We start from the raw sequence: 142,224 nt of genomic DNA, 5'->3' as shown, positions 1-142,224 counted from the left end.
TGAAAAGGCAAAAAGATAGGACAGTGAAAGATGAACTCCCCAGGTCGGTAGGTGCCCAACACGCTACTGGAGATCAGTGGAGAAATAACTCCAAAAAGAATGAAGGGATGGAGCCAAAGCAAAAACAACACCCAGTTGTGGATGGGACTGGTGATAGAAGCAAGGTTCGATGCTGTAAAGAGCAATATTGCATAGGAACCTGGAATGTTAGGTCCATGAATCAAGGCAAATTGGAAGTGGTCAAACAGGAGGTGACAAGAGTGAACATCAACATTCTAGGAATCAGCAAACTAAGATGGACTGGAATGGGTGAATTTAACTCAGAGGACCATTATATCTACTACTGTGGGCAGGAATCTCTCAGAAGAAATGGAGTAGCCATCATGGTCAAAAAAAGAGTCCAAAATGCGGTACTTGGATGCAATCTCAAAAACGACAGAATGATCTCTGTTTGTTTCCAAGGCAAACCATTCAATATTACAGTAATCCAAGCCTATGTCCCAACCAGTAATGCTGAAGAAGCTGAAGTTGAATGGTTCTATGAAGACCTACAAGACCTTTTAGAACTAACACCCAAAAAAGATGTCCTTCTCAGTATAGGGGACTGGAATGCAAAAGTAGGAAGTCAAGAAACACCTGGACTAACAGGAAAATTTGGCCTTGGAGTGCAGAATGAAGCAGGGCAAAGGCTAATAGAGTTCTACCAAGAGAACCCACTGGTCATAGCAAACACCCTCTTCCAACAACACAAGAGAATACTCTACAAATGGACATCACCAGATGGTTGACACTGAAATCAGATTGATTATATTCTTTGCAGCCAAAGATGGAGAAGCTGTATACAGTCAGCAAAAACAAGACCAGGAGCTGACTGTGGCTCAGATCAAGAACTCTTTATTGCCAAATTCAGACTGAAATTGAAGAAAGTGGAGAAAACTACTAGAACACTCGGGTCTGAACTAAATCAAATCCCTTATGATTATCCAGTAGAAGTGAGAAATACATTTAAGGGCCTAGATCTGATAGATAGAGTGCCTGATGGACTATGGACAGAGGTTCGTGACATTGTGTAGGAGAAAAGAATCAAGACCATCTCAAAGAAAAAGAAATGTGAAAAAGCAAAAAATGGCTGTCTGAGGAGGCCTTACAAATAGAAGAGAAGTGAAAAGCAAATGAGAAAAGGAAAGATATATCCAACTGAAGGCAGAGTTTCAAAGAATAGCAAGGAGAGATAAGAAAGCCTTCCTCAGTGATCAATGCAAAGAAGTAGAGGAAAATAATAGAATGGGAAAGACTAGAGATCTCTTCAAGAAAATTAGAGATACCACGGGAACATGTCATGCAAAGATGGGCTCAATAAAGGACAGAAATGGCACGGACCTAACAGAAGCAGAAGATATTAAGAAGAGGTGGCAAGAATACACAGAAGAACTGTACAAAAAATATCTGCATGACCAAGATAATCACGATGGTGTGATCACTTACCTAGAGCTAGACATCCTGGAATATGAAATCAAGTGGGCCTTAGAAAGCATCACTACGAACAAAGCTAATGGAGCTGATGGAATTCCAGTTGAGCTATTTCAAATCCTGCATGATGATGCTGTTAAAGTGCTGCACTCGATATGCCAGCAAATTTGGAAAACTCAGCAGTGGCCACAGGACTGGAAAAGGTCAGTTTTCATTCCAATCCCAAAGAAAGGCAATGCCATAGAATGCTCAAACTACCACACAATTGTACTCATCTCACATGCTAGTAAAGTGATGCTTAAAATTCTCCAAGCCAGACTTCAGCAGTACGTGAGCTGTGAACTTCCAGATGTTCAAGCTGGTTTTAGAGAAGGCAGAGGAACCAGAGATCAAACTGCCAACATCCACTGCATCACTGAAAAAGCAAGAGAGTTCCAGAAAGACATCAAGTTCTGCTTGATTGACTATGCCAAAGCCTTTGACTGTGTGGATCACAAGAAACTGTGGAAAATTCTGAAAGATTGGGAGTAACAGAGTGCCTGACCTGCCTCTTGAGAAACCTGTATGCAGGTCAGGAAGCAACAGTGAGAACTGCACATGGAACAACAGACTGGTTTGAAATAGGAAAAGGAGTCCATAAAGGCTGTATATTGTCACCCTGCTTATTTATCTTATATGCAGAGTACATCATGAGAAACACTAGGCAGGAGGAAGCACAATCTGGAATCAAGATTGCTGGGAAAAATATCAAGAACCTCAGATATGCAGAAGACACCACCCTTATGGCAGAAAGGGAAGGAGAACTAAAAAGCCTCTTGAAAGTGAAAAAGGAGAGTGAAAAAGATGGCTTAAAACTCAAAATTCAGAAAACTAAGACCATGGCATTTGGTCCCATCACATCATGGCAAATAGATGGGGAAACAATGGAAACAGTGGCTGACTTTTTTTTTCTGGGCTCCAAAATCACTGCAGATGGTGATTGCAGCCATGAAATTCAAAGATGCTTACTCCTTGGAAGGAAAGTTATGATCAACCGAGACAGCATATTAAAAAGCAGAGACATTACTTTGTCAACAAAGGTCTGTGTAGTCAAGGCTATGGTTTTTCCGGTAGTCATGTATGGATGTAAGAGCTGGACAATAAAGAAAGCTGAGCACCGAAAAATTGATGCTTCTGAACTGTGGTGTTGGAAAAGACTCTTGAGAGTCCCTTGGAGTGCAAGGAGATCCAACCAGTCCATCCTAAAGGAGATCAATCCTGGGTGTTCATTTGAAGGACTGATGTTGAAGCTGAAACTTCAACCCTTTGGCCACCTGATGCAAAGATCTGACTTGTTTGAAAAGACCCTGATACTGGGAAAGATTGAGGGCAGGAGGAGAAGGGGATGACAGAGGATGTGACGGTTGGATGGCATCACCAGTTTGATGGACATGAGTTTGAGCAAGCTCGGGGTGTTGGTGATGGACAGGAAAGCCTGGCATGCTGCAGTCCAAGGGGTCGCAAAGAGTCGGACATGACTGAGAGACTGAACTGAACTGAACTGAACTGAACCCACCAATCACTTCCCATACACCCATCTTCAGATACCATCACATTCAGGGCCAAAGTTGCAACAGACGAATTTTGTGGGGCACATGAAGAGTGAGTCAGCACTCCCCATGCCAGCTAGCACCTGAGTTCTCTCACAGACACTTAACATGGCTACAACTTCATTGTCATTCCAGCCCTGATGTGAGGTGGAGGCTCCACAGGGGCATAGGAGAAACACTTTCCTTCATTATGACAGTAACAGGCCCAAACTCTTGCTTTTCTTGGAGGAGAATTAACGCCTTGAAGTCCTGCTCAGAACAGACCCAGATCCTGAGGGAGACATGGGGCAAGGGCTCAGAACCTGAGGGCATTAAGCTGGAGAATTATGGGCCCAGGACAAGAGGTGCGAACCAGGGCCTAGACACCATCAGGGGAAGGAGAATGTGTGTGTGCTTAGTAGCTCAATCGTGTTCAACTCTTCACGACCCCATGGACTGTGGCCCACCAGGCTCCTCTGTCCAGGGGATTCTCCAGGCACAAATACTGGAGTGGAGTGCCATGCCCTCCTCCAGGGGATCTTCCCAACACAGGGATTGAACCCAGGTCTCCCACATAGAAGGCAGATTCTTTACCGTCTGAGCTACCTGAGAAGCCATACAAGCAACTTAAATGGCAATCAACAAATGAATGGATAAAGAAGATGTGGTGGGGGCTTTCTGGTGGGCCAGTGATAGGAATTCGCCTGAGAAGCCATACAAGCAACTTAAATGGCAATCGACAAATGAATGGATAAAGAAGATGTGGCAGGGGCTTTCTGGTGGGCCAGTGATAGGAATTCGCCTGCCAATGCAGGGGACACAGGTTTGATCCCTGGTCAGGGAAGATCCCACATGCCACAGGACAACTAAACCCATGTGCTTTGGAAGCCCAAGCAAACTAGAACCAGTGCTTTGCAACAAGAGAAGCCATTGCAATGAGAGGCCTATGCAACCAACCCTGCTCTGTCTCCTAAAGTCTGTCCTTGTTGCCCAGTAGGTGCCCTGGATCCTGGGGCTGAGACGCTTTAGCTTTTACTCCCCATTCTCTGACATTTATTCTCCTTCCCCCTTCAAGGAACCTCACACTGGTCAGAATGGCCATATTGAAAAGTCTATGAGTTTGAGTAGGCTCCAGAACTTGGTGATGGACAGGGAAGCCTGGCGTGTTGCAGTCCATGGGGTCACAAAAATTCGGACACGACTGAGCGACTGAACTGAACTGAACAAACAATAAATGCTGGAGAGACTGGGGAGAAAAGGGAACCCTCCCACACTGTTGGTGGGAATGTAAACTGATACACACACTATGGAGAATGGTATGGAGATTCCTTTCAAACCTAAAAACAGAGCTATCATGTGGTGATGATTTAGTTGCTAAGTCGTGTCCGACTTTTTGCCATCCCAGGGACTGTTGCCCACCAGGCTCCTCCATCCATGGAATTCTCCAGGCAAGAATACTGGAGTGGGTTTCCATTTCCTTTTCCAGGGGATCTTCCTGACCCAGGGATTAAACCCAGGTCTCCTGCATTGCAGGCAGGTTCAGAGCTACCATATGATTCAGCAGTCCCACTCCCTGGCATGTATCCAGAGGTGAAAGGTGATGGAGAGAGATAAACTGGGAATTTAGGATTGACATATACACACTATTGTACTTAAAATAGATAACCAACAATGACTTGTGTGGCATAGGGAACTCTGCTCCATATTCTGTAATAGCATAAATGGGAAAAGAATTTGTAAAAAAAAAAAAATAGATACATGTATATGTATAACTGAATCACTTTGCTGTACATCTGAAACTAACACACATTTTTAATCAACTATATACTCCAATGTAAAGTAAAATTTTTAATTAATCGATTAAAAATAATAAATATTGATATTGAGCACCTTTTCACATGCCTATTGGCCATGTGTATGCCTTCTTTGGAGAAATGTCTGTTTAGATCTTCTGCCCATTCTGTGATTGGGTTCCCTGTCTTTATTATTGAGTTGTAAGAGCTTTTCATATATTTAGAAATTAAGCCCTTGTCACTTGCAAGGGTGACATCATTTGCAAATCTTTTCTCCCAGTCTGTAGTTTGCCTTTTTTGTTTTGTGTATGGTTTCCTTTGCTGTGCAAAAGTATGTAAGTTTGATGAGGAGCCATTTCTTTATTGCTTTTCCTCATCTTTTTGTTTTTTGTTTCTACCAGAGTAGAAGCCATCTTGAATTGGCCTTCTTTCAGGAACTTTAATTCCCCTGGATGGTTGCTGGGAGCAAGAGAAAGTTGTTTTGTTTTGTTTTGTTTTTTTTGAAGGACAAATAATACTGGATCATTATAACTTATGTAATTTTCAAAGGTTGTACAATTATACAAAAAAAGGGGGGGAGGGGCAAACAACCTGTAGAATTACACAGAATCCCTCTTCAAAATGCATTGGCATTAAAAAAGACACAGATGTGTATAGCGGACTTTTGGACTCAGAGGGAGAGGGAGAGGGTGGGATGATTTGGGAGAATGGCATTGACACATGTATACTATCATGTAAGAATCGAATCACCAGTCTATGTCCGATGCAGGATACAGCATGCTTGGGGCTGGTGCACGGGGATGACCCAGAGGGATGTTGTGGGGAGGGAGGTGGGAGGGGGGTTCATGTTTGGGATCGCATGTACACCCGTGGTGGATTCATGTCAATGTATAGCAAAACCAATACAGTATTATAAAGTAAAATAAAGTTTAAAAAAAAATGCATTGGCATTGAAATTTTGAAGGAAAAATAAATGGGACCGAAGCTACTTGCAGAGTGATGAACTGGCCTAATTTCAATACTGCTGTGTCTCTGGGACTCAGGAAGCCAGAGGAGAGGGAGAGAGATGAGAGAAGGGCAGGTCAGCAGAATGGTCAGGACACAGAGGACGTTTATCAATTAAGTTTGCCACCTGAACTGGCACCAGAAACAATAACTGGGTTGGCAGAGAAGTTCCTTCAAGTTTTCATAAGATGGTATGGAAAACCTTAAGGAAACTCAGTACAATGAAGAGGTCAATGATCATCCAAGGCAAGCTCAAGATGGGGAAGCAGGAAGCCCTGAGCTCGCCCCTCCATGACCTTCTTGCCAGAAATTCTTCCCTGACGACCTCTGATCAAGTTCTATTAATTAGGGAGACCAAAATGACAAAATGATCTAACTAGGAATATTCTGCCTATCAGACCACGAAACGCTCAAACAAGTGAGACGATGAGGAAGTGGCAACACGCTGGTCGCCAGCTAGCATTCTGGGGAAACTGCCGGTTAATGACTGCAGCGAGGGCTTTGCCTGGGGCGTCTTGGCGGAGTAAGCCGGCGGCCCCAGAAGTGCACTGTCTGCCTCCCCAGAAAGGATCCGCTCCTCTGACCTGGCATGCTCCACTCCTGCAAAATCGAGATCCAGATGGCAAAGGGAGAGATGGGTGGCCCCGAGACCCCTTCTTGGCTTCCTGGACTTGCTTCTCATTGTGTGGTTCAGCGGGACGCCGCGTGGTGAGTTCCTGGAAGAATCTGCACGGAGGGGAGGGGAGCTGGGGTTACGACCTGAGTTACGACCGGAACAGGGGTGGTGGTGTGCGCGGGGAGGGGGGGGGGGGGTTCGCGAAAATTCTTGGGGGTTGCGCCGTCGCCCTCTCCTCTTTCCCTTTCCCTTGTTCCTTTACTCCTCAGTGGCTCCCCCTGGCTACTTGCGGGCTCTCCGGTCCAGAACAGGGGTGCCTTGGTGAAGCAGTAATGCGGGGACTTTGGGAGGTGATTCTAGGAGAAAAGGGGGCCAGAACGCCGCAGGAAATGCTATTGAGGCCCGCCAGGGCTCATCCTGGCCCTGGGAAGTGGGAGTCCTGGGGCCCGCGGAAGGGACTCCAGAGCCTCCCTGTAAACCACAGCCCATGATCTGCCCTTGTTAGCCCTGTTGCAGGCGCTGCTCTTCTGCGCCAGGCTCCAGCAATACTGAACGTTGAACTTTCAGATGTTCAAGCTGGTTTTAGAAAAAGCAGAAGAACCAGAGATCAAATTGCCAACATCCGCTGCATCATCCTAAAAGCAAGAGAGTTTCAGAAAAACATCTGTTTCTGCTTTATTGACTATGCCAAAGCCTTTGACTGTGTGGATCACAAGAAACTGTGGAAAATTCTGAAAGAGATGGGAATAACAGACCACCTGACCTGCCTCTTGAGAAACCTATATGCAGGTCAGGAAGCAACAGTGAGAACTGGACATGGAACAACAGACTGGTTCCAAATAGGAAAAGGAGTCCATCAAGGCTGTATATTGTCACCCTGCTTATTTATCTTATCTGCAGAGTACATCATGAGAAACACTGGGCAGGAAGAAGCACAAGCTAGAATCAAGATTGCTGGGAGAATTATCAATAACCTCAGATATACAGATGATGCCACTCTTATGGCAGAAAGTGAAGAGGAGCTAAAGAGCCTCTTGAAAGTAGAAAAGGAGAGTGAAAATTTGGCCTAAAGCTCAACATTCAGAAAACTAAGATCATGGCATCTGGTCCCATCACATCATGGCAAATAGATGGGGAAACAATGGAAACAGTGGCTGACTTTTTTTTTCTGGGCTCCAAAATCACTGCAGATGGTGATTGCAGCCATGAAATTCAAAGACGATTACTCCTTCGAAGAAAAGTTATGAGTAACTGAGACAGCATATTAAAAAGCAGAGACATTACTTTGTCAGCAAAGGTCTGTCTAGTCAAGGCCTTGGTTTTTCCAGTGGTCATGTATGGATGTGAGAGTTGGACTATAATGAAAGCTGAGGGCCGAAGAACTGATGCCTTTGAACTGTGGTGTTGGAGAAGATTCTTGAGAGTCCCTTGGACTGCAAGCAGATACAGCCAGTCCATCCTAAAGGAGATCAGTCCTGGGTATTCATTTGAAGGAATGATGTTGAAGCTGAAACTCCAATATTTTGGCTACCCGATGTGAAGAGCTGAATCACTTGAGAAGACCCTGACGCTAAGAAAGATTGAAGGCAGGAGGAGAAGGGGACGACAGAGGATAAGATGGTTAGATGGCATCACCGACACAATGGACATGGGTTTGGGTGGACTCCGGGAGTTGGTGATGGACAGGGAGCCCTGGCCTGCTGTGGTTCAAGGGGTCGCAAATATTTGGACACGACTGAGCGACTGAACTGAATTGTTGATCTGCGCACAGAGCTCCTTCTGGTCTCTTCGTAGTATTGATGAGCTGAAGTAGGTCCCTTCCCTACTGCTCTCTGCCCTTGAAGGACCACCAGGTCCCTTCCCTACTGCCTCTGGTCCCTTCTTGCTACTGCTAAAGAGATGTACCTCCCTTCCCTATTGCTCTCTGGTCCCTTCTTACTACTGCTGAAAGGAATTAGGTCTCTTCCCTACTGCTCTGGGCCCTTGAAGGACCAGTGCTCTTTATCAGAGATGAGTTAACACTGGCAGGGTGGCCGGGGTAGGAGCTATTCGTCTTTCAAGGGCTCTGGCTGGGTGGGCGGCAGCAGATGGCCTGGCTTCTCCTGGGCGGTGGAGGCGGGTGCTCACAGCAGGATGGATGTGCAGGGCCGTCTCCCTGGGATGGGGATCTGGCAGGCTGCCACTGGTACAGCTTGGTTTTGCTAGGCTGCCTGTGGCCCGGGCCCCACCCCTGCCCCCGGAACTCCCACGCACTGTATCAGTGTTTGAGCTCGAGCTGTCCTGTCCTGGCAAAGTAGATTCTGAAGTTATGATACTAAATGCAGCTCAACTTGACAGTAACTTCAAAAAGCTTCACAGTCTTAGAGTTGAAATGAAGGAAAAGTTGCCATCCAGAAATTGAGGAAGGAAAACTTCAGCATTGGACAAAACCACCAGCAGAAGAACCCGCTTATGATCCTGTACATGCAGCTCCAGCTGTGTCTACACGTGTGTTTTATATCAGCCTAGGGATTTGCTATCCAGTTATATTTCTTGCAGTACTAGTATTAACTGTTTTGCATCTTTATAGTACGAAAAGGATTGAATTGGAAGATAGCATCAGCACCAGCAGTAGTTCCCAAGGGGTGCCTCAGTCCCAGTCGTTCCCAGATGTCTCAATATGTGAGAGGCAACACACCCAACAATACAACTCCCATCTCCAACCTTGTGGGTAGAGGAGTAGGACTTGAGAAGTGTCACTCTTTTGGAGGCCAGAGCTAAGGTGAATGATATCAAAATATCTTTCCCGAGAGAGGAACTCAAAAGATGTACTCTAAGGAGGTACCTTCTGATATACTTTCCATGGGGTTTATGTAGATGAAAAAGATCCAGATAAAGAGCAACAAGCATTTGTAAAAACCGTTAGAGATCGAGCTTCTGAAGTTCAGGTGACAACGATGCTCCCTGAAAGTTGTGAGCTACGAGATCTTCATCACAGAAATCTTCCTGTTACCCATGTGTGAACAGAAAGGGGAAAGCCCATGGTGGACTGCCTTACATGGACTGGGGGTATCTTAAATTGTTTTTATGACAGTGCAAATATGTAGAGGTCAATAGTCAGCAGGAAACTTCTCAACAAAACCTAGTTCACATGGCTGCTCAGATTGCCTGTGGAATGAGCTACCTGGTCAGAAAGAAGTCATCTACAAAGACCTGGCAGCTAGGAGCTCTATCACTGATGACAACTTCAAGTTAAGAGCAAAGACAATCCCTCTCCAAGTCTTGATCCCCATGGACTCTCACTGTCTGGGGAACAACAAAAACACGGGATCGAGGGATGGGTTTTGAAAGTCTGATCAATAATGAGTTCTCCAGCCTTCCCTGGTGATCCAGTGGCTAAGACTCCACACTCCCAATGCAGGGGTCTGGGTTCGATCCCTGGTGGGGGAACTGGATCCTGCACGCCACAACTAAGCAGTCAGCATGCTGCTACTAAAAGAGCCCACGTGTTTATGACTCTGGCCAAACACCCTAAGTGGACATCTACCCGTTTGATGTGGCTGCATAACTGAAAGAGGGTTACCAACTAGCCCAGACTATCAACTGTCCTGATAAACTATTTATGTGATAGCTTGGGCTGGGCCTTCGATCCAGAGGAGAGGTGGAGTTCCAGCAGCTGGCCCAGTGTCTCACAGAGGTCCATGCCGCCCTGGGAGCCTATGTCTGACTCTTCCCTCACAGTCCCCCAGCATCAGGAGGAAGTTGCCTGTCGAGGCCCACTTGGAACCAGCTAGTCACATACATCACCCAGTACCACAGAAGCAGATTTGTCTTCCAGTACAACATGCCTTAGGAATGCTTTAGCATCTCAACTTTCGAAGACAGACTTACGGATATGGAATACTTTCTCAATATCGCTTTTACTAGGTTTAACTGAAAATGTTTGTGTAAATTTTTTACACATAGTTGCCTTAGAGGTATAGGTACATTCTTACAAAATAGTGTTTTAAATTGTTTGAACACACACATTTGAATTAACAGTCTTACTACCAACTGCTTTTTATTTTCTTAACTTCTACAAGATAATGCACGTGACTCACCTTTAAAGTTTTGCTTTCTTTCTTTCTTTCTTTTGGGAGTGATTTGTCTTCAACATACAGTACTTTTTCTAGGGAAAATAAAAACCGTCCAGCAGTTATGGGCTAATGCCGCCCTCTCCTTTGCTGTAGAGTAGCTACCTTGGTCCAAAGTGCCATAGAGGAATCCACAGGTGTGAGCAGAAGATAATGGCCATATAACAACTCTAGTGTCACATCTAGGCCAGCTGCTGGTGGGTCTTGTTTGTTCCCTGTGGCCCTGCTTATGCCAAAACACATAATCGCCTCTATCCTGTGATGGCTGGTCTAGCTGAACTAATGATTAGGGGTTGATGAGCACACATCACAATGGTCAACTCTGATATTCCATGACCAGAGGCCTCATCTCTGCCAGGCCCCAGGAACATACCAGGAGCCACGTTTAAATGGTGTGACTTTCTCTAGTGCAACACTCGGGGTCTGTGTTGTGAGACTTCAAGTACAAAATGGCACGTAGCACCTTTCTGACCACAGATACCTCTGACATCACCAGTTCTGCTGGGTCATCTGCCCAAGAAGCAGCTCCAGCCATGCTCCTCACTCACCAATTGTGACTGCTTCTGTGCTGGGACAGCAGGTTACAGCAGGGACCTGGGGTCTGTGAAGCCTAAACTATTTCTTCTGTACCATTACAGGAAACCTAAGGCCACAGTGGTATTAAATGGAGATAGGATAGGGACCACAGCCCTGCAGCCCTCGAGAGGCTGTAGACTGGTACTTGTCTCTGTATTTCCTCCAGGATATTGTGTACACGGACTATTGGTGGATGGGGAGGTAGGGTCTGAAGTTTGAATCTGGAATTCACTAATATGGTACCCTTCACCCCACGATAATTTACTAGCTACTCAGGTCTCCATGCCTGTCACAAGTCCAGGGCATGTGGAAAGACCACTGTGTGGTCTGTGGACCCAGTGATAACCACTGTAAACAGAACCTGGGACTGCTGTCCATTGATGGCCTGGTGCTCCGAGCATCGCTTCAACACTTGGGGGACTATGATTATGCTAAGGATCCTGTGCCTGATATTAGAAACACACTAGTGCACTGTGAATGTGAGAGTAGTTTCTGCTTCTGCAGGTTCACTTACCCCAGTAAATAACTCATGTGGCTCTTTGGGAAAGAATGAAAGGGCTTTTGCTCTAGATGTAGTGATGAAAGGGCCCTCCTCTTTAGAACGCGGCTTCTATCTTTGGTGGCTGAATTCTGAGAATTGGCTCAGATCCGGAAAATGGCCCTGGATCAGGTGTTTGGTAGGGATGGCTGCCTTTGGCTTCCTGATCATCCAGCCTTGTGTTCTGTCTCTCTTTATTTCTTTCAGTGGTACAGTTTGTATCTAGGTTCCTGCCCATCTGCTTGCCTTTAGGATCACCCTGTGCTATGAGCCAGCATCATGTTCTCTGCAGTCAGGCCCTGGCTGGCACTGAGACTCCCTAATCACTTTGACCCCTGCACCTACTTTTCTGCTGCCCTAGAGCACCCCCACCTGGAATCTGATTTTTCCACACCTTCCATCCCTGTTCCTGAGAGAAGCCCACGGGAACACCATGTGCTATCACCATCCCTGACCTTCTGCAAAAGTCATCCTTGAGCTATTGGAGATGCTTCTCATCCACGCTTTCCTCTCAGGCTCATGGAGTCCATGAGGCTTTCCCATGGAGCTGGTGGACTGCACTCTTTCCTGCCCTTTCACACCACATCTGCCCTAGCAGATTCACTTATCTAAGCCTTGGATCCCCTCCTCTACCACCTGCCTTGGAAGTTCTATATTTTCTCTTTCATGCCATGTGAGCCAGGCCTTTCTCTAGGTCTCCAAGACCCATCCTAGTGGGAGATGACCATGTCTCCCCGACCTTGCTAAGCCCAATGACCCGTTATTATAAACTCTCCCTTATCTAGGTTTGGGTTCTGAGCTCATCCTCCCCACCCCCAGCCCCAGTGGCTATGATCTGCTTCCTCTCAGCCCCCTCACCCTCTGCATCTCCCACAGGACACTCAGAGAGAAGCTGACAGTCCTCTGGGTTTAGGCCTTTCCTTCTGAGCCAGCCTGGCCCATCCCTGGGAAACGTATGTGTCTGTTGGTGCCACGTGCACAGCTTGTGAACAGAGTGGAAAGCGGGCATATCCAGGGTTGTGGCGTTTCTTGCCTGAGTGAGGCTTCGTCGTCTTCTTCAGTCGTAACTGGTGAGGGGGTGGGGGAGCAGGCGGGGCCGTGCTGCTCAGTCAGCCCAGCCCTGCAGCCCTACTCTGCTCTCACTGAACTGGGGGAGAAGGCCTATGGGTCTTCTTCTCCCAACCTCACCCTCACTGTAGTTTGCCTTCACAGATGCTCACTCTCTCTCCTTTAACTTCACCGTCGATCCTCAGCCCAGACCTGGACAGCCGTGGTGTGAGGTTCTAGGTCAGGTGGATGGAGAGGTTTTTCTCTCCTATGATTGTGGTCATGCTAAGATTATATTCACAAGTCCACTGGGGGAAGAATTGAAACCATAAAGGCCTGGGAAACACAGATCGAAATACTCAGACATCAGGGACCAAGTGCATGACTTTACACTGGAGAAAAACAGAGTCACAGGTACGTTAGAAAGTCCAAGTACAGGAGGAGCAGATTGGGGGCTTGAAAATACAGTTAGATATTGGTCCTTCCCTAGTTGTCCAGTGGAAAGAGCAACTATTGCATGAGAGACCAGGGCCAGATTAGCTAGGCCCAGGTGACATGGACTCAGGGGAGGTGGACCCAGGTGGGGCACAGAATCTGTCAAGCCCAAAGGCTGAGCTCTTTCTTTCCCATGGTGGGGCAGACATTCTCACCCTGCAGGCCTGGATGGCATGTCGCTGTGAGGATGACAGACACATCAGTGGATCCTGGTAGTTTGGCTTGAATGGACTAATGAGCCTCCACTTTGATTCAGAGAATGGACACTGGAGAGTGGATCACCCTGGAGGCAGATGCATGAAAGAGAAGTGGGAGAATGACAGAGCGGTGACCGACTTCCTGAAGAAGGTCTCCATGGAGACTGTCGGGCCTGGCTGCAGGCTTTCATGGTGCGCTGGGAGGAAATGTTGAAGACCACGGGTAAGTGAGAAGGGAGGAGAAAGTGATTGTCCTCTCATGGTGACATGGACCCACTCTTGTGTGTGTGTGTGTGTTTGTGTCTGTCTGTCTGTCTGTTTGAGGAAGGGATCCATCGGAAGTGAGTTGTTCCTGGGAGAGCAATGCCCTAGGGATGCTCTGTCATATCCTTCCTCTTCCACTTCCTGACGTCTTTCCTCACAGCACAGGCCTTTGGATGATTGAACATGGATTTTTGCTGACCCCAAACCTGTAAACATCTTTTTAATTTCATGGATTTCTCACTGTACCCTCTTTCCAGAATCATTTTTCAAATGTCACCAGTCTTTCTTCTGGAAATCTGTCAATACCACCTCTGCTGTCAGCTCCTGAGGACTCCATTTTCATGTCACCATCTCTGATGTCACAGCAGGACTGAGTGGCTGTGTTGGAAACCTTGCTCCCCCATTAGCTGTCAGAGCCCCGTGAGGACTGGGCTCCTCCCTCCCCACCATCTTGCCTGGGGATCTGTCTCAGGGGCCTCCATCTGATGGGTGTAAACTGTCTGCATAGTAGGGGTACCTGAGTCATGGGGATGAGGAGGCATCAGCTTAGTTTGGGGTCTGGACAAGGGCTTCACTCTTACTCTCCTTGCAGCATCACCAACCATGGGCCCCTCTACCATGCAGCCCAAGGCCACAGCCATCAAGTCCAAAGCCTGGATCCTCCCTGCGCTCCGCACCAGTTTCATCATAACTGTCTTCCTGGGCTGAGTCCTTTCCAGGAACAGGTACTGAGGGCAGAATTCAGAGGGAAGGCAGTGGCACAGGGCCTGGCATGAGGACGGGGAAGGTGAATCCCAGCCAAACCCTGCCCCTCACTGAACCTCCTCATCCTGGAAATGAGCGGGGGGATAAGACCCCAGATCACCTGAGAGCAGAACTCGACAAGCTCAGCCCTGAGTTCTGAGAGGTCCCCACTGTCAGGTGACATTGTGAAAAGGGAGGGGCCTTCACTAGGCTAAGGGTCCATTGATGCTTAAGGGTTTAGCCAAGTCCCCTGATTGAGCACAGACTGCTGGCTGGCAGGGCCCAGGGTAGGTAGTGTGAGAACAGCAGGCACTCAGGGCAAGGGCAGGACTCAGGGGGCCTGAGAGCAGCATGGGGGCTCCACATGATGTGTCAGCGGGGAGGGGACCCACCCAGGGCCCAAGATGAGAGGGGCCGGGCTCTCATCCCAGGAGGAAGGGGTGGCAAGGCCTTTGCAGACCCAACTCAAAAGGCCTGTTCTCACAGGAAGTGGCGTGGGTCAAGCAGGTAAGGCAGGAGCCCCACAGGAGAGACTGTGGGAAGGGCTGAGGCCAGGCCTGTGCTCCTGGAGCAGCAGCAGTTGTGGTTCAGCCTGTGGCCTACACACCACCAGCCTCTTGGGGACCCAGAGCCTCCATCACTAAGCAGTCCTGCCTTGAGCAAAGGTGCCTGGGGATGGTGGGCCTGAGCTGGGGTGGAGGCATCCAGCTGGGCAAGACCAGGAAGAGATGGGGGCAGGGACCATGGTCCTGAGAGCTGTGTGCTGCTCAGAGGCTGGAGGGGAGCAAAGGAAGGAGGTTTTCCTGCAGCCCCCCAAGGCTGTCAGGAAGCAAGGCCCCTCCTCTGGGGACCTGCTCCCTGGTCTTTTAGGTCCCTTTGGGGGAGGATCCGGACCTGAGTAAAGGGAGTAGATTATTCCTCACTGGCTCCAGTCCTGAGCCTGAGCAGGGGATGTTAGGGCCTGGGGTGACTCTGTGATGCAGGAAGGAAGAAGGAGGTAACAAGAAGCCTCTGGGCCTGGGGTGGGGGTGGGGGTGGAAGACATAGGAGCCCCTCAGTGAGGGCAGGCCTGGAGGGGCACTGGGGAAGGGCAGGCCCAGGAAAGTGACAAGATTTCCTCAGCCTCCTGGACCAAGGCCTCTTTCTTTTCTGCAGATGATGCTGCTCCCAGGAAGCCCCAAAAGGTGTTCTGTCGGCCTCAAGATTCAATCTTTGCTTGGCCGCCTTTGTTCTCCCTCTGTTCACTTTAGGGCCTAGAGAGCAGACCCAGGAATTGTGGAATTGAGCTGCAGGAGTTGCTTGTATATTTTTGAGATTAATTCTTTGTCAGTTGCTTCGTTTGCTGTTTATTATTTTCTCCCATTCTGAAGGCTGTCTTTTCACCTTGCTTATAGTTTCCTTTGTTGTGCAAAAGCTTTTAATTTTAATTAGGTCCCATTTGTTTATTTTTGCTTTTATTTCCAATATTCTGGGAGGTGGGTCATAGAGGATCCTGCTGTGATTTCTGTCGGAGAGTGTTCTGCCTATATTCTCCTCTAGGAGTTTTATAGTTTCTGGCCTTACGTTTAGATCTTTAATCCATTTTGAGTTTATTTTTGTGTATGATGTTAGAAAGTGTTCTAGTTTCATTTTTTTATAAGTCGTTGACCAGTTTTCCCAGCACTTGTTAAAGAGATTGTCTTTTCTCCATTGTATATTCTTGCCTCCTTTGTCGAAGATAAGGTGTCCATAGGTGTGTGGGTTTATCTCTGGGCTTTCTATTTTGTTCCATTGATCTATATTTCTGTCTTTGTGCCAGTACCATACTTTCTTGATGACTGTGGCTTTGTAGTAGAGCCTGAAGTCAGGCAGGTTGATTCCTCCAGTTCCATTCTTCTTTCTCAAGATTGCTTTGGCTATTCGAGGTTTTTTGTATTTCCATACAAATTGTGAAATTATTTGATCTAGTTCTGTGAAAAATACTGTTGGTAGCTTGATAGGGAGTGCATTGAATCTATAGATTGCTTTGGGTAGTATACTCATTTTCACTATATTGATTCTTCCAATTCATGAACACTGTATATTTCTGCATCTATTTGTGTCTTCTTTGATTTCTTTCACCAGTGTTTTATAGTTTTCTATATATAGGTCTTTTGTTTCTTTATGTAGATATATTCCTAAGTGTTTTATTCGTTTCGTTGCAATGGTGAGTGGAATTGTTTCCTTAATTTCTCTTTCTGTTTTCTCGTTGTTATGTATAGGAATGCAAGGGATTTCTATGTGTTGATTCTAGACCCTGCAACTTTACTATATTCATTAATTAGTACTAGTACTTTTCCGGTGGAGTCTTCAGGGTTTTCTATGTAGAGGATTATGTCATCTGCAAACAGTGAGAGTTTTACTTCTTCTTTTCCAATTTGGATTCCTTTTATTTCTTTTTCTGCTCTGATTGCTGTGGCCAAAACTTCCAAAACTAAGTTGAATAGTAGTGGTGAGAGTGGGCACCCTTGTCTGGTTCCTGACTTTGGGGAAAATGTTTTCAATTTTTCACTATTGAGGAGAGTGTTTGCTGTGGGTTTGTCATATATAGCTTTTATTATGTTGAGGTATGGTGCTTCTATTCCTGCTTTCTGGAGGGTTTTTATCATAAATGGATGTTAAATTTTGTCAAAGGCTTTCTCTGCATCTACTGAGATAATCATATGGTTTTTATTTTTCAATTTGTGAATGTGGTGTATTACACTGATTGGTTTGTGGATATTGAAGAATCCTTGCATCCCTGGGATAAAGCCCACTTGGTCATGATGTATGATTTTTTAATATGTTGTTGGATTCTGTTTGCTAGAATTTTTTAAGGATTTTTGCATCTATGTTCATCACTGATATTGGCCTGTAGATTTCTTTTTTTGTGGCAGCTTTGTCAGGTTTGGGTATTAGGGTGATGGTGGCCTCATAGAATGAGTTTACCTTCCTCTGCAATTTTCTGGAACAGTTTGAGTACGATAGGTGTTAGCTCTTCTCTAAATTTTTGCTAGAATTCAGCTGTGAAGCCATCTGGTCCTGGGCTTTTGTTTGCTAGAAGATTTCTGATTACAGTTTCAATTTCCGTGCTTGTGATGGGTCTGTTAAGATTTTCCATTCCTTCCTGGTTCAGTTTTGGAAAGTTGTACTTTTCTAAGAATTTGTCCATTTCTTCCAAGTTGTCCATTTTATTGGCATATAGTTGCTGATAGTAGTCTCTTAAGATTTTGTATTTCTGTGTTGTCTGTTGTGATCGCTCCATTTTTATTTCTAATTTTGTTGATTTGATTTTTCTCCCTTTGTTTCTTGATGAGTCTGGTTAATGGTTTGTCAATTTTATTTAACATCTCAAAGAACCAGCTTTTGGCTTTGTTGATTTTTGCTATGGTTTCTTTTGTTTCTTTTGCATTTATTTCTACCCTAATCTTTAAGATTTCTTTCCTTCTACTAACCCTGGGGTTCTTCATTTCTTCCTTTTCTAGTTGCTTTAGGTGTAGAGTTCAGTTATTTATTTGACTTTTTTCTCGTTTCTTGAGGTAAGCCTGTATTGCTATGAACCTTCCCCTTAGCACTGCTTTTACAGTGTCCCACAGATATGGGTTGTTCTGTTTTCATTTTCATTCGTTTCTATGTATATTTTTATTTCTTTTTTGATTTCTTCTGTGATTTGTTGGTTATTCAGCAGCGTGTTGTTCAGCCTTCATTTGTTGGAATTTTTAAGTTTTTCTCCTGTTCAGTTCAGTTCAGTCACTCAGTCGTGTTCAGTTCTTTGCGACCCCATGAATTACAGCATGCCAGGCCTCCCTGTCCATCACCAACTCCCGGAGTTCACTTAGACTCACGTCCATCGAGTCAGTGATGCCATCCAGCCATCTCATCCTCTGTCGTCCCCTTCTCCTCCTGCCCCCAGTCCCTCCCAGCATCAGAGTCTTTTCCAATGAATCAAATCTTCGCATGAGGTGGCCAAAGTACTGGAGTTTCAGCTTTAGCATCATTCCCTCCAAAGAAATCCCAGGGCTGATCTCCTTCAGAATGGACTGGTTGGATCTCCTTGCAATCCAAGAGACTCCCAAGAGTCTTCTCCAACATCACAGTGCAAAAGCATCAATTCTTTGCTGCTCAGCTTTCTTCACAGTCCAACTCTCACATCCATACATGACCACTAGAAAAACCATAGCCTTGACTAGATGGACCTTTGTTGGCAAAGTAATGTCTCTGCTCTTCAATATGCTATCTAGGTTGGTCATAACTTTTCTTCCAAGGAGTAAGCATCTTTTGATTTCATGGCTGCAATCACCACCTGCAGTGATTTTGGAGCCCAGAAAAATAAAGTCTGACACTGTTTCCACTGTTTCCCCATCTATTTCCCATGAAGTATTGAGACCAGATGCCATGATCTTCGTTTTCTGAATGTTGAACTTTAAGCCAACTTTTTCACTCTCCTCTTTCACTTTCATCAAGAGGCTTTTTAGTTCCTCTTCACTTTCTGCCATAAGGGTGGTGTCATCTGCATATCTGTGGTTATTGATATTTCTCCCGGCAATCTTGATTCCAGCTTGTGTTTCTTCCAGCCCAGCGTTTCTCATGATGTACTCTGCATAGAAGTTAAATAAGCAGGGTGACAATATACAGCCTTGACGGACTCCTTTTCCCATTTGGAACCAGTCTGTTGTTCCATGTCCAGTTCTAACTCTTGCTTCCTGACGGGTATACAGGTTTCTCAAGAGGCAGGTCAGGTGGTCTGGTATTCCCATCTCTTTCAGAATTTTCCACAGTTTCTTGTGATCCACACAGTCAAAGGCTTTGGCATAGTCAATAAAGCAGAAATAGATGTTTTTCTGGCACTCTCTGCTTTTTGGATGATCCAGCAGATGTTGACAATTTGATCTCTGGTTCCTCTGCCTTTTCTAAAACCAGCTTGAACATCTGGAAGTTCATGGTTCACGTCTTGCTGAAGCCTGGCTTGGAGAATTTTGAGCATTACTTTTCTCCTATAATTGACATCTAATCTTACTCCATTGTGGTCAGCAAAGATGCTTGGAATGATTTCAATTTATTTGAATTGACCAAGGCTAGATTTATGGCCCAGAATGTGATCTATCCTGGAGAAGGTTCCATGTGCACTTGAGAAAAAGGTGAAATTCATTGTTTTGGGGTGAAATGTCCTACAGATATCAATTAGGTCTAACTGGTTTACTGTATCATTTAAAGTTTGTGTTTCCTTGTTAATTTTCTGTTTAATTAATCTATCCATTGGTGTGAGTTGGGTATCAAAGTCTCCCACTGTTATTGTGTTATTATTAATTTCCCCTCTCATACTTGTTTGTATTTGTCTTACATATTGCATGGTCCTCATTGGAAAAGACTCTGATGCTGGGAGGGATTGGGGGCAGGAGGAGAAGGGGACGACAGAGGATGTGATGGCTGGATGGCATCACTGACTCGATGGGTGTGAGTCTGAGTGAACCCCGGAAGTTAGTGATGGACAGGGATGCCTGGCATGCTGCGATTCACGGGGTCGCAAAGAGTTGGACACGACGAGTGACTGAACTGAACTGAACTGATGTTGGTTGCATATATATTTATAATTGTTGTGTCTTCTTCTTGGATTGATCTTTTGATCATTATGTAGTGTCCTTTGTCTCTTTTCACAGCCTTTGTTTTAAAGTCTATTTTATCTGATATGAGTATTGCTCCTCCTGCTTTCTTTTGGGTGCTATTTGCAGGGAATATCTTTTTCCAGCCCTTCACTTTTAGTCGTATGTGTCCCTTGTTTTGAGGTGGGTTTCTTGTAGACAACATATATAGGTGTCTTGTTTTTGTATCCATTTAACCAGTCTTTGTCTTTTGGTTGGGGCATTCAACCCATTTACATTTAAGGTAATTATTGATAAGTATGATCCCGTTGCCATTTACTTTAGTGTTTTGGCTTCAAGTTTATACACCCTTTCTGTGTTTCCTGTCTAGAGAAGATCCTTTAGCGTTTGTTGGAGAGCTGGTTTGGTGGTGCTGAATTCTCTCAGCTTTTGCTTGTTGGGTACAGTAATTTGGGCTGTAGGTTATTTCCTTTCATCACTTTAAGTATATCTTGCCATTCCCTTCTGGCCTGAAGAGTTTCTGTTGAAAGATCAGCTGTCCTTATGGAAATCCCCTTGTGTGTTATTTGTTGTTTTTCCCTTGCTGCTTTTACTATTTGTTTTTTGTGGTTGATCTTTGTTAATTCAATTAATATGTGTCTTGGGGTGTTTTGCCTTGGGTTTATCCTGTTTGGGACTCTGGGTTTCTTGCACTTGGGTGACTATTTCCTTCCCCATTTTAAGGAAGTTTTCAACTATTATCTCCTCAAGTATTTTCTCATGCCTTTTTTTTTTTTTTTTTTTTGTCTTCTTCTTCTGGGACTCCTATGATTCGAATGTTGGGGCGTTTAACATTGTCCCAGAGGTCTTTGAGGTTGTCCTCTTTTCTTTTAATTCTTTTTTCTTTTTTCCTCTCTGTTTCATTTATTTCTACCATTCTATCTTCTACCTCACTAATCCTATCTTCTGCCTCCATTATTCTACTGTTGGTTCCCTCCAGAGTGTTTTTGAGCTGATTTATTGCATTATTCATTATATATTGACTCTTTTTTATTACTTTAGGTCCTTGTTAAACATTTCTTGCATCTTCTCAATCCTTGTCTCCAGGCTATTTATCTGTAACTCCATTTTGTTTTCGAGATTTTGGATCATTTTCACTGCCATTATTCGAAATTCTTTATCAAGTATATTCCCTATCTCTTCCTCTTTTGTTTGGTTTGGTGGGCATTTATCTTGTTCCTTTACCTGCTGGGTATTTCTCTGCCTTTTCATCTTGTTTATATTGCTGTGTTTGGGGTGGCCTTTCCATATTCCAGCAGTTTGTGGTTCCTCTTTCTTGTGGACGTTTCTCGCTGTGGGTGGGGTTGGACATGTGGCTTGTCAAGGTTTCCTGGTTAGGGAAGCTTGTGTTGGTGTTCTGGTGGGTGGAGCTGGATTTCTTCTCTCTGGAGTGCACTGAAGTGTCCAATAATGATTTTTGAGATGTCAGTGGGTTTGGTGTGACTTTGGGCAGCCTGTATATTGAAGCTCAGGGCTATGTTCCTGTGTTGCTGGAGAATTTGCGTGGTATGTCTTTCTCTGGAACTTGTTGGCCTTTGAGTGGTGCTTGGTTTCAGTGTAGGTATGGAGGTGTTTGATGAGCTCCTATTGATTAATGTTCCCTGGAGTCAGGAGTTCTCTGGTGTTCTCAGGATTTGGACTTAAGCCTCCTGCCTCTGGTTTCCAGTCATATTCTTACAGTAGCCTCAAGACTTCTCCATCTATACAGCACTGATGATAAAACATCTAGGTTGATGGTGAAAAGTTTCCCACAGTGAGGGACACCTGGAGAGGTACAGAGTTACATGGAGAAGAGAAGAGAAGAGGGAGGAGGGAGACAGAGGTGACCAGGAGGAGAAGAGGGGGAATCAAAAGGGGAGAGAGCAAGCTAGCCAGTAATCACTTCCCTATGTGCTCTCCACAGTCTGGATCCCTCAGAGATGTTCACGGAGTTACACTGAGAAGAGAAGAGGGAGGAAGGAGACAGAGGTGGCCAGGAGGATGAAAGAGGGAATCAAAAGGAGAGAGACAGATCCAGCTAGCAATCAGTTCCCTAAGTGTTCTCCACAGCCCAGAACACACAAAGAGATTCACAGGGTTGGATAGAGAAGAGAAGGGGGAGGGAAGAGATACAGGCGACCTGGTGGAGAAAAAGGAGAAACCAAAGGAGGGAGAGCAATCCAGCCAGTAACCTCGCTCCCAAATAAAAATGGGTACTGAATATTGGGTTCTTAAAGGTACAAAATTGATAACAAATACCAAAAGTAAAGATTAAAAATCTAAAGTAGAGGTTAGATTCTCAAAAATACAATATTAAAGAAAAGAACAAAGTCACAAAATTATAAAATATATATATATGAAGTTTGCTTTAAAAATAGGGTCTTTTTTTCTTTGCAAAGTAATAGTAGGTTATAAAAATGAAAATTAAAGGAGTAATAGAGTCAGACACGACTGAGCAACTTCCCTTTCACTTTTTGCTTTCATGCATTGGAGAAGGAAATGGCATCCCACTCCAGTGTTCTTGCCTGAAGAATCCCAGGGACAGGGGAGCATGGTGGGCTGCTATCTAGGGGTCACACAGAGTCGGACACGACTGAAGTGACTTAGCAGCAGCAGCAACAGAGGAATTAAAAAATTTTTAATTTAAAAATTGATAATAGTAAAAATATATTTAGGACTTTCTCTGGTGTTGTTGTGGACAGTGTGGGGTCAGTTCATTTTCAGATAGTTCTTTGATCCAGCTTACACTTCTCACGATCTATAGGCCCATTCCTATGTAGTTGGTACTAACTGCAGGATTTTAATCTACTACAACTGTCACTTCCAATGCAGTTCCCTCTGTTTATTTTAGCTTCTGTTTGCTGGCCTCTCAGTTCAATTCAGTTCAGTTCAGTTGCTCAGTCGTGTCTGACTCTTTGCGACCCCATGAATCGCAGCACTCCAGGCCTCCCTGTCCATCACCAACTCCCGGAGTTCACTCAGACTCGCGTCCATTGAGTCAGTGATGCCATCCAGCCATCTCATCCTTGGTCATTCCCTTCTCCTGCCCCCAATCCCTCCCAGCATCAAAGTTTTTTCCAGTGAGTAAACTCTTCACATGAGGTGGCCAAAGTACTGGAGCTTCAGCTTTAACATCAGTCCTTCCAAAGAAATCCCAGGGCTGATCTCCTTCAGAATGGACTGGTTGGATCTCCTTGCAGTCCGAGGGACTCTCAGGAGTCTTCTCCAACACCACAGTTCAAAAGCATCAATTCTTCAGCACTCAGCCTTCTTCACAGTCCAACTCTTACATCCATACATGACTGCTGGAAAAACCATAGCCTTGACTAGACGGACCATAGTTGGCAAAGTAATGTCTCTGCTTTTGAATATGCTATCTAGGTTGGTCATAACTTTTCTTCCAAGGAGTAAGCGTCTTTGAATTTCATGGGTGCAATCACCATCTGCAGTGATTTTGGAGCCCAGAAAAATAAAGTCTGACACTGTTTCCACTGTTTCCCCATCTATTTCCCATGAAGTGATGGGACCAGATGCCATGATCTTCATTTTCTGAATGTTGAGCTTTAAGCCAACTTTTTCACTCTCCTCTTTCACTTTCGTCAAGAGGCTTTTTAGTTCCTCTTCACTTTCTGCCATAAGGGTGGTGTCATCTGCATATCTGAGGTGATTGATATTTCTCCCGGCAAGCTTGTGTTTCTCCCAGTCCAGTGTTTCTCATGATGTACTCTGCATGGCCTCTACAGTGTCTAATTTCCATCCTGACACAAGGGGGCAGTGGTGGTCACTTTTTTTTAGGCTCACTTGTTCAGTCGTGCTATGGGCAGGGAGGAACATGGCAAACAAATACCACTGGCATCTATGGGGAGTGCTCCCAGTGTCTCGGCCACACTGGGTTTGCCCTCCGCTCATGGCATATGAGCTTTCCCAGTCTACACTGCTCAGGCTCTAGGTTGCTGTGCCAGGAACTGTCTGAGGCCAGTCCTGGGTTGAGTGCACTTCCCAGGTCAAAGCTGCTCAGGTTCAGGTTCTCAGGTACTCCACAAATGTGCAGACTTGATTGGGCCTGCATGTTGGGCCCTTCCCCGGTCTGAGCAGCTCAAGTGACCAGGTGCTTGGCAGGCTGCTACTTATCACCTCCCCCGGCCCAGCCACTCGGTTTTCTGGGTGTACAACAGGCGCGCCTTCTCAGGTGTGCCTGTGTCTCCTCTGGGGAGCTGATCTCTGGCTGCGACCCTCCCGGCAGACGTCGACTGTCCGGAATCCCAAGGAGTCATGGTTAGCAACGAAGCCTGCTTGCAGTTTGGTAGATGATGCCTCTTTGGGGCTGTGATTGCCCTCTTCCGGCTCTGGCTGCCCTCGCCTGCCTGTCTCCAGCGGGGTATGGGCCGGTCCACAGCCAGCTAGCTCTGCTCAGTCCTTTGTTCTGTGAGCAGGCCTGGTAGTGTTTTAGGTTAGGGCTTTTCGCGGGATAGCTATCCCACAGTCTGGTTTGCTACCTCAAGTTAGTTCCCTCAGATTGCCCTCAGGGCATTCAGGCCTGGTCCTTACTCTAAGCAATGCAGCCCGCGTCTCCCTGCCCAGCCCCTGCTTGCCAGTGGTGGATACAAGCGACTGCGCTGCTTCTCCGATGGGAGTTGCCTTAGGCATGTAATATGTGGCTTTTAATTATTTATTTATTTTCCCCCCTGGTTATGTTGCCCACTGAGGTTCCAAGGCTCACCACAGATTCGCCGGTGAGAGTGTTTCCTGGTGTTTGGAAACGTCTCTCTTTTTTAAGACTCCCTTCCCGGGATGGATCTCCATCCATCCCTCTTTTGTCTCTCTCTTTATCTTTTATAGTTTTTCCCCTACCTCCTTTCGAAGACAATGGGCTGCCTTTCTGTGTGCCTGATGTCCTCTCCCAGCGTTTAGAAGTTGTTTTGTGGAATTTGCTCAGCGTTCAAATGTTCTTTTGATGAATTTGTGGGGAAGAAAGTGGTCTCCCCATCCTATTCCTCCACCATCTTAGAGAATATCTCCGTTTAGGATTTTAAATTGCTCAGCTGGAATTCCATCACCTCCACTAGCTATGTTCTTAGTCATTCTTCCTAAGGCCCACTTGACTTCATACTCCAAGATACCTGGCTCTTACTGAGTGACCACACCATCATGGTTATCCAGGTCATTAAGACCTTTTTTTACATTTCTTCTGTCTGTTTTTGTCACCCCTTTTTCATCTCATCTGCTTCTGTTAGGTTCTTTTGATTTGTCCTTTATTGTGCCCGTCTTTGCATGAAATGTTCCCTTGGTATCTCAAATTTCCTTGAACAGATCTCTAGGCTTTCCCTTTCTATTGTTTCCCTCTATTTGCACTGATCATCTAGGAAGCCTTTCTTACCTCTCCTTGCTACTCTCAGGAATTCTGCATTCAGACGAATAGATCTTTCCTTCTCTCCTTTGCCTTTCACGTCTCTTCTTTTCTCAGCTATTTGTAAGGCCTCCTCAGAAATCATTTTGCCTTCTTACATTTCTTTTTCTTGGGGATGGTTTTGGTCAGCACCTGCTGTAAAATGTCATGAACTTCTGTGCATAGTTCTTCAGGAACTCTGTGTACCACATATAATCCCTTAAATCTATTTGTCACTTCCACTGCATAATATAAGGGAGTTGATTTAGGTCATAGCTGAATGGCCTAGTGGTTTTTCCTACTTTCTTCAATTTAAGTGTAAGTTTTGCAATTAGGACCTCATGATCTAAGCCACAGTCAGCTCCCGGTCTTGCCTTTGCTGACTATATAGAGGTTCTTCACCTTTGGCTACAAGGAATATAATCTGTCTGATTTCAGTATTGACCATCTGGTAATGTCCATGTGTAGAGTCTTCTTTTGCTTGGTTGGAAGAGTGTTTTTGCTATGACTACTGTGTACTCTTGACAAAACTCAAAATAGCCTTTTCCTGCCTTCATTTTGTACTCCAAGGCCAAACTTGCCTGTTACTCCAGGAATCTCTTGACTTCCTACTTTTTCATTCCAATCCCCTATAATGAAAAGGACATCTTTTTTGGTGTTAGTTCTAGAAGGTCGTGTATGTCTTCACAGAAGCATAAAACTATGAAAAGATTGAACATATCTCGAATAATCTACCTGACAAAAAAATTGCTGGGATATCCTCATATATTCATATAACTGACAGCCTTTAAAATAAATCTGGATCAAGTGGTACAGGAAATGCAATAACAGGAGTTCTCATACATTGTTTGTAGGAGTAAAACTGAATCCTGTCTTGAGATGTATATTTCACTGTATCTCAACAGTAGATCGTTTGTCCATCTTACTACACAACCAACCCAATGTTAGTTCCAGATGGAAAATGTAGACCAAAAGCCGTGTAGATACAGCAAAATCTCAGAGATAGTCCAGGCTGCTTTCAAGACCAGGGCAGTAAGTTGAATATCATAATAAAGTGAATCACACAAATTTTTCATTTCCCACTTTGTATATAGTTAACTGACACTGTCCAACATCTGTTAAGTGTGCAATAGCTTTACAACTAAATAAGTAATATACAGAATTTCATTAACAACACTTTGTTTCTAAAATAAAGTAGTTTGAGCATCATCTCTGTCTTCACAAGTCAAAATCTTTTTGCTGGTGGAGGGTCTTGTCTCAGTGTCTATGTCTGCTGACTGATCAGGACGGTGGCTACTGAAGGTTGGGGTGGGTAGGGCAATATCTGAAGAGAAGACAACAATGAAGTTTGCCACATCCTTTGACTCTTCCTTCCACAGATTTCTCTGGAGCATGCAGTGCCCTTTAACAGTGTTTTTACCCACAGTAGAAGTTCTTTGAAAATTGAAGTTCATTCTCTGCAGTCTGCCGCTGCTTATTTCAACTAAGTTTATGTTATATTCTAAATCCTTTGTTGTCATTTCCGTAAACTTCATAGCTTCTTCACCAAGAGCAGTTTCTGTCTCAAGAAACCACTGTCTTTACTCATGCATAAGAATGAACTCTCATTCATTTCAGCTTTATGATGCAGGTGCAGCAATTCAGCCACATCTTCAGGCTCCACTTCTAACTGTAGCTTCCTTGTTATTTGCACTACATCTGCACTTAGTTTCTCCAGTGAATTGTTGAACCCCTCAAAGTCATCTGTGAAGGGAGAAATCGACTTCTCCCATACTCACATTAATGTTGATATTTCAACCTATTCCTATGATTCACATTGTCAGCGGAATCTATAATCATGAATCCACTGTAACGGGACTTCCCTGGTGGCCCAGTGGTGAAGAATCTGCCTTCCAATGCAAGGAATAATAGCTTGATACCTGTTCAGAGACCTAAGATCCCACATGTCACCGAACAACTAAGCCCATGTGTTGCAACTGCTGCACCCAGGCAACACCACTAGAGAGTCTGTGTGCTGAGATGAAGGATCCTGCATGACCCAACAAAGTCCTTGCATGCCTCAATTAAGACCAATGCAACCAAAAATATAAATTAGCAAATGTTTTTTTAAAAGACTATATCATTTTTTTTAATGAATTCAGAGCAGAAATTTTTCAGTTGACTTTGCCCAGATCCAACAGAGGAATCTACGCAGCTATAGCCTATAATGTGCTTCCTAAATATAATGAGTTGAACATCATAATTACTCCATGAGCCATGTGCTTTGGAATGGATGTTGTGTTGGCAGCCATGAAAATAACATGAATCTCATTGTACTTCTCCATCACATTCTTGGATGCTTTGTCAATCAGCAGTAATATTTTGAAAGCAATCTTTCTTTCTGAGCATTGGTCTCAACATTGGACTTAAAACACTTGGTGCCAATGTAAACATACCTGTAAACAGGTATGCTGTCATCCAGGCTTCATTGTTTCATCCAAGGACAACAGGCAGAACAGATTCAGCCTAATTCTAAAGGGCTTTAGAATTTTCCAAGTTGTAATAGACCATTGACTTCCAGTAATCTGCTGCATTAGTCCTTATCAAGAGAATCAGCCCGTTCTTGGAATCTTTGAAGCCAGGCATTGACTACTCCTCTCCAGGTATCAAAGTGCTGGCGGGCATCTTCTTCCAATAGATGGATATTTTGTCTACACTGGAAATCTCTGATTCAGTGGAGCCACCTTCATAGATTATCTTGGCTAAATCTTTTGGAAAACTTGCAGCAGCTTCTACATCAGGTCTAGTTACTACACTCTGCACTGTATGTTATGGAGATGGCTTCTTCATTTAAACTTCATGAACCACTCCTGCTATCTTCAAATTTTTCTTCTGCAACTTTTTCACCTCTCTCAGCCTTCATAGAAATGAAGAATTAGGGCTGTGATCTCGATTAGGCTTTGGCTTCAGAAAATGTTGTGCTTGGTTGGACCTTCTATCCAAACCCATAAACCTTTCTTCATATCAGCAATAAGGATGTTGTGCATTCTCAGAAAGAGACTTACTTAGAGAACAAACTTCTAGTTGCTGGAGGTGGGATGGGGGAAAGGGATCGTTAGGGAGTATGGAAAGGTCATGTACACCCTGCTCTGTTTAAAATGGATATCCATCAAGGACTTAAGCATGGCACATGGTGTGTCATGTATATACTGTGTATACTCCTTCTGTGTGTGTCCAACTCTTTCTGTACTCATGGACTGTAGCCTGCCAGCTCCTCTGTCCATGGAATTTTCCAACAAAGAATACTGGAGTGGGTTGCTCTTTCCTTCTCCAGGGGATTTTCCCAGCCCAAGGAACAAACCCACAACTCTGCTCAATGTTATGTGACTTCCCTGTCAGGATGGGAGTGTAGGGAGAATGCATATATATATGTATACGGATGAGTCCTTTAGCTGTTCACCTGAAACGATCCCAACACTGTTTGTAAATCAGCTATACCCAATACAAAATAAAAAGGCTTAAAAAAATAGATTGTTTTTTAGTTGGAGTAGTTGAAGCAAATTCTGGAAAAAAGATACAAAGTGATGCAAAACCCAACTGCCACTTTTGAAGAGCCCAGAGCAAAAGCAGAATGCCTCACATGCCCCCGGTACACAACAACACTTAAGGGTTCAGCCAGTCACCTAGCCACCCCTCTGACTGACCCCTGGACACACTCCCTCCCCTCACCCCATAGAAGGAACCAGCTCGCTCCACCACCTCGAGGAGTGGGCACCCAAGGAAACTGTCATTTGTTCTCACTCCCCTCTGCTGCAGTAGTGGCCCCAATAAAGCCTTACCTCAATTTCTTTTCATTAAGAAATTTGATTTATTTCTATTGTCTGGCCTCTGATTGATTTCTACTGATCAAGGAGGCCAAGAGCCTGGTGTGTATCAATTTGGGGACAAGAGACACATGGGGGCTGGGAGGAGGACAGGACTCAGGCTTGGGTGGGGCACCAATTTAGTGGGTTCAGGTGATCAATGTGTCAGGGGAAAACTCTCATGCATAGATCTGGGGGAGAGGACCCTGGGTTTAATCTCTGGCAAGAGGCAACACGGGGACCACATAGCCCCAGTGGAGGAGGCTGGTGAAGAGGCAAGTGATTAGGAGAGCAGTGTAAGAAACACCACGGGAAGAAGGAACCACCCCTATGGACCATTGAACAGGGCCTTTTATTGGGCGGTCGCTCTCGGGCAGAACTCCCGGGGGCGGGTAAGCAGGGGAGCGAGGGGGGTCTGCGAAGCAAAGGGAGTCAGCGGGGTAAAGGGAGTCTATGGAGTCTGTGAGGTGTGAGGGGTGGCGAAGGGGTTTTATAGCCCGGGCCGGGGCTCCCATATAAGGAAGAAAACGCGGGCTCAGCGGTGATTGGTGTTCAAGGGCTCTGTGTCGGTTCCTGATTGGACGCCAAGGGCTTCGTGTCAGCTCCTGATTGGTTGGCTTGGTTGCCAGCCCGTCTCCGGGGTGTGTCTGCAGCGCCCTCTGCCGGGGCATGTCCCGACATGCCTCAGCACGCCTGACCTTTCCCTGACCTTTCGTCCTGACCTCACCCTGACCTTTCATCCCGGCCTTTTTGATATAGGACAAGGGGCGCCGACTCTCTCTGGCTACTTCCTGCTGAACGGGGGCGACGAGGGGTAGGGTACGGCCGGGATGGGGTAGGGTACGGTCGGGATGACAGGGGGCGTCTGCCGTTAATCTTGCCACGGAGTACTTGTTGGAAGCCCTTGGTACTGTTGTCGCATCACCATCAGCTGGACCGTGTTGAGCCGTTGTTTGATGAAGGCCCGAAAGTCAGGAGCAGTAGGAGAATGATGATCGGTCCCACTAGGGAAGATAGCAAAGTTGTCAGCCAAGGGGAGCTCTGGAAGCTCTGGAACCAGGATTCGAACCAGCCCTGCTGGGCCTCTCTCTCTCTCGCCTTTTGCCTTCCTTCCTGGCAGTTTCTGCCTTCATCTCTCTCTCTTTTCCTTCGATTCTGTCTCTCTTTTCTGCTTCTCTGCCTGGCTTTCTCCTTTCTCTTCTGTCACACTCTCTAATTCCTTTCTGTCTCTCTTTCCTCTCACTCTTTCAGTTTCAGTCTTTCTCTTCCTTCCTTTTCTCACTCTCTCCGCCACTCTATCTCTCTTTCCTACTTTCTTTTGCCTTCTCTCCTTTTTGCTCTTCAACTCTTCTCTTTCCTTTCTCTGACTTTCTTTTGCTTTCTCTGACTTTCTCCTCTTTCCTTCTCTGGTTCCATTTCCCTTGGTTCTTTCCTTCCCTCGTCTTCCTTCCTTTTTCTGCGTCTCCTCCTCTCTGTCCTATTCCTTCTGTCCTCTCCCTCTGGTGCTCTCCCTAAGGTGTTCCTCCCTCTCCTCTTAATAAAAGATTTGGACGGTGGTTTCTCAGTCACTCAGGAATCGGCGACAGAGGGGTTCGGGTAATGGTCAGTTTGGTCGGCCCCGTGAGGGTGGAGCGGTAGGAGTGATCAGGAGGAGGGGTCGGGGCCAGGGCCACCCCTGTCTCTGGGAGACCCGGGGGAGCTCGTTTGAGGCAGGTCAGGTGGTACCAGGGCTCGTGTTCCAGGAGTTTGGCTGCTGTAGGAGTGGTGAGGATTACAGTATGGGGTCCTGTCCAGCGAGGCTGTAGTGGGCGGGGACTCAGGGTTTTCAGCAGTACCTGATCTCCTGGTGCTAGAGGCCGGGTGGGCCCTGCGTCGTCTGTCGGTTGTGGCAGGACCCGATCTGCGTGTTCCCTCAGCAAGGATCGTAGGAGGGAGAAGAGGGGGAGGTATCCCGCGAGTGGGGGAGCCTCTCCCTCGGGGAGGTGAGTCAGGAGATAGGGCCTGCCGTAGAGCAGTTCAAAAGGGGTCAAACCTGTTTTGGAGTGTGGTGTGGTGCGAATGTGAGTGAGCGCCAGAGGAAGGAGGTCGACCCAAGATAGCCACAGTTCTGAGGCTAGCTTGGTCAGATGCGTCTTGATGATGCCGTTCACCCGCTCTACCTTGCCTGACGATTGGGGCCGATAGGGGATGTGAAGATGCCAGCCCATACCTAGGGCCGCAGCTACCTGCTGAGAGATCTGCGAGATGAATGCCGGCCCATTGTCAGACTGGAGAGTTTGGCAACCCAAACCTGGGAATGAGATCGGCTGTCAAGACCTCCACCACTGCCGCTGCCGTCTCCCAGGCTGTGGGGAAGGCCTCGACCCATCCTGAAAAGGTGTCCACCAAGACCAGCAGATAGCGGTAGGCTCGATGTCTGGGCATGTGGGTGAAGTCTATCTGCCAATCCTGTCCGGGCATATGTCCCCTCAACTGGTGAGTCTCCTGTGGGGGTCGGAGCCCTCCTTGAGGAGAGGTGGAAGCGCATGTTAGGCAGGATCGGTGGACAGAATATATGGTCTGTCTGAGATGTGGGGGAGAAAAGACAGGGCTGAGAAAGGAAAAGAGAGCTCTTGGTCCGATGTGGAGGGTATTGTGAATTTGGGATATTATGGTCTTAGCCTGGCACTCAGGAAGCACCGGTTTATTATGGAGCAGTATCCATCCCGACGGGTGCCTCTGAGCCCCTTCTTGTGTCAGCAAGGCTCTGGCTTCCTTGCTCGAATAATCTGGGTGGAGGGTGGATCTCAAAGTCAGCAAGGGCTGGGGGGCTTGTTGTAAGGTAATTTGTCGAGCCACTTGATCTGCCATGTTGTTACCCAGAGCGACAATGTCATGAGTATTTTGGTGTCCCTTGCAATGTATGATAGCGACCTCTTCGGGCAGGGATAAGGCATCCAACAGTCGAGTAATGTGGGGGGCATTACAGATGGGGGATCCTTTAGTGGTCAGGAAGCCCCGTTCTTTCCAGATTGCCACGTGAGAATGGGCAATCAAGAAGGCATATTTGGAGTCTGTGTAAATATTGGCCATTTTTCCTTCTGCTAGGTGTAAGGCTCTAGTCAGGGCTGTTAGTTCAGCCTTCTGAGAAGTCGTCCCGGGTGGCAAGGGCTGAGCCTCCAGGACTTCCCGGGTGGTTACCACAGCATAGGCCGCCCTTCGGTTTCCATTGGGGTCTCGCTTTGAGCTCCCATCGACGAACAAAGTTAGCTCTGGATTTGGTAGAGGTTTGGAGAACAGGTTGTGGGGTGGTTGCATAAGGGACTCAAGGACCTCCGAGCATGAGTGGGTTGGGGGTTCTGAGGAGAGAGGGAGTGAGGGTAGCGAGGAAAGCGGGTTTAATTGTGGGGAGCGGCCCACAGAAACCTGAGGATTGTCCAGAAATACCAGGTGAAATTGTTGGACCCTGGACTCGCTGAGTTCAGAAAGAAATCTAGAGGCTAAAAGGTCACCGAGACGGTGAGGGGAGAAGATGGTCAGGGGTTGGTCATGAATCAGCTTTTTTGCATCGGCGTACAACGTTGTCGCTGCTGCTAGTGCCCGCAGGCAGGGGAACCATCCCCTGGCTGTGGAGTCAAGTTGTTTGGATATGTAAGCAATAGGCAGCAATTCGGGGCCAATCGGTTGCACCAAGGCTCCAAAGGCTATCCCTCCCTTTTCATCAGAGTATAGATGGTGTGGATAGTTGGGATTTGGGAGAAAGAGAGGGGGTGCAGCCAATAGAGTTGAGCGTAAAGCGTGGAAGGCCCGAATCACTTCGGTGGGGGAAGACAGCGGCCCTGTGGGAGTCTCTTTAGCTGCCGCGTATCGAGGTTTGGCCAGGGTAGCATAATTTGGGACCCAGTGTCGGAAGAATCCTGTCAGTCCTAAGAAGGACAATATCTGGTTTCCGTCAGCCAGAGGGCAAATGGACCGGAGGAGGCTACACCGGTCAGCTGTCAGGGCTTTAGTGGTCGGAGTGATTTGGAGACCCAGGTAGACGACAGAAGTCTGAGTCAGTTGGGCTTTGGATTGTGAGGCTCTGTAACCCTGGGAACCAAGGAAATTGAGGAGGGTTGCAGTATGTTGTCGGGAGGTCTCTTCTGAGGGGCTGCAACGGAGCAAGTCGTCTACGTACTGGAGGAGGGTGCTAGGGCAGAGCGAGCACCTAGCCAGGTCCCAGGATGGAGCTTGCCCGAAGTAGTGGGGACTGTCTCTGAACCCCTGAGGGAGTACGGTCCATGTGAGTTGTGTGGTCAGCTGGGTGTCGGGGGTCAGTCCAGGTGAACGCAAAGAGAAATTGGCAGTCGGGGTGGAGTGGGATGGTAAAAAAGGCGTCCTTGAGGTCAATAATGGTGAAATGAGAAGTCTGAGGAGGTATGGAAGAAAGGAGGGTGTAGGGGTTAGGGACAAGTGGATGGGCAGGGATAACCGCCGCGTTGATCAGGCGGAGATCCTGCACTAGCCGGTAGTCTCCTGAAGCCTTCCGAACAGGGAGGATAGGCGTGTTACAGGGGGAGGTCGTGGGGATCAGGAGACCCTGTCCCATGAGACGGTCGATGATGGGCTTTAGCTCCCTGAGGTTGCGAGTAGACAAAGGAAACTGGGACCGGGCTGGGAAACAGGTGGGGTCCCTTAGCCAGATGAGGACTGGAGGATGGTGTCGAGCCACCACGGGGACTCGGATGTCCCAGACCTCAGGATTAACAGAAGGGGTTGGAGGGTCAACCAGTAGCATTAGGAAGGCCCCTGACGTGGGAGCCGACCCTGGAGCTAGCTGAAGAGTGGCCTTCAGCTTAGCAAGTATATCTCTTCCCAAGAGAGGAGTAGGGCAGGAGGGGATGACCAGAAAGGAGTGGGTAAATAGACAGGAATCTAACTGACAGGATAGCGGTTGGGTTTGGAGCGGACACGAGGGTTGGCCGTCAATGCCCATAACCGAAACCTGGGAAGGACGTAAAGAGCCTCCGAAAGAGGGAAGGACTGAATAGGTAGCCCCCGTATCAACCAAAAAATTGATAGACTTACCCACTACCTGGAGCGTTACCCTGGGCTCGGCTTGGGTTATTGGGGTCCCTGAGTCTGGTCGGCATCAGTCACCGTCGAAGTTCAGCAGCTCCAAAGCTGGAGGAGGGCAGGAGGTCTCCCTGGGGCGCTCTGGTCCCTGGCCCCTAGAGGTCGAGGCCCGAAAGGCCTGGGGACAGTCACCAGCCCAGCGTCCTCATCGTTTGCACAACGGGCACGGCTTGGAAGGAGGTCACGGATTGGGGCACATCCTGGCCCAGTGCCCTTCTTGGCCGCACTTGAAGCAGGCCCCCAGAGGGAGGTTTTGGGGCCCTGAGCCCACCGCCGGCCGCAGGGCCGCTACCAAGGCCTGGGTTTGCTGGTTTAGGAGGCTTGCCTGAAATTCGGCCTTTTGCTTGAGCCTTGCCTTTCGGCTGGCCTCGGCAGTTTCCTTGCGGGCATGGTAGACCTGAAAAGCCATTTTTACCAGGTCTCGGATAGGGGTCTGAGGGCCGTCCTCAGCCTTGGCCAACTTTTTCTGGATATCGGGGGCAGACTGGGAGAAAAAACGATTGGCCAAGGTGGCCGCCCCGATGGGGGACTCAGGTGACAGCCTGGTGTATTGGACGAGGCCCTCGGTCAGCCGATTAAGGAACATGGCTGGGTTTTGGTCGGGCCCCTGGCTCACCTCATCTAGTTTGAGGAGGTTTACAACCTTATGAGAGGACGTTTCCATCCCGTCGAGGATACACTCAACCATATAGCGTACTCGAAGCTGGCCACCACCCCTCTCCTGGTAGTTCCAATCAGGGTCAGTGTCAGGAACCGCCTGAGCCCCTGGGGGGCGCTCGGGGGAGGGGTTGGCACAGTGCCGCTGGTCGGCCTGAGCCTTGGCTGCCGTCCAGATGGCCTGCCTCTCCTCGGGGGTGGTGGTAGACCCCAGGATGACATATATGTCCTGCCATGTCAAGGCATAGGAGCGGGTCAGACCAGTAAACTGCTTCATGTACTGAGTGGGGTTGGAGGAGAAGGAACCCAGTTTGGCCTCAATCTGTGCTAAGTCTTGGAGAGAGAAGGGGACATGGACTTGGGCTAGACCCTCAGCTCCGGCTACTTGTCGGAGAGGGAATAGCAGGGCTGGGGGAGGGGGAAGGGAGGCTCCCGGAGGGTTGCTGTGGGAGCGAGTGTGGGAGCTAACGGGGGAAGGGGAGGGAGTGATGGGGGGAAGAGGAGGATACAAGATAGGGTTAAGGGCCGGAGGATCCGGGACCGGTGGTGGAGTCTCGGGGGCGGGAGCGGAGGTAGGAGAGTCCGGAGTGGAAGGGGTAAGGGCCGTGGGAGACGTATAGGGAGGAGGGGCCACCAGATCTTCCGGGGGAACAGAGAAAGCAGAGGACTCAGAGACGGGAGGAGCTGGTTTGGCCCAGGAGGGTGGAATAGGGGGAGCCATGGTAAGCAGGATTTGGCGGGGAGTGCACGTGGTGCACAGGGTGGGGCGAGAGCGCAACGCCCAAAAGGCCTGAACATGGGGGCCTCAGACCATTTTCCCGTTCTCTGGCAGTAGTTATCTAAATCACGGAGGACGTCAAAGTCAAATGTCCCTGTGGCTGGCCATTGTGAGCCATTATCTAGGGGATACTGAGGCCAGGCTTGTGAACACAGAAAAGTGAGCTGCTTGGAGCAGATATATCCCTTTAGTTTTAGGGTCCGCAGGTTAGCCAGCAGGCACTCTAAGGGGGTGGAATATTGGGGATCGGGTTTGGAGGCCGTCGATCCCATGGCGATCACCAAACGGAGACTAACCCTCGCTGCCCGAATGTCTTCGGGTGCCAAGGGAAGCCGGGGGTCTGCACAGCCGTTCAGAACGTCTTCCTCCCGTACTGGGGGACCGAGGAAGGCCGAAGCCGGAGGATCCGCACAGCCGTTCGGGACGTCTCCCTCCCGAGCTGGGGACCGAGGAAGGCCGAAGCTGGAGGTCTACACAGCCGTTTGGGACGTCTCCCTCACGAGCTGGTAACCGGGAGGACCCAGTAAGTGGCCACTGGTTACCGGGTCCTAGGAAGTGGTCGCCAGGGAGGGCGGGCTCCAAAGCCGAAGGGACTTACCCCGTATCCTGCCGTCCGGGGGGTTGGTCAGCCGCCTGGGTCCAGGGGGCTACCGCGGCAGTGGAGCTCGAGGGGGCCTCTACGGCAAGTGCTGGAAGCCCTCACCTCGAGCCCCACGTTGGGCGCCAGATGTAAGAAACCCCGAGGGAAGAAGGAACCACCCCTATGGACCATTGAACAGGGCCTTTTATTGGGCGGTCGCTCTCGGGCAGAACTCCCGGGGGCGGGTAAGCAAGGGAGCGAGGGGGGGTCTGCGAAGCAAAGGGAGTCAGCGGGGTAAAGGGAGTCTGTGGAGTCTGTGAGGTGTGAGGGGTGGCAAGGGGTTTTATAGCCCGGGCAGGGGCTCCCATATAATGAAGAAAACGCAGGCTCAGCAGTGATTGGTGTTCAAGGGCTCCGTGTCGGTTCCTGATTGGACGGCGAGGGCTTCGTGTCAGCTCCTGATTGGTTGGCTTGGTTGCCAGCCCGTCTCCGGGGTGTGTCTGCAGCGCCCTCTGCCGGGGCATGTCCCGACATGCCTCAGCACGCCTGACCTTTCCCTGACCTTTCGTCCTGACCTCGCCCTGACTTTTCATCCTGGCCTTGCCCTGACCTTTCAAGCAGGAGAAAGATGAAAGGACAGCGTTAGAGCCCTGGTCAGGACAGCCACATAGGAGAAGATGGGCCACTCTGGACAGGCCACCCCCAGACACAGAGTAGCCCCAGATAGGAGTGAAATCAAACGGGAGGTGATTTTAACGAGTGTCAACAATGACCATCCTTCCAAGAACATGAAACTCCACCTGATTGCTCTTGCTACTTCCTTAATATTCTGCTTGCATCCATTTCCATATCTACAAATAGGGAAGCCAGCCTCACTCAGTGAGAAGACATGAAATGGAGCACTGCCCATGCTGAAGTGTCAGCAGGACCTTCCAAAGTCAGGGCTCAGTCACCCCTGAAGCTAGCAAAAGCCGAGAGCCCCGTGATAACAGAAAGATGGATCCTTCTGTCACAGACGTTGACCTCTCAATGTCATTGATAGATCACTATGTCATAGATAGACCACTTCCCAAGAATTAGGAGGTCTTGTCAGTCCCAGAGAGTGATGGATCATCTCACTCTTCATCAGCGGATAGCCCTGAGATGTGAAAGTGAGATATTCAGTGCTGGCTGGATGCTGCATACAGGTAAATTATGAGGGGGAATAAAATGGATCACACAGGCTATCAGTGTACAACGAGCAGCCTGAAGAGACCGCCAGGCGGCACCCGGTGGCAGTTCTGGATCCAGGTCTCCACCGGGAACCTGCAAATTCAGGTTCTGGCCTCAGTCCTCAAACTCTTTCTAATGAGCAGGTACTTTGGCCCACAAAAGACCTAGGACTACTCTGGGGCAGAAACTTCTAGAAAACATATTGCTGATGACACTGCAGTTAAGGGCTGTCTGCAGGCCCTTTCCACAGATCCGCAGAATTCTTCGGTGGGGGGTAGTTGAGGGGTGGTGGTGGATGGCCTGGAAATCCGGAGTCTTTAAAAAAAAAAGCAGGGCCTCGCTCCTGCCTTAGTCGATAAAGCCTCTGCCTGCAACGTAGGAGATTCGGCTTCGATCCCAGGGTCAGGAAGATCCCAAGGAGGAGGGCACGGCAACCCACTGAAGTACTCTTGCTGGGAGAATCCCCCATGGTCAGAGGAGCCCGGCGGGCTACAGTCCTCGGCGTCGCAAGAGTCGGACACGACTGAGCAAGTTAACCACCACCGCAGGAAGACTGCAGGCGGGAATGGGGAGGAAGGTTGAGGGGCGAGAAGGACTCGGAGGAGAAAAGAAACAGGGAGGGAAGGGAGGAGAAAGGAGTCAGTCAGGAGGGGGCGGCTGCGGGGAGCCACGCGAGGCTTCGGACGCCGGGGAAGGAGGCGCCTGGCTCCCCTGGACCGTCCGGGCGTCACCTGAGGAGGGCAGGGAGGTGACAGGGCGGGGCAGTGACACGGTGGGGAAGTGGCGGGAGTGGACGGGAGGGCGGGGCGGAGAGTGGAAGGGCGGGGCGGGCTCTCATATAAATAGCTCTGGTCACCGCGCGAAGTGGAAGATCTCCTGCAGAAGGAAATGGCAACCCACTCCAGTACTCTTGCCTGGAGAATCCCACGGACGGAGCAGCCTGGTAGTCTACAGTCCATGGGGTCGCCAAGAGTCGGACACGACTGATCGATTTCACTTTCACTTTACTTTACTTTCAGATCAAAGCACTTTCCACGTGGTGATGGGCTGGACCACTGACTCCGAAGCGCCTCTTAGTTTGGCTGCCCTGCTTCTCCTCGTGGCTTTCCGGTTCTGCCCGGCGCGAGGCGGTGAGTTCATGGATTAACCTGCGGGGAGCGGACACGGGGCCTTAAGACCCCGAGAGGGATGAGGGTGTCCGCCAGGGTTCGGGGAACGTCGAGCCAGGACTGCCTCCTTGCTTTTAGACCTCCGCGCGCTCCTTTCCCGCTGGGCTCCTGCTCCCCGCCCCCACTCCCCAGCTTGTTGCCTTCCCTCGTCCCCCGCCCCGGCCCCCCTCCCCGCCCTGGCATGTAAAAGACACGATCTGGGTGAATCACAGCATAGAGGGAGGGGAAGCTGGGAGAAATCGGAGCCCGGGCAACAGCAAGAAATACTGCTCCAATCCGCGGGCCGCCTCTCGGGAATTTGGAGCCACTGGAGCTAGTGCAGGACAGGTGGAGGCCGCTCCTGAGGGACCGAACCCACGGGTTCAGGGGAAGGCTGGGTGGAGTCTGACCAGTTGCCTTGGGCGGGCCGGGGCGGCAGGGGGCAGGGGGAGATGGGCAATGGTCTAGGTGGAGTCCACCACTTGGGCAGGGTTTGGGGGGGAGTGTGCAGGAGGTGGGGGCAGGGAGATTGCTGGAGTCTACCTAAGAAGGCTCCTTAGAGTCCTGCTTGGTTACAACACTATTTTTTCCATATCCCTTCCCATCCCAAGAAGCTCAGGGCCTCCAACAACTTCCCATTGTGAAGGGATCCTAAACCTGCCCTCTGTCAACTGGCACCCTATCCTCTTGCCTGAGAATTCACGCCAGCAGAAGCCTCCCAGCCTGGACCCCGGGACATAAAGCAGGAGAGATGGGAGAAGAGTTTCCCAAAGTGTGTGACACAGGGCATGAGGGTGAGGACGGGCACCCCCACTTCTACCCTTCGGTCCCACACTCATATTCCCTGAGACTATGAAGACAGTGGCCTATAATAGCTATTATTTAAGACAGGAGTTGGAGAACCTTTTCTTTAAAAGACAGAGAGTAACACTGTTGGTCTCGACAGGCCATTTGGGGTCTGAGTGCATTCTACATCTCCACGTTTGTGCTACAAGAGCAGGCAAAGACGACCTGAAAAAAAAAAAAAGAACAATGTGACTGCCCTGTAATAGTAATAGTAATAGTAACAGATGACTCATCCCTTAGGGCCTAGTGCAAGGATGCTTAGCTGCCTGTTTCTGAACCAAAAACTTGCTCTGTCCTGCCTTGTATGTTCTGGGTGGTGTGAATGTGAAAGGAGTGTGGGTCCAGCAGATATGGGCTAATGTCCTCTGAGCCCGTCTGCTCTAGAGTGGTTACCATGGTCCATGGAGATATAGGGGACACTGCATGAAGGCTCTGGCATGAGCAGAGAATAGTGTGTGCATGCTAAGTCACTCCAGTCATGTCCAACTCTTTATGACTATAGCCCACGAGGGTCCTCTGTCCAAGAGATTCTCCAGGCAAGAACACTGGAGTGGGTTGCCATGCTCTCCTCCACGGGATCTTCTCACTTAGGGACAGATCCCACATCTACTCCAGCTCTGACATTGCAAGTGGATTCCTTACTGCTGAGCCACGGGGGCAGGCCCCGGAGAATAGTGCTCCTACAACAATTCTGATGTCAGGCCTAGGCCACCTGCTGCTCTCTTATTTGTTGCCTCTGGCCCTTCTTATGCCAAACCACAATATCACTTTAATCCTATGGTGGCTGGTCTATCTGAACTAATGATTAGGGGTTGGTGAGCCCAGATCATGATAGACAACGTTGACATTTCATGACCAGAGGCCTCACCTCCACCAGCCCCCAGGACCATACCAGGAGCCACATTTAAATGATGTAGTATTCCCCACTGCAAATCTTATGGCCTTGCTTCAGGACATAAAGGATCTGTGTTGTGAACCTCCAAGTAAAATATCATAGACGGCACACAGCATCTTTCTGACCACAGACAGATACCTCTGACGTCACAGATTCTGCTGAGTCATCTGCCCAAAGAGCAGGTCATCAGTCACCACTCATCTGTGACTGCTTTTGTGCTAGGACAGCAGTTGTAACAGAAAACCATGGTCTGCAAAGCCTGAAATATGTCATATGTACAATTATAGAAATCTATAGGCCACACTGGGAATTAAATGGAGATAGGATAAGGATGACAGTCCTGCAGTCCTGGAGGACTGAAGGTTGTTACTCTGTCATTTTCTCTAGGATATGATATTCTTTACATGTACTATTGGGGGATGAAGGTCCGTGTCAGAAGTGTGAACTTGGAAATCGCTTCTATGGTAGCCCTCACCGCCTGGTTATTTACTAACTGTGAAGATTTTTCATTCATATTGCAAATGCAATGGATGTGAAATGAGCACTATGAGGACCAGTGAATGGGTGACACTCCTGTGGGCAGGATGTGGGACAGATGTGTATTCCTTACACAGATCTCAGGCACCACAGTAATAACAGGTGGGCCATGACAATGTTTCAGACTGCTGGACATGATGACAGTCCCACTCTAGGTCCTTATGAATGTGGGGGTGGCTTCTCTGCCAAGTGTACACTTACCCCAGTCAATGACCGTGTGGCTTCCAAGGCCAGAAGGACTTCTGCACTTGCTGTGGTGATAAGAGGGCCCTCCTTGCTGATGCCTGGCATCTCTGTCTCTAGGAATGGATTCTGAATATAAGACCTGACTCAGTGCTGGATGCTGCACAAAGGACCTGGGCATTTTGTTGGGATGTCTGCACTCAGCTTCCTGAACATCCAGCCTTGTGTTTGTCTGTTTTTTTAAATAATTTTTCCTTTCAATCATGTAGTTTTTAGCAGGGCTCACTGCTCTTCTGTTTGCCTCTAGGATCGCCCTGTGCTATGAGCCAGCGTGGTACTCTCTGCAGTGAGGCCTGGCTACAGTGGGGCTCTCTGGTCCCCTTGGCCGCTGCATCTGCTTTGTTTCTGACATAGGGCACTCCCCCTGGCATCAGCTCTTTCCCCTTCTCCATCCTCACTCCTGCTGCAAATGCACAGGAACACCAGTCCCACCACCGTCCCTGACCCTCGGCAAAAGTCACCCTGGAGCTGTTGGCGATGCTTCTCATCCGTTCGTTCCTCTCGGGCTCCATAGAACCTGGGGGACTGCACACTTTCCTGCCCTTTCATACCGTGTCCACCCTGGCACATTCACTTCTCTGAGCCTTTGATCCCCTCCTCTTCCACCTGCCTCGGAAGTTCTGGATTTTCTCTTTCATTCCTTGTGGGCCAGGCCTTCTCCAGGATCCCAAGACCCATCAAAGTGGTAGATCAGCAGCATCTCCCTGGCCTTGCTCAATCCTGTGACCCCAATTGTGAATTCTCCTTTCTGCAGCTTTGGGTTCTGTGTGGGCCTTATGAGCAGAGTAGAGATAATGTTATGTGGTTCCTCCACTTGCTCAGCCTGTAGGTGGTGTTGGGGGACAGGGGGGCCTTCCTGCTCTGCCAACCCAGCCCTGCAGCTTTCCTCTGCTCTCACATAAGTGGGGGGAGAAGGTAATGGGTCTTCTTCTCCAAAACCTGCCCTCACCTGCGTTTTCCTTCACAGACGCTCACTCCCTTTGCTACAACTTCAGCATCGATCTTCACCCCAGTCCTGGAGAGCCGTGGGGTGTGGCTCAAGGCCAGGTAGATGGGAATGTTTTTCTCTCCTATGACTGTGGTGTCGCCATAATCTAATCCACAAGTCCACTGGGAGAGGAGGTGAAAACTATGAACACTTGGGAAACACAGAGAGAAACACTGAGAGACATCGGGGACTTCCTCAAGGGGCAATTGCCTGATGTTATACTGGAGAAACACATGGCCAGAGGTGAGTTCAGTTCAGTTCAGTTCAGTCGCTCAGTCGTGTCCCACTCTTTGAGACCCCATGAACTGCAGCACGCCAGGCTTCCCTGTCCATCACAAACTCCCAAAGCTTGCTCAAACTCATGTCTATTGAGTCGGTGAAGCCATCCAACCAACTCATCCTCTGTTATCCCCTTCTCTTTCTGCCTTCAGTCTTTCCAGGATCAGAGTCTTTTCCAGTGGGTCGGTACTTTGCATCAAATGCCCAAAGTATTGGAGCTTCAGCTTTAGCATCAGCCTAATGAATGTTCAGGACTGATTTCCTTTAGGATTGACTGTTTGACTAAACTCTGGGAGATGGTGAAATACAGGGAAGCCTAGTATCCTGCATTCTGTGAGGTTGCAGGAGTCAGACATGACTGAACAGCAACATGAAAGGGATAGAAGACAGCCATTACCTGCAGGGTCATCAACAATATGTTCTCTAGTTGTTTCTGTTCCAGGGGAGCCCAAGACATTTTGCGGACCAATGTAATTGCTCTTTAGAAAAAGTTTGAGGACTCAGCTTGGAATGTCTATTTCCAAGTTTGGCAGGGAGACTGGGATCCAGAGCTGTCACCTGGAGACGTCTTAAGTCTCCAAATGACACTCGTAACTACTATGAAAGACTTTTCTTCCCTTGGTGTTCGTTTCATTCGTTTTCTTTTGTACAACCTCCAACCAGCATTTTACTATCTCAGAATTCTCATCTCTGGGCTATCTGGTGATGAAGAGTGAAACCATCTATCACCTGTTGAGACTGACAAGGCCTTCTAATTCTTGGTAAATGGGTCCTTGTCTTTGGTCATTATTTCCATCCAGAGATTGTGAATGACCTAGAGAGGTCAAAGCCTGTGACAGAGGGCTCCATCTCTCTGTTATCACGGGGTTCCTGGCCTTTGCTGACTTCAGGGGTGACTGAGCTAGGAGTGTGCTGAGGCCTCAGCACAGGCAGTGCCATTTCGTGTCTTCTCATTCAGTGAGGCTGGGTTTCCTATTGACATCTGTGGAAGCTACGCATGCAGAAGTTTAAGAAAGAAACACAAAGCGATTGGATAATTTCATCATGACCACTGTTTTTGGAAGTATGTTCTATTGCTGACACCCATTAAAAATCACCTCCTGGTTGATTCCACTCCCATCTGGGGTCTGCACTGTGTCCAGGTGCCAGGAACATGCATGGGTAGGGGTGGCCAGGGCTGTCCAGGTGTCCAGAGAGGCCCATCTTCCCCACCTGGCTGTCCTGACTAGGGCTATAATGCTGTCCTTCCATCTTTCTCCTGCTCTCCCAGTCACTTACCTCTTCACCAGCCTCCTCCACTGAGGTTACCAGGTCCCCCGTGTTGCCTCTTCCCAGGGATTAAACCCACACCTCTGTCCCCCAGGTCTGTGCATGAGAACCCTTCCCTGACACACAGATCACCTGCTTAGGCTTAGGACTGAAGCCAGTAAGGAATCAATCTGCTCCCTTTACTCCTGTCCTGATCCTCCCTCAGGGGCAGGTCCGGGGAGGAGGGGCCTTACTTCCTGACAGCCTTGGGGGGCTACAGGGAAACCTCCTTCCTTCCCTTCCTCCCAGCCTCAGAGCCAGCAGCACACACAGCTCTCAGGACCAGGGTCCCTGCCCCCCATCTCTTCCTGGTCCCCCCAGCTGGGCACCTCCACCCCAGCTCAGGCCCACCCATCCCCAGGCACCTCTGCTCAAGGCAGGGCCACTCAGTGATGGGGCTCTGGGTTCCCAGGAGGCTGATGACGTGCAGGCCACAGGCTGAGTCAGAATTGCTGCTGCTCCAGGAGCACAGGCCTGGCCTCAGCCCTTTCCCCAGTCTCTGCTGTGGGGCTCCTGCCTTGCCTGCTTGACCCAGGCCACTTCCTGTGAGGACGGGCCTTTGGAATTGGGTCTGCAGTTCTTGCTCTCAGGTGATATGGGGTCTTATTCACCTGCTCATTTCCAGGATGAGGAGGTTCAGTGGGGGGCAGAGGTTGGCTGGGATTCACCTTCCCTGATCTCATACCAGGCCCTGTGCCCCTGCCTTCCCTCTGAATTCTGCCCTCAGTACCTGCTCCTGGAAAGGACTCAGCCCAGGAAGACAGTTATGATGAAACTGCTGAGGACCACAGGGAGGATCCAGGTGATGTGCTTGATGGCTGTGGCCATGGAGTTGACTGTGAGGGGAGCTTCAGTTGGTGATGCTGTAAGGAAAGTGAGAGTAAAGCCTTTGTTCCGATCCCTAAACTAAGCAGATGCCTTCTCAGCCCCCCGGACCCAGGTACCCTACTATGACGTCATTAGTGCATAATTTCTTTACAATGCTGTGTTGGTTTCTGTTGTAGGACAATGCAAATCAGCCATAATTAGATACATATATCCCCTCCATCCTGAACCTTTCCCGCTCCCATCCCACCCCTCTAGGTCATCACATAGCACCAGCCTGGGCTCCCTGTGTTATATAGCATCTACCCACTGGTTAGCTATTTTCCGCATCATAGTACGTATATATGTCACTGCTACCGTCTCAACTCGTCCTACCCTGTCCTTCCCCTGCTATGTTCACAAGTCTGTCTTGTGTCATGCAGTCATTTGAACCAACCATATGGCAGCCCCTGTGACAGGTCCTGAGGTGAGACGGAGGAAGGGGGGAGCCCCATCTCCACAGAGCTCAGACAGTGAATGGGCGAGCAAGGGTCCCCACACAGCCCCTCAGGCCTGCGTGACATCAGATGAGGTGACGAGAGGATGGGAACAGATTAAGTCCTCTCAGGAGCTGATGTTTGAGGTGGCATCGACAGATTTCCAGAACTAGAATAGCTGATATTTTTTAAAAGGTTGTAGAGAGGGGGTCAGTAAGAAGGAAATCTCTAGAATCGGAGTGGTGCCCTCATGTTAGGGGTCAGCAAGAATCCATGTACAATGGTTCAAAGGCCTGTGCTATGAGGGAGAGATGTCAGGAGGTGGAAGAGGAAAGAGGATCACAGAGCATCCCTAGGGCCATTGTTCTCCCAGGAACTACTCACCTTGAATAGGTCACTTTTACACACACACACACACACACACACACACACACACACACACAGGGGTGGGTCCATGTCACCCTGAGTGGACTACTGCTTCTTTCTTCTAGTCTCACTTACCCATGGTTGTTGACATTTCCTCCCAATGCACCAAGAAATGCCGAAGCTAGGCCCAACAGTCTCCCATGGAGACCTTCTTGAAGAAGTTGCTCACAGCTCTGTCCTTCTCCCACTTCTCTCTCATCCGTCTCCCTCCATAATGAACCACAGTCCAGTGTCCATTCTCCAAATCAAAGAGGAGGCACATTTGTCCACTGACGCCGAACTGCCAGGATCCACTGATGTGTCCATCGTCTTCACACTGACACGTCATCCTGCCCTGCAAGGTGAGAGGGTCTGCCCCCCACTGTGGCAAAGAGCTCAGCCTCTGGGCTTGACAGATTCTTTGCCCCACCTGGGTCCACCTCCCCTGAGCCCAGCTAATCTGGCCCTGTTCTCTCCTCCAAGGCCCGCTCCTTCCACTGGACTACTAGGGAAGGACCAATATCCTCCATTTTATTTTTTACCCAGAAACAATGAATGAGTTTAAGCCCCCAGCCTGCTCCTTCTGCACTTGGACTTTCTAACTCACCTGTGACCGTGTGATTCTCTGACGTAACATCAGGCAGTTGCTCCCTGAGCAAGTCCCCGACGTCTCTGAGTGTTTCAGTCTGTGTTTCCCAGGCCTTTGTCGTTTTCACCTCCTCCCCCAATGGACTTGTGAATTGGATCTTAGCATGACCACAGTCACAGGAGAGAAAAACATTTCCATCCACCTGGCCTTGAACCACACACCATGGTTGTCCAGGTCTGGGCTGAGAATCAATGGTAAAGTTATAGCAAAGAGAGTGAGCATCTGTGAAGGCAAAAGACAGGTGAGGGCAGGGTTGGCAGAAAAAGACCCATAGGCCTCCTCCCCTCAGTTGTGTGAGAGCAGAGTAAAGGTGCAGGGCTGGCCTGGCAGAGCAAGCATGGTCCCTCCTGCTCCATCCCCAGCACTCCGTAGAGCCAGTGCCCCTCCCTTCTTTGTGGAGAAGGAGAAGTCACCTGCTGGGCAGAAATTGCACATCGTGGATATCTCCCCTTGCCCACCAGGTCCGTACCCAGGACTGGCCAACACACAGCCTTTCTGGATATATGCCAGACGGCTCTGCAGGAAAAGCCTAGATAGAAGAGGACTTTCAGAATCGAACCCAGTGTGCTGCCAGAGATGGACAGCATGTGGGGGCTGCTTCTGAGGAGCATTTCATTTCTAGAACGGAGCCCTGCCGGGAGCCGGCTTGGGGAATCCTGCCCGTGGCAAAGGTCATGAGGTTAAGGGGCCCGACAGGCAAAGGCGAATCGGGCCTTAAGGGAGCCTCCCTGGATCTGCTTGTGCATCTGCCCCCAAAACCAGAGTTTGCCTGCCTTGCTGCCTTATGCCTTTCACCTATACTTCTGACATTATGGGGGGCTAACCCCCACCACCTCTCTCTGTAAAGGAGTTAACTTAGGACTCCAGTTTAAATCTCCTGGGCATGACAAGGGTGTTTCCATCCAAAAACTCCTCTGATGGCTCTCTAGCCTGCCTGACAGGATTATCCGGCCACATCTGATTGTTTACAGCCTCCCAACCGTGAGAGAAATGAGACGCTTTAAACTTTCCAAAAACAGATTCTTTTGAGAAGTTAGAAAATTATTAGAATTAGCGAGTTAGTTAGAAATTATGTTGGTGAGGGGTTTCATTGCTGAGTTAATGATTGCTGCCAGGCCTCCATATCCTTAGGCACCTGGGAGTATGTTAATCAATGTAATTGGAATGTAGAAAAAGAAATATAGTAGTGTTGATGTTAGCAATACTAGACTTTTTGAGTTAATGAATTTTCTCTTTTGTTATAGATCACTCTACTCCTCTTTCTTTGTTGTAAATCACTGTGTCCTTGCTATGTAAAAATGCAACTTTATCACTATCTTAAGACTAAATAAATCTTAAGGGGAAACAAGTTTTCTGATCAATTAACCTTTATCAATAGAAAGAAAAGTGGGGCCATAAAATGTTAATCGGTCTCCAGACCAGAAGATATTGTAAAACAAATGTAAGACCCTTGTAAGAACAAAGATATGCTGAGAGCACATTTATCTCTATGTACAACTGAAAGTATAAAAAGTGGACCTGGAAAATAAAGAAAATGGACCAGTTTCTGGAAAGACTGGTTTCCCCTGCATGGTCTTTTTCTCCATTTCTGGCTGAATTCCCATCTGGAGCGCACAGGCTCACCGAATCTACTTTTTTGCCCTGGCTTCTAATACCCACGCCAGAGGGAGCCCAACGCGGGGCACCTTCTGCTATTCAAGTGGGCACCAGTGGCCTACGTAGACGGTGCAAACTCCTTGTCTCAGAGTTTTATTGGTTTTCCGCATAAACCAAGTTATTCAGCCTCTTTTCTCCACTAATTTTCCTACTACACTATTCTTTCCTAATCTCTCTTTTCTAATTAAATAGTCCTTTCCTAGACGCCGACTCTGTCCCCGCTTCGAATTCCCTGGATCCACTGGGGCTGGACCCTGGGAGAGCCCCTTTTCAGAATGCACCCCCAGAGAAGGAAGCCACATTCCAGTGAGGAGTGCCCTATGATCACCACAGTAAGTGCAGAAGTCCTTTCCTTCTTTCCCAGTGAGCCGCATGACCATGGGCTCAGGTAAGTGAACCTGAAGAAACAAACGACTTCCACATTCATGTTGGACCTGGCATGTTACTAGCATTATGCACAGGGACTGCAGTATCGTCATGGCCTCCCTGTTTCTGAAGTGGGGCTCAGGGCTCCAGGCAGTCAGTGGACAGCTGTGCCAGGTCCTGTTAACAGTGGTTATCCCTGGGTCCACAGATCCACACCACGCTCATTTCACATCGCCTGGATTTCTGACATGAATGGACAATCTTTGTAGTTAGTAAAATACCATTGGGTAAGGGCTACCATAGTAGTGATTTCCACATTCATACTTCTGACCTGACTGTCTATCTCACAATAGTATCCGTTCAGTTCAGTTCAGTCACTCAGTCATGTCTGACTCTTTGCGACCCCATGGTCCGCAGCACACCAAGCCTCCTTGTCTATCACCAATTCCTGGAGTTTACACAAACTCATCTTCATTGAGTCGGTGATGCCATCCAACCATCTCATCCTCTGTCGCCCCCTTCTCCTCCTGCCCTCAACCTTTCCCAGCATCAGGGTCTTCTCAAATGAGTTAGTTCTTCCCATCAGGTGGCCCCTTGCCAATATCTCCAAGCTAACCCAGTCCCAAAGCAACAGAAACCACTGTTTACTGTTATTCAAGCCATTTAGCTTGCAGTGTAATTTGTTATGTAACAATATATAACTATTATAATTTCTCAACAAGACCTGGAACTGGGTCTCTTCTCCAGATCGAAGGCCCAGCACAAGCCATCACAGCAAATGGTTCATCAGGACAGCTGATGGGCTGGGCTATTTGGTAACCCCTTTCAGGTACCTGCCCGTCTCAAATAGGTAGATGTTTATGTAGAGCGTTTGGCACAAAGTCATGATCACGTCGGATCTCTTAGTTGCAGGATGCTGCCTTCTTAGTTGTGCATGCAGGATTTGGTTCCCCAACCAGGGATTGAACCTGGGCCCCTGCATTGAGAGTGCTGGACTCTTGGCTACTGGATCACCAGGGAAGTCCAGAGAACTCATTTTTAACTAGACTTTCAGGGGCCATCCATTGATCCATTGTTTTCATTGTTCCCCAGACAGTGAGATCCCATGGGGAACAAGACTCTGGAGAGGGGTTGTCTGTACTCTTAACTCAAAGTTGTCATCAATGACACAGCTCCTAGCAGCCTGGTATTTGTGGATGACTTCCCTTCTGACCAGGTAGCTAATCCCACAGGCAATGTCAACAGACCTGTGGACCAGGTCTTGTTAAGAAATTCCCTGTGGCCTCTACTAACTTGTGCTGCCTGTGGATTACTGGCCTCTACTAACTTGTGCTGCCATAAAAACAATTTAAGATTCTCCCAATTCATGTAAGGCAATCCACCATGGGTTTTTCTCCTTCTATACACACATGGGTAACAGGGAGATTTCTGTGATGAAGCCTTCATAGCTTACAACTTTCAGTGAGCATCACTGCCACCTGAATTTCAGAAGCTTGATTTTTTTTTTTTAACACAGAACAAGAAATTTTTATTATCTTGAATGCTGGTGCATAACCAAAACCAATCTTAATTAGAGGAGGAGACAGAGGGAAACTTCAAATACTGAGGTGGATTTCTGGGAAGATTTAAAACTTTTAAGGGTTGTTCATAATGTCTTTTTTTAGATGTAAGGCTTTCCTTTTACTGGACAGTTTTCACTTAACATTTCTTACATTATGAAGTTCAACAGTCTTTTGCCTGTAACGTTAAATAAAAAAAGAGAGCAAGAGAAACAGAAAATTCTCTAGTATATACTGATGTTTGAAAGAGTTTGTATTCTTTGTACCTTCATGTACATTTTACAGTCTAAATTTGAAACTTTATTAAGGATGTCTTAACTTTTGCCTTTTAAAAATGTTCAAGGCAACTAATTTTGTTGAATTAAAGATTACAGTAGCTTTAAAAATGATCAAGATAAACGTACAAACAAAATCTCTGTTGTTCTTGGAAACACGTTTTAAGATAAAGCACACATGACACATACCTCTTTGGGGACTAGATTATCCTTTGAGATCCTGAGGAATACTGGGTGGAAGATTTATTTTACAGCAAAATTTAGCCTTTGATAACCACAGCCTGGATAGATCACAAAGTTGAATCTTTAAAGTTTTCTCAATATGCTTTCAGTCTGAATAACTCAAAGACATCTTATGTCCTAAGCTGGATAAATCAGTCATTTTTTTCTCATATAATTATCATCAGTGGGCTCTTGACTGGCAGTCTATCTTGGTCGTAACTTATTCTTGCAAAGCCATTCCTTACAGTGAAACATGAAAGATTATCTTCCCCAATAGGGGAAATTAACCTGAATAAACAACAAAGTCAAAGCCAAAAGTGTCTCTGGACATTCTTGAAAACAGATTTCAATAGTCCTAAGATACTATATTAGGTGAAGTTGCTCAGTTGTGTCCAACTCTTTGCAACCCCGTGGACTGTAACCTACCAGGCTCCTCCATCCATGGGATTCTCCAGGCAAGAATACTGGAGTGGGTTGCCATTTCCTTCTCCAGAGGATCTTCCCGACCCAGGGATCGAACCCAGGTCTCCCGCATTGGAGGCAGACGCTTTAACCTCTGAGCCACCAGGGAAGCCCAAGCTTTAACAATTTTCCTCTTTTTTTCATAACTGTGCAGTCACTACCTTTTTCTACTCTGCCTTTTTTTTTTTTTTTTTTTTTGAAGTTGGCAGGGGGTGGGAGGTGGGGTGGGAGGGAAGATCAAGCTTTTCATTGGCACAGAACTATTTGGAATGAACCCCAAAGACAGTGGAATGCTGGGTCTCTCCTCAAGCAGCTTCCTCCTCTTTTAACAGCATTTAACTACTCTCTATCGATGACCTCATCACAGCCGAGTTCTTCAGTCAGACGACTGACAACCATAAGTGAAAACTCTCTGATAAAAGCCAACTGATCAAACAGGGTCTTCTCAGAATGCATCTGAAACCCGCCATCCAGAGCTGCTTCTCTGGCTCTGGAGGTTCTCAGAAACATCTTGGTGGCTTCTTCAAGGACCACTGATACTCTGTAGCCCTCACTGCTGAGCGGCTCCTCTTCCGGAGAGTCATAGTCGTCCTCCCAGTCATCGAATTCCTCGCCTTCGCCTTCGCTCTCGAATTCAGGGCCCGTGATCTGGCCTGGCTGCTCCCCAGGGCTGGGGCCCCTCTGGGGCCATTGGCTGGGCTGCCTCCTCTTCCATGGGGCCTTCCTCCTCCAGCTGTGGCTGGGCACTGGCCGCACGGGAAGGGTTCTGGGATAGCTCCGGGTTCCCGCCGCCTACCTTGATATGCAGAAGGTCACTCTCACCAGGCCTCACATTCATCTACAGGTCATTGCTCTCTTCATAGTGCTCCGACAGCTTGTTCATTTCAGACATAGTGTAAGCAGCTCAAACTCCCTGCAAGTTGTTCGTTTTCCTCCCAGAAGCTTGCTCTTTAACTGTTTCTCTTTATTTGGATATTTTGCATCTACTAAAACCCCATGAAAAATACACCTCAAAGTACTTCTTTTAGAGTTATCCTCTCCCTGGATACGTGAAACGTGAACTTCCAGATGTTCAAGCTGGTTTTAGAAAAGGCAGAGGAGCCAGAGATCCAATTGCCAACACCTGCTGGATCATCAAAAAAGCAAGAGAGTTCCAGAAAAACATCTATTTCTGCTTTATTGACTATGCCAAAGCCTTTGGCTGTGTGGATCACAAGAAACTGTGGAAAATTCTGAAAGAGATGGGAATACCAGACCACCTGACCTGCCTCTTGAGAAACCAAATTCAGGTCATGAAGCAACAGTTAGCACTGGACATGAAACAACAATCTGGTTCCAAATAGGAAAAGGAGTCCATTGAGGCTGTATATTGTCACCCTGCCTATTTAACTTCTCTGCAGAGTACATCATGAGAAACGCTGGGCTGGAAGAAGCATAAGCGAGAATCAAGATTGCTGGGAGAAATATCAATAACCTCAGATATGCAGATGATACCACCCTTATGGCAGAAAGTGAAGAAGAACTAAAGAGCCTCTTGATGAAAGTGAAAGAGGAGAGTGAAAAAGTTGGCTTAAAGCTCAACAATCAGAGAACTAAGATCATGGCATCTGGTCCCATCACTTCATGGCAAATAGATGGAGAAACACTGGAAACAGTCGCTGACTTTATTTCTTTGGGCTCCAAAATCACTGCAGATGGTGACTGCAGCCATGAAATTAAAAGACGCCTACTCCTTGGAAGGAAAGTTATGACCAACCTAGACAGCATATTAAAAAGCAGAGACATTACTTTGCCAACAAAGATCCATCTAGTCAAGGCTATGGTTTTTCCAGTGGTCATGTATGGATGTGAGAGCTGGACTATAAAGAAAGCTGAGTGGCAAAGAATTGATGCTTTTGAACTGTGGTGTTGGAGAAGACTCTTGAGAGTCCCTTGGACTGCAAGGAGATCCAACCAGTCCATCCTGAAGGAGACCAGTCCTGGGTGTTCATTGGAAGGACTGATGTTGAAGCTGAAACTCCAATCCTTTGGCCATCTGATGCAAAGAGCTGGCTCATTTGAAAAGACCCTGATGCAGGGAAAGAATGAAGGGGGGAGGAGAAGGGGACGACAGAGGATGAAATGGCTGGATGGCATCACGGACTCGATGGACATGAGTTTGGGTGCACTCCGGGAGCTGGTGATGGACGGGGAGGCCTGGCGTGGTGCAGTGCATGGCCTCTTCCTGGATATAGAGGCTCAGACCCTCCAGTCTTATACCATGGCCATTGGGCAATTCCAACAGGATACACACTTAGGGGTGTGAACCAGGACCCAAAAGATTCTAAGGAGTCACTGATATCTGCTCCAGGGACTCAAGTCCTAATTAAAGTCTGGAAAGATGGGTCCCCAAAGGCTCAACTCCAGCCCACATGGAAGGGCCCCTACCCTATAATACTTTCTACCCCCACAGCAGTCAAGGTACCAGGACATGATTCCTGGGTTCACTACTCACAAGTCAAGCTGTGGATGAAAACAGAAGACACTCAACACACCTGTGAGCCCCTGGGAAGATCTCAGACACCATTCAGGACTACAGAGGAGTGCCATTCTAATGAGCACCCCCAAAATCTGGTTTCTGGGGATAAGATTTCTCAGCTCAGCTCTAAAGAGCCAACATATCTTGGCAGGGGTTATACTCCAAAACAGACAGGAGATAGGTCTTCTAATCCCTGAACAGGGAGGGACTTGAGCCATCCTGGCGATGGAATTTGGAATTGGCTAACGCCCCTACTAGTCCTTGTTATGCCATATTGATGCTGCTTATGATTGTTCCATGTATTATCAATTGTCTAACCTGTGTTGTCTCTGCCACCAGGTCAACAAGCTACAACATGCAGTGCCAGTTCAACAAAGATATATAAAACTACAGCCGACCATGAAAAATCTCACTCACCCTTACATGGACACCACAATAAGGACTCTGAGGCCTGAGACTAACAAGAGGGGGACGCCCAATACCCCTCGCCGTCCCAGTTCAGCAGGAAGTAGCCAGAAAGACCTTGACACCCCTATTCCCAAAGAATTGGGCCTCCCATCTCTTGAGGGAGGAGTGTTAGGTAGTTAGAATAGGAAACAGGAGTCCAAAATGGCGGTGGCTAAAAGACAAGGAAGGGAAAAGCCCGTGAAAAGAGAACAAAGGAAGGTCCGAGGACCAGAGTGAGGACCTCAGGCAGAACAGCACTCCTGGCTAGCCCAATTTACATAGGGCAGGCCTGGGGCGGGGGGGGGGAGGGGGGACATATAAAAAGAGGAGCCAAAGGGCCGGGGTGCTCTCTCTTCCCCACACGTGTGTGCTCATTCCCTCTCTCTCTCTTCTCTTTGCTTCTTTGGGTCAGCATGCCCTCACGCCTCCAGGATGTATTTTCCTGCTATTTTTTAAATATAATGGAGCTGTAACACTGATCTAATAGCTATAACACAGTCTGTTTGAACCTGAGAGCTATAACACAGTCTGTCCGAGAGCTATGACAAGCTGAGGGCTCTAACGTCCATCGCTTCAAATTTTTGTTGGGAGGAGACAGAACTGAGAATACACTCGCCTGTCAGGAGGAAAGGACTCACAGGCATCCCTTCCCAATCCCTGTGACAGCAAGTGCGTCCCTCTGTAGGGCTGAGCTTGGCAGAGCAAGGACTGTCCCTACCCAGCCCTGTCATCACCAGTCAAAACGGTGTCCTTTGCTGGCTTGAAGAGGGAGAGGAAGATGCAGGGAGATGGAAAGCATGTGGAGGCCACTCCTGAGGAAGCGGGATCACAGAGCAGGTGAGGAGGACAGAATCCAAAGCTGGATACCATAGGAAATCAAGAAACCTGGCAACCCAGGCGTGCCCATCGTGATCTGTGCTCCTCAACCCAGTACTCACTAGGTCAGGGGGGCTCAGTGATCATCAGATACACCCTCTCCTCACACCTTCAGCTTCACGAATCATCTCTCGTGGCCCCTTAGACCAGGAAGGCACTGCATAGCACACCCACGCTCCTAGCGCATCCACTGTGCCCCGAAATCATAGCCAGGGCTCTTCAAAGGCAGGCTGAGGAACCGCTCAGCAGGTTCACTAGAGGTGAGGCACCCATTTCTGGGACCCCATATACCCTAAATCTGAGGATGGTAAGCTAGAACAGTGGCACTCCTGTCCCCCGCATTGATTTGCCTGTTGTCTTCCGTTGCTTTTGTTCTACAAAGGTCGGGCTGGGCCCCTGAGACAGAGACTGAACCAAACGGCCTGCAGGGAAAAGTTTGCAGAGTCCTGCTTCAATCAAGTACCACCGTGATATTTGTGTCCCCAGCAGGTAACTATACGGATCTGGGACCAGAGGGTAGAAGTGGGGTGCCCATCCTCACCCTCACGGCCCAAGCCCCACTTTGGGAAACTGTACTTCCATTCCTCCTACTTCAGGAACTGAGGGCTTCACTGGGGTTTGTCCTCAGGCAAAAGGGTAACATGCCAGTGTTTGGGGGAAGTGAGCGTTAACTCGCTTTGGTTAGTGGTTTTCCTCTGGCAAGTTCAAGGGTAAAAGCAGACGTGTCATGAATTCATCAAATGAGGGGGAGGGGTGTGTTTGTGTGTGTGTCTGTGCGCGTACATGCATTCACTTGCTCACTGGCTTTTTAAAGCATTTCAGGTCTTCTCACAGTTCTGCAGGGAACCACAGGGAGGAGCTGCCTTGTCCTGCCCTGCCCAACTCAGGGGCTCCCGCTTTCTGAGGGGGTGGGGTGGCCTGCGGGCAGCAGCATTTCCTGCCATGCCCTTTTCGCTACCTCTCCTCCATACTGTACTTTTAGGGGGCCAGTTTTTTAAATTTTATCTGGCCTTGCCTTGACTGGAGGATGTCAACAAGCCCCAGGAGAATTTACAAGGAGGAAGAGCCTACAGAGAGAAATGAGCCAGGGGTGAGGAAATCACCAGCAAGAAACTTCTGGGGCACCGCCTCCTAGTTCTGGGTCTTAATGGCTTCCCAGTCCAGAACCTCTAAGGAAATGGCTTCTATTAGTGATCTAGTGAGGTGTGAAGCTGATTCCTCTCAGGGCCCAGGCCAAGGGCCCAGCTGGTCCACACTTTGATTTCAGGCTGGAGAGAACCAGAGCAGTGAAACTCAGGGAGTCACCTCAGACTTCTGTCCTGCAGACAAGAAGTGTGTGAAAATAGTGGGTTTGATTTGAGCAGTTGAGTCTGTGTTATGGCAGAAATAGAAAACTAATACACACACCCTTCCCACTTAAAGGAAACTCTGTCTGGATATAAAACTGTAGGCCTAAAACTCTTTTCAAGACTGTGGCGATAGAGCTCCTAGGGGCTTCCCAGGTGGCTCAGTGGTAAAAACAATCCGCCTGCCAATACAGGAGACCTGGGTTCCATTCCTGCCTTGAGAAGATCCTCTGGAGAAGGAAACAGCACCCCCCTCCAGTATTCTTGCCTTGAGAATTCCATGGACAGAGGAGCCTGGCAGACTACAGTCTGTGGGGTCACAAAGAGTCGGACACAACTGAAGCAACTTAACTTGCATGCACACAGAGGCAGTCATTTAGTCCTAGTGGAGGTGGGGGAACGTTTCAAAAACGCTTTCAAACAAGAGATCAATAGATGTGCTCATAGGTGGGACAAGTTCATTGTTTTTCTTTTCTTCCACTATTATTAGTCTTCTCTCTTTCCATCTTTAATGTAAACCAGTTACTGAGACATAATTTACAGACAGTTATAATTGAGATATAATTTATAGAAAGTTATTGAGATATAGCTTATAGAGTGCCTTCCTTTTGAATAAAGCAGCTTAAAGTCCTTTAACTTTGGGAGTATATTAGAAACATGTAGGCATTTGGCAACATTATAAGACATGTTCCCAGGCTATGGAAGTAAGAGCAGATGAATGATATTACTTCAACCATGAATCATCATCAGTTCAGTTCACTTTAGTCACTCAGTCATGTCTGACTCTTTGCCACCCCATGGACTGCAGCAACCCAGGCTTCCTTGTCCTTCACCATCTCCTGGAGCTTGCTCACACTCATGTCCATTGAGTCAGTGATGTCATCCAACCATCTTTTCCCCTGTCATCCCCTTCTCCTCCTGCCTTCAATCTTTCCCAGCATCTTTCCCATGTCTTCTCCAATGAGTCATCTCTTTGCATCAGGTGGCCAAAGTATAGGAGCTTCAACTTCAGCATCAGTCCTTCCAATGAATATTCAGGACTGATTTCCTTTAGGATTGACTAGTTTGATTTCCTTACTGTCCAAGGGACTCTTGAGTCTTGCCCAACACCACCGCTCAAAAGCATCAAGTCTTCAGTGCTCAGCCTTCTTATGGTCCAACTCTCACATCCATACATGACTACTGAAAAAACCATAGCTTTGACTATAGGGACTTTTGTTGGGAAAGTGATGTCTCTGCTTTTTAATATGCTGTCTAGGTTTATCATAGCTTTTCTTCCAAGGAGCAAGCATCTTTTAATTTCATGGCTGCAGTCACTGTTCACAATCATTTTGGAAGGCTTTAAAAACAAAACAAACAAAAAAGGGAGCTTCCATTTCTCCTCTCCAAAAATGTAAGTCTTTTGCCTGGGTTCTCAGGAACATCTGATCCATCTGTGGTGAGGGGAAAAAATAGCATTTTTAAAACCGAAGCAGTAAAACAAGGAGATCTCTGGTTCTGTCTTTACATGGAATTTGTAACTGAGCTGGATTTAATTGGGTTAAGGGAAAGTAAGCACTATATAAATAAACTCTCAGAAATATCAATAAAGCTCACCAGAACACATTTCTGACACCAGGGACGACCCTGAGTCAGAATGATTGGCCAGAGATGACCCAGAAACTAACTCCATCACCAGAGACCCTGAGACTACAAGCCATGTGGCAGAGCAGTACTCCTGGCTTCCCTTACCCTGCTGCTCTCCGCCCTGTAGACCCTTCCCAAAAAAGCCTCTTGCCTTGTCAGCATGCGTGTCTCCTGGAACCATTAATTTCCCAATGTTACACAAAAGCCCACTCTCAGACCCTGCAAGGAGTCCCCCTTTCTGTAACAGATGGCGACTCTGGTGGGATTTCCTCACTGAGACTGATGCCCTGACCATTCAGGTACTCAGGGACAAGCTTGTCCGCTGACTGACCCGACCCAGTGGCCCGAACAAGAATTTTCTTTTGTTCCTTGTCTCCTCCCAACTCAGATGACTGGCCTGAGTGCCCCCGATCTGATAAGGAACAAGAGACTTAAGACTGGTAAGGAACAAGGTGAGAAACAAGAGCCTTAAGTTCAGTGGCTCAGTCGTCTCCGACTCTTTGCGACCCCATGGACTGCAAGCCCATCACCAACTCGGGGATTTTACTCAAACTCATGTCCATCGAGTCGGTGATGCCTTCCAACCATCTCATCCTCTGTCGTCCCCTTCTCCTACCGACTTAAATCCTTGCCAGCATCAGGGTCTTTTCCAATGAGTCAGTTCTTATCAGGTGGCCAAAGTATTGGCGTTTCAGCTTCAGCAACGAGAACTAGGCGGTCTCCTATCGCCATTGCAAGCTGACGCACTGCGTAAGCAAGTGGGCAGAGGAGTACACAGGGAAGCCGGGATAGAAAGGGAAACAACTGTTAGGATGCCCCGCCCAGCCCCGGCGGCCCGGGGGTTCCTAGTGGTTACTGCTAGGAAACCTGGGGCGGTGCAGCTGTGGGCTAGCGGGAGAGGAGCGCGGGTTCTGGCTTGGCAGCCTCGCACTCTTAAAAAATTGGGATCCAGGTGGCAAAGGGAGAGATGGGTGGCTCCAAGACCAGTGTCCTTTTGCTTTCGATGGTCTTGTTCAGCGGAACGTCCAGCGGTGAGTTCGGGCATGACCCTGCGCAGGCCGTGGCGGTGGAACGCGAGGAAGTTGCATGGGTTATGAGCCGGGAAGGAGATGGGGGCGGTCTCCTGGGGTTTCGCGAAACTTTTTACAGGGTGGCGCCGCCGCCCCCACCTCTTTCCCCTCCCTGGCCTATTTAGTCCTCGGAGGCTCCTCCCGGCTTCTTGCCTGCTCTCCGGGCCAGGACCGGGGTAACATGGATGAAGTAGTAATGCCGGGAATTTGGGAAGTGACGCTGGGAGAAGAGGGGGCCGGGACGCGGCAGGAAATAGGGTTGAAACCCTCCAAGGGTCCAGACCGCCCCTTAGAAGTGGGAGCCGTGGAGCCGGGCCGTTTGGGACCAGTCGGCCATCCCGCGGAGAAGAGACCCAGACCCGCCCCGAAAAGCACACCCTCCCGCCCCGACCTGTGCAACAGAGACCCTTCTGGTCCCTCCATCTCCCAGCCCTTGGAGGACTAGTGCTCTTTCCCGGCAGTAAGTTATAAATGCAGAGCGGACCCGAGTGCCCAGGAGGCGGCGGCGGCGCACTCCAGGCCTAACGGTTCTTGAGTGCTCTTGTCGGAGCGGTAGCTGCTGACTCCACCCCAGGCCGCAGGGCTTTGCGTCACGGCTCCACCCCCAGCCCCAGGGCTCCACCCCCGGTCCCAGGGCTCTACCCCTGGCCCCGGGCTCCACCCCCAGCCCCCGGGCCTCACCCGCGACCCCAGGTACGGTGGGAGCCTCTTCCTGAGCAGGGACCAGGTGCCTGGGCCCATTGGTCTAGATGCAGAACTTATTTAGTAGAGAAGTGGCCTTGTTGGGCACCACGTCTATCCTTTAACGCAGCAAAACAGGTGTCCTGCCTTTCACTTGGCCTGCAGAGTCCAAGTTGAATATAAGTAGGTTTCCAAGTAGACAATTTCGTGGACCTGCCCCGGGTCAGCATTTCTGCTTGGTGGGGGTGGGGCGAGCGAGGGGCACGGGGTGGGGGGACTTGCACGCACTATATTGACTCTAGCTTTCCTTTTCTGCAAAGTAGATGATGAGGTTATAATACTAAATGCAGCTCAACTTGACAGTAAATTCTTCAAAAACTTCCCTTCTTCAGAAATTTGAAAGGAAGGAAAATGTGCTACAAAAAACTTCGGTCTTAGACAAAGCCTGTAGCAGAACTGTTTATGATCCTGTTCATGCAGCTCCAGCTATTTCTACCCGTGTGTTTTATATCAGCGCAGGGGTTTGCCATGCAGGTATATTTCTTGTAGTAATAATATCAGCTGTTTGGCACCTTCATAGTATGACAAGAATTGAACTCGAAGACAGCATCAGTGTCCAGTAGTTCCCAAAGGTGGTCTCAGCCATGTCCCAGCTGACTCAGTATCTGAGAGGAGACACACCCAACAGTGGTACTTCCATCCCGTTATCCTACCTTGTGGCTGGGTAGAGGAGTGTTTTGAGAAGTGCCACTCTTTTGGAGGCCAGAGCCAAGGTGAAGGATATCGAAATGTCCAAGGAGAGGATAACTCTATCCATGGAGAGAATGTACTCCAAGAAGGTAGTTTAGGGCATATTTTCCATGGGATTTATGTAGATGAAAAAGATCCAGATAAAGAACAGCAATCGATTGTAAAAACAGAGATTAAGCTTCTGAAATTCAGGTGACAATGATTCTCACTGAACATTGTAAGCTATGAGATCTTCGTCACAGAAATCTTCCTCCTATTTCCCTTGTGTGTATAGAAGACAGAGAAAACCCCTGGTGATATTGCCTTACATGAATTGGGAGAATCGTAAATAGTTTTCACAGCGTTGCAAATTGTGTGTCTGTGTGTGTATTAGCCAGTCAGTCCTGTCCGACAATTGCCACCCCATGGCCTGTAGCCCGCCAAGCTCTTCTGTCCCAGGAATTCTTCAGGCAAGAATAATGGAGTGGGTGGCCATTCCCTTCTCCAGGTGATCTTTCTGACCCAGGGATCAAACTCGGGTCTCCTGAATTGCAGGCAGATTCTTTACTGTCTGAGCCACCAGGGGAGCCTGCAGCACAAATTAGTAGAGGCCAATAATCCGCAGGCAATTTCTCAACAGGACCTGGTCCACAAGGTCAGATTGCCTGTGGAATGGATTACCTGGTCAGAAGAGAAGTCCTCCACAAAGACCCGGCTGCTAGGAGCTCTGCCACTAATGACAGCCTCAAGTTAAGGGTGCAGAGAGCCCCTCTCTAGAGTCTTGTTCCCCATGGACTCTCACTGTGTGGGGGACAATGAAAACGTGGGATCGATGGATGTCTCATGAATGTCTGGTTAAGAATGAGGTCTCCAGACTTTCCTGGTGATCCAGTCGCTAAGTTTCCACACTCCCAGTGAAGGGGCCGAGTTCGATCCTTGGTCGAGGAACTGGATCCCGCATGCTACAACTAAGAAGTCAGCATGTTGCAACTAAGAGTCTTCATGCTGCAAAAAGATCCCAAGTGCCACAACTAAGACCCAATACAACCTATATATATATAATAATTTTTTTTTAGTTCTCCAGTGCTAGTGATGTGTGGGCCTTCAGAGTGATAGTGTAGGATTTCATAGCTCTGGGTCAAATACCCTACACGGATGTAGACTCTTTAGAGATATGAAGGAAGGTTATCAAATACCCCAGCCTATCAACTGTCCTGATGAACCATTTGCTGTGATGCCTTGTGCTGAGCCTCAGATTCAGAAGAGAAGCCCAGTTCCAGCAGCTGGCCCAGTGTCGCACAGGGTTCCATGCAGCCCTGGGGGCCTGTGTCTGACTGTCTTCTCACAGTCCCCCAGAATCAGGGGGAAAGTGCCTGCTGAGGCCCACTTGGAGCCAGGCAGTCACATATATCACCCAGCACCACAGAAGCACATTGTCTTCCAGAACACTGTGCCTTAGGAATGCCATAGCATCTGAACTTTCTAAGACAGACTTAATAATGTGGAATATTTTCTAGATATCACTTTCATTAGGTTGAACTGAAAATGTTTGTATAAATGTTTTTACCAAGAAATTTTTAAACAGTATTATAAAATAAATAATTTTTAAAATTGTTCCGACACAAATACTTGGACTAGCTTAGTGCCAAGTGCTTTTTACTTTTTACTTCATCCAAGTAATGTAGTTGATTCACCCTTGAATGTGCCGGGCTTAGTTGCTCAGTTGTGTCCAACTATTTGCAACCCCGTGGACTATACAGTGCGTGAAATTCTCCAGGGTTGAATACTGGAATGGGTAGCCTTTCCCTTCTCTAGGGGATCTTCCCAACCCAGGGATTGAACCCAGGTCTTCCACATTGCAGGTGGATTCTTTACCTTCTAAGGCACCAGGGAAGCTCAAGAATACTGGAGTGGGTAGCCTCTCCCTTTTCCAGGGGATCTTTCTGACCCAGGAATTGAGCTGGGGTCTCCTGCATTGCAGGTGGATTCATTACCTGCTGAGCCACCAGGGAAACCCTTAAGTTTCTTTCTTTCTTTCTTTCTTTTTTAATATTTATCACCAGTCTTGGGAATTATTTGTCTATAAGATGAAATACTTTGTCTTAGGAAAAGAAAAATGAAAAAATGCTCTCGCCTTGTACAGGAAAAAGCAGTGTTGGAGGAAAAAACCTAAAAGCTAGAAGGAAAAAAAGAGAAAAATACAATAGAAACAGAAACTACTCTTTCATGGAAAGTTGCCTTTTTAAATTTTTTTTTAGTACAGAGGAGTTCTGCCTTTTTACTTTGGTGAAAGTAGGAGAGGAATTTACTGAAACATCTTAAATTTGGCAGATCCTAGCATTTTTCAGTGCTAGAAGTGGATTTGGGTCAGGTCAATAGTAAATAATCCCTTTTACTGCACCTAGAACAGTCCTATCAGAGAAGGCAATGGCACCCCACTCCAGTACTCTTGCTTGGAAAATCCCATGGATGGAGGAGGCTGGTAGGCTGCAGTCCATGGGATCACAAAGAGTCGGACACGACTAAGTGACTTCACTTTCACTTTTCACTAGCATGCATTGGACAAGGAAATGGCAACCCACTCCAGTGTTCTTGCCTGGAGAATCCCAGGGACAGGGGAGCCTGGTGGGCTGCTGTCTATGGGGTCGCACAGAGTCGGACATGATTGAAGCGACTTAGCAGTAGCAGCAGAACAGTCCTATGCACAGAATGGGTGCCTGAGTTGTGTTGTGTAGAAAAAAATAAGTAAACATATTTTCTGCTTATCTTCAAGGCTGGCTTAAGTATAAAATGGATTTTTTAAAACACTTGAAAAAATTAAAGAATTCAATTTTTTTAATTACATATGCATCAAGAGGAAGGCGCTCAATGCTATCCACTGATCAGCGCCTCTCTGGAGTTAAAGCTCCTCCCAGACAGCTCAGACTGTTGCTAGTTGAAGCTGGTTATGACTCAGATCCTACCACCTATGAAGGTAACAAGTGGTTGAAAAGGACAAGTTAGTTTGCTCAGGAGCCCCGGGAAAATAGTGACCTAATGTCCTCAGACTGCCTCCAAGTTTCCAGGTTAGAAAAGGGGCAGAGGTGGCTGCTGTAGGGCGCATCAGCGTCTTGAGCACAGTCAGGGTGGTTGGCACAAGGCGAATGTTTGAGCACCACCCAGCTTACGGTTTCAACCAGTCTGGGTGTCTGCGTGCTTGCAGTTTGTATGTGCTGGGGGTCTGCTTCCTGTAGAAACAACTTGAGGCTTGTGTCAGCTCTTTGTTGTCTTTCAGGGAACTGGGAATTTCATGACACTGCTATGTGGCTGCTCACAGCCTAAATTGTTACCAGTTTCCCAGCCTAAGGAGTATTCCTTTCTCCATCTTCACATGTTCTAATCCTTAACTCTTAAACCACCATTTTGAGACTCACAGGAGGCCTGGCTGACTAAAACTTTTCTACAAACAAGAGGCAGACAGAGACCACAGGGGACGGGTCTTTCCCACTAAGGCGCCCTAGAGCTCTTTTGGTTACAAGACCATTTATTACCCATTTTTCCATGGTCCCAAGAAGCCCAGGGCCTCCAACAGCTTCCTGTCTCTTGAAGAGAGTCTAGACATGCCCTCTGTCAACTGGCATCTTATCCCTTTGTCTGATAACTCACGCAGCACAACCCCCTGACCTGGCCCCCAGGACCTAACTTAGGAGGGATGGGAACAGGGTTTCCCAGACTGTGACACAGGGCTCGAGGGTGAGGCTGGGCATCCCCACTTCTACCGTTTGGTCCCACATTCATAGTGTCTAGGAATTGGGACAGCAGCAGCCTATAATGGTTATTGATTAAGGTAGGAGTTGACAGATTTTTTTTCTCCAGAAGAAGGTAAATCTCAAGGCATCTTTAGGCAATTTGGTATCTTTATCTGGTGCAAAAGAGGCTTCCATGTTTGTGGGGCACCAGAAGCCAAATATAATGTGTAAATCAACTGAGAACCAGACTTGTCCACTGTCCTGGCTTCTGACCCCAGTAATGAGTGACCCATCCCATAGAGAATCATCCAAGAGCTGCCTCAGTTGTCTGTTTATGAACCAGAAACTTACCCTGTCCTGCCTTGTAGCTTCTGGTGGTGGGACTGTGATAGGAGTGTGGATCTGGCTGTTATGGGCTAATGCAACCCTCTGCTGTAGACTGGCTTCCTTGGTTCAGGGATCCGTAGGGGACACTGCATGAAGTCACAGATGTGATCAGGGGATAGTGGCCATGTATCAACTCTGGTGTCAGGCCTAGGTCCCCTGCTAGTACATCTTATTTGTTCCCTGTGGCCCTGGTTATGCCAGGCCACATAATCACTTCTATCCTATGACGGCTGGCCTATCTGAACTAATGGTTAGGGGTTGGTGAACCCAGATCATGCTGGGCAACTCTGACATTCCATGACCAGAGGCCTCATCTCTGCCAGGCCCCAGGACCATACCAGGAGCCACACTGAATGGTATGGGCTTTCTCACTGCAAGTGGTGTGTCCTTTCTTCAGGACACTAGGAGTCTGTGTTGTGAGCCTCCAAGTAAAATGCCACATACAGCATGTAGCACCTTTCCAAACACAGATAGCTATGACGTCACCAGTTCTGTTGGGTCACCTGCCCAAGAAGCAGGTCCAGCCACACTCATCATTCATCAATTGTGACTGCTTTTGTGCCAGGACAGCAGTTGCAGCAGAGACCTAGGGTCTGCGAAGCCTGAAATGTTTCATATGTACCATTAGAGGAAACCTAGGACCTCAGTGGTAATTCAGTGGAGATGAGATAGGGACCACAGCTCTGCAGGCCTAGGGAGACTGCAGGTTGGTACTCATTTCCATGATTTCCTCCAGGAGATGATGTTGTTTACATGTACTATCAGGGGATGGGGAGTCAGGGTCAGAAGAATGAATGTGGAATTCACGACTATGGTACCCTCACCCATGGTAGTTTACTAACAACACAGACTGTCCATTCATGTCAGAAGTCCAGGACACGTGCAATGGACACTGAGTGGATCTGTGGACCCAGAGATAACCACTGTTAGCAGGACCTGGGACAGGTGTCTATTAATTGCCTGGTCCTCGGAACATCACTGCACAGCACGGGTGCCGTGATAATGGTACCGTTCCTGTGCATGGCGTTAGTAACACACCGGGTCCCATATGAATGTGGGTGTAGTTCTAGCTCACTTCAGTCGCTCAGTGGTGTCCGACCATTTGCGACCCCATGGACTGCAGCCCGCCAAGCTTCCCTGTCTATCACCAACTCCCAGAGCTTACTCAAACTCATGTGCATCGTGTCAGTGATGCCATCCAGCCATCTCATCCTCTGTCGTCCGCTTCTTCTCTGGCCTTCAATCTTTCCCAGCATCAGGGTCTTTTCCAATGAGTCAATTCTTCGCATCAGGTGGCCAAAGTATTGAACTTACTTATCCCAGTAAATAACCATGTGGCTCATCGGGAGAGAATGGAAGGACTTCTGCACTTGCTGTGGTGATGAAAGGGCCCTCCTCACTGGGATGTGGCTTCTTTCTCTGGTGATGCCTTCTGAGAAGTAGCTCAGTCCTGGGAATTTTGGTAGGGATGTTTGGGAGGGATGGCTGCTTTCAGCCTGCTGATCATCCAGTCTTGTGTTTGTCTCTCCTTGTTTTCTGTCAGTAAAGGAATTTGCATCCAGGTTCACTGACCATCTCTCTGTCTCTAGGATCACCCTGTGCTCTGAGCCAGCATTGTGCTCTTGGCAGTAAGGCCCTGGCTGGCATTGGGCCTCTCTAATGACTTTTAGCTTCCGTGATAGCTCAGTTGGTAAAGAATCCGCCTGCAATGCAGGAGACCTGGGTTCGATCCCTGATTGGGAAAATCCTCTGGAGAAGGGAAAGGCTACTCACCGAAGTATTCTGGCCTGGAGAATTCCATGGACTGTATAGTCCATGGGGGTCACAAGAGTGAGACACGACTAGCGACTTTCACTAATCACTTTGACCATTGTACCAACTTTGCTCCTGACATACAACAATCCGCCTGCAATCTGATTTTTCCCCATTTTCCATCCTGTTCCTGCCGGAAGCCGATGGGAACACGGTCTCCTACCACTATCCCTGATTTCCACAAAAGTCAACCTTGAGCTGTTGGAGATGCTTCTCATCCACGCTTTCCTCTCGGGCTCCATAGACTCCATCAGGCTTTCCCATGGCGCCTGGTGGCCTGGACACTTTCCTGCCGTTTCATACCGTGTCTGCCCTGGCAGATTCACTTCTGTGAGCCTTGGATCTCCTCCTCTACCACCTGCCTCGGAAGTTCTGGACTTTCTCTTTCATGCCAAGTGGGCCAGGTCTTTCTCCAGGCTTCTGAGACCCATCCTAGTGGGAGATCAGCAGTGTCTCCCCAGCCTTGCTAAGTCCTGTGACCCGTAATTATTAACTCTTCCTACTCTACTTGGGGTTCTGTGCTCACCCGTCGCCTCTTTGCCCTTCTCCCTGTGATCCTGCTTCCTCAGGGGCATCCCCACAGGCTCTCCATCTCTCACTGAACACGGGGTTAGATTCTGACAGTCCTCTGTCATGTAGACTTTTCCTGCAGAGCAGCCTGACACGTCTCTGCAAAGGTTATGATGCTGGGAACGGACCTGGTGGACAAGGGGACACAGCCAGGATGTGTGATGTTTGCCAGGCAGGGGACTCCTCCTTCTCCACAAGAAGGAGGGTATGGTGTGTGTTGTGGGATGTCATTGCTCTGTCAGCCCGCCCTGCACTTTAATCCGCTCTCACATAACTGAGGGAAGGGGCTTCATGGTCTGTTTTTCCCCAACCTCACCCTCACTGTGTTTTGCCTTCACAGACGCTCATTCTCTTTCCTATAATTTCACCATTGATCCTCAGCCCAGAGATGATCAGCCATGGTGTGAGGTTCAAGGAGAAGTTGATCAAAAGGTCTTTCTCTCCTATGACTGTGGTACAGCTAAGATCAAGTACATGAGTCCATTGGGAGAGGAAGTGAAAAGTATGAATGCCTGGGAAACACAGACTGTCACACTCAGAGACACTGGAGACTTGCTCCAGGAGCAGATGCCTGACGTTACACCGGAGAAACACATAAAGGGTGAGTTAGAAAATCCAAATGCAGGAGGAGTGGACTGGGGGCTTAGCTGCATCCACTGTTTTTGGGTTAAAAAAAAAAAAAGGATATTGTCCTTCCCTAGTAGTCCAGTGGAAAGAGCAGCTGTTGCAGGAGAGACCAGGGCCAGATTATCTGGGCCCAGGGGAGGTGGACCCAGGTGGGTAAGAATCTGTCAAGCCCAGAGGCTGAACTCTTTCTTTCCTTCCTTGGGATCAGGCCCTCTGACCCTGCAGGCCAGGATGACATGCTGGCATGAAGACAATGGACACACCAATGCATCCTGGGAGTTTGGCTTCAATGGACAACTGTGCCTCTGCTTTGATTCAGAGAATGGACACTGGACAGTGGTTTATCCTGGAGGGAGACAGATGAAAGAGAAATGGGAGAATGACAGGGCTGTGACGGACTTCTTCAAGAAGGTCTCCATGGGAGACTGTCGGGCCTGGCTTCAGGCTTTCTTGGTGCACTGGGAGAAAATGTTGAATACCTCGGGTAAGTGAGAAGAGTAGGAGAAAGTGGTCGTCCTCTCATGGTGACATGGACCCATTCCCGTGTGTGTGTGTGTGTGTGTGTGTGTATGTGTGTGTGTGTGTGTTTGTTTGAGAATGTGATCCGTCAGAGGTGAGTTGTTCCTGGGAGAGCAATGGCCCGGGGATGCTCTGTCATCCTCCTTCCTCTTCCACTCCTGATGTCTCTCCTAACAGCACAGGCCTTTGGATGACTGAACATGGATTTTTGCTGACCCCAAACCTGTAGACATCTTTTTGATTTCTGAGATTTATTTCTCACTGTACCCTCTTTCCAGAATCTTCTTTCAAATGTCACCAATACTACTTCTGGAAATCTGTCAATACTGTCTCTACTGTAGCTCCTGAGGACTGCATCCTCATGTCACTATCTCTGATGTCACAGCGGGACTGAGTGGCTGTGTTGGAAACCTTGCTCCCCCATTAGCTGTCAGAGCCCCGTGAGGACTGGGCTCCTCCCTTCCCCCCATCTCACCTGGGGATCTATCACAGGGGCCTCCATGTGATGGGTGCAAGCTGTATACACAGTAGGGGGTACTGAGTCAGGGGGGCGAGGAGGCATCTGCCGAGTTTGGGGTGTATACAAGGGCTTCACTCTTACTCTCCTTGCAGCATCACTGACCATGGGACGCTCTGCAGTGCAGCCCAAGGCCCCAGCCATCAAGCACATCACCTGGATCCTCCCGGTAGTCCTCACTAGTTTCACCATAACTGTCTTCCTGGGCTGAGTCCTTTCCAGGAACAAGTACTTGCCGGGAGCCAGCGTGAGGAATCCCACCCGTGACGACGTCATGAGGGAGGAAGCTGACATACGCAAGGATGTGATCAGACTTCAGGAGTTCCCCCTGGCACTTCCTGAGCATGTACCCCCCAAACCAAAAATCTGCTGGCCTTTGTACTCTGCTTTTCCACTCTTCTGATATTCTCTGGAAAAAAGTCAACTCAGGGCTTTAGTCTTCTGCATTTGAAAGGGATATTTCAGTTAAACCCCCTCTGATAGCTCTCTAGCTTGCCTAACAGGTTCCCCAGACCTCTAACAGCTTGTGAATTGCTTACAGCCCCCCAACCACGAGAGGCACAAAGCTTAAAAGCACCTTATAGATACAGAGCCTTTTCTAAAGAGTTAAAACTTATATTGGTAGAGGGTTTTCACTGTTGACTCAATGATTGCTGCCAGGCCTCCATATTCTTTATCTTTTAGGCACCTGGGAGGATGTTAATCAATGTAAATGGGATGTGGAAAAAGATACACAGTAGTTTTGATGTTAGCAACACTAGACTTTTGAGTTAATTGCTTCTCTTCTGTTGTAAATCACTGTACTCCCTTTACTTGTTATAAGTTGCTGTATCTTTGCTATGTAAGAATGTAACTTTATTTAGTGCTTTCTGAGAGTGGCACCAGACACTGGGAAGATCAACACAAATAAGTCTTCTGGTTGACAAACCCTCATCAGAAAAAGGGCTGTAAAATGTAAATTGGCCCTTTCTGGCCAGAAGATGATATAAATCACCTAAGACTTGTGTATACAATTAGATATGCAGAGAGAAAAGCCTGGTTTTGATAAGAGTCGGGACTGCTAACACTGCATAATTTTGTATTACCCATTGATTTCTATGTACAAAAAAAGGTATAAAAGGCCTTTCTAGACAATAGGGGCTGGAGCCAGTCGCTGGACTGGTTTCCCCCGTCTCTCTCTCTCTCTTTTTCCTTTTCCTCTTTACTTTAATTTCAGGCTGAATTCCCATCTGGGGCGTGGAGGCTCGCCAAGTCTACTTACTTGCCCTGGCTGTTAAGACCCACGCGAAAGGGAGCCTAAGGCAAGGCACCCTTAGATATTCAAGCGAGCGCCAGTGGCCCAACGTAGATGGTGCAAGTTCCTTGTCTGGAATTTTATTGGTCTTCCACGTAATCCAAGTTATTCAGCCCTCTTTCTCCACTTAATTTTCCTACTATACTATTGTTTCTTAAACTAATCTTATATTAATAAACAAACAAGTCTTTCCTCACCAATGCCGTCCATGCTTCAAATTCCCTGGATCCACTGGGGCTGGACCCCAGCAGGTACTGAGGGCAGAATTCAGAGGGAAGACAGGGGCATGGGGCCTGACATGAAGACGGGGAGGGAAATCCCAGCCAACCCCTGCCCCGCAATGAACCTCCTTATCCTGCAAATGAGCAGGTGAACAAGGCCTCATATAACCTGAGAGCAAGAACTCAGACACACTCAGGCCTCAGTACTGAAAGGTCCTCACTGTCAGACGACAGTGGGAAGTGGGGGGCGGCTGGGGGCCTGTTGGAAGTTAAAAGGGTGTAGCCAAGTCCCTTGACTGAGCACAAACTGCTGGCTGGCAGGGCCCCCGATAGGTGGTGTGAGAATAGCAGGCACTCAGGACGAGGGCAGGACTAGGGGAGCTGAGAGCAGCATGGGGGCTCCACGTGATGTGTCAGTGGGGAGGGGACCCACCCAGGGGACCCACCCAGGGGCCAAGGAAGGGATGGCAAGGCCTTCACAGTCCCAACTCCAAAGGCCCGTTCTCATAGGAAGTGACCTGGGTCAAGCAGGCAAGGCAGGAGCCCCACAGCAGAGACTGTGGGAAGGGCTGAGGCCAGGCCTGTGCTCCTGGAGAAGCAGCAGGTCTGACACAGCCTGTGGCCTGCATGTCCCCAGCCTCCTGGGGACCCAGAGCCCCATCACTGAGTGGCCCTGCCTTGAGCAGAGGTGCCTGGGGGTGGTGGGCCTGAGCTGGGGTGGAGGCGCCCAGCTGGGGGGACCAGGAAGAGATGGGGGCAGGGACCCTGGTCCTGAGAGCTGTGTGTGATGCTCAGAGGCTGGAGGGGCGTGAAGGAAGGAGGTTTGCCTGCAGCCCCACAAGGCTCTCAAGAAGCAAGGCCACTCCTCTGGGGACCTGCTCCCTGGTCCTTTAGACCCATTTGGGGAGGATCCACCTGAGTAAAGGGAGCAGATTGATTCCTCACTGGCTCCAGTCCTGAGCCTGAGCAGGGGGTGTCAGGGCCTGGGGTGACTCTGTGATGCAGGAAGGAAGGAGGAGGTGACAAGAAGCTGCTGGGCCTGGGGTGGGGGTGGAGGACATAGGAGCCCCTCAGTGAGGACGGGACTGGGGGTCTGGGGAGGGGCAGCCCCAGGAAAGTGAGAGGAGTTCCTCAGCCTCCTGGGCCGAGGCCTCTTTCTTTTCTGCAGGAGACAGTGCTCCCAGGAAGCCTGACAGGGGCTCTGTCAGCCTGAGGACTCAGTCTCTGCTTGGACACCTTTGTTCTCCTGTGTTCACTTTAGAGCCAGGAGATGAGACCCAGGAATTCGGAGCCTGCCTTCCAGTTATGATGACGCGGTGGCTGCACTGTCTGTTGTCTCTTGTCACATCTGGTGAACAGCCTCCTCAGTCTCTCTTTTTTCCCATCCTGTTTTGCCTCTTTTCTTGGTGCTAAGTGATGGAATCCCTGCATTGAAATGTTCAACTACTTGAACAGGAAATCTCCTCAAATAGGACATTTTCTGTCTTCTTCTAGTTTGTGAAAAATCAGACTCTTCTCTGTATGGCAATCTCATTGTTGCAAATGATGATAATGGGAGAAAATACCATCTGCTATTACAGGACTCAGGGATTCTTTGTATGTTCAAAGAAACAACTTTAGAGTATTTTCAACAAAATGAAATATTGTGCCTGAATGTCTCTTTTAGTCACTTTATTTCCTAATATGAATATTTAAGTCAGTATCTCGCTATTGTAAAATACATAAATACTCTAAGTTTCTCTTTCTAATCAAGGAGGGAACTCAGGACATTTCACTCTTTCTCCATCTTATGGGATTAAATAGAAATGATGATTTGGCTACATTTATTGTGGAAGCAGAGAATAAAAAGAATGCTCTTAAAGTAGCATGCAGTCTAGCTGTCAATCCCAACCTGATACCTGGATCCAAAGATCCTGGAACTTGTGCAATGAGATCGTTTTTTATTTCATCAAGATCTGCACCCTCAGTAGCGACTCTCCTGTGCTCCTCTACGCCTCCCCCTCTCGAAGGAGAAGCCAGACTTCACAGCACCAACTATGTCTGTTTTGAAAAGTAGATTTACTTCCCCATTGACAGAGGATCATAGTCAGAACAGATAATGAATTACTACAAATAAATAAGATAAATTGTGACTTTTTGACCACTGAGCTGTTCACATATGGTGAATTGTTGTTCAGTCGCTAAGTCATGTCCAACTCTGTGACCCCATGGACTATAGCACGCCAAGATTCCCTGTCTCTCACTACCTCCGGAGTTTGCTCAAACTCATGTCCATTGAGTCGCTGATGCCATCCAACTATCTCATCCTCTGTTGCCCTATTCTCCTGCCCTCAGTCTTTCCCAGCATCAGGGTCTTTTCCAACGACTTGGCTCTTCACATCAGGAAGGCAAAGTATTTTAGTTTCATCTTTAGCATCAGGCTTCCAATGAATATTCAGGATTGATTTCCTTTAGGATTGCCTGATTTGATCTCCTTATAGTCCAAGGGACTCTCAAGAGTCTTATCTAGCACCACAATTCAAAAGCATCATTTATTCAGGGCTCAATCTTCTTTATGGTCCGACTCTCACATATCTGCATGACTACTGGAAAATCCATAGCTCTGACAGGATAGACCTTTACAGCAAAATAATGTCTTTGCATTGCACATTCTACTCCACATCTTTCTTTTTTCTTCTCAAACCAATTTTACCACTTGCCTTGATGGTCAGTTTTGCTTTCTTATCATGCATGTGTTCAGTGGAGGACCACTTTTGATTTTCTTTAAGTACTTTTCCTTTGTGTTCACAACTTGACCAACTTTTGATGTGAAAGGCCTGGCTTCTGCCCTGTCTTGGCTTTTGAAATGTCTTTTTCAAAAGCTTAACTATTTCTACCCTTGGATTTAAAGAGAAAGACGTTTGATTCTTCCTCTCACTCTGACATGTAGAGGCCACTGTTAGGTTAGTTTTTTCTTCTCTTAAGCTTTTCTTCCAAGGAGCAAGCATCTTTTCATTTCTTAATTAAAATTAATTTTCATTTAATGGCTTCAGTCACCTTCCACGGTGATTTTGGAGCCCTAGAAAATAAAATCTGCCTCTGTTTCCACCTTTTCCTCATATTATTGCCATGAAGTGATGGACTCAGATGCCAAAATCTTAGTTTTCAGAATGTTCAGTTTTAAGCCAGAGTTTTCACTCTTCCTTCACCTCCCCCAGGAGGCTCTTTAGTCCCTCTTCGCTTTTTGCCATTTGGGTGGTATCATCTGAACATCTGAAGTTGTTGTTATTTCTCCCAGAAATCTTGAATCTTGCTTGGGCTTCATCTAGCCCAGCGTTTCAGATGATGTACTTGGCACAGAAGTTAAATAAGCAGAGTGACGACATACAGCCTTGACATACTCCTCTCCGAAGTTGAACCACTCCACTGTTCCATGTCCGGTTCTGACTATTGCTACCTGTGCTGCATACAGACTTCTCAGGAGACAGGTAAAGGTGGTCCGGTACTCCCGTCTCTTTAAGAATTTTCCAGTTTGTTGTGATCCATGCAGTCAAAGGCTCTAGCATAGTAAATGTAGCAGAAGTAGATGTTTTTCTGGATTCCCTTACTTCTTCTGTGATCCACCAGATGTTAGCAATTTGATCTCTGCTTCCTCTGACTTTTCTAAATCCATCATGTATATTGCAAGTTCTCCATTCACCTACTGCTGAGGCCTCAGTTCAGTTCAGTCGTTGAGTCGTATGCAACTCTTTGCAACCCCATGAATCGCAGCATGTCAGGCCTCCCTGTCCATCACCATCTCCCGGAGTTCACTCAAACTCACGTCCATCGAGTCGGTGATGCCATGCACCCATCTCATCCTCTGTGGTCCCCTTTTCCTCCTACCCCAATCCCTCCCAGCATCAGAGACTTTTCCAGTGAGTCAACTCTTCACATGAGGTGGCCAAAGTACTAGAGTTTCAGCTTTAGCATCATTCCTTCCAAGGAACACCCAGGACTCATCTCCTTTAGAATGGACTGGTTGGATCCCCTTGCAGTCCAAAGGATTCTCAAGAGTCTTCTCCAAAACCACAGTTCAAAAGCATCATTTCTTCAGCGCTCAGCTTTCTTCACAGTCCAACTCTCACATCCGTACATGACCACTGGAAAAACCATAGCCTTGACTAGATGGACCTTAGTCGGCAAAGTAATATCTCTGCTTTTGAATATGCTATCTAGATTGGTCATAACTTTTCTTCCAAGGAGTAAGCATCTTTTAATTTCACGGCTGCAATCACCATCTGCAATGATTTTGGAGCCCCCCAAAATAAAGTCTGACACTGTTTCCACTGTTTCCCTACCTATTTGCCATGAAGTGACAGGACCGGATGCCATGATCTTCGTTTTCTGAATGTTGAGCTTTAAGCCAACTTTTTCCCTCTCCTCTTTCACTTTCATCAAGAGGCTTTTTAGTTCCTCTTCACTTTCTGCCATAAGGGTGGTGTCATGTGCATATCTGAGATTATTGATATTTCTTCCGGCAATCTTGATTCCAGCTTGTGCTTCTTCCAGCCCAGCGTTTCTTATGATGTACTCTGCATATAAGTTAAATTAGCAGGGTGAGGCCTAGCTTGAAGGATTTTGAGCATGACCATGCTAGCATGTGAAATGTGTATGATGGTATGAGAGTTTCAACATTCTTTGGTATTGGAATGAAAAACAACATTTTCCAGTCCTATGACCATTGCAGAGTTTTCCAGATATGCTGAAATATTGAGTGCAGCATTTTAACAGCATCATCGTTCAGGATTTTAAAAATTGCTCAGCGGGAATTCCATCACCTCCACTAGCTCTGTTCTTATTAATTCTTCCTAAGGCCCACTTGACTTCACACTCCAAGATACCTGGCTCTAAAGGAGTGACCACACCATCGTGGTTTTCCAGGTCGTTTAGACCTGTTTTGTACACTTCTTCTGTCTGATTTGTGACCCCTTTTTCATCTCTCTGCTTCTGTTAGGTCCTTTCGATTTGTCCTTTATTGTGCCCGTCTTGGCATGAAATGTTCCCTTGGTATCTCAAATTTTCTTGAACATATCTCTAGGCTTTTCCTTTCTGCCTCCACCCCCCACCCCGCCCCATTTGCACTGATCATCTAGGAAGCCTTTTTACCTCTCCTTGCTGCTCTTGGGAATACTGCATTCAGATGGATAGATCTTTCCTTCTCTCCTTTGACTTTCACATCTCTTCATTTCTCAGATATTTGTAAGGCCTCCTCAGAAATCATATTTCTGCTGTAAAATGTCATGAACCTCCATGCATAGTTCCTCAGGAATTCTGTGTACCACACGTATTCCCTTAAATTTTTCTGTCATTTCCACTGTATAATATAAGAGAGTTGATTTAGGTCATAGCTGAACGGCCTAGTGGTTTTTCCTACTTTCTTCAATTTAAGCCTGAATTTTTCAATAAGGAGCTCATTATCTAAGCCACAGTCAGCTCCCGGTCTTGCCTTTGCTGACTGTATAGAGGTTCTCCACCTTTGGCTACAAGGAATATAATCTGTCTGATTTCAGTATTGACCATCTGGTAATGTCCATGTGTAGAGTCTTCTCTTGTTTTGTTGGAAGAGTGTTTTGCTATGACTAGTGTGTACTCTTGACAAAACTCAAAATAGCCTTATCCTGCCTTCATTTTGTACTCCAAGGCCAAACTTGCCTGTTACTCCAGGAACCTCTTGACTTCCTACTTTTTCATTCCAATCTCCTATGATGAAAAGGACATCTCTTTTGGTATTAGTTCTAGAAGGTCGTGTATGTCTTCACAGAAGCATAAACCTATGAAACAATTGAACATATCTCGAATAATCAACCTGACAAAAAATTGCTGGGATATCCTCATATATTCATATAACTGACAGCCTTTAAAATAAATCTGGATCAAGTGGTACAGGAAACGCAATAACAGGAGTTCTCATACATTTTTTGGAGGAGTAAAACTGAATCCTGTCTTGAGATGTATATTTCACTGTATCTCAACAGTAGATCGTTTGTCCAACTTACTATACAACCAACCCAATGTTAGTTCCAGATGGAAAATGTAGACCAAAAGCCATGTAGATACAGCAAAACCTCAGAGATAGTCCAGGCTGTGTTCCAGACCAGGGCAGTAAATTGAAGATCATAATAAAGTGAATCACACAAATTTTTCATTTCCCACTTTGTATATAGGTTAATTGACACTGTCCAACATCTGTTAAGTGTGCAATAGCTTTACAACTAAATAAGTAATATACAGAATTTCATTAACAATACTTTGTTTCTAAAATAAAGTAGTTTGAGCATCATCTCTGTCTTCACAAGTCAAAATCTTTTTCCTGGTGGAGAATCTTGTCTCAGTGTCTATGTCTGCTGACTGATCAGGACGGTGGCTACTGAAGGTTGGGGTGGGTAGGGCAATATCTGAAAAGAAGACAACAATGAAGTTTGCCACATCCTTTGACTCTTCCTTTCACAGATTTCTCTGGAGGATGCAGTGCCCTTTAACAGTGTTTTTACCCACAGTAGAAGTTCTTTGAAAATTGAAGTTCATTCTCTGCAGTCTGCTGCTGCTTTTTTCAACTAAGTTTATGTTATATTCTAAATCCTTTGTTGTCATTTCCATAAACTTCATAGCTTCTTCACCAAGAGCAGTTTCTGTCTCAAGAAACCACTTTCTTTGCTCATGCATAAGAATGAACTCTCATTCATTTCAGCTTTATGATGCAGGTGCAGCAATTCAGCCACATCTTCAGGCTCCACTTCTAACTGTAGCTTCCTTGTTATTTGCACTACATCTGCACTTACTTTCTCCAGTGAATTCCTGAACCCCTCAAAGTCATCTGTGAAGGGAGAAATCGACTACTCCCATATTCACATTAATGTTGATATTTCAACCTATTCCCATGATTCACATTTTCAGCGGAATCTATAATCACGAATCCAATGTAAAGGGACTTCCCTGGTGGCCCAGTGGTGAAGAAGCTACCTTCCAATGCAAGGAATGATGGCTTGATACTGTTCAGAGACCTAAAATCCCACATGTCACCGAACAACTAAGCCCACGTGTCGCAACTACTGAGCCCAGGCAACACCACTTGAGAATCTGTGTGCTGCAATGAAGGATCCTGCATGACCCAACAAAGACCCCGCATGCCTCAATTAAGACAAATGCAACCAAAAAAATTAATTAGCAAATGTTTTTTAAAAAGACTATATCGTTTTTTTTTTAAAATGAATTCAGAGCAGAAATTTTTCAGTTGACTTTGCCCAGATCCAACAGAGGAATATACGCGGCTATAGCCTATAATGTGCTTCCTAAATACAATGAGTTTAACATCATAATTATTCCACGATCCATGTGCTTCGGAATGGATGTTGTGTTGGCCGCAGTGAAAATAACATGAATCTCGGTGTACTTCTCCATCACATTCTTGGATGCTTTGTCAATCAACAGTGATATTTTGAAAGGAATCTTTCTTTCTGAGCAGTTGGTCTCAACATTGGACTTAAAACACTTGGCACCAATGTTGTAAACAGGTATGCTGTCATCCAGCCTTCACTGTTTCACTTACAGAGCACAGGCAGAACAGATTCAGCCTAATTCTAAAGGGCTTTAGAATTTCCAAGTGGTAAGGGACCATTGACTTTCAGTAATCTGCTGCATTAGTCCTTATCAAGAGAATCCGCCTGTTCTTGGGATCTTTAAAGCCAGGCATTGACTACTCCTCTCCAGGTATCAAAGTCCTGGCAGGCATCTTCTTTCAATAGATGGATATTTTGTCTACACTGGAAATCTCTGGTTCAGTGGAGCCACCTTCATAGATTGCCTTAGCTAGATCTTTTGGAAAACTTGCAGCAGCTTCTACATCAGGTCTAGTTACTACACTCTGCACTTCATGTTACGGAGATGGCTTCTTTCCTTAACTCCATAATCCACCCCGTGCTGGCTTCAAATTTTTCTTCTGCAGCTTTTTCAACTCTCTCAGCCTTCATAGAAATGGAGAGTTAGGGCTTGGATCTCGACTAGGCTTTGGCTTAAGAACATGTTGTGGCTGCTTGGATCTTCTATCCAAACCCATAAACCTTTCTTCATATCAACAATAAGGATGTTGTGCATTCTCAGAAAGAGACTCACAGACTTACTTAGAGAACAAACTTCTAGTTGCTGGGGGTGGGATGGGGGAAAGAGATCATTAGGGAGTGTGGAAAGGTCATGTACACCCTGCTCTATTTAAAATGAATAGCCATCAAGGGCCTAAGTATGGCACATGGTGTGTCTGTGTGTGTGTGCTCTCTTTCTGTGTGTGTCCAACTCTTTCTGTCCTCATGGACTGTAGCCTGCCAGGTCTTCTGTCCATGGGATTTTCCAACCAAGAGTACTGGAGTGGGTTGCTCTTTCCTTCTCCAGGGGAACTTCCCAGCCCAAAGAATGGACCGACAACTCTGCCCAATGTTATGTGACTGCCCTGTGAGGATGGGAGTGTAGGGAGAATGGATATATATATGTGTACGGGTGAGCCCCTTAGCTGTTCACCTGAAACGACCCGAAAATGGTTTGTAAATCAGCTATACCCAGTACAAAATAAAAAGTTTTAAAAGAATAGATTGTTTTTTAGTTGGAGTTCAGTTCAGTTCAGTTGCTCAGTCATGTCCGACACTTTGCGACCGCATGAACCGCAGCATGCCAGGCCTCCCTGTCCAGCACCACCTCTCGGAGTTCACTCAGACTCATGCCCATCGAATCAGTGATGCCATCCAGCCATCTCATCCTCTGTCATCCCCTTCTCCTCCTGCCCCAAATCCCTCCCAGCATCAGAGTCTTTTCCAATGAGTCAACTCTTCACATGAGGTGGCCAAAGTACTAGAGTTTCAGCTTTAGCATCATTCCTTCCAAAGAAATCCCAGGGTTGATCTCCTTCAGAATGGACTGGTTGGATCCCCATGCAGTCAAAGGGACTCTCAAGAGTCTTCTCCAACACCACAGTTCAAAAACATCAATTCTTCGGTGCCCAGCTTTATTCACAGTCCAACTCTCACATCCATACAAGACCACTGGAAAAACCATAGTCTTGACTAGATGGACTTTTGTTGGCAAAGTAATGTCTTTGCTTTTCAATATGCTATCTAGGTTGGTCATAACTTTTCTTCCAAGGAGTAAGCGTCTTTGAAATTCATGGCTGCAGTCACCATCTCCAGTGATTTTGAAGCCCAAAATAATAAAGTCTGACACTGTTTCCACTGTTTCCCCATCTATTTCCCATGAAGTGATGGGACCAGATGCCATGATTTTCGTTTTCTGAACATTGAGCTTTAACCAACTTTTTCACTCTCCTCTTTCACTTTCATCAAGAGGCTTTTTAGTTCCTCTTCACTTTCTGCCATAACGGTAGTGTTATCTGCATATCTGAGATTATTTATATTTCTCTCGGCAATCTTGATTCCAGCTTGTGCTTCTTCCAGCCCAAGATTTCTCATGATGTACTCTGCATATAAGGTAAATAAGCAGAATGAGGCCTGGCTTGAAGGATTTTGAGCATGACCATGCTAGCATGTGAAATATGTATGATGGTATGAGAGTTTGAACATTCTTCGGTATTAGAATGAAAATGACATTTTCCAGTCCTATGACCATTGCGGAGTTTTCCAGATATGCTGACATATTGAGTGCAGCATTTTAACAGCATCATCGTTTAGGATTTTAAATTGCTCAGCTGTAATTCCATGACCTCCACTAGCTATGTTCTTAGTAATTCTTCCTAAGGCCCACTTGACTTCACACTCCAAGATGCCTGGCTCTAGATGAGTAACCACACCATCATGGTTTTCCAGGTCATTTAGATCTTTTTTGTACTCTTCTTCTGTCTGATTTGTCACCCCTTTTTCATCTCTTCAGCTTCTGTTAGGTCCTTTTGATTTGTCCTTTATTGTGTCCGTCTTTGCATGAAATGTTTCCTTGGTATCTCAAATTTTCTTGAACAGATCTCTAGGCTTTCCCTTTCTGTTGTTTCCCTCCATTTGCACTGATCATCTAGGAAGCCTTTCTTACCTCTCCTTGCTATTCCTGGGATTTCTGCATTCAGAGGGAGAGATCTTTCCTTTCCTCCTTTGCCTTTCACGTCTCTTCTTTTCTCAGCTATTTGTAAGGCCTCCTCAGGAATCATTTTGCCTTCTTGCATTTCTTTTTCTTGGGGATGGTTTTGGTCAGCACCTGCTGTAAAATGTCATGAACTTCTGTCCATAGTTCTTCAGGAACTCTGTGTACCACATGTAATCCCTTAAATCTATTTGTCACTTCCACTGCATAATATAAGGGAGTTGATTTAGGTCATAGCTGAACGGCCTAGTGGTTTTTCCTACTTTCTTCAATTTAAGTCTGAATTTTGCAATAAGGACCTCATGATCTAAGCCACAGTCAGCTCCCGGTCTTGCCTTTGCTGACTGTATAGAGGTTCTCCACCTTTGGCTACAAGGAATATAATCTGTCTGATTTCAGTATTGACCATCTGGTAATGTCCATGTGTAGAGTCTTCTCTTGTTTTGTTGGAAGAGTGTTTTTGCTATGACTACTGTGTACTCTTGACAAAACTCAAAATAGCCTTCTCCTGCCTCATTTTGTACTCCAAGGCCAAACTTGCCTGTTATTCCAGGAATCTCTTGACTTCCTACTTTTTCATTCCAATCCCCTATGCTGAAAAGGATATCTTTTTTGGTGTTAGTTCTAGAAGGTCATGTAGGTCTTCATAGAACTGTAAACCTATGAAAAGATTGAACATATCTCGAATAATCAACCTGACAAAAAATTGCTGCGATATCCTCACATATTCATATAACTGACAGCCTTTAAAATAAATCTGGATCAAGTGGTACAGGAAACGAAATAACAGGAGTTTTCTTACATTTTTTGGAGGAGTAAAACTGAATCCTGTCTTTAGATGTATATTTCAGTGTATCTCAACAGTAGATCATTTGTTCATCCTACTACACAACCAACCCAATGTTAGTTCCAGATGGAAAATGTGTACCAAAAGCAATGTAGATACAGCAAAACCTCAGAGATAGTCCAGGCTGTGTTCCAGACCAGGGCACTAAACTGAAGATCATAATAAAGTGAATCACACAAATTTGTCATTTCCCACATTGCATATAGTTTTGTTGACACTGTCTGAAGTCTGTGAAGTGTGCAATAACTGTATGACTAAATAAATAATATACAAAGCTTAATTAACAGCACTGTGTTTCTAAAATAGAGAAGTCTGAGCATCATCTGTGTCTTCGCGAGTCAAAATCTTTTTCCTGGTGGAGGGTCTTGTCTCAGTCAGTATGTCTGCTGACTGATCAGGATGGTGGTTGCTGAAGGTTGGGGTAGGTAGGGCAATTTCTGAAAAGAAGACGACAATGAAGTTTGCCACATCGTATGACTCTTCCTTTCACAGATTTCTCTGGAGCATGCAGTGCCCTTTAACAGTGGTTTTACCCACAGTAGAACTTCTTTCAAAATTGGAGTTCATCTCCTGCAGTCTGCTGCTGCTTTTTCCAACTGACTTTAGGTTATGTTCTAAATCCTTTGTTGTCATTTAAATAATCTTCATAGCTTCTTCACCAACAGCAGTTTCTGCTTCAAGAAACCGCTTTCTTTGCTCATGCATAAAAATGAACCCTTATTCATTTCAGCTTTATGATGCAGTTGCAGCAATTCAGCCACATCTTCAGGCTCCACTTCTAACTCTAGCTGCCTTGTTATTTCCACTGCATCTGCACTTACTTTCTCTATTGAATTCTTGAACCCCTCAAAGTCATCTGTGAAGGTAGAAATCTACTCCCACACTCGCATTAATGTTGATATTTCAACCTATTCCCATGATCCACTGTTTTCAGTTTAATCTATAAGCATGAATCAGTCCACTGTAAAGGGAGTTCCCTGGTGGCCCAGTGGTGAAGAATCCACCGTCCAATGCAAGGAATGATGGCTTGATACCTGTTCAAAGAACTACCTGTTCCGAGACCTAAGATCCTACATGTCGCTGAACAACTAAGCCTACATGTCGCAACTACTGAGCCCAGGCAACACCACTAGAGAGTCTGTGTGCTGCGATGAAGGATCCTGCATAACCCAACAAAGAGCCCACATGCCTCAATTAAGACCAATGCAACCAAAAAGATAAATTAGCAAAAATTTTTAAAAGACTATATCGTTGTTGTTTTTTTTTATGAATTAAGTGCAGAAATTTTTCAGTTGACTCTGTCTAGATCCAACAGAGGAATAACTATCTATGCAGCTATAGCCTATAATGTACTTCCTAAATACAATGAGTTGAACATCATAATTACTCCACGATCCATGTGCTTCAGAATGGATGTTGTGTTGGCAGCCATGAAAATAACATAAATCTCATTGTTCTAGCAGCCCTCAGGCTGCAGCCATTATTTAAGGGGCTAGAAAAATTCTCATTGAGATATCTGACCAACAGTTATTTGGGGCAAGAATTAGACCAAGGGGCCTGACCATCTTGGCTCAACCCCACTCTGGGGATCCCAGAGCTTTTTATATAAAACTAGATAAAATGGACAGGGAACAAAAGAAAAAGAATTCCAATATGCTTCCCCTGTGGCTCAGTGGTAAAGAATCCGCCTGTAATGCAGGTGACATAGGTTTGAACTCTGGGTCAGGATGATCCTCTGGAGAAGGAAATAGCAACCCACTCCAGTATTCTTGCCTGGGAAATCCATGGACAGAGGAGCCTGGTGGGCTACAGTCCATGGAGTCACAAAAAGTCAGATGCAACTGAGCTACTGAACAACAGCAATAACAATAGAAAATAAAGTTAAAAGGTATACAAGTTAATGGAATTTAGATAAAAGTATATAAAATTTGCATATTTAAATGGATTTGTAGAAGATGGTTAAATCTCTTGTTTAACTATACTATGAGATAGACATGTTTCACTGGAGAATAGTTCTCCGGCGTGGTATTATAAGACAAGAGATATAGATTGCCACCCAGGAGATAATAACTAAACATACTAACCAATAATGTTACCTGAGCCACACAAGAAAGGGAAAAACAAAAACAAACTGGGAGCTAACATACTAGGACTAATAAAAATAGTGACTTTGCTTTGGGTGTAATTTGTAAACTCAAAAGGATCCTTGCTAAATACTTTATATAAACCTTTGAAGCCATGGTAAATTAAACTCTAAAGTTCTAAAACAGACAATTAGTAAAAGAAATTTCAGTTTTGTTAAAGATCTTATCACTGATTTTAATATCTTTAGGTGACAGAACTGTTCTTTAGAAAACTGTAAAAGCAACTGGCTTTCTCTTAGAAATCTCTTACAAACCAAAGTGTAAATACAAGCCCCAAGGACTGAGACTGAGCCTAATTAGCTCCATCAGACAAGACCGGAAACCAAGGGGAAAAGTGGCAGCTTTAAAATTAAAAGCCCTGAGAATGTTCTGTTAACCAAACCGTACAGATAGCAAAGCCTTCGTCATCTGAGCAAACAATGTTAATGCATTTCAGCTGTTCTTTGTAAACTAATAACTTTATATTGTAATACCCGATTCATGGTTAAGCTTTTAAGTGAAGCTATGAGATCTCTTGTTTTGCCTGTATATTTCATTTAGAGACAGTGGCTAAAGTAACTTTCAGGTTCACATGAACTGGCAAATATTCAATAATAAGTTGATATCTAGTATTAATGTTTGTTTGTTTATCTAATTGATATAGACATCTCAAGAGTCATCAAAATTATGTAACTCCTTATTGTACCTAGATTTAATACATAAGACCTTACTAGACCTGTTATAAGAAAAATAACTTGATATTATATGAAATCTGAAAGTAAATGTAAATGAGATAAAAACATTGGGATAAACTCTTTAAAATAATTAAATTTTAGAAATGTCTCCCTAAAATAATCTTTCTAGATATTTGATAACTGAGTTTGAGCAAGCTCCAGGAGTTGGTGATGGACAGGAAAGCCTGGCATGCTGCAGTCCAGGGGTCACAAAGAGTCGGACATGACTGAGCAACTGAAATGACTGACTGACTGAAAGTCCTAGAACTGTGTTAATTTGAGTGATCAAAGTTTATTAAATAAAATACACTGAAACATCAATTACTAAATTAAAAAACTAAAGGTATTTAGAAATATAAAAAAATGTTGCTATCACATCGATATGTTCTCTATAAGAGAACAAAAGTTTTAAAACCTTTTCACTGGTGTTTATGATAACCTATAAAATGCCAGTGTAAAAGACAGTTCATTGCTTAATTCTTAGCTTTTACTAAAAACTGAGGTTTTAAGTGTTGAGGATTCTAATTTAAACATGTCACTAAAGCTATAAGGAATAATACAGTAACATTTCAGTATATAGTAAGAAGTAAAATATATGTTTTCAGTTAAAAAAGATATGAGAAATGAGATTACATTTTATGGAGAAAAACAATTAACTGGTTGATCATATTTAGATGGAAAAATGAGAGACAGGATGAATACAGAAAGTGATGAGAGATTATGCAAAGGAAGCCTGAGGAGAAAATTTTATACATAGTTAGGATGAACAACACTTAAGTGCTAAGTGAAGTCACTCAGTCGTGTCCGACTCTTTGCAACCCCATGGGATTTTCCAGGCAAGAATATTGGAGTGGGTTGCCATTTCCTTCTCCAGGAGATCTTCCCAATCCAGGCATTGAACCCAGGTCTGCTGCACTGTAGGCAGATGCTTTACCGTCGGAGCCTTGAAGCTAACTAAATGGATTTTGTTAAATAAGCTAATGCAAGACTGGAATTTGATTTCTCTTTCTGTTAAAAGTACTCCTGTTTGAAAGCAAATTGCATGAGTTTCTGTGCCCTTAGGCGAGCCATATTTACTGTTTTTATGACTTTGGTGAAGTGAATAAGTACTGTTTCAATGACCTATGATCCTGTTGTGTTTTAAAACTTTTTTTAATATTTCTAACAAACTTCCCAAATAGTAAAATCTAACTAAAACTCCTTTAGCCTCCAGCTGACTCAGAGATGCTTCAAAAAAAATCTCTGAGACATCTCAGAGAGAAACAATAAATTAAGTTTATTTTTAATTTAAAAACATTGTCATGTTATTGAAGGTAAACTTTAGGTTGTAATGTATAGATAAATGTCATTGATATAGATATCCCAAAATTTATCCCTAACATCTGATATGTCCTGATATAATGTTATCAGTCATAATTCTAATTATTATCCTAAAAGGTTATATGTTACAGAAATATCCAAGTTTCCTGCTAATTACATTGTATTCAAAGTTTTAACTATACTATTTTAAATTTGTCCTTCATGGAGTATTATAATTTTATATTGCTTGTACAAAATAAAGATTTTCAAAAAGACTCATAAAAAGAACCTGTTTAAACAAATGTAAGTTTCTGATAGCCTTTAGGTAATGCCACTAAACTGGATAATAAATGATACACTATAATAGGAAGCTTGACTAATTCCTGCAGATCAATAGGAGTTAAGTACATGAGACTAAATAGATAAATATAATTTATAACTTTGATTTTAGAAAACATACTAACTTGAATCTGTCTTCCAGTAAACCTTTTTCTCTGATATTGTCCCAAGTTGATATATTAAGCCTTTGTAAACAAAGATGAAACATTTAGCTTTTTCTCTCTACCTGATACTGGCAAAATTTGGATTCTCCAGCTGGCTCTCCTATGGATTTGATGGTTTATTACAACTGGATTACAACTAGTGATACTAATCTTTGTTTTAATTTATTTTTCGTTTCCAAATTGTTTATGCCCGTGTCTCTACTACACTATGACTCTGTCAATGTTGCTATTAACAGCTGCTGCTGCCAAGTCACTTCAGTCGTGTCCGACTCTGTATGACCCCACAGACGGCAGCCCACCAGGCTCCCCCATCCCTGAGATTCTCCAGGCAAGAACACTGGAATGGGTTGCCATTTCCTTCTCCAATGCATGAAAGTGAAAAGCGAAAGTGAAGTCTCTCAGTTGTATCCGACCCTCAGCGACCCCATAGACTACAGCCTTCCAGGCTCCTCTATCCATGGGATTTTCCAGGCAAGAGTACTGGAGTGGGGTGCCATTGCCTTCTCTGGCTATTAACAGCTACATTACTTATATTCTATTTTATAAAACTGTTGTCTCTTAGAGTGTATAACCAGGCTTCCAACAAACATAACCGTGACTTAAAACAATTAATCAAATATTTACTTCTGTATGTGATCTATAATTATAATAATGTGACTCTAGGTGTGGGAAAAGAAAAGAAGGGAACTATCTCCTGGATCACAATAGGTTACAAGACAGAGGACCCAGGAAATCTTTCATTGTCTATCAATGGGTCTAATCCAGAAACTAACACCTGGAGCGGTATATCAATGAAAAATTCACCTGACCTGGGATGAGCCTCCCAGCACTGTGGGACCAAAATTGGTCATGAAATGTCTCCCAAATATCAGTCGAATTTCTGACCAAGGGAAATAACTGGAAAATGGAATATTTCCTGTTATGTCAGTAAAGGATGTCACAGTCATCAGCGATTCCAGCCCTTCAGAGCACTCAGGAGGGAAAAGAACACCTGTGTGATATGGCAGGAATCAGGCTGCAGCCACTTGCTACGGAGAGCCCTGAGGAACTCAGAAGGTGAAAACACAGACAAGAGGCCTCAGAGAGCTGAGATGCATATGAAAGGAGTGATTTCAGTGAGCCCAGACTCTTGCATCTTCCCATATATAGGAAAGCACTAAATTCCCTAACTTGAGATATCCGGTTTTCTTTAATTCACAAAAATACTTTTGATGTTCAGACTACCTGCCCTTTGTTGCAAACTTCTACATCACCTGAGTCCTCCCCACTGCCTTCTTGGAAGACTTCTCTCAAGGCTACTTGAGATGCTACCTCCGGGATTTATGTCTTAAAAATTTCCACCAAATAAAACACAGCTCTCAACTTTTAGGTTGTGACTATTTTTTAAGTCGACAATGGCGAATTGATTTTCAAGTCATGGGCAAAGAAGAGTGTTTTCACAAAAGGTGCTGGGGCAACTGGAGAGTCACATGCAAAAGAATGAGACTGACCCACCCCCTTACACCATATACAAAACTAACTCAAATTGGATCATAGACATACATTGAAGAGATAAAACTATGAAAGTCTTAGAAGAAAAGATGAGTGAATCTTTGCCTTTGCATTTGACAAAACTCTTCTTAAATACAATACTAGCCACAAAAGACAACAGAAAAAAAAAGACTTTTTCAAAATTAAAAGAAAATTCCTTTTTAAAGGATACCATGAAGAAAGTGAAAAAATGAGAGAAGATATTTGCAAGTCATGTGTCTGGTAGGGCTTCCAGGTGGCTCATTGGTAAAGAATCCGCCTGCCAACGCAGGAGACACAAGTTCGATCCTGGATCAGGAAGATTCCCTGGAGGAGGACACAGCAACTCACTCCAGTATTCTTGCCTGGCAAATCCCATGGATAGGGGAGCCTGACGGTCCACAGTCCATAGGGTCGCAAAGAGGCAAACACAACCGAGCGGCTGAACACAAGAACGAGCACACATGTATCTGGTAAGTGACCGACATCAGAATAGATAAAGAACTCACACTCCATAATGGGTGTGCTCTCTGGACAAGCTCCCAGGGAGGACCCATGGCAGATGATCTAAAAAGTGCTTAGGAACCACAACGGATGAAAGGACACTCTGTCACATCTTACATCATTCTAGTCTCAGAATAACTTTACCATGAAAAACTAACTTTTGTGTTTTTGTTATAAACAAGTGGACTAGCACATTTCATTTAAGTCATAAACAAGTAGTACAACTTCATTTAAGTCAAAAGCAAGTGGATTTGAAATCAGATCAAACCAATACACAACAGACATTCCATGCGGGAGGCAGTGTGAAGTGAGGGGTGCTGGGGAAGACCGTGTCCCTCGGACCCTGAAGGTTCAGGGTGAACGTGGAACCACTGTGGGGGAGGAGCAGAGAGGGACTGTCCCTAGGAGTGGGGTGGTGCCCTGCACTCTCTAACTTGTCCCAGAAATGATCACAGACCACCTAGAAAGGCGGTGGGAGTAACAGAACTGTCGGAAGAATAAACAGCCTGCTGCCATGTATTTTATTTAGCTCATCTATTTATTTCAGTTCAGTTCAGTCACTCAGTCATGTCCGACTCTTTGTGACCCCATGAACTGCAGCACGCCAGGCCTCCCTGTCCATCACCAACTCCCAGAGTCCACCCAAACCATGTCCATTGAGTCGGTGATGTTATCCAACCATCTCATCCTCTGTTGTCCCCTTTTCTCCTGCCCTCAATCTTTCCCAGCATCAGGGTCTTTTCAAATGAGCCAGCTCTTCACATCAGGTGGCCAAAATATTGGAGTTTCAGCTTCAACATCAGTCCTACGAATGAATACCCAGAACTGAACTCCTTTAGGGTGGACTGGTTGGATTCCCTTGCTATCCAAGGGACTTTCAAGACTCTTCTCCAACACCACAGTTCAAAAGCATCAATTCTTTGGCACTCAGCTTTCTTCATAGTCCAACTCTCACATCCATACATGACCACAGGAAAAACCATAGCCTTGACTAGACGGACATTTGCTGGCAAAGTCATGTCTCTGCTTTTCAATATGCTATCTAGGTTGGTCATAACTTTTCTTCCAAGGAATAAGCGTCTTTTAATTTCATGGCTGCAGTCACCATCTGCAGTGATTTTGGAGCCCAGAAAAATAAAGTCTGACACTGTTTCCACTGTTTCCCCATCTATTTCCCATGAAGTGATGGGACCAAATGCCATGATCTTCGTTTTCTGTATGTCGAGCCAACTTTTTCACTCTCCTCTTTCATTTTCATCAAGAGGCTCTTTAGTTCCTCTTCACTTTCTGCCATAAGGGTAGTGTTATCTGCATATCTGAGGTTATTGATATTTCTCCTGGCAATCTTGATTCCAGCTTGTGCTTCCTTCCAGCCCAGCGTTTCTCATCATGTACTCTGCATATAAGTTAAATAAGCAGGGTGACAATATACAGCCTTGGTGTACTCCTTTTCCTATTTGGAACCAGTCTGTTGTTCCGTGTCCAGTTCTAACTGAGCTGCCCTTATAAAGAATGCCATCCATGAAGGACTGACTTGGGGCAGCTGGTCAGGTGGCCAAGAAACACAGGATAGGATGGTAGAGAAGAGAGGGGCAGAGCCTGAGCGCCTGGAAACTCGCCCGGGCAGGACCAAGAAGTTGCCCGAGGCTCCTTGGCCGGCCCCCGTCCCAGGTCCTGGGTCCCCGAAGTCACCGCGGCGGCGCCCAGACTGACAACCGGAAAGAGCCTGGTCATCACCCCCCAGCCCTGGGCACTTCCTTACAGAGACTCACTCACCGGCCCGGCGGGCCTCCCGGGGCGCCGTGCCCCGAGCGCAGCACCTCGGCCCGGGGCCCCTCTTCCGCGTCCGCCCGGGGTCCCCGCTCCAGCGACGCCTCTCCGAACGCCGCCGGCCGAGCTTCCCCCGAGCCGGGGCCACGGGGCGTCGGGCTGAGATTCGAAAGAGCGATTCAAACTGAAAACCCCAAGGAGAGTTCCGGAACGTTTGTGGTTGCGAACTCGACAGCCTCAACCTGAGCGAAACCTGACCTTGGCTGGACCGGGCAGGCGAGGACCGCGCCCCGCCGATCGCAGGACCCGGGTGCGGAGGAGTGGGCGGAGAGTACGAATCCAGGACGGGCCCCCGCAAATGTTCTGTCTTCTCTCGCCACCCCGAAGCCACCAGCCCGGAGACCGCGGGGTTGAGCCACCTGCGCGGCGGATGTCGTGCTGGAGACGGGTAGCGCAGGGGAGGGAGCTGGGAAAGGCGGGAGGCGGCCGCTGCTGCTTGACTCGGGAAAATCCGCCAATGTTTTGCCGTGAGCTTGCTTCTCCGGGTCTCTAGGAGGACTTTGCCAACTTGCAGGTGAGCAAACGATAATAAATTCCCGGCTGTTCTGGAGCTCGGCTCCAACAGGACTATTGGACCCTGTTGTACACCCTCCTCCGATATGACAGACCTGGTGGGGTCGGCCGCTGCTAGTTTGATTAACAGAAGGGAATGACAACCCACTCCAGTATTCTTGCCTGGAGAATCCCATGGACAGAGTAGCCTGGCAGGCTGTACAGTCCATGGGGTCGCAAAGAGTCGGACACGACTGAGTGACTAACATGTAGGGAATCGTAATCATTACAGAGAAAGTTTGAGAGGTTAGGATGGGAAGTGGATGTAGGAGAAAAGAAGGGATAACTGAGCAGGAGATGGCAGCGGCAGTGGCGGTGGGGTGTAGATAAGGGAGGAAGTGAGTTCAAAGAAAGATCAGAGCAGGAAGTGGTTCAAGGAATGAGCAGAAGAGCCAACAAAACGTGGGCTTTACTTGCTCACACCAGAAAGGGGCTTTTTTGGAGGGAGGATAGTTATTCAAAGTGAATTTGGCTTTGTAATGTCATAACTATATTTTTTTAATGAGTAATTACATTTGAAACTTAAGAAATACTTCCTGGGTATAAGTGTTATTTTTCTTGTTTTTCAGCAGGGCTTCCTCAGTCTAGGACTGAAGACTTTGGGTGGCGCCAGGAGACAGAGGTATAGACACAGCCCAGGCTACCTTTTGCCGGTCACTCTCCTAAAGCTGCAGGGAAGAATGTCAGTGGCTCATACCGCAGGTCATCTTTTGCTGATACTGCTGCTGACAGAAGCCAGGAAGACTCTGGGCAGTGAGTGTCCTGGATCTGGGGCTCTGGTGGGGGAGGGGAGGACATGAGAAAATGGGGAGGGAAGGGGGTCCACCCTGGTGGGCGCCTGTCCACCTGCTCTTAGGACAGGGTGTGGTTTAGCTGGACTGGCTGCCCAGGAGGGGACACCCTGCCTTCCGGGACCCCACCCAAGGCATGGTGCCTGGGCCTGTGCTCCTGTAGCAGCTTTCCCTCTCCTGGCAAGTCCCACCTTCTACTCCAGTAAAACTTTCCTGATGACTAGGGGCCCATCGTGAATGTGGCATGTGCCCTATGGCATCCTGCTCCCCATTCTGTTGAAAGTCTTGTGAGTTCAGATGGATTTTAAGTCTCTAGAAACTAGACACTGTCTTCTGTTTTTGCTGCCTCACAAGCTGGCATGTGCATACTTAGTCACTTGCTGCTGCTGCTGCTGCTGCTAAGTGGCTTCAGTCGTGTCCAACTCGGCGACCCCATAGACGGCAGCCCACCAGGCTCCCCCATCCCTGGGATTCTCTAGGCAAGAATACTGGAGTGGGTTGCCATTTCCTTCTCCAATGCAGGAAAGTAAAAAGTCAAAGTGAAGTTGCTCAGTCATATCTGACTCTTCGCGACCCCATGGACTGCAGCCTACCAGGCTCCTCCGTCCATGGGTGTGTCCAACTCTTTGCCAGCCTACAGACTCTGTAGGCTCCTCTGTCCATTCTCCAGGCAAGAATACTGGAGTGGATTGCCATTTCCTTCTCCAGGGATCAAACCTGGGTCTCCTGCATTGCAGGCAGATTCTTTACTGCCTGAGCCACCATATATCAGATAAATCTTCCTGCTAATAGTATATGGACGGAAAAGATCCATGGTGGCATCAAAGTGTTTAACTAACGCTCAGACAGTTAAAGGAGGTGCAGGACTGAAGATGCAGCAGAGGAGGGGGTCTGGGATGGAGACCCCTCCCTCTGCAACCAGGCCCTGGAGGAGGAAACTCCCAGACACACCTGTGGTTTTCTCTCACAGATGCCCATTCTCTGTGCCTTGACCTCACTATCAAATCTCAGTCCAAATCTGGCCAGCCCTGGTGTCAAGTCCAGGGCTCTGTGGACACAAAGCCTTTCCTCCACTATGACAGTGACAGCAACAAGGTCAAACCTTTGGGTTTCCTGGGGAAGGAGGTAAACGACACAAAAGTGTGGACCGAATTGAGCCAAACACTGGCAGAAGCAGGAAAAGAGCTCAAGATGGTCCTGCCTTTCATCAAACTGGACAAAAAGGAGACAAGGGGTAAGTATGGGAAGGGGGTGGAGAGCTGGAGATAGCAAGAGAAAGAATGCATGCAAGGTGGAGATTCCTGTGAAAGGACTGAACACGATCCAGCTTTAGAGACCCGGTGGACCTGATGGGTAAGAGGGGGAGGTCATGGTCGGAAGATCACAGGCCCCTAGATGTGCAGACACATTTGAGTGACTGGGGAGGAGGGACTCTGGAGAGTCCAGAAAGATTCATTGTGTGTGTGGGGTGCAGGTCCTCCCACCCTGCAGGTCAAAATGTGCTGTCAGCGTGAAGCTGAGCAATGCTCTGGTGCATCCTTGCACTTCAGCCTCAATGGACGGACAGCCCTCCTCCTTGACACCATGAGCATAACCTGGACAGCCATCGATCCTGGAGCCACAGGCATCAAGGAGGAGTGGGAGAACAACCAGGAACTGGCAGAGTATTTCAGGAAGATCTCAACAGGAGACTGCAGCTATTGGCTTAGGGAATTCCTGAAACACTGGGAGAACATGCTGCTCGCAGAGCCCACAGGTAACTGAGCGGGGTATGAGGGAGGTGGCAGCTCTCTTCAAAGGTCTAGAGCTTTCATGTGTGGATGTGAGCACATATGTGTGTGTAATTGAAAATATGATGGATGGATGGAGTGACTGATCTCTTGGTGGACTTCCTGTCTGGAGAGTCAGTGATGGGCATAGCACAGAACTTGCCAGCATCCTCCTGTCCCAGCCCACCTCCCTCAGCACAGGAGCCCCCTTCCCCATTAACCAATGACCCAGACCCCAGGCACTGCACGATGGTCCCCAAATCTATATATGCATTATGTTTGCAGGCCTTCTCTCCCTCCTGTCATACTGGTCCTTTAACCAGCTCCAATGTCACTTAATGAAGCCCTTATCCCTTCCCAGACAGAATTAAGTGCCCCCAATTGTGTCCTCCTCAAAAAGGACTCCTCACAGTAAACATGTCCACCTGAAAGATAATCAGATGGACACTTGCTGTCTCAGTGACTCAGATGGTAAAGAATCTGCCTGCGAGGCAGGAGACCCGGGTTCGATCCCTGGGTTGGGAAGATCCCCTGCAGTAGGAAATGGTAACCCACCCCAGTATTCTTGCCCGGAGAATCCCATGGACAGAGGAGCCTGTTTGGCTACAGTCCATGAGCTCTCAAAAGAGTTGGACATGACTGAGCGACTAACACAACTCAGGAGCAATATTAGCTCCACGAAGACAGAGCACAAGCCCATTAATCTTTCCATACCCGGACCTGAAGCGTGCCTTCACAAGTCAGTAACTATATGGGTGACAGGTGCTAAGGACAGCAGGTGCTGAGGAAGGTGTATTCTTAGATCTGACGAGGCTTTTGCTTTTTCATTTTAGAACCACTAATAATGGCCCCAGATATCAGCCAGTCTGCATCCATCCGATTGGTTGCTTGCATGATCCTGTTGATCATCACCCAGTTAGTTCTAATTGCTTTATCGTCATGAATCTTATGAAGATATCAGGCACCACAGCAGGTGAGAAGCCAGCCGGCCTCTGGCTCCTAGGCAGGCATGTTCTGGTCAGGACTTGGGAGAGGTGAGCCTCGGGTCTCACCAAGCCCCTGTCCACTGGTTACCAAGATGATGTTCTGTCTTTGTCTTGGGCCCCCACACTTCCCTGTAGGGTCGGGATCCACCCTGTCATTGGGGTAGAAGAGGCTGGTGTGGGCAGCAGGACGGTGCAGTGGGGGTGGGGATGAAGACAAGTGTCTTCTCCTTTGGGGGCCCCGGGTACGAGATGTAGACGTGGTGGGGTGGGGTGTTGTCCTGAGATCTTACTCAGGCTTTCCCAGCCCTTTGATGAAAAAAACCTTTCGTTCTCTGATGATAGCATTATCTAGCTGAACATTTCCCCCAGTGTTCTAACAGCTATTCCATCATTTGGATGTTTCTCCCTGGACTATGAGAAGGTACAATGTTAACCCAACTCTGGGTGGCAAAAGCTGACCCTTGATGACAGTCTGGCTGTTGATCTAATATACTACCTGCTACTCAGAGTGGGGTTTAACAAGAAGCTAAAGAAGCTTATGCTTAAGAATTCCTTCACTTTCCACGACTGTTGACGGGCCCTTAAGATGTATTGACTTGGTCGTTTTGAGGATTTGCAAAAGTCAAATATTTGCTCACAATCAGTTAAGACTTCCAGTTCTATTCTTTCCATCAGACTTCCCTTCATGTGGGGTGGAATTGGGATAGGGGCAGGGTTGGCATTTTTTTAATTCTGTTAAGAAGACAATGCATTAGGGATATACTTCTGTGATTTAATGAGACATAATTTATGTGTTCACACTCACTTTCATGTATAGTTGTTACCACATGCTTTTATGGGCTGAATGTTCTTAATTCATGTGATAAAACTCTCACCTCCAGGAAGACTTGTTGAAACCACTCAGTGGGCGGTGTGCGGTTATAGTCTGTGCTGTGATACAATAGGAAGTATATGTTTGGTCAGAGTCCTGGTTCCTGGAGCAGAGCTTCTGAAACCCACATTTTGGTAGCATATTTGGTGTTCTGAGTATAGAAAAACAGCTTTTCTTTAGAGACCTAGCAGATTAATACATATGCAGAAACCACAGTCAAGTGCTAACTGCCTAGATGTCATGACACAAAAGTATGAGGCTACCAGTTGAATTATCCTATAGATTAATATATGTATTAACATACTAACATGTTAATGCGTAAAAATGTATCCAGGACAGAAGAAAGGATAACAGGTGATATAGCCAGAAATGGAACACTATAACGCAATAAATGAAGAATGAATTACTGCAGTAAAAACATAGATGCCTCATAAAAAGGATTTGAGAGGCAGGTGCTGGACACAAAAGAATAGATACGCTGTGCTACTCCTATTTGTCGTGTTACATGATTGTGCAGTTTAACTGAATTGTCTTTTTAAGATGTATTTATTTTTGGTCGTGCTGGGTCTTCAGTGCTGTGTGTGGGCTTTCTCTACTTGCTGCTCTCTAGTTACGGTGCAAGAGCCGCTCACTGTGATGACTTTTCCTGTAGCAGAGCGCAGGCTCTAGGCTGCAGGCTTCAGAAGTTGGGGCACACAGGCTCAGCAGTTGAGGCTTCCAGGCTCCAGAGCACAGCCTCAGTATTTGTGGCCCATGAGCTTAGCTGTTTCGCAGCATGTGGGATCTTCCCGGACAGGGATTGAACTCGTGTCTCCTGCATTGGCAGGCAGATTCATTACCAATGAGCCACCAGGGAAGCCCCTAATCGAATTGTTAAAAAGACATTCTAAGCTTGCTTCTAAATCACATCTCAATATTTATGGATGAAGATTAGATGTTCCATGACTTGCAAGCAGGAAATTATGCATACTGGAAAATATATTATTTAAAGGACTATCCATAACCTAGATGGACCCTTATCAGGTGTTCTAAACCAGCTCATACACAACAAAACTAAAGAGAATTAACTCTTGGATGAATATTTCCCACTTAGAAAGGGCAACTGCACTGAACTGGCTAACAGAGAACACAGCTGACCTCAGAAACACCTAAAAACAATGCTCAAACACAGAGGATGTTTGAGCTCATACAGTCATACCAGGATGAGAAGAAGACAACATCAGAAAAAATTTTAACCTTTCAGTTTTCACTCATGTCTAGACAAACTTGAAGTTTTTTTCTGTCAGGAACATATTCAGTGATGTGAAGAATTCAATTATACACTGTACCTTTTTTTCCCAATGAGAATCACATGAATGTTTATTGAAACTCCTTTATTTTAGGGGCCCAAATGTGGTGAAGTCCTACCATTAGGTGAAGGAGACCTCACCTGGAAATAGGGTGTGTGCAGATGTAATCCAACCAAGGTGAGGTCAGCGTAGATTAGGTTGGGCTCTAATCCAAAGACTGGTGCCTTTACCAAGAGGCACGCCTTTAAAGAAATGTGGACACGCAAAGAAGAGATGGATATAGGAAAACAAGACACACGAGTGTCATGGAAGGACAGAAGTAGACACTGGAGCTACACGATGCCAAGTGTTTCTGGCAACCACCAGTGCTGTGCATAGTACCTCAGTCTTGTCTGACTCTTTGCAACCCCATGGACTGCAGCCCACCAGGTTCCTCTGTCCATGGGGATTGTCCAAGCAAGAATACTGAAGTGGGTTGCCATGTCCTTCTCCATGCAACCACCAGTAGTCAGGAAGAGAAAAGATGGAGCCTCCCTTAGAGCCTTCAGAGAGGGCCCTACTGACAGCTTGATTTCAGACTTCTAACCCTCACAATCTTGAAAGAATAAACTTTGGTTGTTTCAAGCCATAGAGTTTGTGGTCATTTTTATGAAGACTTCACTGTCCCAACCAAGCTTGTGGAGGTTTAGGCTGCATTCCCAGCACAAAGGGAACTGGTGAGCAAGAAGGAAGGCAGGAGAGCAGTTAAGAAACAGACCCAGGGACGTCTAGAAATGTGACACCTTGTAGACGAGGAAAGAAATACTGGCGAAGGGTACACTGATCAATACATGACAGCGGGAGAACTGGCTAATCCTGTAACTAAAAGAGGATTTCTATTTAGCACAACACACAAACGTTCATTTTAGGTTGATTAATGCATGAAGGTGACTGTTCGTGGGGGCTTGGGGCTGTATGCCAGTTGGAGCACATTTGCTGAGTAGTTTCAGATATGGGGCTGGGGCATTAAAAAGGAGATGGCACGTTTCCAGGTAGGACTCAGACAAGACCTAAAATTCCTGCTCGGCCCTGGGGCGGAGTCCTGGCAGCCAGCCCCTTCCCAGAACCACCCTGAGCTGTGTGTGGCTTTGCAGCAGCTGGAAGGCCCAGTATCTTGGGGAGAACTGGTCAGTGTGACTGTGTGTGTGTGAGAGAGAGAGACAGAGAGAGGGTATACGTGAGAGGAGGCGGGCAGAAGAGAGGAGTGACTGTGTTAGTTGCTCGGTCCTGTCTGCCTCTTTGTGACCCTGTACCCTGTAGCCCTCCAGGCTCCTCTGTCCATGGGATTCTCCAGGCAGGAATACTGCAGTGGGTTGCCATTTCCTACTTTGGCGTGTGTGGGGCAGTGACACTAATTTGTGATCGAAAGGTGAATGTGAAGAGAGTGAGGGAATGCTGGAATGTGTGGATGTGTGGGGAGCGGCCACAACTAGTGTGTGCGAATGTTGGGAACCTTGGGGTGTGTGTGTGTGTGACTGTGGACAGGCAAGCCTGGGACAGAAGGGGACAGAAGGGGCGTGGACATTATGCGTATGCAGAGGGCCCGGAGGCAGGTGCCCTGGGGGACCCAGAGAGGAGGAAGAGAGTGAAGGGAAATGACTGTGAGGGGAAAGTTTCTGGATGGCAGTGGAAGTAGATGGGAGCCTTCAGTGTGGAATTTGTGTGAAGCAGTTTGTACAGACAGTGTGAGGAAGCCAGGGTCCCTGTGGGAGGGGAACGCGGTGTGACTTTGCAGAGGGTGGAGAGCCAGTGGGGCAGGCAAGCAGGCACTTGTGTGTGAAATAAAGTGTGTGGGCGTGGGGGATGGTGTGCACAGAGGGAAGGGGGTGTGAGGAGACCTGCATGGAAAGTTTCAGGAAGGGAGACGTGCACAAGGGTGGAAGGCGTATAAGTGAGAGGCATGGAGCCTAGGTGGGGAACACGTGTATGTGAGGGGCTGTGTGGGAGGCTGGAGAGTCAGGCTGGGCTGTGGGTGATGGAGGGCAGTGTGGACAGCGAGGGGGCTTGTGTGTGTAACTGTGGGGGCTGAAGTGTGGGAAGACAGGTGTGCATGGAGAGTGTGGGGTGAGCAGTGTGTCAGGACTGTTGCTGAAGAGGCCTCAGTGGTGACCAGCTCCCCAGGTTCTCCTTTCTCTGGGCCTGGACCCTCTGGCCTGGACCCCGAGGTTCCAAGGGAACCAAAAACTGGCAGGGACAGGGAAGAAGCTGATACCCCCTATCATTTACTTTCTTTTTTTAGCTTGAAACAACACACAGGAATATCTGCCTTGTGACTGGTGTCAACTGGGGTCACCTGCCATCACCAGCTGATGCCTCCCCCAGGCCCAGGGGCTGAACTGCGTTCCCACCCTCAGTTTCTAGTCAGCCTGGGGCTTCTCTAATAGCTCAGTTGGTAAAGAATTTGCCATCAATGCAGGAGACCCCGGTTTGACTCCTGGGTCAGGAGGATCCCCTGGAGAAGAGAAAGGCTACCCACTCCAGTATTCTGGCCTGGAGAATTCCATGGACTGTATAATTGGACCCGACTGAGTGCCTTTCACTTTGGAGCCTCTCAGCAATAGGATTCCCTTCAATCCCCTCCTGCCTACTAAGCTCAGAGGGAGGGACTCCCGTGGGGGGCACAACAGGTGGAGGAGGGGACCCAACCCTCTCCACCACGCCCCTCCCAGCTCTCCAGGCCCAGACCCCTCACTGTCCCCCAACTCCTTCCTCCCCACCTCGCCCTCCTCCCCACCTTCCCTCATCTCTTACGCTCATCGCAGGTGTTCCCAGATCTCTCCAGCAGCTCAGGTGGGAAGCCAGGAGCCTGCATGGCAAGACCCCAGAACCCACCCTTAGACACTCATGGCCCGTGTGTCCTGGACTCTGTCCAGAGGGAGCAGAAGCAGCTTGGACAGAAAAGTGGGGACTTGGGAGCCTGAGCTGTGACCTTGGAGACTACTCCCCAGCAGCTTTTAAATACAACCTACCCTCCCTCCCCCTGCCCTTCCCCTCCCTCTCCCTTTCCCTAGCCAACCCAACCATGCTCCACCTCACCCCTCCCGCACCACCCCTTGGCCCCCATCCAGGAAACCCTAGAGCCAATGCCCACCTCCCTGCTGTCCTGAAGAGGTCGCCCTAATACTTACCACTACTTTCCACGGGATGGTTTGTTTTTTCAGCTAGGTTGTTAACTGTGGGATTCAGACAGGGTCACATTTTTTTTTTCACATGTCCTGCCCTTGGCACTCTCCTTTCCATGTAGCTGATTCCTCTCCCCAGTGTATGTTAGGGCTACTGTACTGGTATCCGCATGTACCCTGGGGAAGCCCTCAGCCACAGTGTCTACAGAACATCAAGGGTTAAATGGAGACACCAGTGAGGATGCAGGAAGGGTGGAAAGACACTAAGTCTGGGGTCCCCTCTGCTTGTCCTGCCTTTCACGGGACTTGAACCCCATGTCTTAGACACCAGGCTTTTGAGAGCTCCCTTCCTCCCTGTCTTAGTCCCATGGGATTGCTATAACAAGTAACCATACACTGGGTGGCTTACAAACAACAGGAAAGTTTTCCCCATGGTTCTGGAATCTGGCAAGTCCAAGATCAAGGCACTGGGAGATGTCTGGTTCACAGAGGGCTGTCTTCTCATGGTGCACTCACCTTGTGGAAGGGTGGAGGGAACACAGGGTCATTTCTATAATGGTTCTCACCCATTATTTTGACTGTGTGGATCACAACACACTCTGCTAAATTCTTAAAGAGATGGGAATACCAGACAACCTGACCTCAATCCTGAGAAATCTGTATGCAGGTCAAGAAGCAGCAGTTAGAACCAGACATGGAACAACAGACTGGTTCCAAATTGGGAAAGGAGCACATCAAAGCTGTATACTGTCACCCTGCTTATCTAACTTATATGCAGAGTACATCACACTACATGCTGGGCTGGATGAAGCATAAGCTGGAATCAAGACTGCCAGCAGAAATATCAATATCCTCAGATACACAGATAGCACCACTATTACAGTAGAAAGCAAAGAGGAACAAAAGAGCCTCTTGATGAAAGTGAATGAGAAGAGTAAAAAAGCTGGCTTAAACCGAACATTCAGAAAATAAAGATCATGGCATCTGGTCCCATCACTTCATGGCAAATAGATGGGGAAACAATGGAAACAGTGACAGACTATTTCCTTGGCCTCCAAACTCACTGCAAATGGTGACTGTAGCCTCGAAATTAAAAGATGCTTGCTCCTTGGAAGAAAAGCTATGACCAACCTAGACAGCATATTAAACAGCAAAGACATTATTTGGTGACCAAGGTTCATCTAGTCAAAGCTATGGTTTTTCCAGTAGTCATGTATAGATGTGAGAGTTGGACCATAAAGAAAGCTGAGTGCCGAAGAATTGATGCTTTTGAACTGTGGTGTTGGAGAAGAGTCTTGAAAGTCCCTTGGACTGCAAGAAGATCCAACCAGTCAATCCTAAAAGAAATTAGTCCTGATTATTCATTGGAAGGAATGATGCTGAAGCTGAGGTTTTAATACTTTGGCCACCTGATGTGAAGAACTGACTCATTGGAAAAGACTCTAATGTTGGGAAAGATTGAAGGCAGGGTGAGAGGGGATGACAGAGGATGAGATGGTTAAAAAGCATCACCAACTCAATGGACATGAGTTTGACCAAGCTCCAGGAGTTGGTGATGGAAAGGGAAGCCTGGGATGCTGCAGTCCACAAGGTCACAAAGAGTCAGACATGACTGAGAGACTGAACTGAACTGAACTGAACCCACCAATCACTTCCCACACACCTGTCTTCCGATACCATCACACTCAGGGCCAAAGTTGCAACAGACGAATTTTGTGGGGCACATGAAGAGTGAGTCAGCACTCCCCATGCCAGCTAGCACCTGAGTTTCCTCACAGACCCTTAACTTGGCTACAACTTCATTGTCACTCCAGCCCTGATGTGAGGTGGAGGCTCCACGGGGGCATCGGAGAAACAGACTTTCCTTCATTGTGACAGTAACAGGCCCAAACCCTTGCTTCTCTTGGAGGAGAATTAACGCCTTGAAGGCCTGCTCAGAACAGACCCAGACCCTGGGGGAGACATGAGGCAAGGACTCAGAACCTGAGGCTGTTCAGCTGGAGAATTGTGGGCCCAGATTAAGAGGTGGGAACCAGGGCCTAGACACCATCAGGGGAAGGAGAATGTGTGTGTGCTTAGTAGCTCAGTCGTGTTCAGCTCTTTGCGACCCCATGGACTGTGGCCCACCAGGCTCCTCTATCCATGGGATTATCCAGGCTGGAATACTGGAGAGGGTTGCCATGCCCTCCTCCAGGGGATCTTCCTAACACAGGGATTGAACCCAGGTCTCCCACATAGCAGGCAGATTCGTTATAGTCTGAGCTATTTAGACTGCACAGAAGCAACTTAAATGACAACCGACAAATTAATGGATAAAGGAGATGTGGCAGGGGCTTTCTGGTGGGCCAGTGATAGGAATTCGCCTGACAATGCAGGGGACACAGGTTTGATCCTTGGTCAGGGATGATCCCACATGCCACAGGACAACTAAACCCATGTGCTTTGGAAGCCCAAGCAAACTAGAACCTGTGCTTTGCAACAAGAGAAGCCACTGCAACGAGAGGCCTATGCAACCAACCCTGCTCTGTCTCCTAAAGTCTGTCCTTGTTGCCCAGTAGGTGGCCTGGATCCTGGGGCTGAGACGCTTTAGCCTTTACTGCTCATTCTCTGACATTTATTCTCCTTCCCCCTTCAAGGAACCTCACACTGGTCAGAATGGCCATATTGAAAAGTCTATGAGTTTGAGTAGGCTCCAGGACTTGGTGATGGACAGGGAAGCCTGGCGTGCTGCAGTCCATGGGGTCACAAAATTCGGACATGACTGAGCGACTGAACTGAACTGAACAAACAATAAATGCTGGAGAGACTGTGGAGAAAAGGGAACCCTCCCACACTGTTGGTGGGAATGTAAACTGATACACGCACTATGGACAATGGTATGGAGATTCCTTTCAAACCTAAAAACAGAGCTACCATGTGGATGATTTAGTTGCTAAGTCGTGTCCGACTTTTTGCCACCCAAGGGACTGTTGCCCGCCAGGCTCCTCCATCCATGGAATTCTCCAGGCCGGAATCCTGGAGTGGGTTGCCATTTCCTTCTCCAGGGGATCTTCCTGACCCAGGGATTAAACCCAGGTCTCCTGCATTGCAGGCAAGTTCAGAGCTACCATATGATTCAGCAGTCCCACCCCTGGGCATATATCCAGAGGTGAAAGGTGATGGAGAGATATAAACTGGGAGGTTAGGATTGACATATACACCCTACTGTACTTAAAATAGATAACCAGCAAGGACTTGTGTGGCATAGGGCACTCTGCTCCATATTCTGTAATAGCATAAATGGGAAAAGAATGTGCGAAAGAATAGACACATGTATATGTATACCTGAATCCTTTGCTGTACACCTGAAACTAACACACATTTTTCATCAACTGCTGCTGCTAAGTCACTTCAGTCGTGTCCGACTCTGTGTGACCCCATAGACGGCAGCCCACCAGGCTCCCCCATCCTTGGGATTCTCCAGGCAAGAACACTGGAGTGGGTTGCCATTTCCTTCTCCAATGCATGAAAGTGAAAAGGGAAAGTGAAGTCGCTCAGTCGTGTCCGAGCCTCAGCGACCCCATGGACTGCAGCCTTCCAGGCTCCTCCATCCATGGGATTTTCCAGGCAGGAGTACTGGAGTGGGGTGCCATTGCCTTCTCCGTTCATCAACTATATACTCCAACATACAATAAAAATTTGTAATTAATTAAAATTAAAATATTGATATTGAGCATCTTCTCACGTGCCTATGGGCCATGTGTAAGCCTTCTTTGGAGAAATGTCTATTTAGATCTTCTGCCCATTCTTTGTTTGGGTTCCCTGTCTTTATTATTGAGTTGTAACAGCTTTTCATATATTTTGAAAATTAAGCCCTTGTCAGCTGCATCCTTTGCAAACCTTTTCTCCCAGTCTGTAGTTTGCCTTTTTGTTTTGTCTATGGTTTCCTTTGCTGTGCAAAAGTATATAAGTTTGATGAGGACCTATTTCTTTATTGCTTTTCCTCATCTTTTTGTTTTCTGTTTTATATAATTTTCAAAGGTTGTACAATTACACAGAAAAAAAAAAAAATGAGGGGCAAGCAACCTGTAGAATTACACAGAATCCTTCTTCAAAATGCACTGGTATTGAAATTGTGGAGAAAGAAACAAATGGGACCGAAGCAAACTTGCAGAGTGATGAGCTGGCCTAATTTCAATATTGCTGTGTCTCTGGGACTCAGGAAGCCGGAGGAGAGGAAGAGGGATAAGAGAAGGGCAGGTCAGTGGAACAGTCAGAACATAGTCAACATTTATCAGTTAAGTTTGCCACCTGAACTGGCACCGGAAACAGTAACTGGATTGGCAGAGAAGTTCCTTCAGGTTTTCATAAGATGGTATGGAAAAGCCTAAAGAAACTTAATACAATGAAGAGGTCAGTGATCATCCAAGGCAAGCTCAAGATGGGGAAGCAGGAAGCCCTGAGCTCACCCCTCCATGACCTTCTTGCCAGAAATTCTTCCCTGACCTCTGATCAATTTCTATTAATTAGAGAGACCAAAATGACAAAATGATCTAACTAGGAAGATTCTGGCTGTCAGCCCAAGCACCGCTCAAGTACAGCTCCAAGGAGTGGGAAGAGGAGGGAGTGGCAGCGGCCCTGGCTTCTGGGCAGCCTCCAGTGCCTACAGCGCAGGCAGAGCCCTAGGGCGGCGCCTCCGCGCGGGGAACGCCGGCTGCCACAGACGTGCTGAGCGTGCCTCGGAGGAAAGGACCCACTTCTCTCACCCCGCATCCTTCCCTCCTGCAAAACTGGGATCCAGGTGGCAAAGGGAGAGATGGGTGGCCCTGAGACCCGCCTTGGCTTCCTGTTGCTGCTTCTGACTGTCTGGTTCAGTTCGGGGATGAAGCTGTGGGAGGGCGCAGGGAAGTTGGATGAGTTACGACCTGAACAGGAGTGGTGGTGTGCGCGGGGGTTCGGGCCCCTTTGCTCCTCGGTGGCTCCCCCGAGCTACTTGCCTGCTCTCTTGGGCAGAACAGGGGTGCCTTGGGTGAAGCAGTAATGCGGGGAGTTTGAGAGGTCCAGAACGCTACAGAAAATGCTGTTGAGGCCCCCCAGGGCCCAGCCCGCCCCTTGAGAAGTGGGAGTCCTGGAGCCCGGGCGGGCTGGGACCCGTCGGCCTCCCCGCGGGGAAGGGACCAAGAGCCGCCCCGAAAAGCGCAAGCTCGAGATGTGTGCGCAGAGCCCCTTCTGGTCCCTACTGCTCTCGGCCCTTAAAGGACCAGCGCTCTTTATCACCGATCAGTTAACACCTGCAGGACGGCCAGGGCGAGGAGAGCTCGGCAGCCCTCAGGGGCTCCGGCTGGGGTGGGCGGCAACGGGCAGCCGAGCTTCTCCTGGGCGCTGGAGGCGGGAGCTCCGAGCCAGACGGATGTGCTGGCCTGTCTCCCGCGGACACGCGTCCCAAAGGCCGCCGCCGGTACCGCTCGGGTCTGCTAGGCTGCCTGCGGCCCGGCGCCCCTGCCCTGGAACTCCCACGCACTGTATCAGTGTTTGGGCTCCAGCTGTCCTGTTCTGGCAAAGTAGATTCTGAAGTTATGATACTAAATGCAGCTCAACTTGACAGTAACTTCAAAAAGCTTCACATCTTAGAGTTGAAACGAAGGAAAAGTTGCCATCCAGAAATTGAGGAAGGAAAATTTCAGCGTTGGACAAAACGACGAGCAGAGGAACCCATTTATGACCCTGTACATGCAGCTCCAGCCGTGTCTGAACGTGTGTTTTATATCAGCCTAGGGATTTGCTGTCCAGTTATGTTTCTTGCAGTACTAGTATTAGCTGTTTTGCATCTTCATCGTATGAAAAGGACTGAACTGGAAGAGAGCATCAGCGCCAGCAGTAGTTCCCAAGGGCTGTCTCAGTCCCAGTCATTCCCACATGTCTCAGTATGTGAGAGGCAACACACCCAACAGTACAACTCCCATCTCCAGTTATCCGACCTTGTGGGTAGAGGAGTGGGACTTGAGAAGTGTCGCTCTTTTGGAGGCCAGAGCTAAGGTGAATGATATCAAAATATCTTTCCCGAGAGAGGAACTCAAAAGATGTACTCTAAGGAGGTACCTTCTGATATACTTTCCATGGGGTTTATGTAGATGAAAAAGATTCAGATAAAGAGCAACAAGCATTTGTAAAAACAGTTAGAGATCGAGCTTCTGAAATTCAGGGGACAACGATGCTTCCTGAAAGTTGTGAGCTATGAGATCTTCATCACAGAAATCTTCCTGTTACCCATGTGTGAACAAAACAATGGGAAAAGCCCATGGTGGATTGCCTTACATGGACTGGGGGTATCTTAAATTGTTTTTATGACAGTGCAAATATGTAGAGGCCAATAGTCAGCAGGAAACTTCTCAACAAAACCTAGTTCACATGGCTGCTCAGATTGCCTGTGGAATGAGCTGCCTGGTCAGAAAGAAGTCATCCACAAAGACCTGGCAGCTAGGAGCTCTATCATTGATGACAACTTCAAGTTAAGAGCAAAGCCAATCCCTTTCCAAGTCTTGTTCCCCATGGACTCTCACTGAGGAACAACAAAAACACAGGATCGATGGATGGCTTTTGAAAGTCCGGTTAAAAATAAGTTCCCCAGCCTTCCCTGGTGATCCAGTGGCTAAGACTCCATAATTCCCAATGCAGGGGCCTGGGTTCGATCTCTGGTCGGGGAACTGAATCCTGCATGCCACAACTAAGAACTTAGCGTGCTGCTACTAAAAGAGCCCATGTGTTTATGACTCTGGCCAAATGCCCTTCAGTGGACGTCTACCCATTTGATGTGGCCCAGTACCTGAAAGAGGGTTACCAAATAGCCCAGACTATCAACTGTCCTGATGAACTATTTGCTGTGATGGCTTGTGCTGGGCCTTCGATCCAGAGGAAAGGTGGAGTTCCAGCAAAGGGCATGGTGTCTCACAGGGTTCCATGAGGCCCTGGGGGTCTGTGTCTGACTCTCCTCTCAGTCCCCCAGTGTCAGGAGGAAGGTGCCTGTCGAGGCCCACTTGGAGCCAGCCAGTCACATACATCACCCAGCACCACGGAAGCACATTTATCTTCCAGAACACCATGCCTTAGGAATGCTTTAGCATCTCAACTTTCTAAGACAGACTTAATGATGTGGAATACTTTCTCAATATTACCCTTATTAGGTTTAACTGAAAAAGTTTGTGTAAATGTTTTACACATAGTTGCCTCTGAGGTATAGGTACATTTTTACAGAATAGTTTTAAGATTGTGTAAACACACACATTTGAACTAACAATCTTACTACCATCTGCTTTTTATTTTCTGAACGTCTACAAGGTGATGCAGTGGATTCACCTTTAAAGTTTTGCTTTCTTTCACTAGTCTTGGGAATGATTTATCTTCAACATGCAGTACTTTTTCTTAGGAAAATAAAAACCGTTCCTGCAGCTATGGGCTAATGCCCCCGCTCCTTTATTACAGAGCAGCTACCTTGGTCCAAAGTGCCACAGAGGAATCCACAGGTGTGAGCAGAGGATAGTGGCCATGTAACAACTCTAGTGTCACATCTAGGCCAGCTGCTGGTGCATCTTGTTTGTTCCTTGTGGCCCTGCTTATGCCAAAACACATAACCACTTCTATCCTATGACGGCTGGCCTAGCAGAACTAATGACATGGAGTTGATGAGCACACATCATGATTGGCAACCCCAGTCCATGACCAGAGGCCTCATCTCTGCCAGGACCCAAGACCACATTAGGAGCCATGTTTAAATGGTGTGACTTTCCCCACTGCAAGTGGCATGGCCTAGCTTCAGGACACTCGGGGTCTGTGTTGTGAGCTTTCAAGTAGAAAATGGCATGTAGCAGCTTTCTGACCACAGATACTCTGACATCACCGGTTCTGCTGGGTCATCTGCCCAAGAAGCAGCTCCAGCCATGCTCATTCTTTGCCAATTGTGACTGCTTTTGTGCTGGGACAGCAAGTTGTAGCAGAGACCTAAGGTCTGCGAAGCCTCAAATATTTCTTCTATGCCATTACAGGAAACCTAAGGCCACAGTGGCATTAAATGGAGATAGGATAGGGACCACACCCCTGTAGCCCTCGAGTGGTTGTAGACTGGTACTTGTCTCTGTATTTCCTCCAGGATATTGTGTACACATACTATTGGCTGATGGGGAGGTAGGGTCTGAAGTTTGAATCTGGAATTCACTAATATGGTAGACTTCACCCCACGATAATTTACTAGCTACTCAGGTCTCCATGCCTGTCACAAGTCCAGGGCATGTGGAAACACCACTGTGTGGTCTGTGGACCCAGTGATAACCACTGTAAGCAGAACCTGGGACTGCTGTCCATTGATGGCCTGGTGCTCCTAGCATCGCTTCAACACTTGGGGGACTATGATTATGCTAAGGATCCTGTGCCTGATATTAGAAACACACTAGTGCAATGTGAATGTGAGAGTAGTTTCTGCTTCTGCAGGTTCACTTACCCCAGTAAATAACCATGTGGCTCTTTGGGAAAGAATGGAAGGACTTTTGCACTAGATGTGGTGATGAAAGGGCCCTCCTCTTTAGAAAGCGGCTACTATCTTTGGTGGCTCAGATCCAGAAAATGGGCCTGGATCAGGATGGCTGCTTTTGGCTTTCTGATCATCCAGCCTTGTGTTCTGTCTCTCTTTAATTCTTTCAATGGTACAGTTTGTATCTAGGTTCCTGCCCATCTGTTTGCCTTTAGGATCGCCCTGTGCTATGAGCCAGCATCATATTCTCTGCAGTCAGGCCCTGGCTGGCACTGAGACTCCCTAATCACTTTGACCCCTGCACCTACTGTTCTGCTGCCCTAGAGCACCCCCACCTGGAATCTGATTTTTCCACAACTTCCATCCCTGTTACTGATAGAAGCCCACAGGAACATAGTCTCCTCCCACCATCCCTGACCTTCTGCAAAAGTCATCCTTGAGCTCTTGGAGATGCTTCTCATCCGTGCTTTCCTCTCGGGCTCCATAGAGTCCATCAGGCTTTCCCATGGTGCTGGTGGATTGCACACTCTCCTGCCCTTTCATACTGTGTCTGCCCTGGCAGATTCACTTCTCTGAGCCTTGGATCCCCTCCTATACCACCTACCTAGGAAGTTCTGGATGTTCTCTCATGCCGTGTGGGCCAGGCCTTTCTCCAGGCTTCCAATACCCATTCTAGTGGGAGATCAACATGTCTCCCCAGCCTTGCTAAACCCGGTGACCCATAATTATAAACTCCCCCTTCCCCAACTTTGCGTTCTGTGCTCATCCTCCCCCACTGTGATCCTGCTTCCTCGGGAGCAGCCCCCAAAGCTCCCCATTTCTTCTCAGGACACTCGGAGACATTCTCATAGTCCTCTGTGTTTAGGCCTCTCCTTCTGAGCTTGCCTGGCACAGCTCTGGAAAAAATTGTGTCAGTTCATGCTAGGTGTGGAGCTTTTGAACAGAGTGGAGATAGGCATATCTAGGGCTATGTGATTTTTTTGCCTGATCAAAGCTACCTCCTCTTCCTCAGCCAGTAACTAGGGTGTGTTTGGGGTAGGGGGCAAAGACAGGGCTGTCCTGCTCTGTCAGGCAGCCCTAGAGGTTTACTCCACTCTCAGATAACTGGGGGAGGAGGCCTAAGGGTCTTTTTCTCCCAACCTCACGCTCAGTGTGTTTTGCCATCACACATGCTCACTCTCTTTCCCATAATTTCACCATCAGTCCTCAGCCCAGACCTGGACAGCCATGGTGTGGGGTTCAAGGCCAGGTGGACGGAGAGGTTTTTCTCTGCTATGACTGTGGTCTTGCTAATATCAAGTTCATGAGTCCTGTGGGAGAATTCTGGAGCTGAGGTCCCTATCGTTTTCTGAAAATTAGAGGGGAGCCTGGTTGATAAATCCCCTAAAAATGTAATGGAGATGATCATCCTAAATAGGACTAACACTAACAACAACAACCAAAAGGGACGGTAATGAAAGGCTGTCTTGATTCCTGACATCTATTTTTATCTTATGTTCTTTCTTCATTTCCATCCATGGAGCAGAGCTCTTCAATTTGTCCTATTTATGCAGTTGGGGAGGCTCCCTTTAGTGATCATTTATCTCTTACTGAGATAAAAGGTAAATAGAAAACATATTTATAATATATATATTATAAAAAATAAATAAATATATATATATATATATATATATATATATATATATATATATATATATATGGTGGATCGAGGGGCTTCCCTGGTGGTCCAGTGGTAAAGACTCCATGCTTAGACTGCTAGGGGTAGGAGTTTGATCCCTGGTTAAGGAACAAGACCCTACATGCCTCATGGCACAGCCAGAAAATAAAAATGATGCATCTTAATTTCTATCCGGGGAAACTAAATTTTAAACCTTAACCTTTAAATAGTAAAACTACAAAATTCATACAGTCCATTAAAGAAAATGCAGCAGTATTCATTAAATTAGAAGTTCAGGGTGACACGGGGAAACAGAGTACAGATTCAAAGGCAGAAAAGACCATTCGTTACTGAACTACATGATGAAGTGTCTGAGGCAAATGTTGTATTGTCTTGAAGTTTGAAATGCATCAAGAAATAAGATACATTGATCTTAGGAAGATACAAACCCTCCAGCACCATGATCTTGGACTTCCTCCCTACAGAACTGTAGAAAAGCCTGTGTTTGTTGTGTAAGCCATCCAGTCTGTGGTCCGCTGTATGGCAGGACCAGCCGACTAGCATAGGCTCCTGTGCTGTGCTGTGCCTAGTTGCTCAGTCCTGTCTGACTCTTTGCGACTCCACGTGCTATAGCCCTCCAGGCTCCTCTGTCCACAGGGATTCTCCAGGCAAGAATACTGGAGTGAGTTGCCAGGCCCTCCTCCAAGGGATCTTCCCAACCCAGGAATTGAACCAGGGTCTCCTGCCTTGCAGGTGGATTCTTTACCAGCTGAGCTACTTGGAAGCCAAATATGGGCTCCTACCCTCCTACAGAGACTGGGAGATGCCAGCACTATCTCCTTTAATACTTCAGATTCAAAGAGATGGCTCCCAAGGCCCACACTTGCCAGTCTTCCCTGTCCTTCACCAGCTCCCAGAGGTTGCTCAAACTCATGTCCATCAAGTCAAACTAGAGTCCATCGAGTCCAGGAGTGAGTTATAGAAGTCCAAATACTGAAGGAGCTGCATCCATTGTTTATGGGTAAAAAATTCAGCTGGGTATTGGTCCTTTCCTAGTAGTCCAGTGGAAGGAGCAGGTCTTGGAGGAGAGAACAGGGCCAGATTACCTGGGCCCAGGGGAGGTGGACACGGTGAGGCAAAGAATTCGTCTGAATTCTGCCCTTAGTACCTGAGCTCTTTCATTTCCTTGGTGGGGTCAGACCCTCTGACCCTGAAAGGCAGGATGACATGCTGGTGTGAAGAGGATGGATGCACCAGTGGATCCTGGCAGTTCGGCTTCAATGGAGAAATGTGCCTCTGTTTTGATTCAGAGAATGGGCACTGGACAGTGGATCATTCTGGAGGGAGGTTGATTAAAGAGAAGTGGGAGAAGGACAGAGCTGTGACCGACTTCTTCAAGAAGGTCTCCATGGAGACTGTCGGGCCTGGCTTCAGGAGTTTATGGTGTGCTGGGAGAAAATGTTGAAGACCTCAGGTAAGTGAGATGAGTATAAAGAAATGGTAGTCCACTCAAAGTGATATGGACCCACCCTGTGTGTGCGTGTGTGCGTGTGTGTGCCTCTGTGTCTGTGTGTGTTTTGGCAAAGTGATCCATCTACAGTGAGCTGTTCCTGAAACGGATGGCCCTAGAGAGTGTCATACTGAGTGATCTAAGTCAGAAAGAGAAGGAGAAATACCATATGACATGCCTTATATGTGGAATCTAAACAGAAATAGTACAAGAAAACTTACAAAACAGAAAGAGACTCACAGACTTAGAAGACAAGCTTATGGTTACCCAGGGGAAGGGATAGTTAGGGACACTGGGAAGGTCATGTACACACCGCTATATGTAAATGGGTAACCAACAAGCTCCCACGGTATAGCACATGGAACTCTACTCAGTGTTATGTGCCAGCCTGGATGGGAGAGGGGTTTAGGGGAGAAGGGGTAAATGTATGTGTATGGCTGAATCCCTTCGCTGTTCACCTGAAACTACCATAGCATTGTTACTGACTATACCCCAATTAACAATGTTTTGGACGTGAATAAAAATAAAATAGAAGAATGTAAAAAAATAAATTTAAAAAGTGAGTTGTTCCTGGGAGAACAATGATCCGGGATGCTCTGTCATCCTCCTTCCTCTTCCACCTCCTGACATTCTCCTCACAGCATAGGCGTTTGGATCACTGAACGTAGATTTTTGCTGATCCAAATCCTGTAGACCTCTTTTTGATTTCTGGGATTTATTTCTCACTGTATCCTCTTTCCAGAATCTTCTTCTAAATGTCACCAGTCCTTCTTCTGGAAATCTGTCAATACCACCTCTGCTGTAGCTCCTGAGGACTCCATCCTCAGGTCACCGTCTCTGATGTCGCAGCAGGACTGAGTGGCTGTGTTGGAAACCTTGCTCCCACATTAGCTGTCAGAGCCCCATAAGCACTGGGCTCCTCCCTTCCCCTCATCTCGCCTGGGGACCTATCATGGGGGCCTCCACGTGATGGGTGCCAGCTGTCTGCACAGTAGGGGTACTGAGTCAGGGGGGTGAGGAGGCATCTGCCGAGCTTGGGTTCTGGACAAGGGCTTCACTCTTACTCTCCTTGCAGCATCACCGACCACAGACCCCCCCTACAGTGCAGCCCACGGCCCCAGCCAGCAACCACATAACCGAGATCGTTCTTCTCTCTGTTTTCGTTATAATAAGCTTCATAGCCTCAATCAAGAACAGGTACTGAGGGCAGAATTCAGAGGGAAGGCAGGGGCACAGGGCCTGGTGTGAGGCCAGGGAAGGTGAATCCCAGCCAACCCTGCCCCTCACTGAACCTCTTCATCCTGGAAATAAGCCGGTGAATAAGACCCCATAACACCTGAGAGCAGAACTCAGACCAGCTCAGCCCTGAGTTCTGAGAGGTCCTCACTGTCAGGTGACATTGTGGAAAGGGAGGTGCCTTCACTAGGCTGAGGGCCTACTGATGCTTAAAGGGTTTACCCAAGTCCCCTGGCTGAGCACAGACTGCTGGCTGGCAGGGCCCAGGGTAGGTGGTGTGAGAACAGCAGGCACTCAGGGTGAGGGCAGGACTCCCGGGGGCTGAGAGCAGCATGGGGGCTCCACATGATGTGTCAGCGGGGAGGGGACCCACCCAGGGCCCAAGATGAGAGGGGCCGGGCTCTCATCCCAGAGAAAGGGGTGGGAAGGCCTTTGCAGACCCAAGTCCAAAGGCCCGTTCTCACAGGAAATGGCGTGGGTCAAGCAGGGAAGGCAGGAGCCCCACAGCAGAGACTGGGACAAGGGCTGAGGCCAGGCCTGTGCTCCTGGAGCAGCAACAGTTGTGACTCAGCCTGTGGCCTGCATGTCCAGCCTCCTGGGGACCCAGAGCTCCATCACTGAGCGGCCCTGCCTTGAGCAGAGGTGCCTGGGGATGGGTGGGCCTGAGCTGGGGTGGAGGCGCCCAGTTGGGGAGACCAGGAAGAGATGGGGGCAGGGACCTTGGTCCTGAGAGCTGTGTGTGCTGCTCTGAGGATGGAGCGGCGTGAAGGAAGGAGGTTTGCCCGCAGACCCCCAAGGCTGTCCGGAAGCAAGGCCTGTCCTCTGGGGACCTGCTCCCTGGTCCTTTAGGCCCCACTCGGGGAGGATCCGGACCTGAGTAAAGGAGCAGATTGATTCCTCACTGGCTCCAGTCCTGAGCCTGAGCAGGGGGTGTCAGGGCCTGGGGTGACTCTGTGATGCAGGAAGGAAGGAGGAGGTGACAAGAAGCTGCTGGGCCTGGGGTGTGTGTGGGGGTGGAGGACATAGGAGCCCCTCAGTGAGGGTGGGGCTGCGGGGGCTGGGAAGGGGCCGCCCCAGGAAAGTGACAGGAGTTCCTCAGCCTCCTGGACCAACACCTGTTTCTTTTCTGCAGGAGACGGTGCTCCCAGGAAGCCTGACAGGGGCTCTGTCGGCCTCAGGACTCAGTCTTTGCTTGGCTGCCTTTGTTCTCCTGCTGTTCACCTTAGAGCCAGGAGATCAGACCTTAGGAATCCCAAGTCTGTCTGTCAGTTATGACGACACAGTGGCTGCACCATCTCGTGTCTCTTGTCGCATCTGATGAGCATCCTCCTCGACATCTTTACTTTTTTCACATCTCCTTTCCCACTTCCTCTTGGTGCTGAGTGATGCAATCTCTGCACTGATACTTTCAACTACTTGAACATGAGATCACCACAAACATAACACTTTCAATCTTCTGGTTTTCGGAAAATTAGACTTCTGCCTGCATCATGACCTTATTCTTAAAAATGATGATATTGGTGGAAAAATACATCTGCTATTACAGGACTCAGGGTTTTGTTTCTTTATCCAGAGAAACAACTTCATTATTTTTTCAAAGGGATACATTTTTACATTGACTGGTTCCCTTCATAATTTATTACCCTATTGGTGCTGAGTCGTGTTCGACTCTTTGCGACCCCATGGACTGTAGGCCACCAGGCTCCTCTGTCCATGGGATTTCCCAAGCAAGAATACTGGAGTGAGTTGCTATTTCCATCTCCAGGGCATCTTGCTTATCCACGGATCAAACTCACATCGCCTGTGTCTCCTGTACCTCATTCGTTGGCAGGCTGATTCTTTACCACAAGCGCCACCTGGGAAGCCTTTATAGAGATTCTTAAATCAACATCTCTATACTGCAGAAAAGTTAAGTACTTCATGCCTGTTTTCTAATCCAGGAGAAAAGTCATCAGTTCAGTTCAGTCACTCAGTCATGTCCGACTATTTGTGACCCCATGAATTGCAGCACGCCAGGCCTCCCTGTCCATCACCATCTCCCAGAGTTCACTCAGACTCACGTCCATCAAGTCAGTGATGCCATCCAGCCATCTCATCCTCTGTCGTCCCCTTCTCCTCCTGCCCCCAATCCCTCCCAGCATCAGAGTCTTTCCAATGAGTCAACTCTTCGCATGAGGTGGCCAAAGTACTGGAGCTTCAGCTTTAGCATCATTCGTTCCAAAGAAATCCCAGGGCTGATCTCCTTCAGAATGGACTTGTTGGATCTCCTTGCAGTCCAAGGGACTCTCAAGAGTCTTCTCCAACACCACAGTTCAAAAGCATCAGTTTTTCGGTGCTCAGCCTTCTTCACAGTCCAACTCTCACATCCATACATGACTACTGGAAAAACCATAGCCTTGACTAGATGGACCGTAGTCGGCAAAGTAATGTCTCTGCTTTTGAATATGCTATCTAGGTTAGTCATAACTTTTCTTCCAAGGAGTAAGTTTCTTTTAATTACATGGCTGCAGTCACCATCTGCAGTGATTTTGAAGCCCAAAGAAATAAAGTCTGCCACTGTTTCCACTATTTCCCTGCCTATTCCCCATGAAGTGACGGCACCGGATGCCATGATCCTTGTTTTCTGAATGTTGAGCTGTAAGCCAACTTTTTCACTCTCCTCTATTACTTTCATCAAGAGGCTTTTTCGTTCCTCTTCACTTTCTGCCATAAGGGTGGTGTCATGGTATTTCCCCATTCCTCCACATTATATAAATAAAACCAATGATAATGCTTTATTTCTTGTGGAAACAGAGAATTTAAGGATCATTCCTAAAGTAACAGGCAGTCCCGCTGTGAAGTGATCCTTAATTTCTCTGGATTTTTAAATGTATATTTCACTATATCCCAACAGTAGGTCATGTGTTCGCCCTACTATGCAGCCATCTGAGTGTTAGATCCAGGATGGAAAACATAGCCTAAAAGCCGTGTAGATAGAGGCCAACCTCAGAGATACTGTGGGCTGGGTTCCAGACCAGGGCAATAAAGTAAATTTCACAATAAAGGGAATCACACAAATTTTTTCATTTCCGCTGCACATAATATCGTGTTGACATGGAAGTCTGTTAAGTGTGCAATACATTTATGTCTAAATAAACAATGTCCAGACCTTAATACACAACACTTTGTTTCTAAAATAAAATATGTTGAGCATCATCTGAGCCTCCAGTGAGTCACTATGTTTTTGCTGGTGGAGGGTCCTGTCTCAGTGTCTGTCACTACTGACTAATAAGGGTGGTGGTTGCTGAGGGTTTTGGTGGGTAGCGCAATTTCTGAAAATAAGACAACATTGAAATTTGCCACATCATTTGACTCTTCCTTTCACAGAAGAATTCTCTTAGCATGCAATGCTCTTTGACAGCGTTTTACCCATAGTAGAACTTCTTCCAAAATTGGAGGTAATCCTCTCAAATCCTCCTCCTGCCTTTTCAACTAAATTTATTCTAAACTTAAAAGATTCTAAGTCCTTTGGTGTGATTTCAGCAATCTTCACAGAATCTTCACCAGGAGTAGATTTTATATCAAGAAACCACTTTGTTTGTTCGTCCATTAGAGTCAACTCTCATTTATTCCAATTTTATCATTAGATTGCAACAATCAGTCCCATGTTTACATTAGGCTCCACTTCTAATTCTAGCCCTCTTGCTATTTTCGCCACAGCTGTAGTTACTTTTTCAAAAGTAAACTCTTGAACCCCTCAAAGTCATCTAAGAAAGTTAAAATCAACTTCTTCTAAATTTCTATTAATGTTGAAATTTCAACCTCTATTCATGAATCACGAATGTTTTGGGTGGAACTTGTAATCCTGAATTCGCTTTAGAAAGTTTTCAATTGACTTTGCCCAGAACCATCAGAGGAATCACTATTTGCGGCGGCTATAGCCTTACAGAAACTATTTCCTAAATGCCACGACTTGAACATCATGACCACTCCTCGATCCATGGGCTGCAGAACGGATGCTGTGTTACCAGGTGTGAAAACAACGTGAATCTCATTGCACTTCTCCATCAAGGCTCTTGGGTGCTTTCTCAGTGAGCAGTGATATCTTGAAGGGAATCCTTTTTTGGGAGCACTAGGTCTCCATAGTGCATTTACTATTTTTGGTAATCAGTGTTGTAAACAGATATGCTGTCATCTCGACTGTGTTGTTCCGTTTGCAGAGCACAGGCAGAGCAGATTAGGCATAATTCTGAAAGTCACTAGGATTTTCAGAAGGTAAGTGAGGCTTGGCTTCAAGTCACCAGCTGCATTAGGCCCTAATAAGAGAGTCAGCCTATCCTTTGAATCTTTGAAGCCAGGCACTGAGTTCTCCTTGCTAGCCATGCAAATCCTCGGGGGCATCTTCTTCCAATAGAACAGTCTTTTCTCTACACTGGAAAGCTCTAATTTAGGATTGCCATCTTCAGAGATTATTTTATTAGATCTTCTGGATAAATTACTGCAGCTTCGGCATCAACCCTCTCTCTTCTACTCTGCACTTTGTGTTACAAAGATGGCTTCTTTCCTTAAAACTCATGAACCAACCTCTACCGGTTTTCAACTCTTTTTTGTGTAGCTTCCTCACCTCCTTCAGCCTTCATAGACTTGAAACGAGCTAGGGCCTTGCTCTGGATTAGGCTTTGGCCTAAGGCAGTGTTGTGATCTTTCCTCCAGTCCACTGAAAGATTCTCCATATCAGCAGTAAGGCTGTTTTGGTATCTTCTCCTTTGTGTGTTCACTTTGATTTCCTTTAAGAACATTTCTTTGCATTCACAACTTAACTATTAGGGGGAAGAGGCCTCATTTCTGGCCCATCTTGGCTTTGACATGCCTTCTTCAAAAGCTTAACCATTTCTATTTTTGGATTTAAAGTGAGAGAGGTGTGATTCTTCCTGTCAATGGGACATGTAGAGGTAATGTTATTAATTGGCCTCGTTTCAATATTGCTGTGTCTCAGGGACTCAGGTGTCTCAGGAGAGAGATGGACAGGTCAACGGAGCAGTCAGGACACACACACATATCAGATGGCAATGTGCCCATGGTTCCTGGCACCTCAAAATAATCACAATACTAACATGAAAGATCATTGATAACACAAAGGCAAAATCTAGATGGCCAAGTAGGACACCCTGAGCTCCACTCTCCCATGAACACACCAAAACTGCAACCACATACAAACAGCTCTCTTTCCTAGAAAATGACCTGCAACCAGCAGAACATCCCCCTCTACATCCAGCATAGAGCAAGAACCATGCTGAGAAGGGCAGGAGCAGAAAAGAAGGGATCTAGTCAGGACCCTTTGGCCAGGTACTCTCCAACAGAGGGGTCATCACAAACTAGAGCATTCTGCCTAAGGAGCAGGAGGTTTTGGTCCTACATCAGGCACCCCAGCACTGGTGCAGTGCTGGGAGAACCAGCCCCACGTCCCTACTCCCTCACTAATGATTTAGAAACCAAGAGGGTTTATGATCTGGAGCACTGGATGACTGTGGGAAATGGAGACTCCACTCTTAGAGACCATGGACACAGAATTACTTGCTTCCTGCCCAAGCAGAGTCAGCGGATTGCAAAGTGTCTGGTGCTCTGGCCAGCATTTGGAGACCATGCCTAGCAGTGGCTGGGGCTCACAGCCAAGAGAGCTCCAGACAGGAGCCTCCCAGCAACCCATCCCCACAACACGCACACATACATACACACACAGGCACACGGGGAGAAGCCAAAGCTTGGCTCTAGCCAATCTCTCAGCTCTGCCCCACCTCCATGTGATGCCAGCCTAGGCTAAAACAATCACTGCAGGTCCCTGGGATCCTGATGAATTGTGTGACTGCATTGCCACACTCAGGCTTATCTGGTAGAAGCCCTGACTCACATCCGTCCAGCACCAGGCTCTACCTTGGGGTCACCCAGCTGCCGCCTGTGGAGAACAGCAAACTCTGTGAATCAGCAGGTGCAAAGGAGACAAGAAGGTTCTCAACGGACTCACTAGAGTCTCTGTGTGGGACAGACCTGTGCTGGGAGGCTGGTTGGAGGACAAGAGACCCACAAGGGTGGGCAGGACTCAGGGTTGGGTGGGGCAAGAGCTTGGTGGGGCCAGGTGAGCTACGTGGGGAGAGACTCCCTTATGAAAGGCTGGGGGCGACAGCCTGGGTTGAATCCCCCGGAGGAGGCACCCCGGAAGCCCCTGGTAGACTCAGACCACAGGGAAGAAGGACTGGGAGGACAGGAGGAAGTCAGAGGTTGCCGTCAGAGTTGGGCCGGGTCAGCCCTGGGTGAGGAGCACGGGCCCCTGGGACCTGGGCACCCAGACTCACCCCATGCCTGCCCCTGACCCCCGGCCTCACTCCAGATCCCCAGGCGTGAGGTCAGAGGTGGAGGGCTGGGGAGGTTGCAATTAGTACCTGAGGCAGTTTCATGGATGTGGACTATAGATGCCTCCAGAAACAGGAATCTGGACAAAATTCTGACTGTGCTAGTTTCCTCATCTTGCCATGCCTCAACTTACACATTTGTCAATGGGAAACGCTACCTACGGGAATGAACAGAGGCTGAGCATTCATTTAGGACCTGAGGAGATCATGCAGGTGGCCCCGAGTGTGTATATGCTGAGGACTCGCCAACCCCTGTCCAGGAGTTGTTGTTGTTTACTCACTAAGTCGTCTCTGTGATCCTGTGGACTGTAGGCCGCTAGCCTCCTCTGTCCATGGGATTTCCTCAGGCAGGAATATTGGAGTGTGTTGCCATTTCCTCCTCCAGGGGATCTTCCCCATCCAGGGATGAAACAGACATCTCCCACATTGCCAGGCGGATTCTTTACCACTCAGCCACCTGGGAAGCCCCTTATCAGGTGTTGTGAAGTCGCTCAGTCCTGTCCAACTCTTTGTGACCCTATGAACTGTAGCCTATCAGTCCCCTCCATCCGTGGGATTTTCCAGGCAAGAGAGCTGGAGTGGATTGCCATTTCCTTCTCCAGGGGATCTTCCTGACCCAGGAATCGAATCCAGGTCTCCTGCATTGCAGGCAGACGCTTTACCACTGAGCCACCAGGGAAGTCCCTATCAGGTGTTAGTGCTGCTAAAAAAACACAAGGAACCCGGAGATCCAGAGAAGGGGATGCATAGAAGAAAGGTGAGGGACAGATCATTGAAATTTTGAGGAACATCAGTCCCACAGAGGGTGTGGGGAGCCTGGGGGGAGCCCCCAGGAGAGAATCCAGTGGGAGGACTCTGGGGACTGATTCCCTTCTCCACTGGCCAACCAGGCTCCTCCCCAAGGGTGGGTCACCCTGGGGCTCCAGGTGGCAAGGGCTGCTGGCACCAACATCGGTCGTGCTTCCTGGTCCTGCTTCTGCTGCCCAACTGTGCCCACGTAGCACAGGGTGGTGAGCTCCTGGTGAACCTGCTGGGAGAGGGCGGGGATGATGCATTATAACCAGAGAGCGGACCCGAGCTGCCTTGATTAGAGAGCCCACGAGTGCGGTGTTGCCTCCACCTCCTCCTCCTCAATCCTTAGGTGAGCTCCTTTCCTTGTTGGCACCTACTGGGCTGGTTGGCCACTTCCAGGCCAGCTAAATGGCAAACTGGTTGAAATAGCAATGCTCACACAATGGGAGGTGGGGAGGCGAGAGGACAAGGAGAGCATGGCAGGAAACACTGCCATCCCTAAGCTCCCAGCCCTCAGCCATGCCTCCAGGAGTGGGAACCCCCATGGCAGGGCGGGACAGGCAACCATCCTGTGGGGAGGAACCCAGACACCCCCTGAAAAGCACACACCATTCATCTCATCTGTTTACACAAACCCTTCTCCACACGACACCCTGCCTTTGACTCCCAGGCCTGTTTACCAGCCATGAACCACCCGTGCCGCCCAGGCTCTCCCTTCTCCAGACACACCCCCTTAGTGGACACAGCTCCTCCTCCACAGCTCACTAAGTTCATTCCACATCTCTGCATCCCGAGAAGCCCAGGGACTCCAATACCTTCCCACCTGTGAAGGGACATGAATCACACTCTCCACTACTGACATCTTATCTCCTTGCCTGAGAACTCACCCCAGCAAAAGCCTCCCAGCCTGGTCCCCAGAGGGACAGGAGCCCATTCTTCCAAAGTGTGACATGGGGGCCTCAGGGTGAGGAGGGGCACCCCCACTTCTGCCCTTTGGTCCCACATTCATATCGTCCACAGACTGTGGAGATGGCAGCCTGTAATGGTTATTGATTAAGACAGGAGCTGGGGAACTCTTCTACAGAAGACAAATCTGTTCGTCTCTTCAGGCCTTTTGGCGTCTGTCTCTGTGCACGTCCAGGTCTGTGGTGCGACAACAGGCAAAGACAACGTGAAAAACCAGAGGAACCCCTCTGACCACTGCCCTGGTTTGTGAACCCCAGCCCTGGGCGACTCATCACCTGGGAATTATCCAGTGGCTGCCTCGGCTGCCTGTTTATGAATCCCAACCCTGCGCTGTCCGCCTTGTGGCCTCTAGTGGTGGGAATGTGATAGGAGGGTGGGTCCTGCAGTTACAGGATAACACCCCCCTCCTCTGCTGCAGAGTGGTTTCCTCAGTCCAAGGGGCCACGGGCACCCTGTGAAGCCACAGAGGTGAGCAGAGGACAGGGAGGTGCCACAGTTCTGGTGTCAGGTCTCGGTCCCCTGCTGCTCATCTTACTTGTCCCCTGTGGCCCTGCTTATGCCAAACCACACGATCACTTCTATCCTATGACAGCTGACCTCTCAGTAACGATTACCGAGTGGATGAGCCCAGTTCATCAAGACCGGAGGTCCCTTCTCTACCAGACTCAGGACCATATCAGTAGCCATGTTTAAATGTTAGACTTTCCTCACTCAAGTGGCGTGGTCGTGCCTCTGACCCTGAGGGGCTGGGTTGTGATGCTCTGATTAGGATGTCACAAGCTGTCCCCGGGGGAGGGCATGGCAACCCACACTGGTATTCTTGCCCAGAGAATCCCATGGACAGAGGGACCTGGTGGGCTACAGTCCATGGGGTCTCAAAGAGTCAGACACGACCGAGGTGGCTTAGCAGGCAGGCAGGTTACCCCTGGCACGATTTCCCCCACTGATGGACTTCTGTGTCACGGGTGCCGCAGGGTCCTAGGGTCCCAGTGGCAGATCCCGCCACACTCCTTCTTTCATGTCCTTTCCACGAACACCTTCCACACCTGAGTTGAGCTGTTGCAGAGGCCTCTGGTCTGCAAATCCTGAAATATTTAGTGTCAGGCCATGATAGAAATGCTTTAGACCAGGCAGATGCAAAAAGGAGATGAGAAGGGATCACAGCCCTGCGTGCTTTCAGGTTATGATTATTCACTAATCTCTGTCATTTTACCCAGAAAAGGGTGGTCTTGCAACATTCTGTTTGCAGCAAAGGAAAGGCGATATGAGAATATATTTGTACTTCACAACTATGGCAGCCTTCACCCCATTCCTAACTACAGAGACTTTTCCATCACTGGTTCAAATCTGGAGAATGTGATATAACCACTGTGTGTGTCTTCACACACCGTGATACCCCTGTAAGTGGGATGCAGGACGGTTATGTACTCAGTACCCTGCATCTCATGCATCACATTAATAACAGCAGGGCTGTGATGATGCTTCAGATCCTTGGACATGATGTGAGTCACACCCTGGGTCCATAGGAATGTGGGGTGGCTTCTGCTTCCCAGTGGGCACTTACCTGAGTCAATGGCCACATGGCTTCCAGGGATGGGGAAGGCCAGAGGACTGCTGCACTGCGCTTGCCATGGTGATGAGGGCCCACCTGCTGGAAACTGCATCTCTCTCAGGTAACGGGTTCTCGGTTCTGATAACTGGCTCAGTTCTAGAAACTGGGCAAAGTATCCAGACAAGCTGTTGCCATGGCTGTTTTCAGCGTCCTGATCATCCAGCTTGTGTTCTGTTTTCTTTTCATTTCTAGGGTTTTTTGTTTCTTGGTCGGCTGCCTGGCTTTTGGGATCTTAGCTCCCTGACCAGTGATCAAACCGGGCACCTGGCAGTGAAACCCGGAGTCCTAACCAGTGGAGCCCCAGGGCATTCCCTGTCTCATTCCTTTCAGTCATGCAGTTTGTGTCCAGGTTGGCCACCCATCCGGGTGTTTGCCTCTAGGATCGCCCTGTGCTGGCAACCAGCGTCATACTCTACAGTCAGGACCTGGGAGCCGTCCCATCTCTCTACTCATATCAACCATTGCTCCCGCTTTGTTCCTGATACGGCACATCCCCACCTGGAATCTGCATATGTTCAACCCCTGTTTCTGCTGGAAGCCCACTGGAGACACCATCTCCGAGCAGCATCCTGACCTTCAGCAAAAGCCCTCCTGTGTTACCAATCAGGGCTCCTGGACTCGATCAATAGAAGTTGGTAAAAGGCCAGACACAAATTCAGGGGGGAATAAAAGCTTTATTGGGACTCATGAGGGAGCAAAAACAAGTAACATGTTCCCTTGCTGGCTCCAGAGGGTGGGGGAGCCGGTCCCGCATATGAGATGAGGGTGTGGGCAGGTCCTGGGTCCAGGCCAGAGGGGTGAGCTGGGTGTTTGTTCCCCCTATGTGGTGCTGTGTGCAGGAATCATGACCAGCACCCTGCTTTTGCTCCCGGCTGCTCTGAAATCCCCTTGGGTTTTTGGTCTGTTCGTATCTTGTTGTTGATCATTTTTCCCAACTGCACATGCATGCAATTATTTTTAGCCCCTTATAATTTCTTTGTATTGTGATGCTTGGTGTGACTTTTGTCCAGGTACACTCACTGCAGCAAACTGTCCCAGCCTGTCTCATTACTTACTGAGGGGTTCTGCACCCTTATTCTTAACAGTTAAGGGGCCAAAGCTTTCTTCTATCAAAACTTCTCCCTGCTGGACAGGGACCACTGAACTGAGCCTCCCCTCAAGGTGCAGAAGTCCCTCACAAGGACCTACATGGATCGGGGCTACCCTTCACTGGAACGGGCTATATTCCTTGAGCCACCAGGAGTGTTATTTCAAACCGGTAGATCCTACAGACACAAAGTCAATCAAAAGTTTAAATAAACAAGGACTAGAAAGGAAAGAACAACAATAGCCATTAAAGGGCCTAGAAAGGGAAGGACCCGGGTTAACTTTGGAAGGACTTTCTCTTTTTTTTAAACTCTTGGCAGAGGCGAAATCTCCCATGACAAAATTGTGAAGCCCCTCTACCTGTATATTTAAGGTGCATATTTACACCTTAATATAAGGTGTAGTAATATAAGGTGTATATTTCCTTAATTTTGATCTAGAGGGACCGCAGTGAGCGGTGCTAAAGAGGGATCTTAGTTTCCTGCCCAGGAATTGAACCTAGGGAGCTTGGTGTAAAATGAGGAATTCTAGACACTATTCCCTGTGGTCATGTATGGATGTGAGAGTTGGACTGTGAAGAAGGCTGAGTGCCGAAGAATTGATGCTTTTGAACTGTGGTGTTGGAGAAGACTCTTGAGAGTCCCTTGGACTGCAAGGAGATCCAACCAGTCCATTCTGAAGGAGATCAACCCTGGGATTTCTTTGGAAGGAATGATGCTAAAGCTGAAGCTCCAGTACTTTGGCCACCTCATGCGAAGAGGTGACTCATTTGAAAAGACTCTGATGCTGGGAGGGATTGGGGGCAGGAGGAGAAGGGGACGACCCAGGATGAGATGGCTGGATGGCATCACAGATTTGATGGACGTGAGTCTGAGTGAACTCCGGGAGATGGTGATAGACAGGGAGACCTGGCGTGCTGCGATTCATGGGGTCGCAAAGAGTCGGACACGACTGAGCAACTGAACCGAACTGACTGAACTGAAACACCAGGGGTGAGATGCAAAGTTCCCTTGGCTCTTACCATCTTTGAAAGCAAGAATGTTCCAAGGAGGCAAAAGCTGTAAAAACAGATACCAAAGTTATTCCTGGGGACATACAGAAATAGTTTGTTTATTTAAGACGGAAGCAAGGTGGAAATATACACCCAGAGAGGAGTGCAGGTGTCCTGAATGAGCAGCACGAAGAAGCTAGGCTAGGGATTTAACACACACATACAGGGCTTCCCTTGTAGCTCAGTCAGTGAAAAATCTGCCTGCAGTGCAGGAGACCCGGGTTTGATCCCTGGGTTGGGAAGATCCCCTGGAGAAGGAAATGGCAACCCACTGCAGTATCCTTGCCTGGAAAATCTCATGGACAGAGGAGGCTGGTGGGCTGCAGTCCATGGGGTTGCAAAGAGTCGGGCATGACTGAGCGACTAACACTTACTTACTTACATGTCTCTATCTTCCCTGGTGGCTCAGTTGCTAAAGAATTTGCCTGCAATGCAAGAGCCTCGGGTTCGATCCCCGGGTCGTGAAGATCCCGAGAAGAAAATGGCAACCCATTCCAGTACTCCTTTGCCTGCAGATTTCCAAGAACAGAGGAGCTGGCAGCTGACAGTCCATGGGATCCCAAAGAGTTGGACATGACTGTGTAACTAACCTTCTTTCACTTTCACCTCCATACATGCATCTCTTCTTCCCCAGCTCCCCTCCCATCCCCACCCAGGCTGCCACATAACATTGAGCAGAGTTCTATGTGCTATACAGTAGGTCCTTCCTGGTTATCCATTTTAAATAAACCAGTGTGTACATGTTGATCCCAGACTCTCTAACTATTCCTTTCCCCTCATCCTTTCCCACTGGCAACCATAAATTCATTCTCTAAGTCTGTGAGTCTCTTTCTGTTTTGTAAGTAAGAGCACTTGTATCACTTTTTTGATTCTGAGTATAAAGGATGTCAACAGGTGCCTCTGCCTCTCTGTCTGACTTATGTTGTTCAATATGACAATCTCCAGGGCCATGCACATTGCTGCGTATGGCATTATTTCTTTCTTTCTGATGGCTGAGTAATACTGCCCTGTGTATATGTCCCACATCTTCTTTATCCATTCACCTGTGGGTGGACGTTTAGGTGGCTTCTAGGTTCCGGCTGCTGTGAGCAGAGCTGCGTGTGTCCTCTCAGACCCTGTTTCCTCAGAATCACCAGGTGCACTGAATCCCATAAGACGGAGAAATGGTGACACATCATGACCTCTCTTGTGGGTTAGAAAACAAAACTCTCACATACTTCAAGCTTTCTGGAGTCCTGAGATGCTGATTTAAATAGCACTAGCATAATAAACAGGCTTCCCCAGTGGCTCAGATGGTAAAGAATCTGCCTGCCAACGCAGGAGACACAGGAGACGCAGGTTCAATCCCTGAGCTGGAGACGTCCCCTGGAGAAGGAAACAGCAACCCACTTCAGTGTTCTTGCCTGGAGAATCCCATGGACAGAGGAACCTGGCGGGCTACAGTCCAGGCGGTCACAAAGAGTTGGACACGATTGAGCGACTAACACTTTCCCTTTCAGCATAATAAATTATTAAGGGAAATAGTCATAAATAAAACTTTCTTCTATTGAAAATAGGCTGAGGTGATTTCTCCAGACACAGAAAGAATCCCTGAGTCCTCTAATAGCAGATGGTATTTTTCTTGCAATATCATTTACAAGAACGAGGTCACGAGGCAGAGTATAATTATCCACAAACTAGAAGACAATGAAAAATGTCCCGTTTGTGGATATTTCTTCAAGTACTTGAACATTTCAGTGTAGAAATTCCATCACTTAGCACCAGGAGAAGGTGGCTAAATAAATTGTTTCTGGTTTTTTTTTTTAGAAATGCTGTGTAGGATTTCGTCAAGTGTGATAAAGCCCATGAAATCATGCATCTACTGTGACATCGTATCCGGAAAACAGACTCAGGATTCATGGGGTCTGATGTCCTGGATCTAAAGTGAAGAGCAGGAGAAAGGCAGACAGAGCACCTGCCATGCTTCCTGGGAGCACCGTCTCCTGCAGAAAAGAAAGAGGCCTTGGTCCAGGGGGCTGAGGAACTCCTGTCACTTTCCTGGGGCGGCCCCTCCCCAGGCCCCCTCCAGCCCCGCCCTCACTGAGGGGCTCCTATGTCCTCCATCCCCACCCCAGGCCCAGCAGCTTCTTGTCAGCTCCTCCTTCCTTCCTGCATCACAGTCACCCCAGGCCCTGACACCCCCTGCTCAGGCTCAGGACTGGAGCCAGTGAGGAATCAATCTGCTCCCTTTACTCAGGTCCAGATCCTCCCCAAGGGGGGCCTAAAGGACCAGGAAGCAGGTCCCCGGAGGAGGGGCCTTGCTTCCTGACAGCCTTGGGGGCTGCAGGGAAACCTCCTTCCTTCACTCCCCTCCAGCCTCTGAGCCAGCAGCTGACAGCTCTAGGGACCAGAGTCTCTGCCCCCATCTCTTCCTGGTCCCTCCCCGCTATGCACCTCCACCCCAGCTCAGACCCACCGATTCGCAGGCACCTCTGCTCAATGCAGAGCCGCTCAGTGATGGAGGCTCTGGGTCCCCAGGAGGCTGGGGTCATGCAGGCCACACTGAGTCAGACCTGCTGCTGCTCCAGGAGCACAGGCCTGGCCTCACCCCTTCCCCCAGTCTCTGCTGTGGGGCTCCCGCCTTGCCTGCTTGACCCACGCCACTTTCTGAGAGAACAGGCCTTTGGAGTTGAGTCTGCAATTATTGCTCTTGGGTGATATGGGGTCTTATTCACCTGCTCATTTCTAGGGTGAAGAGGTTCAGTGAGGGGCAGGGGTTGGCTGGGATTCACCTTCCCCGGCCTCACACCAGGCCCTGTGCCCCTGCCTTCCCTCTGAATTCTGCCCTCAGTACCTGCTCCTGAAAAGGACTCAGCCCAGGAAGACAGTTTTGACGAAACTGGTGAGGAGCACGGGGAGGATCCAGGTGATGTGCTTGATGGCTGTGGCCGAGGACTTCACTGTAGGGGGGCCTGTGGTTGGTGATGCTGCAAGGAGAATAAGGGTGAAGCCCTTGTCCAGGCCCCAAACTCGGCAGATGAGGCCTCAGCCCCCCTGACCCAGGTACCCCTACTATGCAGCCTGTTTGCACCCACACATGGAGGCCCTTGTGACAGGTCCTCAGGCGAGATGGGAGGGAGGGAGGAGCCCAGTCCCCATGGGACTCTGCAGCTAATGGGGAAGCAAGATTTCCAACAGAGTCACTCAGTCCTGCTGTGACATCAGAGATGGTGACATCAGGATGGAGTCCTCAGGAGCTGACAGCAGAGGTGCTATTGACAGATTTCCAGAAGGAGGATTGGTGACATTTAAAAGAAGGTTCCAGAAAGAGGGAATGGTAAGAAGGAGACTGGAATCATAGAGATGCTCTCATGTTTAGGATCAGTGAGAATCTGTGTCCAACAGTACAAAGGCCTGTGCTGTGAGGAGAGACGCCAGGAGGTGGAAGAGGAAGGAGGGTGACAGAGCATCCCCGGGCCATTGTTCTCCCAGGACAGCTCACCTCTGACGGGTCATTTCACACACACACAGACACACACACACAGAGGGGTGGGTCCATGTCACCATGAGAGAACTACCACTTTCTCCTACTCTTCTCACTTACCCGAGGTCTTCAACATTTTCTCCCAGCACACCATAAAATCCCGAAGCCAGGCCCGACAGTCTCCCATGGAGACCTTCCTGAAGAAGTCCGTCACAGCCCTGTCGTTCTCCCATTTCTGTTTCATCCGCCTCCCTTTAGAATGAACCATTGTCCAGCATCCATTCTTCGAATCAAAGAGGAGGCACAGTTGTCCGTTGAAGCCAAACTCCCAGGATGCACTGGTGTGTCCATTGCCTTCACGCCAGCATGTCATCCTGGCCTGCAGGGTGAGAGGGCCTGATCCCAAGGAAGGAAAGAAAGAGCTCAGCCTCTGCACTTGACAGATTCTTTGCCCCACTTGGGTCCACCTCCCCTGGGCCCAGCTAATCTGGTCCTGGTCTCTCCTGCAACAGCTGCTCTTTCCACTGGACTACTAGGGAAGGACAATACCCTTTTTTTTTTTTTTTAACCCGAAAACAGTGGATGCAGCTAAGCCCCCACTCTACTGCTCCTGCATTTGGATTTTCTAACTCACCCTTGTCTGTGTGTTTCTCCGGTGTAACGTCAGGCATTTGCCCCTTGAGCAAGTCTCCAGTGTCTTTGAGTGTGTCAGTCTGTGTTTCCCAGGCGCTCATACTTTTCACTTCCTCTCCCAGTGGACTAAGGTACTTGATCTGAGCTCTACCACAGTCATAGGAGAGAAAGATCTTTTGATCAACATCTCCTTGAACCTTACACCATGGCTGATCATCTCTGGGCCAAGGATCAATGGTGAAATTATAGGAAAGAAAACGAGCATCTGTGAAGGCAAAACACAGTGAGGGTGAGGTTGGGGAAAAAAGACCCTGAGGCCCCTTCCCCCAGTTATGTGAGAGCAGAGTAAAGTGCAGGGCGGGCTGACAGAGCAATAACACCCCACAACACACACCATACAGCCAGTGCCCCTCCTCTCCTTGTGAAGAAGGAGGAGTCCCCTGCCTGGCAAATTTCACACATCCTGGCTGTGTCCCCTTTCCACCAGGTCAGTTCCCAGCATCATAACCTTTGCAGAGACGTGCCAGGCTGCTCTGCAGGAAAAGTCTAGATGACAGAGCACTGTCAGAATCTAACCCTGTGTCCTGTGAGAGATGGGGAGCCTGTGGGGATGCCCCTGAGGAAGCAGGATCACAGGGAGAGGGGCAAAGAGGTGACGGGTGAACACAGAACCCAAGTCGGAGAAGGAAGAGTTAATAATTACGGGTCACAGGACTTAGCAAGGCTGGGGAGAAGCTGCTGATCTCCCATTAGGATGGATTTTGGAAGCCTGGAGAAAGGCCTGGCCCACATGGCATGAAAGAGAAAATCCAGAACTTCCAAGGCAGGTGGTAGAGGAGGGGATCAAAGGCTCAGGGAAGTGAATCTGCCAGGGCAGACACAGTATGAAAGGGCAGGAAAGGCCACCAGGCACCATGGGAAAGCCTGATGGAGTCTATGGAGCTAGAGAGGAAAGTGTGGATGGGAACCATCTCCAATAGCTCACGGTTGACTTTTCTGGAAATCAGGGATAGTGATAGGAGACTGTGTACCTGTGGGCTTCCGACTGGAACAGGGATGGAAAATGGGGAAAGATCAGATTCCAGCTGGAGTGTTGTATGTCAGGAGTAAAGTTGGTACAACAGTCAATGTGATTAGTGAAAGTCGCTCAGTCATGCGTGACTCTTGTGACCCCTATGGACTATACATTCTCCAGGCCAGAATACTGCGGTGGGTAGCCTTTCCCTTCTCCAGAGGATCTTCCCAATTCAGGGATCAAACCCAGGTCTCCTGCATTGCAGGTGGATTCTTTACCAGCTGAGCCACAAGGGAAGACCAAGAATACTGGAGTGGGTAGCCTACCCCTTCTCCAGCGGATCTTCCCGACCCAGGAATCAAACTGGGGTCTCCTAAGTTGCAGGCGGATTCTTTACCAACTGAGCTATCAGGGAAGCTGAAAGTGACTGAGAGGCCCAGTGCCAGCCAGGGCCTGACTCAGAGAGCACAATGCTGGCTCAGAGCACAGGGTGATCTAGAGGCAGAGAGATGGCCAGTGAACCTGGATGCAAACTGCTTGATTGACAGACAGAAACCAAGGAGAGACAATCACAAGACTGGATGATCAGCAGGCGGAAAGCAGCCATCCCTCCCAAACACCCCTACCAAAATTTCCAGAACTGAGCTACTTCTCAGAAGGCATCACCAGAGAAAAAAGCCACGTTCCAGTGAGGAGGGCCCTTTCATCATCACAGCAAGTGCAGAAGTCCTTCCATTCTCTCCCGATGAGCCACATGGTTATTTCCTGGGGTAAGTCAGTCCAATACTTTGGCCACCTGATGCGAAGAACTGACTCATTGGAAAAGACCCTGATGCTGGGAAGGATTGAAGGCCAGGGAAGAAGCAGACGACAGAAGATGAGATGGCTGGATGGCATCACCGACACGATGGACATGAGTTTGAGTAAGCTCTGGGAGTTGGTGATGGACAGGGAAGCCTGGCAGGCTGCAGTCCATGGGGTCACAAAGAGTCGGACACCACAGAGTGACTGAACTGAACTGGAACTGCAGAAGGAGAAACTACTCCCACATTCATATGGGACCCAGTGTGTTGCTAACATCATACACAGGACTGTAGCATGATCATGGCCTCCATGCTGTGAGGTGATGCTCCGAGGACCAGGCAATTAATAGACACCTGTCCCAGGTCCTGCTAACTGTGGTTATCTCTGGGCCCACAGATCCACTCAGTGTCCATTGCACATGTCCTGGACTTCTGACATGAATCGACAGTCTGTGTTGTTAGTAAACTACCATGGGTGAGGGTACCATAGTCGTGAATTCCACATTCATTCTTCTGACCCTGACTCCCCATCCCCTGATAGTACATGTAAACAACATCATCTCCTGGAGGAAATCATGGAAACGAGTACCAACCTACAGTCTCCCTAGGCCTGCAGAGCTGTGGTCCCTATCTCATCTCCACTGAATTACCACTGAGGTCCTAGGTTTCCTCTAATGGTACATATGAAACATTTCAGGCTTCGCAGACCCTAGGTCTCTGCTGCAACTGCTGTCCTGGCACAAAAGCAGTCACAATTGATGAATGATGAGTGTGGCTGGACCTGCTTCTTGGGCAGATGACCCAACAGAACCGGTGACACCATAGCTATCTGTGTTCGGAAAGGTGCTACATGCTGTATGTGGCATTTTACTTGGAGGCTCACAACACAGACTCCTAGTGTCCTGAAGAAAGGACACACCACTTGCAGTGAGAAAGCCCATACCATTCAGTGTGGCTCCTGGTATGGTCCTGGGGCCTGGCAGAGAAGAGGCCTCTGGTCATGGAATTTCAGAGTTGCCCAGCATGATCTGGGTTCACCAACCCCTAACCATTAGTTCAGATAGGCCGGCTGTCATAGGATAGAAGTGATTATGTGGCTTGGCATAACCAGGGCCACAGGGAACAAATAAGATGTACCAGCAGGGGACCTAGGCCTGACACCAGAGTTGATACAGGGACACTGTCCCCTGCTCACACCTGTGGCTTCATGCAGTGTCCCCTATGGCTCCTTGAACCAAGGAAGCCAGTCTACAGCAAGGGGGTGCATTAGCCCATAACAGCCAGATCCACACTCCTATCACAGTCCCACCACCAGAAGCTACAAGGCAGGACAGGGTTCGTTTCTGGTTCATAAACAGACAACTGAGGCAGCTCTTGGATGATTCTCTACGGGATGGGTCACTCATTATTGGGGTCAGAAACCAGGACCGTGAACAAGTCTGGTTCTCAGTTGATTTACACATTATATTTGGCTCCTGCTGCTCCACAAACACGGAAGCTCCTTTTGCACCCAGATACAGACATCAAATTGCCTTAAGAGACCTCGAGATTTACTTTCTTCTGTAGAAAAAAGTCTGTCAACTCCTACCTTAATCAATAACCATTATAGGCTGCTGCTGTCCCAATTCCTAGACACTATGAATGTGGGAGCAAAGGGTAGAAGTGGGGATACCCAGACTCACCCTCAAGCCCTGTGTCACACTCTGGGAAACCCTGTTCCCGTCCCTCCTAAGTTAGGTCCTGGGGGCCAGGTCGGGGGGTTTTGCTGGGTGAGTTATCAGACAGAGGGATAAGATGCCAGTTGAGAGAGGGCATGTTTAGACTTTCTTCAAGAGACAGGAAGCTGTTGGAGGCCCTGGGCATCTTGGGATCATGGAAAAATGGGTAATAAATGGTCTTGTAACCAAAAGGGCCCTAGGGCGCCTTAGTGGGAAAGACCACCCCCCATGGTCCCTGTCTGCCTCTCGTTTGTAAAAAAGTTTTAGTCAGCCAGGCCTCCTGTGAGTCTCAAATGGTGATTTAAGAGTTAAGGATTAGAACATGTGAAGATGGAGAAAGAAATACTCCTTAGGTTGGGAAACATAACAATTTAGACTGTGAGCAGCCACAGAGCAGTGTCATGAAATTTCCGGTTCCCTGAAAGATAACAAAGAGCTGACACAAGCCTCAAGTTGTTTCTACAGGAAGTAGACCCCCAGCACATAAAAACTGCTGGCTGCAAGCATGCAGACCCCCAGACCCACCAACCATAAGCTTGGTGGTGCTGGAACATTAGCCTTGTGCCAACCATTCTGACTGCACTCAAGACAGCCACCTGATAGGCTGATGCGCCCTGCAGCAGCCACCTCTGCCCCCTTTCTAACCTGGAAACTTGGAGGCAGTCTGAGGACATTAGGTCACTATTTTCCCAGGGCTCCTGGACAAACCATCTTGTCCTTTTACACCACTTGTTAACTTCACCAGTGGTAGCATCTGGGTCATAACCAGCTTCAATTAGTAATAGCCTGAGCTGTCTGGGAGGAGCTTTGACTCCAGGGAGGCGCTGATCAGTGGCTAGGCATTAAACGCCTTCCTCATGATGCATATGTAATTTTTTTTTTTTTAATAATTGAATTCTTTAATTTTTCAAGTGTTTAAAAAAATCCATTTTATACTTAAGCCAGCCTTGAAGATAAGCACAAAATCTGTTTACTTTTTTTTTTAACGAAACACAACTCGGGCACCCATTCTGTGCATGACACTGTTCTAGATGCAGTAAAAGGGATTCTTAACCTTAAACCATGATTGCACCTTCTGGAATTGTCTTATCCTCCTTTTCCAGAAAGTAAAAATAAATAAAATCACCACTGTTTACTATTGACCTGCCCCAAATCCACTTCTGCCTCTGAGAACTGCTGCTGCTACTGCTGCTGCTGCTTCTAAGTCGCTTCAGTCAGGTCCGACTCTGTACGATCCCATAGACGGCAGCCCACCAGGCTCCCCCATCCCTGGGATTCTCCAGGCAAGAATACTGGAGTGGGTTGCCATGTGCTTCTCCAATACATGAAAGTGAAAAGTGAAAGTGAAGTCTCCCAGTCGTGTCCGACTCTTAGCGACCCCATGGACTGCAGCCTACCAGGCTCCTCCGTTCATGGGATTTTCCAGGCAAGAGTACTGGAGCAGGGTGCCATATGCTTGGATCTGCCAAATTTAAGATGTTTCAGTGAATTCCTCTCCTACTTTCCCCAAAGTAAGAAGGCAGAACTCCTCTTTATTAAAAAAAAAAATATTTAAAATGCAATTTTTCATGAAATAGTAGTTTCTGTTTCTATTGTATTTTTCTCTTTTTTTCCTTCTAGCTTTTAAGGTTTCTTCCTCCAACACTGCCTTTTCCTGTACAAGGCAACAGCATTTTTTCATTTTTCTTTTCCTAAGACAAAGTATTTTATCTTATAGACAAATAATTCCCAAGACTCGTAATAAATATTTCAAAAAGAAGAAGAAGAAGAAGAAAGAAACTTAAGGGTTTCCCTGGTGGCTCAGCAGGTAATGAATCCACCTGCAATGCAGGAGACTCCAGTTCAATTCCTGGGTCAGAAAGATCCTTTGGAAAATGGTGAGGCTACCCACTCCAGTATTCTTGAGCTTCCCTGGTGCCTTAGATGGTAAAGAATCCACTTGCAATGTGGAAGACCTGGGTTCAATCCCTGGGTTGGGAAGATCCCCAAGAGAAGGGAAAGGCTACCCATTCCAGTATTCAGCCCTGGAGAATTCCACGCACTGTATCGTCCATGGGTTGCAAATAGTCGGACACAACTGAGCAACTAAGCCCGGCACATTCAAGGGTGAATCAACTACATCACTTTGATGAAGTAAAAACTAAAAAGCACTTGACACTAAGCTAGTCCAAGTATTTGTGTTGGAACAGTTTTAAAAACTATTTATTTTATAATACTGTTTAAAAATTTCTTGGTCAAAAAATTTATGCAAACATTTTCAGTTCAACCTAATGAAAGTGATATCTAGAAAATATTCCACATCACTAAGACTGTCTTAGAAAGTTCAGATGCTATGGCATTCCTAAGGCACAGTGTTCTGGAAGACAATGTGCTTCTGTGGTGCTGGGTGATATATGTGACTGCCTGGCTCCAGTGGACCTCAGCAGGCACCTTCCCCCTGACGCTGGGGGACTGTGAGAGGACAGTCAGACACAGGACCCCAGGGCTGCATGGAACCCTGTGAGACACTGGGCCAGCTCCTGGAACTGGGCTTCTCCTCCGAATCCGAGGCCCAGCACAAGCCATCACACAAATGGTTCATCAGGACAGTTGATAGGCTGGGGTATTTGATAACCTTCTTTCATATCTCTAAAGAGTCGACATCCGTGTAAGGTGTTTGACCCAGAGCTATGAACTCCCACACTATCACTCTGAAGGCCCACACATCACTAGCACTGGAGAACTAAAAAAATTATTTTATTAATATCTTTTTCTTTTTTTGGTTGTATTGGGTCTTAGTTGTGGCACTTGGGATCTTTTTGCAGCATGAAGACTCTTAGTTGCAACATGCTGACTTCTTAGTTGTAGCATGTGGGATCCAGTTCCCCAACCAAGGATCAAACCGGGCCCCTTCACTGGGAGTGTGGAAACTTAGCAACTGGATCACCAGGGAAGTCTGGAGACCTCATTCGTAACCAAACATTCATGAGGCATCCATCGATCCCACGTTTTCATCGTCCCCCACACAGTGAGAGTCCATGGGGAACAAGATTCTGGAGAGCGGCTATCTGTACTCTTAACCTGAGGCTGTCATCAATGGCAGAGCTCCGAGCAGCCAGGTCTTTGTGGAGGACTTCTCTTCTGATCAGGTAATCCATTCCACAGGCAATCTGACCTTATGGACCAGGTCCTGTTGAGAAATTGCCTGCGGATTATTGGCCTCTACTAATTTGTGCTGCAGGCTCCCCTGGTGGCTCAGACAGTAAAGAATCTGCCTGCAATTCAGGAGACCCGAGTTTCATCCCTGGGTCGGAAAGATCACCTGGAGAAGGGAATGGCCACCCACTCCATTATTCTTGCCTGAGGAATTCCTCGGACAGAAGAGCTTGGCGGGCTACAGGCCATGGGGTGGCAATTGTCGGACAGGACTTACTGGCTAATACACACACAGACACACAATTTGCAATGCTGTGAAAACTATTTATGATTCTCCCAATTCATGTAAGGCAATATCACCAGGGGTTTTCTCTATCTTATATACACACAAGGGAAATAGGAGGAAGATTTCTGTGATGAAGATCTCATAGCTAGGAACGTTCAGTGAGAATCATTGTCACCTGAATTTCAGAAGCTTAATCTCTGTTTTTACAATCGATTGCTGTTCTTTATCTGGATCTTTTTCATCTACATAAATCGCATGGAAAATATGCCCTAAACTACCTTCTTGGAGTACATCCTCTCCGTGGATAAAGTTATCCTCTCCTTGGATATTTCGATGTCCTTCACCTTAGCTCTGGCCTCCAAAAGAGTGGCACTTCTCAAAACACTCCTCTACCCAGCCACAAGGTAGGATAACGGGATGGAAGTACCACTGTTGGGTGTGTCTCCTCTCAGATACTGAGTCAGCTGGGACATGGCTGAGACCACCTTTGGGAACTACTGGACACTGATGCTGTCTTCGAGTTCAATTCTTGTCATACTATGAAGGTGCCAAACAGCTGATATTATTACTACAGGAAATATACCTGCATGGCACACCCCTGCGCTGATATAAAACACACGGGTAGAAATAGCTGGAGCTGCATGAACAGGATCATAAACAGTTCTGCTAGTGGCTTTGTCTAAGACCGAAGTTTTTTGTAGCACATTTTCCTTCCTTTCAAATTTCTGAAGGGGGAAGTTTTTGAAGAATTTACTGTCAAGTTGAGCTGCATTTAGTATTATAACCTCATCATCTACTTTGCAGAAAAGGAAAGCTAGAGTCAATATAGTGCGTGCAAGTCCCCCCACCCCGTGCCCCTCGCACGCCCCACCCCCACCAAGCAGAAATGCTGACCCGGGGCAGGTCCACGAAATTGTCTGCTTGGAAACCTGCTCATATTCAACTTGGACTCTGCAGGTCAAGTGAAACGCAGGACATCTGTTTCGCCAGGTTAAAGGATAGACGTAGTGCCCAACAAGGCCACTTCTCTACTAAAAAGTTCTGCATCTAGACCAATGAGCCGAGGCACCTGGTCCCTGCTCAAGAAGAAACACTCTCTGACATAAATCACAGCAGGATCCTCTATGATCCACCTCCCAGAATTCTGGAAATAAAAGCAAAAATAAACAAATGGGATCTAATTAAAATTAAAAGCTTCTGCACAACAAAGGAAAATATCAGCAAGGTGAAAAGACAGCCTTCTGAATGGGAGAAAATAATAGCAAATGAAGCAACTGACAAACAACTAATCTAAAAAATATACAAGCAACTTATGCAGCTCAATTCCAGAAAAATAAACGACCCAATCAAAAAATGGGCCAAAGAATTAAATAGACATTTCTCCAAAGAAGACATACGGATGGCTAACAAACACATGAAAAGATGCTCAACATCACTCATTATCAGAGAAATGCAAATCAAAACCACAATGAGGTACCACTTCACACCAGTCAGAATGGCTGCGATCCAAAAATCTGCAAGCAATAAATGCTGGAGAGGGTGTGGAGAAAAGGGAACCCTCCTACACTGTTGGTGGGAATGCAAACTAGTACAGCCACTATGGAGAACAGTGTGGAGATTCCTTAAAAAGCTGCAAATAGAACTGCCTTATGACCCAGCAATCCCACTGCTGGGCATACACACCGAGGAAACCAGAATTGAAAGAGACACATGTACCCCAATGTTCATCGCAGCACTGTTTATAATAGCCAGGACATGGAAACAACCTAGATGTCCATCAGCAGAGGAATGGATAAGAAAGCTGTGGTACATATACACAATGGAGTATTACTCAGCGGTTAAAAAGAATTCATTTGAATCAGTTCTGATGAGATGGACAAAACTGGAGCCGATTATACAGAGTGAAGTAAGCCAGAAAGAAAAACACCAATACAGTATACTAACACATATATATGGAATTTAGAAAGATGGCAATGACGACCCTGTATGCAAGACAGGAAAAAAGACGCAGCTGTCTATAACGGACTTTTGGACTCAGAGGGAGAGGGAGAGGGCGGGATGATATCGGAGAATGGCTTTCTATCATGTATACTATCATGTAAGAATTGAATCGCTAATCTATGTCTGACGCAGGATACAGCATGCTTGGGGCTGGTGCATGGGGATGACCCACAGAGATGTTATGGGGAGGGAGGTGGGAGGGGGGCTCATGTTTGGGAACACATGTAAGAATTAAAGATTTTAAAATGAAAAAAAATAAAAATAAAACGTGAATGATAAAAAAAAAAAAAAGAGGAGACTCGCACCGGCCCCAGGGTCGAGGGTGAGGCCCGGGAGCTGGGGGTGGAGCCTGGGGCCAGGGGTGGAGCCCTGGGGCCGGGGGTGGAGCCGTGACGCAGAGCCCGGGGGCCGGGGGTGGAGCCTGAAGCCACCGCTCTGACCGGAGAGAGCACTCAAGCACGTTTAAGCCGGGAGTGCGCCGCCGCCGCCTCCTGGGCACTCGGGTCCGCTCTGCGTTTATAACTTACGGCCGGGAAAGAGCGCTGGTCCCTCAAGGGCCGGGAGATGTAGGGACCAGAAGGGTCTCTTGCACAGGTCGGGGCGGGAGGGTGTGCTTTTCGGGGCGGGTCTGGGTCTCTTCTCCGCGGGATGGCCGACTGGTCCCAAACGGCCCGGCTCCAGGGCTCCCACTTCCCAGGGGCGGGCTGGACCCTTGGGGGGTTTCAACCCTATTTCCTGCCGCGTCCCGACCCCTCTTCTCCCAGCGTCACTTCCCAAATTCCCGGCATTACTACTTCATCCAAGTCACCCCTGTTCTGGCCCGGAGAGCCGGCAAGAAGCCGGGAGGAGCCTCCGAGGACTAAATGGGCCAGGGAGGGGAAAGAGGTGGGGGCGGCGGCGCCACCCTTGGAAAAGTTTCGCGAAACCCCGCGGACACCGCCCCCATCCCCTTCCCGGCTCATAACCCATGCAACCTCCTCGCGTTCCCCCGCCACGCCCCGCGCAGGGTCATCCCCGAACTCACCGCTGGACGTTCCGCTGAACAAGACCATCGAAAGCAAAACGACACTGGTCTTGGATCCACCCATCTCTCCCTTTGCCACCTGGATCCGAATTTTTCAGGAGTGCGAGGCTGCCAAGCCAGAACCCGCGCTCCTCTCCCGCTAGCCCGCAGCTGCACTCTGGGCCTCCGCTCCGGCCGGGACTGCCTGGCCCGCCCCTCCGCCCTCAGGCCCCGCCCCAGGTTTCCTAGCAGTAACCACTAGGAACCCCCGCGCCGCCGGGGCTGGGCGGGGCATCCTAACAGCTCACTCCCTCCCTAGCCCGGCTTCCCTGAGTACTCGCCCGCCCACTTGCTTACGCGGTGCGCCAACTCTCAATGGTGACAGGAGACCGCCTAGTTCTTGTTGCTGAAGCTGAAACGCCAATACTTTGGCCACCTGATGCGAAGAACTGACTCACTGGAAAAGACCCTGATACTGGGAAGGATTAAAGACGGTAGGAGAAGGGGACAACAGAGGATGAGATGATTAGAAGGCATCACCGACTCGATGGGCATGAGTTTGAGTAAGATCCCCGAGTTGGTGATGGGCTTGCAGTCCATGGGGTCGCAAAGAGTCGGAGACGACTGAGCCACTGAACTTAAGGCTCTTGTTTCTCACCTTGTTTCTTATCAGTCTTAAGTCTCTTGTTCCTTATCAGATCGGGGGCACTCAGGCCAGTCATCTGAGTTGGGAGGAGACAAGGAACAAAAGAAAATTCTTGTTCGGGCCACTGGGTCGGGTCAGTCAGCGGACAAGCTTGTCCCTAAGTACCTGAATGATCAGGGCATCAGTCTCAGTGAGGAAATCCTACCAGAGTCGCCATCTGTTACAGAAAGGGGGACTCCTTGCAGGGTCTGAGAGTGGGCTTTTGTGTAACATTGGGAAATTAATGGTTCCAGGAGACACGCATGCTGACAAGGCAAGAGGCTTTTTTGGGAAGGGTCTACAGGGTGGAGAGCAGCAGGGTAAGGGAACCCAGGAGTACTGCTCTGCCACATGGCTTGTAGTCTCAGGGTCTCTGGTGATGGAGTTAGTTTCTGGGTCATCTCTGGTCAATCATACTGACTCAGGGTCGTCCCTGGTGTCAGAAATGTGTTCTGGTGAGCTTTATTGATATTTCTGAGAGTTTATTTATATAGTGCTTACTTTCCCTTAACCCAATTAAATCCAGCTCAGTTACAAATTCATTTTCATGTAAAGACAGAACCAGAGATCTCCTTGTTTTACTGCTTTGGTTTTTAAAATGCTATTTTTTTCCCCCTCACTCTGGGGGACCACAGATGGATCAGATGGTTCCTGAGAACCCAGGCGAAAGACTTACATTTTGGAAGGGAGAAATGGAAGCTCCCTTTTTTGTTTGTTTTGTTTTTAAAGCCTTCCAAAATGATTGTGAACAGTGACTGCAGCCATGAAATTAAAAGATGCTTGCTCCTTGGAAGAAAAGCTATGATAAACCTAGACAGCATATTAAAAAGCAGAGACATCACTTTCCCAACAAAAGTCCCTATAGTCAAAGCTATGGCTTTTTCATTAGTCATGTATGGATGTGAGAGCTGGACCATAAGAAGGCTGAGAACTGAAGAACTGATGCTTTTGAGCTGTGGTGTTGGGGAAGACTCTTGAAAGTCCCTTGGACAGCAAGAAAATCAAACCAGTCAATCCTAAAGGAAATCAGTCCTGAATATTCATTGGAAGGACTGATGCTGAAGTTGAAGCTCCAATACTTTGGCCACCTGATGCGAAGAGATGACTCATTAGAAAAGACCTGGGTAAGATGCTGGGAAAGTTTGAAGGCAGGAGGAGAAGGGGATGACAGGGGATGAGATCGTTGGATGGCATCACTGATTCAATGGACATGAGTGTGAGCAAGCTCCAGGAGATGGTGAAGGACAAGGAAGCCTAGTTCTTGCAGTCCATGGGGTCGCAAAGAGTCAGACATGACTGAGTGACTGAACAACAAGTAACCCATGCCCACAGTTGTAGCAGAGCTTTGCAGGAGCCATTGGACAGACAAAAGTACATAAAACATAGATGCTTTTAAATTCACTGACTGAGAGAACCTATGAATGACAGAAAATTAACAAACAAGAAACAAAGAGAGGGTCTTACTGGGAAGTGGCCTCTGGGGCACTTTGTCCAGCCCAGCCCAACTCTCCTCTCAACTGGGCCTTCTGCAAGGGGGCCAGTGGGAACCTCAAGCCTGAGGTGGGAACACAAAGCAAACAAGTGGCGGTGAAAAAGGTGACCCATCAGGGAGTCTCTTGGATGCAAAAGGACAGGAGTGTAGGTATGAGGACCAAGGGGGAGCAAAAGGGAGGTGGCACAGAAAAGACTGAAAAACAGAAGGGCGCCATTGCCGTTTCAGCCCCTGCACCTGCGGGTGTCTATTTATTTAGGCACCAACCTGCAGGCTTCCAGAAAGGGCCAGTGAGGGAGGGAGCACCCTGTCCACTGCCCACTGGGGTGATCAAGCCCAGAAACCAGCCCCTTGTACATCGGCTGTGGGCCTGCAGCCCAGAGGTGGGATTCTCACCCACACGCAAACCAGCACATAGAAATCTGCCAGTTCACTGAGTTCCCAATGGGACTTCTCTTGGTGGCAGGAAAATAGAAGTGAGAAAATCGGTATGATCAGACGTCCAACCACTACCTAATAAGAGGTTTGAACTTATATCATTCTCACAAATCTCCTATGAGGCAGAACCTGCTGGACCAAGACCTGCAGGGTATGAGGTGGGTCTCTCCCACCACCTTGTCATCCATCAAAGTGAGCGACTGACAGCCAGAGAGAGCTTTCTGTCCTAAGTTGAGAGGAGTGATGCTGTCCTTGCCGAGGTCCATTCTCTCAGAAGGATAAGACAGAGAGAGGAGAAGTGGAGAGAGAATAGATGATGGAAAGGGACAAAGGGTGAGGGGGAGTGAGATGCCTGAGTGAGGGCCCCGAGGCCCCCAGGGGCCAGGGAGGCAGACCTACCAAACTGGTGACTCTGAGCTGAGGTTCAGGCGCCACTTGTCACCACAGGGAAGTTGCACCCCGAGGTCACAGAGATGCCCAGATGCTCTGGCAGAAAGGGGCCAGTAGCCCTTTGTGGTTGCCACAGAGTATGTTAGCAACAAGGCTTCTTGGCCTTCTTAATCAATCAGTTCATTCAGTTCAGTTCATTCAGTCGCTCAATTGTGTCCGACTCTTTGTGACCCCATGGACCGCAGCACGCCAGCCCTCCCTGTCTATCACCAACTCCCAGTGTTTACTCAAACTCATGCCCATTGAGTCAGTGATGCTGCAGGGGCAGGGGCTCTGGGTTCAGCAGACTTGGGTATGGCTGGGTGCTGCAGACATGGGTATGGCATAAGTCCTCTTGGTAGAGGTCGCCATTAACCCCACCAAAGAGCTGCCAGAACGTACACAGGACTGGGCAAATAGACTCTTGGAGGGCAGGAACAGAACCTTAATCGATAGAGGTGGATAAGAGGCCTGATAAGAAATCCAGGCGAGGCTTCCCTGGGACACGTGCTGCAGTGTGAGGGCGCGAGCACCAGCAACAGGTCTCCTTGCTCATTCCCTTCATGGGGGCAGGGGCGGGCAGGCTGGCCCCTTATATGGGGTGAGGGTAGGGGCAGGCCAAGGGTTAGGACCTGAGGGATGGCCTAGGTGCTCTGCCCACCATTGTAGTAGTGCCCTGTGCAGGGATCATAGCCCGTACCCTTCTTTTCCAGTTGGGTTTTTTGTCTTTTCATTCATAATTAACCCCAACTTGGCATGCATACAGTTATTTTCAGTCCCTTATAATTTCTTTGTATTTTGTTGCTGGAGGAGATCATTGTCCAGGTGCAAGCACTTGAGCAAAGGTCCACAGATCCCAGGGTTCAAGTCCTGGCGGATCTCACTTGCACTGTTGGACATGTTTCTTATCCGTGCTTTCCTCTCGGGCTCCATGGAGTCCATCAGGCTTTCCCATGGAGCTGGTGGACTGCACACTTTCCTGCCCTTTCATACCATGTCCGCCCTGGCAGATTCACTTCTAGGAGCCTTGGATCCCCTCCTCTACCACCTGCCTCGGAAGTTCTGGACTTTCTCTCATGCTGTGTGGGCCAGGCCTTTCTCCAGGCTTCCAAGACCCATCCTAGTGGAAGATCAGCAGCATCTCCTCGGCCTTGCTAAGCCCAGTGACCTGTAATTATAAACTCTTCCTTCTCCAGCTTTGGGTTCTGTGCTCATCCTTCCCCACTGTGATCCTGCTTCCTCAGGAGCAGCCCCCAAAGGCTCCCCATCTCTCCTCAGGACACTCGGAGATATTCTCACAGTCCTCTGTGTTTAGGCCTCTCTTTCTGAGCTGACCTGGCACACCTCTGGAAAAAATTTTGTCAGTTCATGCTAGGTATGGAGCTTTTGAACAGAGTGGAGATAGGCATATCCAGAGCTGTGTGGGTTTTTTGCCTGATCAAGGCTTCCTCCTCTTCCTCAGCCAGTAACTAGGGTGTGTTTAGGGTGGGGGGCGCAGACAGGGCCGTCCTGCTATGTCAGCCAGCCCTGCAGCCCTACTCCGCTCTCACATAACTGGGGGAGGAGGCCTATGGGTCTTTTTCTCCCAACCTCACCCTCACTGTTTTGCCTTCACACATGCTCACTCTCTTTCCTATAATTTCACCATCAGTCCTCAGCCCAGACCTGGACAGCCATGCTGTGAGGTTCAAGTCCAGGTGGATGGAAAGATTTTTCTCTCCTATGACTGTGGTCTTGCTAACATCACGTTCATGAGTCCTGTGGGAGAATTCTG

The 142,224-nt window shown here is 47.8% G+C and overlaps 4 protein-coding genes and 5 pseudogenes across 4 annotated transcripts; 5 read left to right on the top strand and 4 right to left on the bottom strand.

Annotated features, from left to right (window-relative positions):
* Positions 1 to 6,455: 6,455 nt before the first annotated feature.
* Positions 6,456 to 14,389, top strand: LOC128053445 (UL16-binding protein 3-like; annotated as a pseudogene).
* Positions 14,390 to 39,637: 25,248 nt separating this feature from the next.
* On the bottom strand, positions 39,638 to 46,623 carry LOC128053163 (UL16-binding protein 3-like). Its single transcript, XM_052645619.1, is given in 5 exon segments — positions 39,638 to 39,748; positions 44,564 to 44,696; positions 45,636 to 45,911; positions 46,147 to 46,410; positions 46,602 to 46,623. Coding segments are annotated over 4 exon segments (678 nt in total). The 3' UTR covers positions 39,638 to 39,748; positions 44,564 to 44,580.
* Positions 46,624 to 48,924: 2,301 nt separating this feature from the next.
* LOC128053162 (tyrosine-protein kinase RYK-like) lies at positions 48,925 to 54,337 on the bottom strand (annotated as a pseudogene).
* LOC128053448 (EP300-interacting inhibitor of differentiation 1-like) lies at positions 51,068 to 51,620 on the bottom strand (annotated as a pseudogene).
* A 4,041-nt stretch (positions 54,338 to 58,378) lies between the features above and the next one.
* On the top strand, positions 58,379 to 69,666 carry LOC128053441 (UL16-binding protein 1-like). The gene is made up of 4 exons (XM_052645958.1): positions 58,379 to 58,572; positions 66,859 to 67,119; positions 67,354 to 67,629; positions 68,277 to 69,666. The coding sequence occupies exons 1-4, from the start codon at positions 58,509 to 58,511 to the stop codon at positions 68,390 to 68,392; spliced, it is 717 nt and encodes a 238-aa protein (XP_052501918.1). The 5' UTR covers positions 58,379 to 58,508; the 3' UTR covers positions 68,393 to 69,666.
* Positions 69,667 to 90,322: 20,656 nt separating this feature from the next.
* Positions 90,323 to 95,975, top strand: LOC128053442 (retinoic acid early transcript 1E-like). Its single transcript, XM_052645959.1, has 5 exons — positions 90,323 to 90,439; positions 91,448 to 91,711; positions 91,952 to 92,233; positions 93,080 to 93,219; positions 95,486 to 95,975. Exons 1-4 carry the CDS (start codon positions 90,367 to 90,369, stop codon positions 93,187 to 93,189), a joined length of 729 nt encoding a protein of 242 aa, XP_052501919.1. The 5' UTR covers positions 90,323 to 90,366; the 3' UTR covers positions 93,190 to 93,219; positions 95,486 to 95,975.
* A 7,373-nt stretch (positions 95,976 to 103,348) lies between these two features.
* LOC128053161 (tyrosine-protein kinase RYK-like) lies at positions 103,349 to 105,515 on the top strand (annotated as a pseudogene).
* Positions 105,516 to 106,813: 1,298 nt separating this feature from the next.
* LOC128053159 (UL16-binding protein 3-like) lies at positions 106,814 to 112,613 on the top strand (annotated as a pseudogene).
* Positions 112,614 to 124,044: 11,431 nt separating this feature from the next.
* Positions 124,045 to 137,550, bottom strand: LOC128053439 (UL16-binding protein 1-like). The gene is made up of 5 exons (XM_052645957.1): positions 137,428 to 137,550; positions 127,447 to 127,710; positions 126,933 to 127,208; positions 126,183 to 126,315; positions 124,045 to 125,331 (listed from the first exon to the last, which is right to left on the bottom strand). The coding sequence occupies exons 1-4, from the start codon at positions 137,489 to 137,491 to the stop codon at positions 126,200 to 126,202; spliced, it is 720 nt and encodes a 239-aa protein (XP_052501917.1). The 5' UTR covers positions 137,492 to 137,550; the 3' UTR covers positions 124,045 to 125,331; positions 126,183 to 126,199.
* Between the last annotated feature and the right edge of the window lie 4,674 nt (positions 137,551 to 142,224).

The sequence above is a fragment of the Budorcas taxicolor genome, chromosome 9, assembly GCF_023091745.1.
Source record: "Budorcas taxicolor isolate Tak-1 chromosome 9, Takin1.1, whole genome shotgun sequence".
NCBI lineage: Eukaryota > Metazoa > Chordata > Mammalia > Artiodactyla > Bovidae > Budorcas > Budorcas taxicolor.
Note: the sequence above shows the minus strand (reverse complement) of the source record. Positions and strands in the feature narration are given on the sequence as shown.

Excerpts from the sequence above, each read along its gene's own strand:
- LOC128053441 (XM_052645958.1), top strand. The coding sequence starts at position 58,509 with ATGGGTGGCTCCAAGACCAGTGTCCTTTTGCTTTCGATGGTCTTGTTC. Across the intron at positions 58,573-66,858 it reads GTTCAGCGGAACGTCCAGCG|ACGCTCATTCTCTTTCCTAT; the intron begins GTGAGTTCGGGC and ends TTGCCTTCACAG. Across the intron at positions 67,120-67,353 it reads ACCGGAGAAACACATAAAGG|GCCCTCTGACCCTGCAGGCC; the intron begins GTGAGTTAGAAA and ends CCTTGGGATCAG.
- LOC128053442 (XM_052645959.1), top strand. The coding sequence starts at position 90,367 with ATGTCAGTGGCTCATACCGCAGGTCATCTTTTGCTGATACTGCTGCTG. Across the intron at positions 90,440-91,447 it reads AGCCAGGAAGACTCTGGGCA|ATGCCCATTCTCTGTGCCTT; the intron begins GTGAGTGTCCTG and ends TTTCTCTCACAG. Across the intron at positions 92,234-93,079 it reads GCTGCTCGCAGAGCCCACAG|AACCACTAATAATGGCCCCA; the intron begins GTAACTGAGCGG and ends TTTTCATTTTAG.
- LOC128053439 (XM_052645957.1), bottom strand. The coding sequence starts at position 137,491 with ATGGGTGGATCCAAGACCAGTGTCGTTTTGCTTTCGATGGTCTTGTTC. Across the intron at positions 127,711-137,427 it reads GTTCAGCGGAACGTCCAGCG|ATGCTCGTTTTCTTTCCTAT; the intron begins GTGAGTTCGGGG and ends TTGCCTTCACAG. Across the intron at positions 127,209-127,446 it reads GGAGAAACACACAGACAAGG|GCCCTCTCACCCTGCAGGCC; the intron begins GTGAGTTAGAAA and ends CCTTGGGATCAG.